Source organism: Oryctolagus cuniculus, chromosome 1, assembly GCF_051225735.1.
Source record: "Oryctolagus cuniculus isolate XC-2025 breed Fujian yellow rabbit chromosome 1, ASM5122573v1, whole genome shotgun sequence".
In the NCBI taxonomy this organism is placed as follows: domain Eukaryota; kingdom Metazoa; phylum Chordata; class Mammalia; order Lagomorpha; family Leporidae; genus Oryctolagus; species Oryctolagus cuniculus.
Window position 1 is genome coordinate 8,261,609 of NC_142867.1, and position 118,404 is coordinate 8,380,012.

At 39.3% G+C, this 118,404-nt stretch overlaps 1 protein-coding gene across 1 annotated transcript; it reads left to right on the plus strand.

Moving 5' to 3' along the window:
- Positions 1-49,886: 49,886 nt before the first annotated feature.
- Positions 49,887-101,647, plus strand: LOC100345797 (steroid transmembrane transporter SLC22A24-like). Its single transcript, XM_008274353.5, has 10 exons — positions 49,887-50,698; positions 53,069-53,172; positions 57,417-57,571; positions 57,664-57,832; positions 65,886-66,009; positions 80,511-80,626; positions 97,167-97,381; positions 99,063-99,171; positions 99,633-99,836; positions 100,438-101,647. Exons 1-10 carry the CDS (start codon positions 50,297-50,299, stop codon positions 100,496-100,498), a joined length of 1,659 nt encoding a protein of 552 aa, XP_008272575.5. The 5' UTR covers positions 49,887-50,296; the 3' UTR covers positions 100,499-101,647.
- The last annotated feature ends 16,757 nt before the right edge of the window (positions 101,648-118,404 follow it).

Here is a 118,404-nt window from a genome sequence, read left to right on the forward strand (position 1 = left end):
CCTTTCTCTAATGGCTCGTGAGTTGAGCAACTTTTCATGTGTCTGTTGGCCATTTGTATTTTATCCTTTATCATATACCTGGTAATACATTAGACCATTTCTTCAATGGAATATTTGTTTTGTTGCTGAGTTTCTTGAGCCCCTTATATATTCAAGATATTAATCACTTATCAGATGTATAGTTTTCCAATGTTTTCTCCCATACTGTCAGTTGAGTATTTCCTTTGTTGGGTGTTTCTTTGTTGATTTTTTTCTACAGAGAAGCTTCTTAGCTTGATGTAATCCCATCTGTCTATTTTTGCTTTTATTGCCTGTGCTTCTGGGATTTTATCCAAAAAGCCCTTGTCTATGCCAAAATCTTGCAGTGTTTCCAATGTTTTCTTCTAGTAATTTGACTGTTTCATATCTTAGGTCTAGATCCTTGATCCACTGTGTTTTTTATATGGTGTAAGGTAGGGGTGTTTCATATTTCTGCATAAGGTGGACCAATTCTCCCAACACCATTTGTTGATGAGACTGACTTTTCTGCAGGAATTGAATTTTAGTTTGTCAAAGATTAGTTGATTGTATATGCATGGATTAATTTCTGGTGTCTCTGTTATATTCCATTGTTCTACATATCTATTTTTGCACAAGCACCCAGCCTTTTTGAATGTAACTGTCATGTAATATGTCTTGAAATATGGTACCGTAATGCCTCTGGCTTTGTTTGCTGTTTAAGATTGCGTAGGTATTCAGGATCTCATGTGTTTCTATGTGAATTTTAGGGTCTATTTCCCTAGATCTGAGAAGAAAATCCCTGGTATTTTTATTGGGATCACGTTGAATCTGTAAAATTGCTTTGGGCAGTGAGGACATTTTAACAGTATTAATTCTTCCAATCCATGAACATGGAAGATTTTTCATTTTGTGTGTGTGTGTTTATATTCCTTTCCTTAATGTTTTTAAATTTTCTTTGTAGGACTCTTTCATATCCTTGGCTAAATTTATCACAAGGTCTTTACATTTTTGTAGAAATGATAAATGCGACTAATCTTACAAGTTTCTTCTCAGCCATGGCATTTTTGTGATACAAATGCTGTTGACTGTTGTGTGTTTTTATTTACGCTGAAGCTTTTCCAAACTCTAACAAGTTCCAGTAATCTGTTGGTGGAGCTTTTGATTCCCCTAAGTATAGAATCCTGTCATCAGGAAGCAGGGATAATTTGTTCCTCCTTTCCCCTTTATATCCCTTTGATTTCTTTTTTTTCCTAATTACTGTGGCTTTAAATTCCAGAACTGTATTAAATAGTAATGGTGGGAGTGGACATTCTTGTCTGGTTCCACATCCAGTGAAAATGCTTCCAGCTTTTCCTCATTCAACATTCTGGCTGTGGTTTGTCATAGATTGTCTTGATTGTGTTGAGGTTCATCCCTTCTATACCCAATTTCTTAAGATTTTTTAAATTATGAAGACATTGTATTTTATAAAATGATTTTTCTGCATATATTGAGATAATCATATGGTTTATTCTTCAGTTTGTTAATGTGAGGTATCATGTTTATTGATTTGCATATGTTGAACCATGCCTGCATCCAGGGGTAAATCCCACTTGGTCCACATGGATGATCTTTTTGATGTGTGCTTGGATTCAGATAGCTAGTGTTTTGTTGAAGATTTTTGCATCTATGTTCATGAGGGATATTGGTGTCGCTCCCCCATTTGCGGAGGAGCGACACTAGACCCTGCGCTGTTCTTTTGTCTGCTTGGCCCTTCCCGGGTTTGCTGCTGGTCCTTCCCGGGTTGGCTGCCAACCCCTCCACCTCCGTGGAGGGGCGGCACCCCCTGCCACTTTCCCTGCTTCCGCAGAGGAGCGGCACACCGCCGGCCGGCTCTCTCGGGGGTTCCTCAGGTGTTCCTTCAGATGTTCCCAGTGCATGTTGTCTCTCTCCTCCTTTATAGTCCTCTTCCACCAATCCCAACTCTGCTACCCACACACCGAGCACGCTGCTCTCCTCCCATCAAGAGCAGGATCAGCTCCTGCAGTTTATCAGTCAAGTTGGCAAGAGGCAGCTGCATAGAAGTTTACTCCTCCCCAGTGCCATATTGTGGGAGAGCAGATGCATAGAATAAGTCTTAATTCCAGTAACTTAGTCTAGTCTCAGTTGCTCCCCACATATTGGTGTCTAATTTTCCTTTGTTGTGTCTTTTTCTGTTTTTGGAATTAAGGTGATGCTGACCTCATAGAAGGAGTTTGGGAGGATTCACTCCTTTCAATTGTTTTGAATGGTTTAAGAAAATCTCAGATTAGTTTTTCTTTAAAAATTTGGTAGGATTCAGCAGTGAAGCCATCCAGTCATGGACTTCCCTTTTTTGGTAGGGTCTTTATTACTACTCCTTTTCATCTACTAAAAAAGCTGCGTGATGCAGTGAGAGATATTCCCTTGCTGCTTCATACCCTAAGTACCCTAAAATAGCTATGGATGCACCAGGCTGCAGTCAGGAGCCTAGAACATTGTCTGGGTCTCCCATATGAGGGGCATTCAATTGAATGCCTCCCAAGATGCATTAGGAAAAAGCTGCATCAGGGGCAGAATGGCTGGGACTGAAACTGCCACTCCCGCTTGGAATGCAGGCATCCAAAGCAGCACCACTGCATCATAATGCCTACTCCTCATGTAAATTTGTATTCAAAAATAAAAAATGCCATCATCACATGCATCAATGCAGAAGAAACATTATATAACACACATCAAATGATATGATTTCAATTTTTTAAAAAAGAAACAAAAATTAATTTAAAAATACAAACCAAATTAATGCATTGTATTTTATCTTCAAAAATTATATACCTTTGTGGAAGTAGGAGCTAAAAGAATGCACAATTTGGGGTTCTTGTGTAAGAACAATGATGCATTTCATCAGGGACTGGTAAAATGAGTACCTTGATTTTTTTCTGTTTCATTTATTTAAGATTTACTTATTTATTTGAAAGTCAGAGTTACAGAGAGGCAGAGAGAGGCAGGGAGGGAGGGAGGGAGAGAGAGAGAAAGTCTTCCATCCACTGTTTCACTCCCCAGTTGGCTTCAATGCTGAGCTACTCTGATCTGAAGCCAGAAGCCAGGAGATTCTGGGTCAACTACGTGGATGCAGGGGCCCAAGGACTTGAGCCAACTTAAACTGCTTTCACAGACCATGGAAGAGAGCTGGATCAGAAGTGGAGCAGCCAGGACTCAAATCTGTGACCATATGGGATGCCGGCACTGCAGATGGTGGCTTTACCTGCTATGCCACACTGCTGGCTCTGAGTAACTTGTTTTATGAAAAGCTTATTGATAGTTCAGAGGCAAAGTACAGATCTCTTGAATTCACTCCTAACTGCTCTAAAGACAAGGCACAAACTCACTATATTCAATGCATACATTTGTTTTTTTTAAAACTTTTATTTAATGAATATAAATTTCCAAACTACGACTTATGGATTACAATGGCTTCCCCCCCATACCGTCCCTCCCACCCACAACCCTCCCCTTTCCCACTCCCTCTCCCCTTCCATTCACATCAAGATTCATTTTCGATTATCTTAATATACAGAAGATCAGCATAGTATACATTAAGTAAAGATTTCAACAGTTTGCTCCCACACAGAAACATAAAGTGAAAAATAATAGATGATTTTTTTTTAAATGATGATGAAATCAGAGCAGACCTATTGTCATGTTTAATCCCAGTGAGAGTCAAGTTGGGAATTGATAATTTCTTTTTTTTTTTACAGATAATCAGTTTAGTATACATTAAGTAAAGATTTCAACAGTTTGCACCCCCATAGAAACATAAAGTGAAATATATTGTTTGAGTACTCATTATAGCATTAAATCTCAATACACAGCACATTAAGGACAGAGATCCTACATGAGGAGTAAGTGCACAGTGACTCCTGTTGTTGACTTTACCAATTGACACTCCTGTCTATGGCATCAGTAATCTCCCTATGCTCCAGTCATGAGTTTCCAAGGCTATGGAAGCCCCTTGAGTTCTCCGACTCTTATCTTGTTTAGACAAGGTCATAGTCAAAGTGGAGGTTCTCTCCTCCCTTCAGAGAAAGGTACCTCCTTCTTTGAAGACCTGTTCTTTCCACTGGGATCTCACTCACAGAGATCTTTTGCCAGAGTGTCTTGGCTTTCCATGCCTGAAATACTCTCATGGGCTTTTCAGCCAGATCCGAATGCCTTTAGGGCTGATTCTGAGGCCAGAGTGCTGTTTAGGACATCTGCCATTCTATGAGTCTGCTGAGTATCTCACTTCCCATGTTGGATCACTCTCCCCTTTATTTATTCTATCGGTTAGTGTTAGCAGGTACTAGACTTGTTTATGTGCTCCCTTTGACTCTTAGTCCTTTCATTATGATCAATTGTGAACTGAAATTGATCACTTGGACTAGTGAGATGGCATTGGTACATGCCACCTTGATGGGATTGAATTGGAGTCCCCTGGTATGTTTCTAACTCTACCATTTGGGGCAAGTCAGCTTGAGCATGTCCAAATTATACATCTCTTCCCTCTCTTATTCCCACACTTATGTTTAACAGGGATCACATTTCAGTTAATTTTCAACACTTAAGAATAACTGTGTATTAATTACAGAATTAAACCAGTCATATTAAGTAGAACAGACAAAAAAAACTACTAAGAGGGATAATGTATTAAGTTGTTCATTAACAGTCAGGGCTATGCTGATCAGGTCACCGTTTCCCATAGTGTCCATTCCACTTCAACAGGTTTCCTTTTTGGTGTTCAGTCAGTTGTCACCGATCAGGGAGAACATATGGTATTTGTCCCTTTGGGACTGGCTTATTTCACTCAGCATGATGTGTTCCAGATTCCTCCATTTTGTTGCAAATGACTGGATTTCGTTGTTTCTTACTGTGGTATAGTATTCTAAAGAGTACATATCCCATAATTTCTTTATCCAGTCTACCGTTGATGGGCATTTAGGTTGGTTCCAGGTCTTAGTTATTGTGAATTGAGCTGCAATAAACATTAGGCTAAAGACCGCTTTTTTGTTTGCCAATTTAAATTCCTTTGGGTAAATTCCAAGGAGTGGGATGGCTGGGTCGAACGGTAGGGTTATCTTCAGGTTTCTGAGGAATCTCCAGACTGACTTCCATAGTGGCTTTACAAGTCTACCTTCCCACCAACAGTGGGTTAGTGTCCCTTTTTCCCCACATCCTCGCCAGCATCTGTTGTTGGTAGATTTCTGCATGTGAGCCATTCTAACCGGGGTGAGGTGAAACCTCATTGTGGTTTTGATTTGCAATCCCTGGTTGCTAGTGACCTTGAACATTTTTTCATGTGCCTGTTGGCCATTTGGATTTCCTCTTTTGAAAAATGTCTATTGAGGTCCTTGGCCCATCTCTTAATTGGGTGTTGGTTTTGTTTTTGTGGAGTTTCTTGATCTCTTTGTAGATTCTGGTTATTAACCCTTTATCTGTTGCATAGTTTGCAAATATTTTTTCCCATTCTGTCGGTTGTCTCTTCACTCTCCTGACTGTTTCTTTTGCAGTAGAGAAACTTCTCAATTTGATGCAATCCCAATAGTTGATTTTGGCTTTGACTGCCTGTGCCTCCCGGGTCTTTTCCAGAGACTCTTTGCCTGTGCCAATATCGTAAAGGGTTTCTCCAATGTTCTCTAGTAACTTGATGGTGTCAGGTCGTAGATTTAGGTCTTTAATCCATGTTGAGTGGCTTTTTGTGTAAGGTGTAAGGTAGGGGTCTTGCTTCATGCTTCTGCATGTGAAAATCCAATTTTCCCAGCACTATTCATTGAATAGACTGTCCTTGCTCCAGGAATTGGTTTTAGATCCTTGATCAAATATAAGTTGGCTGCAGATGTTTGAATTGATTTCTGGTGTTTCAATTCTGTTCCATTGGTCTATCCATCTGTTTCTGGACTAGAACCATGCTGTTTTGATTACAACTGCCCTGTAGTATGTCCTGAAATCTGGTATTGTGATGCCTCCAGCTTTGTTTTTGTTGTACAAGATTGCTTTAGCTATTCAAGGTCTCTTGTGCCTCCATATGAATTTCAGCACCATTTTTTCCAGATCTGAGAAGAAGGTCTTCGGTATCTTGATTGGTATTGCATTGAATCTATAAATTGCTTTTGGGAGAATGGACATTTTGATGATATTGATTCTTCCAATCCATGAGCATGGAAGATTTTTCCATTTCTTGGTATCCTCTTCTGTTTCTTTCTTTAAGGTTTTGTAATTTTCATCGTAGAGATCTTTAACGTCCTTGGTTAAGTTTATTCCAAGGTATTTGATTGTTTTTGTAGGTATTATGAATGGGATTGATCTTAGAAGTTCTTCCTCAGCCATGGCATTGTCTGTGTATACAAAGGCTGTTGATTTTTGTGCACTGATTTTATACCCTGCCACTTTGCCAAACTCTTCTATGAGTTCCAATATTCTCTTAGTAGAGTTCTTTGGGTCCCCTAAATAAAGAATCATGTCATCTGCAAAGAGGGATAGTTTGAGTTCTTCATCCCAATTTGTATCCCTTTAATTTCTTTTTCTTGCCTAATAGCTCTGGCTAGAACCTCCAGAACTATATTGAATAGCAGTGGTGAGAGTGGGCATCCCTGTCTGGTATCAGATCTCAGTGGAAATGCTTCCAACTTTTCCCCATTCAATAGGATGTTGGCCATGGGTTTTTCATAGATTGCTTTGATTGTATTGAGGAATGTTCCTTCCAAACCCAGTTTGCTTAGAGTTTTCATCATGAACGGGTGTTGTATTTTATCAAATGCTTTCTCGGCATCTATTGAGATAATCATATGGTTTTTCTTCTGCAGTCTGTTAATGTGGTGTATCACATTGATTGTCTTGCGCACATTATACCATCCCTGCATACCAGGGATACATCCCACTTGGTCTGGGTGGATGATCTTTCTGATGTGTTGTTGCATTCTATTGGCCAGAATTTTATTGAGGATTTTTGCATCTATGTTCATCAGGGATATTGGTCTGTAATTCTCTTTCAGTGCTGCATCTTTTTCTGGCTTAGGAATTAAGGTGATGCTGGCTTCATAGAAAGAATTTGGGAGGATTCCGTCTATTTCGATTGTTCTGAATAGTTTGAGAAGAATTGGAGTTAGTTCTTCTTTAAATGTCTGGTAGAATTCAGCAGTGAATCCATCTGGTCCTGGGCTTTTCTTTGTTGGGAGGGCCTTTATTACTGTTTCAATTTCTGTCTCAGTTATGGGTCTGTTTAGGTTTTTGATGTCTTCCTGGTTCAATTTAGGCAGGTTGCATGTGTCCAGGAATCTATCCATTTCTGATAGGTTTCCCTTTTTGCTGGCATACAAGTCCTTGTAGTAATTTCTGATGATTCTTTTTATTTCTGTGGTGTCTGTTCAATTCAGTATATATTAAGTAAAGATTTCATTAGTTTGCACCCACACAGAAATACAAAATGTAAAATACTGCTTCAGTACTAGTTATAGCATTACTTCACATTGGACAACACACTACGGACAGATCCCACATGAGAATGAAGTACACAGTGACTCCTGTTGTTGACTTAACATTTTGACACTCTTGTATATGGTGTCAGTAATCTCCCTAGGCTCTAGTCATGAGTTGCCAAGGCTATAAAAGCCTTTTGGGTTTGCTGACTTTCAACTTATTCCAACAGGGTCATATTCAAAGTGGAAGTTCTCTCCTCCCTTCAGAGAAAGGTACCTCCTTCTTTGATGTCCCCGTTCTTTCCACTGGGATCTCACTCGCAGAGATCTTCCATTTAGGTCTTCTTTTTTTTCCCAAGTGTCTTGGCTTTCCATGCCTAAAATAATCTCATGGGCTCTTCAGCCAGATCTGAATGCCTTAAGGGCGGATTCTGAGGCCAGAGTGCTATTTAGGACATCTGCCATTCTATGAGTCTGCTGTGTATCCTGCTTCCCATGTTGGATTGTTCTCTCCCTTTTTTATTCTATCAGTTAGTATTCACAGACACTAGTCTTGTTTGTGTGATCGCTTTGACTCTTAGACCTATCAGTGTATCAACTGTGAACTGAAATTGATCACTTGGGCTAGTGAGATGGCATTGGTACATGCCACCTTGATGGGATTGTATTGGAATCCCCTGGCACATTTCTAACTCCACCATTTGGAGCAAGTCCAATTGAGCATGTCCCAGATTGTACATCTCCTCCCTCTCTTATTCCCACTCTTATATTTAACAGGGATCACTTTTCAGTAAAAATTTAAACACCCAAGAATAATTGTGTGTTAATTACAGAGTTCAACCAATAGTACTAGAACATATAACCCTACCATACAACCCAGCCATACCACTCCTTGGAATTTACCCAAAGGAAATTAAATGGGTAATCAAAAAAGCTGTCTGCATGTTAATGTTTGTTGCAGCTCAATTCACAATAACTAAACCTGTATCCAACCCAAATGCCCATCAACAGTAGACTGGATAAAGAAATTATGGGACATGTACTCTATAGAATACTATACAGCTGTCAAAAACAAACAAACCCCATTATTTGCAACAAGATGGAGGAATCTGGAAAACATTATGCTGAGTGAATTAAGCCAGTCCCAAAGGGACAAATATAAAATGTTCTCCTTGATCAGTGACAACTAACTGAGCACCAAAGGGGAAAGCTATTGAAGTGAAATGGACACTATGAGAAACAGTGACTTGATCAGCCCTTGTCCTGACTATTGATGTACAATGTAATACTTTATATCCCAGGGTTTGAGTTATTTCATAACTCACTCACAGTATTTACCATGCTAAACCTGGGTGTGTCACCTCAGACATGACCTTCACACTGGCGCACTGAACACAGAACCTTGGACACACCCACCACATGCCTCTAGGTATTTCCAGAAAGTAGACACTCTATTAGTCACTTAGACATAATCCAAAGATTAAAACAGCCACAGTGAAAAAAAAACAAATGAGTATCTCCTTAAATGCCAAATAAGAAACACACAAATTAAAGAAACAAGAGTAAGGAAGAAAACATGATATCCTCAAAGGAACATAACACTTCAGTACTAGCTTGTAAATATGATGAGATTAAAGAAATGCCAGATGGAATTCAAAAAAAATTGATCATAGGATAACAGAAGTTATCAGAAGCAAGTGCATGAACTAATGAAATCCATACATGACGTGAAAGAAATCTTCTACCATGAAATTTAAATCTTACAGAGAAATCAAAATGAAATCTAGGAAATAAAGAATTAAAGAGAACAAATTAAAAATGCTGTGGAAAGCTTTAAGAAAAGGACATCTGACTTAGAAGATGAGGCAAAGGAATTTATAAAGTCAGACCTAACACAAAAAGAAGAAATTAGGAAACTAAAAAACACTGTTAGTAATCTAAAGGACATTATCAAACAACCCAACATATGCAGTCTATGGGTTCCTGAAGGCATGGAAAGATATAAAGGGTTAGAAGGCCATTTTAGTGAAATAAGAACAGAAATTTTTTTCCAATTTGGAGACAAAAAGGGACATTCCAATACAGGAAGTGTATAGAACTTCTAATGGACATGACCAGAAAGGAACTTCACCATGATGCATTGTAATGAAACTCTGCACAGTAAAATAAAGAAAAGATTCTAAAATGTGCATGAGAGAAAATGCCAGATAAATTTCAGAGGATCCCTAATTAATCTCACCACAGACTTATCATTAGAAACCTTACAGGCTAGGAGAGAATGGCGAGATATATTCTAAGTCTTAAGAGAAAAGAACTGTCAATCCAGAATACTGTACCCTGAAAAGTTCTCATTTAACAATGAAGGTGAAATAAAGATCTTGCATGACAAACAAAATTGAAAGAATTTGTCACCACCTGTCAGGCCCTACAAAAAAGCTTAAGGATGTGCTGCATACAGAAACACAGAAACATGATCATCACTATGTAAGAAGGTAAAGGAAGTAAGTAAATCCCTCAGTAAAAGTAAATCCAAAGTAAAAAAATAGAAATGTTCATGGAAAAATGGCAGGGCAAAGTCATTACTTATCAATAGTCATCTTGAATGTAAATGGCCTCAACCCCCCACTTAAAAGGCATAGACTGGCTGAAGGGATTAAAAAATAAAACCGGGGGCGGAGCCAAGATGGCGGAATAGTGAGGGCACGCACCGATAGTCCGGGAAAATTTAATTTAATAAAAGTGGAGTTACGGTAGCCTCAGAAAAAGGATCAGGAAAAAAAATTGCAGAGGAAACTCTTCTGGAGCTAGTGGCGGTGACTCAGAGGCCCTACTGGGAGAGCAGGGTCGCCCACCGTGCAGAAGCCGAACCACGGGACCTGCAGAGTCTGAGCGCCAGTGCAGGGAGGGGAGTCGATGTGACACAGACACCAGCGGGGAGAGGAGGGACGCCCAGGCCTCCGAGTCCACACATCGGCGCTGGAAGCGGAGGTGAGCTCAGTAACCAGAGACATTGGCAGGGAAATGGCAGACAGAATTTTAGAGGGAAGCAGGCTTTGAAGAGGGAAAGTTCAACAGACTACAGGAGAGAAGAGGAAAAAATAAATAAATAAATAAATAAATAGGTGGGGGCATACTGGTACAGACAAGTTCCTCTCACCGCCAACCTTGCAAAGGCGAGCAAGAGACAAAGAGCTGGGATATACATAATAAAAGGGGAGAGTTAAGGCTACAATTCAGTAGCCTAGGCAACCCAGTGGGAGTCCGCAGGAGAAACCAAGCCTGCAGAGACTCTTTGGGTAGAAGCCAGAGATCTGAAGCTAAATACCATCCATTCTACTCAGCCTTGCAGTATTACTTACCTCCTGAATAAAAAATAAAATAAAATAAATAGATGAATAAATAAATAAATAGAGATTTACCACGGATAACCTTTGCACACCTGTAACCCTGAAGAACCAAGCAGAGCTCTCAGGCCGCACCCATCTCAAGCCTCCAAGGCTCCTTCAACAGCAGGCAGTCCACTTAACACAGACATAGTATAAAAAAAAAAAAAACTCACAGTAAGGGAAAAAGAATTAACCATGCCAAGAAATAAACACAGAAATCGAGGAAACACTGAAAGAAAATTATAGACCAATATCCCTGATGAACATAGATGCAAAAATCCTCAATAAAATTCTCGCCAATAGAATACAACAACACATCAGGAAAATCATCCACCCAGACCAAGTGGGATTTATCCCTGGTATGCAGGGATGCTTAAACATTCGCAAATCAATCAATGTGATACACCACATTAACAGACTGCAGAAGAAAAGCCATATGATTATCTCAATAGATGCCGAGAAAGCATTCGATAAAATTCAACACCCTTTCATGATGAAAACTCTAAAAAAGTTGGGTATAGAAGGAACATTCCGCAATATAATCAAAGCAATTTATGAAAAACCCACGGCTAGCATCCGATTGCATGGGGAAAAGTTAGAAGCATTTCCACTGAGATGTGGCACCAGGCAGGGATGCCCACTCTCACCACTGCTATTTAACATAGTTCTGGAAGTTTTACCCAGAGCCATCAAACAAGAAAAAGAAATTAAAGGGATACAAATTGAGAAGGAAGACCTCAAACTATCCCTCTTTGCAGACGATATGATTCTTTACTTAGAGGATCCAAAGAACTCTACTAAGAGACTATTGGAACTCATAGAGGAGTTTGGCAAAGTGGCAGGATATAATATCAATGCACAAAAATCAACAGCCTTTCTATACAAAAGCGAAGCCATGGCTGAGAAAGAACTTCTAAGATCAATCCCATTCATAATACCTACAAAAACAATCAAATACCTTGGAATAAACTTAACCAAGGACGTTAAAGATCTCCACGATGAAAATTACAAAACCTTAAAGAAAGAAACAGAAGAGGATACCAAGAAATGCAAAAATCTTCCATGCTCATGGATTGGAAGAATCAATATCATCAAAATGTCCATTCTCCCAAAAGCAATTTATAAATTCAATGCAATACCAATCAAGATACCGAAGACCTTCTTCTCAGATCTGGAAAAAATGGTGCTGAAATTTATATGGAGACACAGGAGACCTCGAATAGCTAAAGCAATCTTGTACAACAAAAACAAAGCTGGAGGCATCACAATACCACATTTCAGGACATACTACAGGGCAGTTGTAATCAAAACAGCATGGTACAGGTCCAGAAACAGATGGATAGACCAATGGAACAGAATTGAAACACCAGAAATCAACCCAAACATCTACAGCCAACTTATATTTTATCAAGGATCTAAAACCAATTCCTGGAGCAAGGACAGTCTATTCAATAAATGGTGCTGGGAAAACTGGATTTCCACATGCAGAAGCATGAAGCAAGACCCCTACCTTACACCTTACACAAAAATCCACTCAACATGGACTAAAGACCTAAATCTACGACCTGACACCATCAAGTTATTAGAGAACATTGGAGAAACCCTTTACGATATTGGCACAGGCAAAGAGTCTCTGGAAAAGACCCGGGAGGCACAGGCAGTCAAAGCCAAAATCAACTATTGGGGTTGCATCAAATTGAGAAGTTTCTGTACTGCAAAAGAAATAGTCAGGAGAGTGAAGAGACAACCGACAGAATGGGAAAAAATATTTGCAAACTATGCAACTGATAAAGGGTTAATAACCAGAATCTACAAAGAGATCAAGAAACTCCACAAAAACAAAACCAACAACCCAATTAAGAGATGGCCCAAGGACCTCAATAGACATTTTTCAAAAGAGGAAATCCAAATGGCCAACAGGCACATGAAAAAATGTTCAAGGTCACTAGCAACCAGGGAAATGCAAATCAAAACCACAATGAGGTTTCACCTCACCCCGGTTAGAATGGCTCACATACAGAAATCTACCAACAACAGATGCTGGCGAGGATGTGGGGAAAAAGGGATACTAACCCCCTGTTGGTGGGAATGCAAACCGGTCAAGCCACTGTGGATGTCAGCTTGGAGATACCTCAGAAACCTGAAGATAACCCTACCGTTCGACCCAGCCATCCCACTCCTTGGAATTTACCCAAAGGAATTTAAATTGGGAAACAAAACAGCGGTCTGCACCCCAATGTTTATTGCAGCACAAATCACAATAGCCAAGACCTGGAACCAACCTAAATGCCCATCAATGGTAGACTGGATAAAGAAATTATGGGATATGTACTCTTTAGAATACTGTACCGCAGTAAGAAACAACGAAATCCAGTCATTTGCAACAAAATGGAGGAATCTGGAACACATCATGCTGAGTGAAATAAGCCAGTCCCAAAGGGACAAATACCATATGTTCTCCCTGATCGGTGACAACTGACTGAACACCAAAAAGGAAACCTCCTGATGTGAAATGGACACTATAAGAAATGGTGACCTGATCAGCATAGCTCTGACTGTTAATGAACAACTTAATACATTATCCCTCTTAGTAGTTTTTTTTTGTCTGTTCTACTTAATATGACTAGTTTAATTCTGTAATTAATACACAGTTATTCTTAAGTGTTGAAATTTAACTGAAATGTGATCCCTGTTAAACATAAGAGTAGGAATAAGAGAGGGAAGAGATGTACAATCTGGGACATGCTCAAGCTGACTTGCCCCAAATGGTAGAGTTAGAAACATACCAGGGGACTCCAATTCAATCCCATCAAGGTGGCATGTACCAATGCCATCTCACTAGTCCAAGTGATCAATTTCAGTTCACAATTGATCATAATGAAAGGACTAAGAGTCAAAGGGAGCACATAAACAAGTCTAGTACCTGCTAATACTAACCGATAGAATAAATAAAGGGGAGAGTGATCCAACATGGGAAGTGAGATACTCAGCAGACTCATAGAATGGCAGATGTCCTAAACAGCACTCTTGCCTCAGAATCAGCCCTAAAGGCATTCAGATCTGGCTGAAAAGCCCATGAGAGTATTTCAGGCATGGAAAGCCAAGACACTTTGGCAAAAAAAAAAAAAAAACCTAAATAAAAGATCTCTGTGAGTGAGATCCCAGTGGAAAGAACAGGTCTTCAAAGAAGGAAGTACCTTTCTCTGAAGGGAGGAGAGAACCTCCACTTTGACTATGACCTTGTCTAAACAAGATAAGAGTCGGAGAACTCAAGGGGCTTCCATAGCCTTGGAAACTCATGACTGGAGCATAGGGAGATTACTGATGCCATAAACAGGAGTGTCAGTTGGTAAAGTCAACAACAGGAGTCACTGTGCACTTACTCCTCATGTAGGATCTCTGTCCTTAATGTGCTGTACATTGAGACTTAATGCTATAACGAGTACTCAAACAATATATTTCACTTTGTGTTTCAATGGGGGTGCAAACCGTTGAAATCTTTACTTAATGTATACTAAACTGATAATCTGTAAAAAAAAAAAATAAGAAGAAGAAGAAGAAGAAGAAGAAGAAGAAGAAGAAATTATCAATTCCCAACTTGACTCTCACTGGGATTAAACATGACAATAGGTCTGCTCTGATTTCATCATCATTTAAAAAATCATCTATTATTTTTCACTTTATGTTTCTGTGTGGGAGCAAACTGTTGAAATCTTTACTTAATGTATGCTAAACTGATCTTCTGTATATAAAGAGAATCAAAAATGAATCTTGATGTGAATGGAAGGGGAGAGGGAGTGGGAAAGGGGAGGGTTGTGGGTGGGAGGGACGTTATGGGGGGGAAGCCATTGTAATCCATAAGCCGTACTTCGGAAATTTGTATTCATTAAACAAAAGTTAAAAAAAAATAAAAAAAAGACTCACTAACACACACACACACAAAAACAATCTATTTGCTGCCTACAAGAAACACATCTAACCAACAAAGACACACACAGACTAAAAGTGAAAGATTCGAAAAAATATTCCATGTCAACAAAAAGGAAAGAGCTGGTGTAGCCATCTTAATATCAGAGAAAATAAACTTTAACACAAAATCTGTTAAAAGATACAAGAAGGGAACTATATAATGATAAAAGGATTAATTCAACAGGATGTTTTAAGTATTATAAAGGTATATGCACCTACAAACAGGGCCACGGGCTATTTAAACAGGATCTAAAGGGATTAAAGGAAACTTAGACCCAAATACAGTAGTATTGGGGTCTTCAATATGCCACTTTCATCAGTGGACAGATCAACAAGACAGAAAGTCAACGAGGAAACATCAAATTTAATCGACACTATAGACAAAATGGACCTTACAGATATTGACAGAATTTTTCATCCTACACTTGAAGAATACACATTCTCCTCTGCAGTGCATGGAACTTTCTCTAGGAAGGACCACATACTAGACCATAAAGCAAGTCTCAGAAAATTCAAAAGAATAGAAATCATACCATGCATCTTCTCAGGACACAGTGGAATAAAGCTGGAAATCAGCAACTCAGGAAGCTCTAGAGCATATGCAAACTCATGTAGACTGAACAACATGCTCCAGAATGAGCAGTGGGTCACAGAAGAAATAAAAAGATGAATCAATGTGTTCTAGAGGGAATGAGGCTTGAAGCCCCAAGGGGGAAAGTACACCAGTCTAACTAGAGGAGGGAAAAAATAAAAGGCACAGTTAGGACACAATTCTTTCTCTCAAATCACCTTAAAAAGACATCCAAGCTCATAGAGCAGGTGCCATTTTTGACAAACATAATAGCTGTGCAAGTTCCTGTCTGTGCCTGGCAATCAGCTGAGCAGAGATACCTGACTCTGTCAGAGAGTAATAACAGGAGGCTAAGATCTAGTGAATGTGTGGAGCTTCTGAACTGAGACAATGAAAAAAAATGAGGGTGTGTGAGAGAACTTACATTGTGGCTCAGACTTTGAGTGGTCTTGGTGGGAGACGCTACAAGCTCGGGCAGCCCTGGCTTCCTGGTGAGAGACACTGCAGGGGAATCTGAACTTACTCTGAGGACTTCACAGATCCTTTGTGTGGTCCTTGGGACAGAGGAGATGAATATTATACTCACTGGGGCTAGTGCTTAGGCACTTATCACCAATGAGGAGAAGAACTCAGCTGAGTGAAATTACTTCCCTTCTGATAAAAAAAGAGAAGAATTACCATGCCAAAATGGGTGTGTCACCTTAGGCACACCCCTAACACTAAAGAACTGAGCAGAACTCTCTGGCCACACCCACCACTAGCCTCTAGAGAGTCACTGAGTGCACACAGTCCACTTATTTACAGAGTCATAGCACAACATTAAAAGCCATGACAGCAGGAAAAAAAAAAAAAAAAAAAAAAAAAAAAAAAAAAAAAAACAAGAAACAACCAAAGAGTATCACCACACATTCTGAACAACAAATGCAATAATCCAAGAAACAAGAATAAGGATGACAAAATGATGCTCCCATAAGAACATGACACTTCAATACAAAATTATAAAGACGATGAGACAGAAGGAATGCAAGAAAGGGAACTAAAAATGGATGATAAGAACACTTAGAAATAATCCAAAGCAAGCACATGAACTACTGAAATCTATGCAGGACATGAAAGAAAATCTTTCTCATGAAAATAAAATCTTAAGGAGGAGTCAAAATGAAATGAAGAATTTAATAGAACAAATAAAAATGCAGTTGAGAGCCTTAAGAACAGAATCAGTGAGGCACAAGAGAGAACAAAGAGAATATATCAGACTTAGAAGACAGAGCACAGGAAAATATACAGTCAAACCAAAGACAAGCAGAGGAAATAAGAAATCTAAAAAATAGTGTTGGGAATCTACAGGATACTAATAAAAAACCCAACATTTGGGTTCTAGGAGTTCCTGAAGGCATGGAGAGAGATAAAGAATTAGAAGGCCTTTTTAGTGAGATACTAGCAGAAAACTTCCCAGGTTTGGAGAAAGAAAGAGACGTCCAAGTACAGGCAGGACACAGAACTCCCAATAGACATGACCAGAAAAGATCCTCACCATGTCCCATTGCAATCAAACTCACCACTGTGAAACATAAAGAGAAGATTCTAAAATTTGCAAGAGAGAAATGCAAGATTACTCTCATAGGATCTCCAATTAGACTCATCAGAAATCCTACATACTAAGAGGGAATGGCAAGATATAGCCCAAGTACTAAGAGGAAAAAAAATTTCCATCCCAGAATATTATATCCTGCACAGCTCTCATTTGTGAATGAAGGTGAAATAAAGACTTTTCGTGGCAAACAGAAATTGAAAGAATTTGTCACCACTCGTCCAGTCCTTAAAAGATGTTTAAGATGTGTTACAAGGAGAAACACAAACACAGTCATCAATACAATAGAAGATAAAGGAATACAATCTCTCAGTAAAAAATCACAGCATGTTCAAAGTTTATTAGAAATATCTTTGGAAACATGGCAGGGCAAAGTCACTACTTATCAATAGTGACATTGAATGTAAATGGCCTCAACTCTCCAGTTAAAAACACAGACTGGCTTAATGGATTAAAAGGCAAAACCCCATTTGTTTGCTGCTTACATGAAACATCTTTCCAACAAAGGTGCATGCAGACTGAAAATGAAAGGTTAGAAAAAGATATTTCATGCCAACAAAACCAGAAAAAAGCTGGCACAGACATCTTAATATCAGAAAAATATATTTTAGCACAAAAACTGTTAAGAGTGACAAAGAGGGCACTATATAATGGTTAAGGGATCAATTCAACAGGAAGGTGGACTATTATAAACATATATGCACCTAATTACAGGGCACTGGGCTATTTAAAAGATATGTTAAGGAACTTAAAAGGAGACTTAGAGTCCAATACAATAGTATTGGGGGACTTTAATACTCCACTTTCAGCAATGAACAGATCAACCAGACAAAAAGTCAACAAGGAAACAGCAGATTTAATTGACACTATATAGCAAATGGACCTAACAGATATCTACAAAACTTTTCATTCTACACTTGTAGAATACACATTCTTATCAGCAGTACATGGAACTTTCTCTAGGATTGACCACATACTAGGCCATAAAACAAGTCTCAGGAAATTCAAAAGACTAGAAATCATACCATTCATCTTATCAGACCACAATGGAATGAAGCTGGAATTTAGCAACTCAGGAATCCCTACAGCTTATGCAAACACATGGAGACTAAACAACATGCCCAGAATGAGCAGTGGGTCATAGTAGAAATCAAAAGAGAAATCAAAAACTTTCTGGAAGTAAATGAAGATAACAACACAACATATCAAAACTTCCTGGATACAGCAAAAGCAGTGTTAAGAGGAAAGTTTATAGCAAGAGGTGTCTCCATCAAGAAATTGGAAAGGCTGTCAATGCATCTCATGGATCTAGAAAAACTGCAGCAAACCAAACCTAAAACTAATATGAGACAAGAAATAATTGAAATTAGAGAAGAAATAAACAACATTGAATCCAAAAAATTATAAAAGATCAATAAAACAAAGAGCTGTTTTTTTGAAAAAAAAATAAACAAAATTGACACACCATAGGACCAACTAACAAAAAAAGAGAAGACCTAAATCAATAAAATTAGAGATGAAAAAGGGAATGTAACGACAGACACCATAGACTTTAAGAGTCTTCAGAACTTACTACAAAGAGTTGTATGCCCACAAACTAGGAAATATATCAGAAATGGATAGATTCCTGGACACATACAACCTACCTAAATTGAACCATGAAGACAGAGAAAAACTAAACAGATCATAACCAAGATGGAAATTGAATCAGTAGTAAAAGCCCTCCCAACTAAGAAAAACCTAGGACCAGATGGATTCACGCTGAATTCTACCAGACATTGAAGGAAGAACTAACCCAATTATTCTCAAGTTATTAAATACAATTGAAAGAGAGGGAATCCTCCAAATTCTTTCTACTAAGCCAGCAACACCTTAATTCCTAAATGTAAAAAAAAGATGCGGCCAGAGAAAGAGAACTACAGACCAATTTCTCTGATGAACATAGATGCAAAAATCCTCAATAAAATTGTGGCCAATAAAATTCAACAACACATCAGAAAGATCATCCACCTAGACAAGTGGGATTTATCTCAGTTATGCAGGGATGGTTCAACATTCACAAATTAATCAATGTGAGGCACCACATTAGCAAACTGCACAAGAAAAGCCATAGGATTATCTCAATAGATACAGAGAATGCATTTGATAAAATACAATACCCTTTCGTGATAAAAACTCTAAGCAAATTTGGTATGGAAGGAACATTCCTCAAGAGTATCAAGGCAATTTATGAAAAACCAATGGCCAGCATCCTATTGAATGGGGGAAAGGTTGGAAGCATTTCCACTGAGATCTGGTACCAGACAGGAATGCCCAGTATCACCACTGCTATTCAATATAGAACTGGAAGTTTTAGCCAGTGTCCTTAGGCAAGAAAACAAATGAAAGGGACACAAATTGGGAAGGAAGAAGTCAAGCTATCCCTCTTTGCAGATGATCTGATTCTTTATCTAGGGGATCCAAAGAACTCCACTAAGAGACTATTGGAACTCAGAAGAGTTGGTCAAAGTAACAGGATATAGTCATTTCCCAAAAATCAACTGGGATACAAATTGGGAAGCAAGGAATCAAACCATCCCTCTTGAAGATGAAATGATTCTTTATTTAGGGGATCCAAAGAACTCTACTAAGAGACTATTGTAACCCATAGGAGAGTTTGGCAAAGCAGCAGGATATAAAATCAATGCACATGAATCAACAGCCTTTGTATACACAGACAATGCCATGGCTGAGAAAGAACTTCTAAGATCAATCCCATTCACAATAGCCACAAAAACAATCAAATACCTTGGGAATAAACTTAACTAAGGATGTCAAAGAACTCTACAATGAGAATTACACAACTTTTTTAAAAAATAGAAGAGGATATACAAAAAATGGAATAATCTTCCATGTTCATGGATTGAAAGAATCAATACCATCAAAATGTCCATTCTCCCAAAAGCAATTTATACATTCAATGGGATACCAATCAAAATATCAAAGACATTCTTCTCCGATCTGGAAAAATGATGCTGGAATACATATGAAGGCACAGGATACTTTGAATAGCTATAGCCATCTAGTACAACAAAAACAGAGCTGGAGGCATTACAATACCAGATTTCAAGACATACTACAGGGTAGTTATATTCAAAACAGCATGGTACTGGAACAGAAACAGATGGATAAGCCATTTGAATAGAATAGAAACAGCAGAAATCAATCCAAAATGTACAACCAACTTATATTTTATCAAGGAGCTAAACCCAATTCCTGGAGCAAGGATATTCTACTTGATCATGATATTAACCGAAAATATATGATCTATTTGGTGTGGTTTTGGATTTGATTTGTGAATATTTTGCTGAGCATCTTTACATTTATGTTCATTAAGGATAGGTCAATAGTTTTCTTTTTTTTTCATGTTATTGCTCAATGTTGGTATTAAAGTGATGCTGGCCTAATGAGCCACGGCGCCGGCCAGGACATGTATTCTATAGAATACTATATAGCTGTAAAAAAAAAATGAAACCCAGTCATTTGCAACAAGATGGAGGAATCTGGAAAACATCATGCTGAGTGAAATAAGCCAGTACCAGAGGGACAAATATCATATGTTCTCCCTGATCGGCGACAACTAACTGAGCACCAAACGGGAAACTTGTTGAAGTGAAATGGACACTATGAGAAACACTGACTTGATCAGCTCTTGTCCTGACTGTTGATGTACAATGTAATACTTTATCCATTTTAGTATTAGTAAAGGCAGGGAGAGAATTATTTAGCAGAGTTGCTTTTAGCTTTTGAAATTTAATCCATTTAAAGATTTACCCTCCTGTGTGCTTGTCCTCAGTACACTGTGGAAATTAGCATTGGACTTTGGCATGTACAGTGTCCTTCAATGAACTGAAATAAACCTAGTGAACAGTTCAATTATTTCCTAGAAATAGAATTGGAGAGACACCAACATGCACTGCTTTCTGATTTTTCTGTGGAAGAACAGAAACTCAGGGCTTTTCTTACTTAGTATGAAATTTAGATTAAATACGTGCAAAATTAATACAATCATTTGCTTTCAGTTAAGTAAAGTGGAATGTGATGACATCACTAATTTTGGTAACTGATCATATGCTTTAATTTAAACCACAGTAAGGATTCCTAGTAATTTTAAACTACATGAAGTGTGGTTAGATAAGGAAGGCAGAGGTAAATTCTTATGAGGACTTATTTCCTTGTTTTTACTTATTCATGAATTTGATGCCTTTAAGGTTCTTTTCTAGTTTTCAATTTAACATATTGTCATGATGAACTCTATCTGCTTATTTCTGGTAATGCTCCTCCATTTGAAGTAAATGTTTTATTTCTAATTGAAATATAATAATTATACATATTTGTAAGATAAAAAGTGAAGTTCCTAAACATGTATCGTGTCATGATCGAATTGGGTAATAAGACTACCTATCACTTTGAACACCTATCATTTCTTTATGATGAAAACTTTCAAAATTCTCTCCTCTACCTTTTTTTAAATATGCAGTCTACATTATTGGTAACTGTAGTCACCCCATTGTGCCACAGAATACCTGAGCTTTCTCCTCTAAACTGGAGCACTGCATTGTATCTCTCTCTCAGACTCTCCTCTCCCAGACTCTTCCCCAACCTCTGAAACCACTGTTCTACATTTGACTTCTATGAGATAATTTTTTTTAGGTTTCACAAAGAGTGAGATCATGTGGTGTGGTGCAATGAGAAGGCCATGCCAAGGTGGCCACTGAGAAGCTAGCGTCAGTTACTCAAAAATGTCTTCAGAACCCACCTGGCAATGGAGCCTGCCTGGCAACAGGCAGTGATTGGTTAGGGCATTAACTGCCCTATGACTGGATTGGCTGCCTCGCCTATATAAGCTGCAGTACCAACTGAAATAAGCGAGTCTGTGGGCTGCTTGCCTCTGGCCCACTTTCACCTGACTCTCAGGGTCTGTGTGGTGACACTGTACCTCTTGCCCCCACCATGCTCCTCCTCTCAGAACGAATCCACAGCAACATCTGGCACCTAACGTGACTGAGAGAGAAACAGGGTGTCGGACTTGGCGAGATCTCCCTTTGATTTCGGCAAGTAGGCCCCTCGGTGTTTTGTGTGCTGTTCAGTTCTGTGAGGGTGAGCACAGAACACCCTCCTATGCCCCTTTCCTTGTCCTTTCTTACTTTTGATTCTCAAGGGGTCAGCCCAGCTTATAAACACTGGCGATCCTTTCCATCACAGACCCCGGCCCCTATGGTTGGGTAGAAAGACCCCCTGACAGGAGAATGGAAGGGACCACACCCTCTGCTAACCAAGGGCCAAGGGTATGCTTGTGTGTTTCCAGAAAATGCAGGACAGCCCATTTGCGTACCAGCAGAAACATCAAGCCTGCAACTGACAGCCAACCAGAACCAGCAAACAACACAGAATCTGCCTTGTTAGCGGTTGCACCTGCTACTGATTGTCAAGCTGCTGCCTTATCATTCTGCCCTGAGGAACTGCCCATAGCCACATCTGTTACTGCTTTATTCCTCACTTAGTTCTGGTAACACACTCAAATGACCCACAGCCTGTGTGGGTCCTGATTACCATTGTTTCGCATTCTTACCCCCATCAGAGCAAGCACTCCTGTGGTCTCAAGCTTTGAGGGCTGGTTAGTCAATGACAGGTAAGATCCCCTGGGAGACAACCTAAGACAGGCACAGCTGTGTACAGAGACCACATGGAAATGGGGTCAACAATGGTATGGCCAAGAATCATGCCTCACATTGCTCAAAAATAAACGAAAGGGGGGAAATGTGGTGGAATGAGAAGTCCATGCCAAGATGGCCACTGGCAAGCAATCATCACATACTCAGGAATGGCTTCAGAACCCAACTGGCAATGGAGCCTGCCTGGCAACAGGCAGTGATTGGTTAGGGCATAAACTGCCCCATGACTGGATTGGCTGCCTCGCCTATATAAGCTGCAGTACCAACTGAAATAAGCGAGTCTGTGGGCTGCTTGCCTCTGGCCCACTTTCACCTGACTCTCAGGGTCTGTGTGGTGACACTGTACCTCTTGCCCCCACCATGCTCCTCTTCTCAGAACGAATCCACAGCAACAATGTGGAATTTGTTTTTCTGTGCCTGGCTTATGAAATTGAACAAAATGTCTTTCAAATTAATTCATGTTGTAACAAGTGACATGATTTGATTTTTTTACAGCTTAATAGTATTCCATTGTTTATATATAACACATTTTTTTATCAGTCCACCCACTGACAGACACATAGGTTGATTCCATGTCTGGGGTATGGTGAATAGTGTTGCAATATACATAAGAGTGCAGATGTTTCTTTAACATACTGAATTCATTTCCTTTAGATATATTAGTAGTGGGATTGCTGTATCATATTATAGTTCTAATTTTAGTTTTTTCAGGAAACTTCATATTGTTTTCCATAATGACTGTACTAATTTACATTCTTACCAACAGTGTGCAAGGGATCCCTTTTTTTTCAACTTTTATTTAATACATATAAATTTCTAAAGTACAACTTCTGGATTATAGTGGCTTTTCCCCTATAGCCTTCCTCCCTCCAACAACCATCCCAACTCCCACTCCCTCTCCCCATCCCATTCTTCATCTAGATTCATTTAAAATTATCTTTATATACAAAAGATCAACTTAGCATATACTAAGACTTCAACTGTTTGCACTCACACAGGTACACAAAGTATAAAGTACTGTTTGAGTATTAGTTTTACCATTAATTTGCATAGTACACCACATTAGGGACAGAGACCCTACATGGGGAGTTGGTATACAGTGACTCTCATTGTTGATTTAACAGTTGAAAGTCTTATTTATGATGTCAGTAATCACCCGAGGCTCTTGTCATGAGCTGCCAAGGCTATGGGGGGCTCTTAAGTTCACAAACTCTGATCTTATTTAGACAAGGACATAGTCAAAGTGGAGCTTCTTCTGGGTCTCCTATATTGGTGCAGGAGCCCAAGGACTTGGACCATCCTCCACTGTTTTCTCAGAAGTGGAGCAGCTGAGACTCGAACTGGTGCCCATATTGGATGTTAGCACTGCAGGCTGGGGCTTTAACCTGTTGCTCCACAGTGCTGCCCCCATCTCTGTGTATTTTCAAAACACCCATCTTTAGTTCCATAGATTCTTCTTGATCAGTTCTGCTGTTGATAGTCTATTGTATTTTGTTGTTGTTTTTTTCAACTCCAGAATATCTGTGTTGCTATTATTATTATTTCAGTTTGTCTGATAAATCTCTGAATCATTTCCCTGTGTTTTCTTTAAGTTTATTGTTTCCTTAAAACAGCTACTTTGAATTCTTTGTATGAGATTCACACATCTGCATTCTCTTAGGCATAGTCACTGGCAATTTGTCCCTTTATTGACCTTATATTTCTCTTTTCTTGATGCTTGCAGGTATGTATTTGTGTCTGCTCATTGAAGAATTCATTGGGGACTTGTTCCTGATTCTCAGACTGGCACTTTCTGGGTACTCATTCTTCTTTAAAACTTTTCAGAAACTCTTGGCAACTTGACTTATGTTCCATAAACTTGTGACTGCTACAGCTACCAACAACAGATGCTGGCAAGGATGTGGGGAAAAGGGGACTCTAACCCACTGTTGGTGGGAAGGTAGACTTGTAAAGCCACTATGGAAGTCAGTCTGGAGAGTCCTCAGAAACCTGAAGATAACCCTACCATACAGCCCAGCCAAACCACTCCTTAGAATTTACCCAAAGGAATTTAAACTGGCAAACACAAAAGCTGTCTGCACATTAATGTTTGTTGCAGCTCAATTCACAATATCTAAGACCTGGAACCAACCCAAATGCCCATCAACAGTAGACTGGATAAAGAAATTATGGGACATGTACTCTATAGAATACTATACAGCAGTCAAAAACAATGAAACCCGGTCATTTGCAACAAGATGGAGGAATCTGGAACACATTATGCTGAGTGAATTAAGCCAGTCCCAAAGGGACAAATATCATATGTTCTCCCTGATTGGCGACAACTAACAGAGCACCAAAGGGGAAAGCTGTTGAAGTGAAATGGACACTATGAGAAACAGTGACTTGATCAGCCCTTGTCCTGACATTTGATATACAATATAATACTTTATCCCTTTTAGTATTTTTTTTTGTTCTAGTACTATTGGTTGAACTCTGCAATTAACACACAATTATTTTTAGGTGTTTAGATTTAACTGAAAAATGATCCCTGTTAAATATAAGAGTGGGAATAAGAGAGGGAGGAGATGTACAATTTGGGACATGCTCAATCGGACTTGCCCCAAATGGTGGAGTTAGAAACGTGCCAGGGAATTCCAATACAATCCCATCAAGGTGGCATGTACCAATGACATCTCACTAGTCCAAGTGATCAATTTCAGTTCACAGTTGATCACACTGATAGGTCTAAGAGTCAAAGTGATCACACAAACAAGACTAGTGTCTGCTAGTACTAACTGATAGCAACTTCCCCAGCCCCCACTCTGTTGGGAACCTTGCCTGGCAGTGGAATCCTAATAAAAGCCTGTGAATTAATTGATTCGTCTGCCTGGGAAGATCTGTTATGCGCCAGACACCTTGCATATGGTGCCAAAACTGGGGAGCTGAGGTTGCGAGCCTCCTCTTTCTAGGTTTGATGCCCCCTCACTCCTTGAACCTGTCTGGTGCTCCAGGCTGACTATGGACCACGCTCGACCAACTGTAAGTAAATCCTCCCTTGCTCTCCCTCCCTCCTCTGGGTTGGCCCAGTCTCTGTGATCTCTGGCTAGCTCTCTGTCCGGACAGAGACCTCCAAATTGTGTGCACGTAGCCTCTGTTCTCCGCTCTTTAGCCTCCCAGCAGTTTGTGGAGACATCCCACCACTGGCTTGGCCCCGTAAAGGACTGACCTCTAATCTGTCTACTGAAGTCTTGGACAGGGGACGCCTTGACCAAATTTCAGTAGATCCCGGATACCGGGGAGACCATGCAATCTGGCCAATCCTGAGGGTGGGACTCAAAATGCCCTCTGGCCTGCCTCCTAAAGAGCTTGAAGAAACTGGGACTGGCCCAGGACCTACGGAGTAAACGCCTAATTTTCTACTCCATCCAGGCATGGCCTAATTACCTTGAGAATTTCTGCCGCAGGGAGAGAAAATGTCCAGAGGTCCCATATGTCCAGGCTTTCTGAGACCTCCGCTCCCATCCTGCTCCCTTCTCCCTTACTTTCTCTGCCTGCTCCACAGCCCAGGTCTTGCTGGCCAAGATCAGGCCCCCACCTCCTAAGGACACTTCTTCTGTGTTACTGCCAAACTCTCCACCCTCTGCCTTTTTGGACCCTCCTGAGTTCCTGGGGATCCCACAGCTAGCCAGGAACCTCCTGCCCCCATATGCGCATTCTTCCACCCTGCCGCACCCCATGTCCTGCCTCTCCCCACAGCCATTGCTGGAAGCCAGGTAGCCACGTGGCCCAACCACCAGTGTCAAGCTCCACCCCCATCCTATTGGGACTCGCTACTTCTGCTTCCCTGGTGCCCTCCAGCAAAGTTTTGAAAGGACCTGTTCCTGACACGTGGCTCTCTATTCTCCTCCTCTGGTTTCCTTTCTTTGAATCTAGGAAGACCACTACATTTGAAAATATTGCTTTGTAACTTGCTGAGCTTATTTTTGCAATTTAACAGGTTTCTGGGTAATCAGTACTCAATGAAACAGCAATGGGTAATTAGTACTTGTTTTAGATGAATGCAATTTTAATTTTAATTGAATTCAAGTAGAGATATATCATATCAGCATCTTAAGTCATCTAGGTGTAACTGCCAATTTATTATAAACTCTTGTATACTAAACATGTTAAATTTGTGTTAAAAATGTTATAGAAATGTGCATTTGGTAAGGAAGGTTAAAAGGAAAGAGTTATTTTAAATAAAGAAAGGACAAAGTTTGTAAGATTGACTTAATCCTGATGGCTAGTTTACTCTAGACTGGAATGGAAATGATGGAATGTTTCAAGTAGGTTGAAGAGGGTGTGTGGAAGTCACAGAAGGTTACAGAAGAAATCTTGGATCTTAATGAGAAAGCCACAGAGGCCTAAAGAGTTAAATGTTCTGTAAAATCCTACAGGTGCTTTCAAAAATGCTATGTGAAGTAATCAAGTGCCTCTTGTTGAGTTTATAATGGGTTTATAATTTTAAACGTGGCAACTTAAAGTCTCTTGTCATCTACAGTTTTATATATCAGATTTGCTACTCATAAAACTAAAGCGTTGTTGGTTTTGTGCTTAGCTGTCCTCCTATAGGTTCTGATGGACTTTTTCCAGCCACTTCTATTGTATTCAGTACTTTGGGATGGCACTGCAAACAGATGAAGCCAATGATGTATTATAGGTTCCAACTGAGAGAAAGTATGATTAACTGAGGTTACTAAGAGCAGAAAGTAATTCGAATCAATTGGTAAATTAAACAGTTAGAGTTTAAAAAGCTAGTATTGACACTGCTATATTTGTTATCTAATGATTTAAACTGCTTTCTAAGTTTTCATTTGATATTGCTATTGTCAGTAAGTGACCTGGGACTGGCACCCCCATTTATCTATTCTAACTTGTTCTCTCACTTCTCGATTCTCTTCAAGGCAGGAAACTAATTCTATTCTGAAGGACTCTCCAAGGTGCACAATTTGATTTTTAGATTAGATATGGGACTTGAGCACCACCTTGACTTGCATCCTCTGGTCTGCTTTAACAAAAACCAGGAGGAAGAGAAAGCTAGGTATCAGAAGCAATGGGTGGCAGGCCTATTAATGGCTGTTCTGTACAGTGCTCTGCCCTCAAAGATACCCAACAGGCCAGTCCACTGCAGTGGCTTTTAGTGTGGTAAGCCTGGGCTTCTGCAGAAGTCAGCTTGTGAAGAGCCCTGGCAGCTCTGCCAGCCAAGAGTTGGATCACTGGAAGTGGAACTGCCCTGGAGTTGAAGGACTTCATGTCAGAGCCACAGATTTTATTGACTCTAAGCTGAAAAGCCCCTCACTTAGCCCAGCTTCCAAAGTGACCACCACAGCTGAGGGGACAGCCAAGTAGGGTCAGCAACATTACAGGCAGAACTGTAAATTTCCTGTTAGAGATGCCACCTGCCTTTACCTGGCCAGCTCTCCTCCCAGACCAGCTATGTAATGGAAGTAAACAGGGTGCCTTCCCCAAGAAGGTTCACACCTCCCTTAGGATGTACCCTATGTGAAGAGATAGATAAGTCTGGGCCTCTTAACTTACAAGGCCTAAAGCCCACCAGATTATTATCAAGCCCCTTCTGTCAGGTTCTATTTGTCTCTCAATTGGAGAACTTATTCATGACTTAGACAGCACCTTCCTTTGTAACCATAGCCTCTACTCTAACATTAATGGCTCTGCTCCCAACCTTTGTGTACTGATGGTCCTCTCCCTCACTTAATGTTGCATGATTATTCAGAATTTCTCTACAGACAAACCCCTCTACCTGCAAAAGTTGAGTGGCCTTTCTCCCAGTCCCGGGTGGGATCAGATTTAAACCACGTCCATCAAACAATCCTCACAAGGGTCCAGAGACCCCTCCTCATTTCCTGTGCTCTATGAAATCCTTTCACTACCTGGTGAATGCCACTCTTAGGATCATTGGTTGCTACTCTCACCCTGACTTGTATACTACAGTGTCTGTTTAAGTGTTTGCAGCAGGTGATAATGGAATGAACTGAGGCCTTCAGCAACCAAGCAGTCAACCAGGTGCTTCTCCATCCATACATGCCTGTCCCTGCAGAGCCCCAAGATACCCCCAGCGGGCCCCTGTAGACAACGTCCCCAGTCAGCAGAAAGTAGCCAGACTCATCATCACCCCCTTTCCTATCATCAAAAGGTCGGGATGGTAGCATTGGGACCCACAAGGAGGGAAGGCCTGCACTTCCGGGAATGGAGGGTCCCTACCTGTACTTCCCTGGAAGAAAAGTCCTTGTCAAAGTACCTGTGGGTGCCTAAAGGTTAACCAATGAGGATCAGACCCACCTCAACCTTTAACCCGCATGCCCTGAATCTATAAAAGGAGCACTCCCAATCTCTGACGCGCAATTTCCCGGCCCCTGCTCTGTTGCTCTGTTGGGACCGGGGAACCGGGCCCGGGAGTGGAATCCTTATAAAAGCCTGTGAATTAAAAAAATATATATGCTAACTGATAGAATCAAAAAGGGAGAGAACGATCCAACATGGGAAGCAGGATACACAGCAGACTCATAGAATGGCAGATGTCCTTAAATAGCACTCTGGCCTCAGAATCAGCCCTTAAGGCATTCGGATCTGGCTGAGGAGTCCATGAGAGTATTTTACGCATGGAAAGCCAAGACACTCTGGAAAAAAAATAAGACCTAAATGAAAGATCTCTGCAAGTAAGATCCCAGTGGAAATAACAGGGCCATCAAAGAAGGAGGTACTTTTCTCTGAAGGAAGGAGAGAACTTCCACTTTGACTATGACCTGGTCTGAATAAGATTGAAGTCAGTGAACTCAAAAGGCTTCCATAGCCTTGGCAACTCATGACTAGAGCCTAGGGAGATATCTGATGCCATAAACAAGTGTGTCAAATTGTTAAGTCAACAACAGGAGTCACTGTGTACTTCCTTCTCGTGTGGGGTCTGTCCTTAATGTGTTGTCCACTGTGAAGTAATGCCATAACTAGTACTGAAACATTATTTTACACTTTGTGTTTCTGTGTGGGTGTAAACTGATGAAATCTTTACCTAATATATACTAAATTGATCTTCTGTGTATAAAGATAATTGAAAATGAATCTTGATATGAATGGAATGGGAGAGGGAGCAGGAGATGGGAGAGGTGCAAGTTGGAGGGAAGTTATGGGGGGGGGGAGCCAATGTAATCCATAACCTATACTTTGGTAATTTATATTTACTAAATAAAAGTTAAAAAAAGAATCTGAAAAAAATAAAAAAAGAACTTGTCTATAAATACATGAAATTTGTTCCCTTAATATTAAAATTTTTAAAAAAGAAAAAACCTCAACATAGGGGCAGTCATTATCACAAAGCCACTTGAGATACCACTACATCCCATATCAGACTGATGGTTCAAATCCTATCTACTCTACACTTAAAATTCAGCTCCCTTTAATGTGCCTGGGAGGCAGGGAATGATGGCCCAAGTACTCTGGTTCCTGTCACTTATCTGGGAGATCCAGACAGAGCTCTGGGCCTTGGCTTTAGATTGGTCTAGCCCCAGCACTTGCAGGAATTTGGGGAGTGAAGAGAAGAAGTAGATGGAAAAATTGTCTCCTCCCTCCCTCTCTCTCTCTCTTTGTGTGTGTGTTTCTCTCTCTCTCTCTCTCCCTCTTTCTCTCTCACTGTCATTCTTGCTCACTCTTTCTGACTTTCAAATAAAGAAATCATTTAAAAGGCAACTAAAATACTGTCCTACTACATTCAGCAAGCTTTAATGAACTTTCCAATCTACTATGCTAGTTCATATCATCCACCAACAAAATTTATTTTCAATCTAAGTACTCCCTTTTTCCCATTAACTTATTGCATTGAGAAGAAATCATTCAAAATATATAAATGATGAGAGTAGAAATTTGTAACTTATTCATGGAATTTGGGAGAAAGCTTTCAGTATTTCAGCATTAACCATGATGTTATTGGAAGATTTTCTTTACTTTTCCTCTATCAGTTTATAAAATTCCCTTTTATTCCTATAATGCTTAAAGTTTTCATCAAGAACAGATGTTGCAATTTTCTAAAACTATTGGGCTGATCACTTTTTCTTTTGAATCTCATAAAATGGAAATTTAGTGTTTAATGCTTTCCTTTTTCTTTTTTTTTACTTTTATTTAAGCTATATAAGTTTCATGTATTTCATATATGCAGATATAGAAGAAACATAGTGATGCTTCCCACCAACCTCCCTCACACCCATGTTCCAGCCCTTCTTCCTCCTCCCTTTCCCATTCCCACTCTTAATTTTTACCAAGATCTATTTTCAGTTTACTTAATGATCATAGAGTTAACCCTACACTAAGTAAAAGAGTTAAGCAAATAGTATGAGGGAAAAAAGTGGTTCCTCAACAGAAGAGACAGGGCTATAAACAATCATCAAATCTCAAAATGTCCATTTCACTCCTATAGATTACCTTTTAGGCACTATGTAAGTTATCTCCGATCAGGGAAAACATGATATCTTTCTGTTGCAAAAGATGGAATTTCATTTTTTTACTGCTGAGTAGTGCTCCGTAGTGTATATATATTCCATTATATACCATAATTTCTTTATCCAGTCAACAATTTATGGACACCTGTCTTGATTCCATATCTTAGCTATTGTGAATTGTGGTGCAATGAACATGGAAGTACAGATAAATCTTTCAGATGCTAATTTCTTTTGGTTTGATAAATTCCCAGGAGTGGGATGGCTGGATCACATGATAGGTCCATGTTCAGATTTCTGGGATATTGCCATACTGTCTTTCATGGTTGCTGCACAAGTTTACATTCCCACAAACAGTGGACTAAGGTACCTTTTTCCACACATATTCACCAGCATTTGCTGTTTGTTGATTTCTATATGAGAGCTGTGCTTCCTGGGGTTAAGTAAAACCTGATTGTGGTTTTGATATGCATTTCCTTGATTGTTAGTGATCCTGAGCATTTTTTCAAGTGTCTGTTGGCCATTTCAATTTCCTGTCTTGAAAAATGCCTGTACAAGTCATTTGTCTATCTCTTAATTTTTTTGTTGTTGTTAAATTTCTTGAGCTCTTTAGAGATCCTAGATCTCAACCCATTATCAGTTGCATAGTTTGTAAATATTTTCTCCCATTCTGTTGGTTTACTCTTCCCTTTGCTGAGTGTTTTGAGTATTTCTTTTGTAGTGCAGAAGCTTCTCAGCTTGATGTATCCCATTTCTCTATTATTGTTTTGATTGCCTGTGCTTCTGGGGTCTTTTCAAAGAATTCTTTGCCTATGTCTTTTTTTTAACTTTTATTTAATGAATATAAATTTCCAAAGTACGATTTATGGATTACAATGGCTTCCCCCCCCATACCGTCCCTCCCACCCACAACCCTCCCCTTTCCCACTCCCTCTCCCCTTCCATTCACATCAAGATTCATTTTTGATTATCTTAATATACAGAAGATCAGCTTAGTATACATTAAGTAAGGATTTCAACAGTTTGCTCCCACACAGAAACATAAAGTGAAAAATAATAGATGATTTTTTTAAATGATGATGAAATCAGAGCAGACCTATTGTCATGTTTAATCCCAGTGAGAGTCAAGTTGAGAGTTGATAATTTCTTTTTTTTTTTTACAGAGGATCAGTTTAGTATACATTAAGTAAAGATTTCAACAGTTTGCACCCCCATAGAAACACAAAGTGAAATATATTGTTTGAGTACTCGTTATAGCATTAAATCTCAATGCACAGCACATTAAGGACAGAGATCCTACATGAGGAGTAAGTGCACAGTGACTCCTGTTGTTGACTTTACCAATTGACACTCCTGTCTATGGCATCAGTAATCTCCCTATGCTCCAGTCATCAGTTTCCAAGGCTATGGAAGCCCCTTGAGTTCCCCGATTCTTATCTTGTTTAGACAAGGTCATAGTCAAAGTGGAGGTTCTCTCCTCCCTTCAGAGAAAGGTACCTCCTTCTTTGAAGACCTGTTCTTTCCACTGGGATCTCACTCACAGAGATCTTTTGCCAGAGTGTCTTGGCTTTCCATGCCTGAAATACTCTCATGGGCTTTTCAGCCAGATCCGAATGCCTTTAGGGCTGATTCTGAGGCCAGAGTGCTATTTAGGACATCTGCCATTCTATGAGTCTGCTGAGTATCTCACTTCCCATGTTGGATCACTCTCCCCTTTATTTATTCTATCGGTTAGTGTTAGCAGGTACTAGACTTGTTTATGTGCTCCCTTTGACTCTTAGTCCTTTCATTATGATCAATTGTGAACTGAAATTGATCACTGGGACTAGTGAGATGGCATTGGTACATGCCACCTTGATGGGATTGAATTGGAATCCCCTGGTATGTTTCTAACTCTACCATTTGGGGCAAGTCAGCTTGAGCATGTCCCAAAGTGTACATCTCTTCCCTCTCTTATTCCCACTCTTATGTTTAACAGGGATCACATTTCAGTTAATTCAACACTTAAGAATAACTGTGTATTAATTACAGAATTAAACCAGTCATATTAAGTAGAACAGACAAAAAAAAATACTAAGAGGGATAATGTATTAAGTTGTTCATTAACAGTCAGAGCTATGCTGATCAAGTCACCGTTTCCCATAGTGTCCATTTCACATCAGGAGGTTTCCTTTTTGGTGTTCAGTCAGTTGTCACCGATCAGGGAGAACATATGGTATTTGTCCCTTTGGGACTGGCTTATTTCACTCAGCATGATGTGTTCCAGATTCCTCCATTTTGTTGCAAATGACTGGATTTCGTTGTTTCTTACTACGGTATAGTATTCTAAAGAGTACATATCCCATAATTTCTTTATCCAGTCTACCGTTGATGGGCATTTAGGTTTGTTCCAGGTCTTGGCTATTGTGAATTGTGCTGCAATAAACATTAGGGTGCAGACCGCTTTTTTGTTTGCCAATTTAAATTCCTTTGGGTAAATTCCAAGGAGTGGGATGGCTGGGTCGAACGGTAGGGTTATCTTCAGGTTTCTGAGGAATCTCCAGACTGACTTCCATAGTGGCTTGAGCAGTTTGCATTCCCACCAACAGTGGGTTAGTGTCCCTTTTTCCCCACATCCTCGCCAGCATCTGTTGGTAGATTTCTGTATGTGAGCCATTCTAACCGGGGTGAGGTGAAACCTCATTGTGGTTTTGATTTGCATTTCCCTGATTGCTAATGACCTTGAACATTTTTTCATGTGCCTGTTGGCCAATTCGATTTCCTCTTTTGAAAAATGTCTATTGAGGTCCTTGGGCCATCTCTTAAGTGGGTTGTTGGTTTTGTGTTTGTGGAGTTTCTTGATCTCTTTGTAGATTCTGGTTATTAACCCTTTATCAGTTGCATAGTTTGCAAATATTTTTTCCCATTCTGTCGGTTGTCTCTTCACTCTCCTGACTGTTTCTTTTGCAGTACAGAAACATCTCAATTTGATGCAATCCCAATAGTTGATTTTGGCTTTGACTGCCTGTGCCTCCCGGGTCTTTTCCAGAAACTCTTTGCCTGTGCCAATATCGTAAAGGGTTTCTCCAATGTTCTCTAGTAACTTGATGGTGTCAGGTCATAGTTTTAGGTCTTTAATCCATGTTGAGTGGATTTTTGTGTAAGGTGTAAGGTAGGGGTCTTGCTTCATGCTTCTGCATGTGAAAATCCAATTTTCCCAGCACCATTTATTGAATAGACTGTCCTTGCTCCAGGAATTAGTTTTAGATCCTTGATCAAATATAAGTTGGCTGTAGATGTTTGGGTTGATTTCTGGTATTTCAATTCTGTTCCATTGGTCTATCCATCTGTTTCTGTACCAGTACCATGCTGTTTTGATTACAACTGCCCTGTAGTATGTCCTGAAATCTGGTATTGTGATGCCTCCAACTTTGTTTTTGTTGTACAAGATTGCTTTAGCTATTCGAGGTCTCTTGTGCCTCCATATAAATTTCAGCGCCATTTTTTCCAGATCTGCGAAGAAGGTCTTCGGTATCTTGATTGGTATTGCATTGAATTTATAAATTGCTTTTGGGAGAATGGACATTTTGATGATATTGATTCTTCCAATCCATGAGCATGGAAGATTTTTGCATTTCTTGGTATCCTCTTCTATTTCTTTCTTTAAGGTTTTGTAATTTTCATCGTAGAGATCTTTAACGTCCTTGGTTAAGTTTATTCCAAGGTATTTGATTGTTTTTGTAGCTATTGTGAATGGGATTGATCTTAGAAGTTCTTCCTCAGCCATGGCATTGTCTGTGTATACAAAGGCTGTTGATTTTTGTGCATTGATTTTATACCCTGCTACTTTGCCAAAATCTTCTAGGAGTTCCAATAGTCTCTTAGTAGAGTTCTTTGGGTCCCCTAAATAAAGAATCATGTCGTCTGCAAAGAGGGATAGTTTGAGGTCTTCCTTCCCAATTTGTATCCCTTTAATTTCTTTTTCTTGCCTAATAGCTCTGGCTAGAACCTCCAGAACTATATTGAATAGCAGTGGTGAGAGTGGACATCCCTGTCTGGTATCAGATCTCAGTGGAAATGCTTCCAACTTTTCCCCATTCAATAGGATGTTGGCCATGGGTTTTTCATAGATTGCTTTGATTGTATTGAGGAATGTTCCTTCTATACCCAATTTGCTTAGAGTTTTCATCATGAAAGGGTGTTGTATTTTATCAAATGCTTTCTCGGCATCTATTGAGATAATCATATGGTTTTTCTTCTGCAGTCTGTTAATGTGGTGTATCACATTGATTGTCTTGTGCACATTAAACCATCCCTGCATACCAGGGATAAATCCCACTTGGTCTGGGTGGATGATCTTTCTGATGTGTTGTTGCATTCTATTGGCCAGAATTTTATTGAGGATTTTTGCATCTATGTTCATCAGGGATATTGGTCTGTAATTCTCTTTCAGTGCTGCATCTTTTTCCGGCTTAGGAATTAAGGTGATGCTGGCTTCATAGAAAGAATTTGGGAGGATTCTGTCTATTTTGATTGTTCTGAATAGTTTGAGAAGAATTGGAGTCAGTTCTTCTTTAAATGTCTGGTAGAATTCAGCAGTGAATCCATCTGGTCCTGGGCTTTTCTTTGTTGGGAGGGCCTTTATTACTGTTTCAATTTCTGTCTCGGTTATGGGTCTGTTTAGGTTTTCTATGTCTTCCTGGTTCAATTTAGGTAGGTTGCATGTGTCCAGGAATCTATCCATTTCTGATAGGTTTCCCTGTTTGCTGGCATACAAGTCCTTGTAGTAATTTCTGATGATTCTTTTTATTTCTGTGGTGTCTGTTGTTACATTTCCTTTTTCATCTCTGATTTTATTGATTTGGGTCTTTTCTCTTCTTTTTTTAGTTAGTTGGGCCAATGGGGTGTCAATTTTGTTGATTTTTTCAAAAAACCAGCTCCTCGTTTGGCTGATTTTTTGGAATGTTTTTCTTGATTCAATCCTGTTGATTTCTTCTCTGATTTTAATTATTTCTATTCTCCTACTAGATTTGGGTCTGATTTGCTGTAGTTTTTCTAGATCCTTGAGGTGAATTGAAAGCTCATCTATTTGGTGCCTTTCCAATTTCTTGATGTAGGCACCTATTGATATAAACTTTCCTCTTAACACTGCTTTTGCTGCGTCCCATAAGTTTTGGTATGTTGTGCTGTTGTCCTCATTTACTTCCAGAAAGTTTTTGATTTCTCTTTTGATTTCTTCTCTGACCCATTGTTCATTCAGGAGCATGTTGTTCAATCTCCACGTGTTTGCGTATGCTCTAGGGATTCCTGAGTTGTTCATTTCCAACTTCATTCCTTTATGGTCTGAGAAGCTGCATGGTATGATTCTAATTCTTTTGAATTTGCTGAGACTTGCTTTATGGCCTAGTATGTGGTCAATCCTAGAGAAGGTTCCATGTACTGCTGAGAAGAATAAAATCTTTAGCTGTAGGATTGAAAGTTCTGTATATATCTGTTAGATCCATTTGGGCTATAGTGTTGTTTAAATCTACTGTATCCTTGTTGATCTTCTGTCCTATTGATCTGTCTATTTCTGAGAGTGGAGTATTGAAGTCCCCCAGTACTATTGTATTGGGGTCTAAGTCTCCCTTTAAGTCCATTAACAAATCTTTTAGATAAACCGGTGCCCTGTACTTAGGTGCATCTACATTGATAATTGTTATATCTTCCTGTTGAATTGATCCCTTAATCATTATGTAGTGTCCCTCTTTGTCTCTCTTAACAGTTTTGTGGTAAAGTTTATGTTGTCTGATATTAAGATTGCTACGCCCGCTCTTTTTTCATTTCTGTTGGCATGGTATATCTTTTTCCAGCCTTTCACTTTCAGTCTGTATGGATCTTTGTTGGAAAGATGTGTTTCTTGTAAGCAGCAAATAGATGGGTTTTGTTCCTTAACCCAATCAGCCAATCGGTGTCTTTTAACTGGACAGTTCAGGCCATTAATGTTCAATGTGACTAATGATAAGTGGTAACTTTGCCCTGCCATTTGCCAAAGATAAGTTCTAATATATGCTTTGAATTCCCTGTGATCTTTTGCTGTGAGGTTTCCTTCCTTGGTTTCCTTCCTTTACCTTCTTTCATATTGATGACCGTGTTTCTGTGTTTCTGTGTGTAACACATCTTTAAGCATCTTTTGCATGGCTGGACGAGTGGCAACAAATTCTTTCAATTTCTGTTTGCTATGAAAAGTCTTTATTTCACCTTCATTCACAAATGATAGCTTTGCAGGATATAATATTCTGGGCTGGCAGTTTTTCTCTCTTAGTACCTGGGCTATATCTCGCCATTCCCTCCTAGCTTGTAGAGTTTCTGATGAGAAGTCAGCTGTGAGTCTGATTGGAGATCCTCTGAGAGTAATCTGACGTTTCTCTCTTGCACATTTTAGGATCTTTTCTTTATGTTTCACTGTGGAGAGTTTAATTACAACGTGTCGTGGTGAGGATCTCTTATGGTCGTGTTTATTAGGGGTTCTGTGACCTTCCTGTACTAGGATTTCTCTGTCCTTCTCCAAACCTGGGAAATTTTCTGCTAATATCTCACTAAAAAGGCCTTCTAATCCTTTCTCCCTCTCCATGCCTTCAGGAACTCCTAGAACTCGAATGTTGGGTTTTTTAATAGTATCCTGAAGATTCCCGACAATATGTTTTAGATTTCTAATTTCCTCTTCTTTTCTTTGGTCTGAATGTATCCTTTCCTGTTCTCTGTCTTCTAAGTCCGATATTCTCTCTTCTGCTTCACCCATTCTGTTTGTAAGGCTCTCTATTGTGTTTTTCATTTGATCTATTGAATTCTTCACTTCAGTCACTATCACAGTTTCCAGTTGTACTAGTTGTTTCATTTCATTTTGATTCCTCCTTAATATTTCATTTTCATGAGAGAGATGTTCTATCTTGTCCATTAAGGATTTCTGTAGTTCAAGAATTTGTTTTTGAGAACTTCTTAATGTTCTTATCAATTTTTTGAGATCTGCTTCTTGCATTTCTTCTATCTCATCATCTTCATAATCTTGAATTGGGGTGTCTTTTTCATTTGAGGGAGTCATGGTGACTTCCTTGTTTTTATTATCTTGGTTTTTGCATTTGTTATTTGTCATATTGGAGATATTTGGTTTCTTCACTGTGGTGCTTTTTCTTGTTATACTATGACTCTAGATTAAGTGGACTATCTGTTTTTGCTGGAGCCTTAGGGCTTGAGATGGGTGTGGCCTGAGAGCTCTGTTTGGTGTGCCAAAGGTGACACTCCCAGGTTAGGCATGGTAGATCTCTCTCTCTCTCTTTCTTTCTTTGATTCAAAAGGGAAGTAATTCTGCACATCTGAACGAAGTTGGAGGTAGTTAGCAGGCAAATGTTATACCCATAGAAGCCAGAGATTGGAAGCTCTTTCCCAAGGACCACACAGGGAATCTGTTCTGCCCTCAGAGTGGGCTCAAATTCTCCTTCAGTCTCCCACTGGGTTGCCAAAGTTATGGAATTGTAGCGTCTCTGGAGAGTACTCACGTGAATTCTGTGAGGTCTCTCCCCCACCCTCTCTTTTTTCACAGTCTCAGTTCAGTAGCATCACAAATTTACTAGGTCCTAATCTCCTGTTAATTTGCCCCGCCCAGAGTCAGGTTTTTCTGCTAGGCTCAGGGCCGGTGCAGACCTGAGGTCGCTCTGCTTATGACGTATGTCCAAGATGGCGCCTGCTGTTTGTCTTGCTCGCCCTTGAGAGGTGAGTGGAGAGAGAGAAACCCGTGTCCGTACCAGTCACCTTTTTTTTTCTCTCTCTCTCTCTCTTCCAGCTAGCCTGGTGAACTTCCCCCCCCCGCCCCGGGGGTCGTTCCCTCTAGTCTCCTCTCTCCGCTTGCCTGCCGTTGTCTCGGGCTATTGAGGTTCGGCTCACCTCGCGTTCCAGCGCTGGTGTGTTGAGTCTGCCGCTGGTGTCCCGAACTGTGGGCTCCCACGCTCTCCACGCAAGTCCGCTCCCCTTCCAGTGCCGATGTGTGGACTTGGAGCCCTGGACGTCCCAAGCCTCCCCGCTGTTGTCTGTGTGGCACGCACTCCCCTTCGAGCACTGGCGCACAGACCCTGTGGCTTCCGCAGCTCGGTCCAGCGGCTCAGCTTCCACGCGGTGGGCGACCTTGTTCTTCCAGTAGGTCCTCTGATTCACGGCCACTCGATCCAGAAGAGTTTCCTCTGCAATATTTTCCTGGTTCTTTTTTCTGAGGCTACCATAACTCCCCTTTTATTAAACTAAATTTTCCCGGACTATCGGTGCACGCCCTCACTATTCCGCCATCTTGGCTCCGCCATTCTTTGCCTATTTCAATGTCTGGCAGAGCTTCCACAATGTTCTCCTCTAGTAATTTGATGGTATCAAGCTGTAGATGTACATCCTTGGCCCATTTTGAGTTGATTTTGTATAAATTGTAAGTTTAACATATTGGTCTTGTTTCATGCTGCTGCATGCAGAGATCCAATTTTCCAGCACAATTTGTAGAAGAAACTATCTTTGTTCCAGGGATTGATCTTAGCTCTTTTGTCAAAGATTGGCTTGTTGTAGATTCTTGGAAATATTTCTGGGCTTTCCATTCTGTTTGATTGGTCTACATGTCTATTCTTATGCCAGTACCCAGTTAATGTGCTTATAACTGTCCTGTAGTATGTCTTCAAATCTGGAATGGTGATGCCTCTGGCTTTCTTTTTGTTGTATAGGATTGTTTTAGCTATTTGGGGTCTCATGTTTCCATACAAATTTCAGCATTATTTTTTCTAGATTTGAGAAGAATGCCATTGGTATCTGCATTGGGTTTCTATAGGACTTGTAAATTGAGTTCTGTACTATGGACATTTTCATGATATTATTTTCTTTTTTATTTATTTTGTTTAAGGAATACAACTTCAGCAGATATAGAAGTGGTGGAATAGGGAGAGAGCTCATTGATATTCCCAGAAAAGTTAGTTTAATATGTGGAGATAGTGAAGTCTCAGGGAAGAGTTGGGGAAAAAATGCAGATGAAAATCTTCCAGAATTAGAGAGACACAGTGGATCTATGAGGAGGACATGGGTGCCCATGGCTCGGGAGCCCAACTGCCAAGAATCTTCTCCTCCACACCAGCACTGGAAAGAGAGGTGAGGCAAAACCATAGTAGCCCAAGACACTGGTGGAAAAGTGGCAGGAAAAGCTTAGAGGGAACGAGGCTTGAAGCCCTGTGGAGTAAAGTACACAAGACTAACTGGAGGAGAGAAAAAAACAAAAGGCATGGTACACACATGATTCTCTCTCTACATACACCTTACGAAGAGTACAAGACAATAGAGCAGGTGCCGTTTTGAACACATGTAACAGCTGCACCAGTTCAGGGCTGTGCCAGCCCTCAACCAAACAGAAAAACTTACTCTGGTTGGGAGTAATAACAGGAGACTAAGACTAATGAATGCGTGGAGCTAATGAACCAGGACTGTGAAAAAAAATTGAGGGTGTGTGGGAGAACTCACAGTGTGGCTGAGACTTGAGTAGTCTTGGTGGGAGACACCACAAATTCGGTATCCCTGGCTACCAGGTAAGACACATTGAAGGGGAATCTGAGCTTACACTGAGGACTGAACAGATCCTTTGTGTGGTCCATGGGACAGAGCAGATGAATATTATACCCACTGGGGCTAGTGTTCAGGCACTGATTGACATCAAGGAGAAGAGCTCAGCTGAGCAGAATTACTTCCCTTCTGAATAAAAAAAGGAGAGAAGATTCACCATGCGAAACCTGGATGTGTCACATTTGGCACAAACTTTATCCTGAAGAAATGAACACAGCTCTCTGGCCATGCCCACCAAAAGCCTCTAGAAATTCAACAAAAGCAGACAGTCCACTAAATCTAGAGTCATAGTATAATGAGAAAAGCCACCACAGCAAAAAATAAATAAATAAAAAGAAACCAAATATCTCCACAAGGCCAAAAACAGAGGAAACAAGAACAAGGAAGACATCGTGATGCTCCCAAATGAACAGGACACTCCAATACAATATTGTGAAGATGATGAGATAGAAGAAATGCAAGATATGGATTTCAAAAAATTTATGATCAGAACATTTAGAAGCTATCAAGAACAAATGTATTAACTACAGAAATCCATACAGGACAGGACAGAAAATCTGTCTCGTGAAAATTAAATCTTAAGGAGGAATCAAACTGAAATGACAAATTTACTAGAACACGAAATTGAGATACTAAAGAGAAATCAAAATGAAATGAAGAATTCAATACTATTGGAACAAATGAAAAACACACTTGAGTGAAAAAACAGAATAATGACGTAGAAGAGAGAACATCGGACTTAGAAGACAGAGCACATGACAGTATACAATCAAACCAAAGAAAAGGAAATTAGAAATCTAAAAATATTGTTTGGAATCTACAGGATACTATTGAAAACCCAATCTTCGGTTCTAGGAGTTCCTGAAGGCATGGAGAGAGAGAAAGGATTAGAAGGCCTTTTTAATGAGACATTAGCAGAAAACTTCCCAGGTTTCAAGAAGGAAAGAGACATCCAAGTAAAAGAAGCACATAGAAGCCCCAATAAACATGACCAAAAGAGGTTCTCACCAAGACACATTGTAATCAAAACTCACCACAGTGAAACATAAAGAAAAGATTCTCAAATGTGTAAGAGATTACTCTCAGCAGATCTCCAATTAGACTCACAGCTGACTTCTCATCAGAAACCCTACAGGGTAGGAGGGAATGGTGAGATATCACCCAAGTACTAAGAGAAAAAAACTGCCAGCCCAGAATAGTATATGCTGCAAAGTTCTCAATCATGAATGAAGGTGAAATAAAGACCTTTCATAGCAAACAGAAATTGAAAGAATTTGTCACCACTCATCCAGCCCTGCAAAAGATGCTTAAAGATGTGTTATACACAGATATACAGAAAAACAGCCATCAATATGAAAGAAGGTAAAGAAAGAAAATCTACCAGTAAAAGACCACAGGAAACTCAAAGCATATATTAGAAATATATTTAGGAAAATGGCAGGGCAAAGTCACTACTTATCAATAGTCACATTGAATGTTAATGACCTCAATTCTCCAGTTAAAAGACACAGATTGGCTGAATGGATTAAGGAACAAAACGCATCTATTTGCTGCTTAAGAAACACATCTTTCCAACAAAGATGCATGCAGACTGAAAGTGAAGGTTGGAAAAAGATATTCCATGCCAACAGAAACCATAAAAAGCAGGTGTAGCCATCTTAATATCAGACAAAATAAACTTTAACACAAAAACTGTTAAGAGAGATGAGAGGGGCACTATATAATGATTAAGGGATCAATTCAACAGGAAGATGTAACTACTATAAATGTATATGCACCTAATTACAGGGCACTGGATTATTTAAAAGATATGTTAACGAACTTACAGGCAGACTCCAATACAATAGTATTGGGGAACATCAATACTCTACTTTCACGATAGATCAACCAGACAGAAGATCAACAAGGAAACAGCAGATTTAATCTAAACTATAGACCAAATGGATCCAACAGATATCTACAGAAATTTTTGTCCTACACTTAAAGAATATACATTTTTATCAGCAGTACTAAAACCTACTCCAGGATTTACCACATGCTAGACCATAAAACAAGTGTCAGCAAATTCAAAAAAATGAGCTATCAATGCACCTCAAGGATCTAGAAAAACTGCAGCAACCAGACCCAAATCAAGAAGGAGAAGAGAAATAATTAAAATCACAGAAGAAATTAACAGGATTGAATGCAAAAAAATTACAAAAAATCAACAAAAAAGCTGCTTTTTTTGAAAAAAAAAATTGACACACCATTATACCAACTAATTAAAAAAAGAAGAGAAAATACCCAAACCAATAAAATCAGAGATGAAAAAAGAACTGTAACAACAGATATAAAAAGAATCATCAGAAATTACTACAAAGAGTTGTATGCCAGCAAACAGAAATATAACAGAAATGGATAGATTGCTGCACACATACAACCTACCTAATTGAACCGTGAAGACATAGAAAATCTAAACAGACCCATTACCAAGACAAAAGTTGAATCAGTAATAAAGGTACCCCCAACAAAGAAAAGCCCAGGACCAGATGGATTCACTGCTGAATTCTACCAGACATTTAAAGAACAACTAACTCCAATTCTTCTCAAACTATTCAGAACAATCAAAAAAGAGCGAATCCTCCCAAATTCTTCCCATGAAGCCAGCATCACCTTAATTCCTAAACCCGAAACAGATGCAGCATTGAAAGAGAATTACAGGCCAGCGCTGCGGCTCACTAGGCTAATCCTCTGCTTTGCGGTGGCGGCACACCAGGTTCTAGTCCAGGACGGGGCGCTGGATTCTGTCCCAGTTGACCCTCTTCCAGGCCAGCTCTCTGCTGTGGCCAGGGAGTGCAGTGGAGGATGGCCCAAGTGCTTGGGCCCTGCACCCCATGGGAGACCAGGATAAGTACCTGGCTCCTGCCATCGGATCAGCACGGTGCGCCGGCCGCAGCACGCCAGCCACGGTGGCCATTGGAGGGTGAACCAACGGCAAAAGAAGACTTTCTCTCTGTCTCTCTCTTTCACTGTCCACTCTGCCTGTCAAAAAAAAAAAGAAAGAGAATCACAGACCAATGTCCCTCATGAATATGGAAGCAAAAATCCTCAATAAAATTCTAGCCAATAGATTGCTACAACACATCAGAAAGATCACCCACCAAGACCAAGTGGGATTTATCCCTGTCATGCAGGGAGAGTTCAACATTCGCAAATCAATCAATGTGATACACCACATTAACAAACTGCAGAAGAAAAACCATATGATTATCTCAATAGATACAGAGAAAGCATTTGATAAAATACAACACCGTTTCATGATGAAAACTCTAAGCAAATTGGGTATAGAAGAAACATTCCTCAAAACAATCAAAGAAATTGATGAGAAACCCACAGCCAGTATCCTATTGAATGGGGAAACGTTGGAAGCATTTCCACTGAGATCCAAGGTATTTGATTGTTTTTGTAGCTGTTGTGAATGGGATTGATCTTAGCAGTTCTTTCTCAGTCGTGGCATTGTCTGTGTATACAAAGGCTGTTGATTTTTGTGTATTGATTTCATTTCCTGCTAATTTGCCAGACTCTTCCATGACTTCCAATAGTCTCTTAGTAGAGTTCTTTGGATCCCCTAAATAAAGAATCATATCATCTGCAAAGAGGGATAGTTTGACTTCTTCCTTCCCAATTTGTATCCCTTTCACTTCTTTTTCTTGCATAATGGCTCTGGCTAAAACTTCCTGAACTATATTGAATAGCAATGGTGAGAGTGGGCATCCCTGTCTAGTACTGGATCTCAGTGGAAATGCTTCCAACTTTTCCCCATTCAACAGGATGCTGTTTGTGGGTTTTTCATAAATTGCTTTGATTGTATTGAGGAATGTTCCATCTATTTCTAAATATGTTTTGAACTTCCCGTGATCTTTTACTGGGAGATTTTCTTCCTTTACCTTCTTCCATATTGATGGCCGTGTTTCTGTGTGTAACACATCTTTAAGCATCTTTTGCAGGGCTGGATGAGTGGTGACAAATTGGATGATACTTGGATGTCTCTTTCCGTCTCCAAACCCGGGACGTTTTCTGCTGGTATCTCACTAAAAAGGCCTTCTAGTCCTTTTGCTCTCTCCATGCCTTCAGGAACTCCTAGAAGCCAAATGCTGGGTTTTTAATAGTATCCTGTAGATTCCTGACAATATTTTTTAGATTTTTAATTTCCTTTTCTTGGGTTTGACTGTATAATCTCCTGTGCTCTGTTTTCTCAGTCCTATATCTCTCTTCTGCCTCAGTGATTCTGTTTTTCAGGCTCTGAATCGTGTTTTTCATTTGTTCTATTGAATTCTTCATTTCATTTTGATTTCTCTTCAATATCTCAATTTCACGTTCTAATAAATTTCTCATTTCATTTAGATTCCTCCTTAAGATTTCATTTTCATGAGAGAATTTTCTGTCCTGTCCTGTTTGGATTTCTGAGTTCATGCATTTGTTTTTGATTACTTCTAAGTGTTCTTATCATAATATTTTTAAATCCATATCTTGCATTTCTTCTATCTCATCATCATAATCTTGTATTGTAGTTTCATGTTCATTTGGGAGTGTCATATTGTCCTCCTTCTTGTTTCCTTGATTTCTGAGTTTGTTGTTTGGCATTGTGGAGATATTCTTTAGTTTCTTCTTTTTTTCTCACTCTGGTAGCTTTTCTTGCTATACAATAACTCTAGATTAAGTGTACTGTCTGCTTTTGGTGAATTTCTAGAGGTTTATAGTAGGTGTGGCTGGAGAGCTCTGTTCAGTTCTTCAGAGTTAAGGGTGTGCTAAATGTGACATACCCAGGTTTGGCATGGTAAATCTCCTCTCCCTCTGTCTTTTTTTTTTATTCAGAAGGGAAGTAATTCCACTCAGCTAAGCTCTTCTCCTCGATGGCAATCAGTGCCTGAACACTAGCCCCAGTGGGTATAATATTTGTCTGCTCTGTCCCAAGGACCACACAAAGGATCTGTTCAGTCCTCAGTGTAAGCTCAGATTCCCCTGCAATGTCTCTCACCCAGTAGCCAAAGCTGCCCGAATTTGTGGTTTCTCCCACGGAGACTACTCACATCACAGCCACAACCCCTCGGTTTTCTTTTTTATTTTCACAGTCCCAGTTCATAACTCCACATATTCACTAGGTTAACCTCCTGTTATTTCTCCCCACCAGAGTCAGCTTTTTCTGTTTGGCTGAGAGTGGGCACAGCCCCGAGCTGGCACAGCTGTAACGTATGTCCATATGATGCCTGCTCTATTGTTTGCTCGCCTTTGTAAGGTGTGTGGAGAGATACGATCATGTCCGTACCAGTCCCTTTTTTTTTCCTCTCCTCTAGTTAGGCTGGGGTACTTTCCCCCAGGGGGCTTCAAGCCTGGCTCCCTCTAGGCACTTCCTGCTGCTTTTCTGCCAGTGTCTCAGGCTACTGAAGTTTCACCTCACCTCCCTTTCCAGTGCTGGTGCGTAGACTCAGCAGGTGGGGTCCCAAGCCGTGGGCTCCCATGCCCTCTATGTAGGTCCATGTGTCCCTCTAATTCCAGAAGAGTTTCCTCCATAGTTTTTCCCTAACTCTTCCCTGAGACTACAGTATATCCACTTTTATTAAACTATCTTTTTCTGGATGATCAGTGAGCTCCCTCCCTTTTCCACCATCTTGGAGTTCTTGAGAGCCAGCTGTTGTGATTTTAACAGCCTTGCAATATGAAATCTGTAATTTTGATGCCTCTGCCTTTGTTTTTCTTGTATAGGATTGCTTTATCTATTCTATGTTTCCATATGAATTTCAGCATAATTTTTCTTGATCTAAGAAAAATTCCATCGGTATTTTGATCTGGATCACTAGAATCCTCAATGCTTTCTGAAGTATGGACATTTTGGTTATATATAATTCTCCCAATGCACAAATACATAATATTTTTCAATTTTTGTGATTTCTTATATTTTTAATGTTTTTAAATTTTTATCATAGAGATCCTGACCTCCTAGGTTAAATTTATTCCAAGGGACTTAATTATTTTTGGATATCATGAATGGGATTGATATTAAAAGTTCTCTCTCAGCCATGGCATTGTCTATGTATACTTAGGCTATTGATTTTTGTGTGTTGTTTTTATTCACAGCAACTTTACCAAACTCTCTTGTGACTTCAAATAATCTCTTAGTGGGGCTTTTGGATCTCCTATATATAGAACCATGTCACCTGCAAACAGAAATAATTTGATTTCCTCCTTTACAATTTGTATCCCCCTTGATTTCTCTTTCTTGCCTAGTGGCTTTGGCTAAAACTTCCAGTACTAGATTAAATAGCAATGGTGAAAGTGCGCAGGCTTGTCTGGTTCCAGACCTTAGTGGAAATGCTTCCAGCCTTTACCCATTCAATAAGATACTGGCTGTACATTTTCAAAAAATGCTTTAGTTATGCTACAGAATGTTCCTTCCCTCCTTTTCAATTATTTTGCATAGCTTGAAAAGTATTGGAATTAGTTCTTATTTAAAAGTCTGGTATAATTCAACAGTGAAGCAATGTGGTCCTGGGCTTTTTGTTGCTTGGAGGGTCTTTATTACTGACTCAGTTTCCATCTTGGTTATTGGTCTGTTTAGGCTTTCTATGTCTTCATGACTCAATTTTGATATGTTGTATGTGTTCAGGAATCTACACATTTCTTCTACATATCCCAACCTGTTGACATACGGCCATTTGTAGTAGTTCCTGATGATTCTTTTATTTCTGTAGTACCCATTGCTACATCTCCTTTTTCATCTCTGATTTTAATAATTTGAGTCTTCTACCTTGGTTGTTTCTATTTAAGTATGACAATTGTGTTTCAATTTTGTTTTTTTTTCAATAAACCAACTCTTCATTTCACTGACTTTTTGTATTTTTGTTTCATTTTGTTTATTTCTTCTCTAATTATAATTTTTTCCTCAATAATTTGTGATTTGGTTTGTTGTTTTTCTATGTTCTTGAGATGCATTGATAGTTCATTTGTTTGATGGCTTTCCAGTTTCTTGATATAGGTACTAATTTCTATAAGCTTCCCTCTTACACTGCTTTTGCTATAGCCCCTAATTTTTGACATGTTGAATTGTCACCTTTTCTCATTTTCAAGATTATTTTATTTCTCTTTAGATTTCTTCTATGACCCATGTTCATTCAGGAGCATGTTGTTCATTCTCCATGTCTTTGCATATATTCTAGAGATTGTAGGTTGTTAATTAACAGCTTCATTTCATTGTTGTCAGAAAAGATGCATGGTATGATTTCAATATTTTTAATTGGCTGTGGCTAGCTTTATGGCCTAGTATTTGGATTATCCTAGAGAAAGTTCCATGCACTGATTTAAAAAATGCATTCTACAAGTGAGTGACGAAATGTTCTGTACAAAGCAGTTAGTTCCATTTGGTCTATAGTGTTTTAAATAGGCACCCTGGCATTGGTGCATATACATTTATTATAGTCACATCGTCCTGTTGAATTGATGCCTTGATCGATACATAATGCCCTATTTGTCTCATTTAACAATTTTTGTGTTAAAGTCTATTTTCTCTGATATTAGAATGCCTACATCTCCTCAAAATTCACATGATAAATCCAACTCCCCAACATCTAAAGATATAACAGGATTTGGAGAAAAGATAAAATGAGATTGAAGGGACTGGATCCTAATCTATCTCTTATTAGCTGAATATAATATTTTGTGACACTAATAAACATATAAATTTCATAGGTACAAAATTTGGATTCTAGCGATTCTTTCCCCCATACCCACCCTCCCACCCGCAAACCTTCCCACTCCTACTCTCTCTCTCATCTCATTCTTCATTAAGATTCATTTTTAATTATCTTAATATACAGAAGATCAACTCTATACTAAGTAAAGATTTCAACAGTTTGCAACCACACAGACACACCAAGTCAAGCTGAGTGAAAAAAGCCAGTTCAAAGGGACAAATATCATATGTTCTCCCTGTTCTGCAACAACTAACTGAGCAACTAAAAGGAAATCTGTAGAAGAGAAACTGACACTATAGGAAGGAATGACTTGATACTTTATACTTTGTGTGTTTGTGTAGGTGCAAAGTGTTGAAATCCTTACTTAGTATATACTAATTTGATCTTCTGTATATAAAGATAATTAAAATGAATCTTAATGAAGAATGGGATGGGAGAGGGAGTGGTAGATGGGATGGTTTGCAGGAAGGAGGATGGTTATGGGGGGAAAACCACTATAATCCAAAAGTTCTGCTTTCAAATTTATATTTATTAAATGAAAGCTTTTGAAGGGAGGAGAGAACATTCACTTTGCTTATGGCCATTTCCAAATACCGATGGAGACTATGGTCACAAGAGGTTTCCAAAACCTTGGCAGCCCAAGAGCCTCGGGTCATCACTGATGTCATAAAAAAGAGTGTTAATTGTTAAAGGAACAACAGCAGTCACTGTGCACTTGCTCTCCATGTAGGACCTTTGTCTCTATTGAATTGTGATATGAGAATGGACTGCAAATTCTCTCCATAAACTGTACTCTACATGTTGTGTTTGTGTGTGGGTACAAAGTGTTGATGTATATGATTAGCATGGAGTTGGTCCTCTGTAAATAAAGTCATACTAAAATGAACCATAATGAAGAAGGAGATGGGAGAAGAAGAGGGAGGATGAAGGGAGCTGGGTGGGGGTGGGAAATGGGAAAAAACCACTATATTCCTAATGTTGTATCTATGTAAAATTATTAAATAAAATTTTAAAAAAATAAGATATAACTCTTCGAAAAGAAAGAAAGAGAGAGAGAGAGAGAGAGAGAAAGAAAGAAAGAAAGAAAGAAAGAAAGAAAGAAAGAGGAAGGAAGGAAGGAAGGAAGGAAGGAAGGAAGGAAGGAAGGAAGGGGAAGGAAGAACGGACTTGATCAGCCCTTTTCTCACTGTAGAGGAACAATTACTATTTTATTCTTTTTGGAAAAAAAATCTTAAAATCACTGACACTGGTATAAGATGAACTGAAGCAGAATTTCAGTTACCAGCAGTCAGCATTTCCAGTCAACATTCCACTTTGCTTTCTTTTAACTAAAGAGTCTTTTCATTAACCTTCAGTCTGAATCCATTTCTAACCAAGAAAAAGCCCTGCTCTGACGATTGAGAGACACACCATCAGGCACTTTACTAGTGAGTCTCCAACAACACTTCTCTGAAAACAAATACAACATTGAGCTTGTATACTTTAGGTCATATGGAGATTCCAACCAGCTGAAAGTCTGCTCCACTCTTGCGAAGTTCAGGGGTCAGGATCATTCATGGAGAAGTGCTTTAGCAGGATCAGGCATCAATAACTGCTGTCTCTTAGTCAAATAATTACATCTGTGACTTTTTTTAACCTGTTGGCTGCCAACATCAAAAGAACTGTGGAAACTCCTGCTCTTCTCTTCTGCAGTGCTGGGACCGGGCATACTGAGAAAGTGGGACCAAGACAACACAGCACTAGAGGACGTGGTGAAAGGAAACATTCTCTTCCTCTGAACTTCTCTCCATTGTCATTGTGCTTCACCTTGGAGACAACCTGCTCAGCCTCAATGGGCTTCGATGTGCTCCTGGATAAAGCTGGAGATCTGGGGAGATTTCAGATCCTTCAGATTGCTTTCTTTTTTGTCGCCAATGTTATAACATACACTCATATTCTGTTGGAGAACTTCACTGCAGCCATCCCTGGGCATCGCTGCTGGGTCCCCCTCCTGGACAACCACACCACCTCTGGCAATGACTCTGACATCTTCAGCCAAGACGCCCTCCTGAGAGTCTCCATCCCGCTGGATGCAAATCTGAGGCCAGAGAAGTGCCGTCGCTTCACCCATCCCCAGTGGCAGCTCCTTCATCTGAACAGGACCTTCCCCAATGTAAGTGAGTCAGACACAGAGCCCTGTGTGGATGGCTGGGTGTACGATCAGAGCTCCTTCTCCTCCACCATTGTGACTAAGGTAAGAGTCCTCATTAAACCTCTTTATAGAGAAGTGATGTGAACTGAAGGTGTTTGGATTTGACACAAAGAATGGACTGAGAATTCTATACCAGCTTATTTTATCAAATGAAGAAAGTCTTCATTCCTTCAGCAATTAGCAATTGCTTATCTGTACCACAATATCAAGGGTGCTACTATGGAGGTTAATGAATTGAACAAACTATACCTCAACCTACTACTATATCATGTTACATAGAGAGGATAACCCTAAATGTCAAAAGTAATTGAAGTGCTACTCTCCAAATGTTTTGCTACTTCAGTGCTACTCAGTACTGATTGCAAAACTGAAGCACAGTGCAAGTAAATCAGAACCTATATACATAGGATCCAGCCATCAGTCCTGTTGAGGCTCTTTAGCTGATTTGATGAGTAGACAATACAAATGGCCAACAGATATGTGGGAGAAAAGGTCAATATTACTAGCTCTCACAGATATGAAAATAATATCAAAACCATAATGAGATATCACCTACTCCAGTTAGAATGGATATTATCAAAAAGGCAAAAAGTAACTTTGGCTGCCCTGAATGTGGAAGAAAGGGAACTCTTACACACTATTGCTGGAATGTACATTGGTTCAGCCATTAGGAAAACAGTATAAGACTTCTTCAAAAACTTGAAAGAGAACTGCCATATGACCTAGCAAACTCACCACTGGGTATATATCAGAAAGACATGAAATCATTGTTTCAAAAAGTCATCTCTGTTCCCCCACGGTCATTGCTCTTCATGGTAGCCAGGATTTGACATCAACCAGGTTTCTATCATCACATGAATTAATAAAGAAAATACGGGTGCCCACATTGTAGTTGAGTGGGTTAATATGCTACCTGCAAAGCTGGCATCCAATGTAAGCACTGAGTTGATGCCAAACTGCTCCTCTTTTCTGCTAATGCTCCTGGGAAAGTGGAAGAACATGTGCCAGGTGCTTAGGCCCCTGAGATGGAGTTCCAGATCCTGGTTTTTGCCCCATCTCAGCCCTGGCTATTGCAGCCATTTGTGGAGTGAACCAGTGGATGGGAGTTCTTTCTCTCCGTGTGTGTCTTGCTCTAACTCTCTGTAACTCTGACTTTCAAATATGTAATATATTAATATTTTCCAAAGGAAATACAATTTATACATATTAGATTTCCACTCAGTTATTTAAAATAAATGAAATCCTGTCATTTGCATCAAACTGGATAGAACTGAAAGACATCATGTTAATTGAAATAAGTTAGACACAGGAAGAACAATGTTACATGTTCTTCCTCATATATGGAGCTAAAATAAACCTCAGTATAAGCATAGTTAATTACTATAGGCTGTGAGAGATGGAAGGCACAGAGGAAGCTTGGATTTTAAAAACTGGAAAAAAATTGAGAGTGGCTTATGGATAGTGGCAAATATATATGGTGTTAAAATTACTGAAAGCTTGGAATGGGTTGTATGGGAACTCCTCACATAACAAAAATTATAGGTTTTTTTTTTAAACGTCTAAACTGGGCTGGCGCCACGGCTCAATAGGCTAATCCTCCACCTGCGGCGCCAGCAAACTGGGTTCTAGTCCTGGTCGGGGCGCCGGATTCTGTCCCGGTTGCCCCTCTTCCAGGCCAGCTCTCTGCTGTGGCCCGGGAGTGCAGTGAAGGATGGCCAAGTGCTTGGGCCCTGCACCCACATGGGAGACCAGGAAAAGCACCTGGCTCCTGGCTTCGGATCAGCGTGGTGCACCAGCCTCAGCCCACCGGCGGCAGCGGCCATTGCAAGGTGAACCAACAGCAAAAGGAAGACCTTTCTCTCTGTCTCTCTCTCTCATTGTCCACTCTGCCTGTCAAAAAATAAAAAATAGAAAAAAACTAAACTGAAAAGTTTTAAAAAGAAAAACCAAACATTTTATAATAATTAAGCATAAACTATGGAGTAACATGTTGATGACATGATGAGGGAAAAAACTTGGATTTTCCTAAGTATTTAAATTTTGGTAACTTTAGTTTCTTAAAATGACATTTTATGTGAATTTAATTTTGGTACATCACAAATGTGTTGAACAGTAATACAGTAAAAGGATTTGGAGCTCTAGGTGAAAAATTACTAAAGTCGTGCACACACGTGGTAACAGACTATCAGAAGGGTATGGTGTGAAAGAGGCAGTGGCATTTGAAAGGTTGATATGAGTTTCAGTATTTCTAGAGTGTGGGCAACCAGAGGGAAGTGACTGTAGATGAAATTGGAGAAGAAGGCAGAACCCCATAGCTGGAGCTCATGTGTATCATATGGAGGAGTTTGTGGTCAGGCTCCACCAAAGGGCTGAAGCTCTTCTAACACTCTGCTGTGCTGCTTCCTCTTCCAGTGGGACCTCGTCTGTGAATCTCAGTCACAAAAATCAGTGGTTCAAACCCTGTTCATGAGTGGGTCGCTGCTGGGAAGTCTGATATTTGGCTATCTCTCAGACAGGTAAGTGTCACCTCACTTTATTTGGGGTTGTTGATCACATGATCCACACATTCATGTATTTTAGAAGACTGATAAGCTCACACTGTGCCCTTTATGCTGGGCTACATACTCACCTAATTGTCTGATTTCAGGGAGCTACAATAATAAGCATATTTGCTACATGAACTGGATATTATAACTTGTTATGACAAATCTATTCATTGTGTGCATAACAGGAGACATAAAGAGACATCTAAATAAGATTCAAGCAAGTTTCATGAATGATTTTCAAAACACATTGAAGGGTGTGAGATTTCTGAGTTGGAGTGAGTTCAATACAAGGACAGGTAGAGAATTTGAGGCATGTTCAAAACCACAAGATTGTGAAATAATGTTGTTGGCCTTGGCGATATGAAACACCTGGAACCTGAGAGATCAATGATGGTGGACACTTGTAGACTGCCATCACTTTGTGTCTGCAGCATAGATGCACATGTACAGTGGGTCGTCATTGCTGTAAAATCTCTTGTGAAACAACATGGAGCAGATATGGTGGTAAACTTTACAGCAATAACCTGAGAGCTGATCCTTGTGAAATAGGTACAACATTTAATTATTGCAACAATAAAATGCAAATAATCTTAAGAATTTATGGTGACATGATTTGGTACAAGAAGTTAGAGATTCTGTGTGTCCTGAAACTGCTTCTCCTGAAGGAGGCAACCGTGCCTGTCACTAAGGATGTCTCTCACTAGAACAACCAAGAACTACAGACGCTCATTGCCATCCACTTGTCTTAGTTAAGAGCTATGACCTTTGAGTTTACACAGTTACATATTACATGTACAGAATTAACTTGCCCCTAGCTTTCCATTCTGTCTAGTCCCTTATTCTGTTGTCTTTCCACTACAAACTTTTCTCCAACTCTGCCCTGGGAATGTGGTCCCTCCCCTATTCTTCTGGTATCTTCCTGTGGTCAAAGTCAGCATGTATTTCTCTATTTAACCATTTGAGATCTCTGCCCCTAGTTTTCAAACTCCAACCTCAGTACTACAATTGAAATTGCAGAATGAGTGGGTGAGCAAATGAATGACAGAGTTTAGATAACATCTGAATAAGTTTTCTTCAAGCGTATTTTTATGTTACACTTTTAAGCAGTATAATTTTAAAATATGGCATATTCATCTGAGTTTATTTGTTTTTATTGTTTTCTTTTTTTTAACTTTTATTTAATGAATAAAAAATTTCCAAAGTACAGCTTATGGATTACAATGGCTTCCCCCCCATACCGTCCCTCCCACCCACAACCCTCCTCTTTCCCACTCCCTCTCCCCTTCCATTCACATCAAGATTCATTTTCGATTATCTTAATATACAGAAGATCAGCTTAGTATACATTAAGTAAGGATTTCAACAGTTTGCTCCCACACAGAAACATAAAGTGAAAAATAATAGATGATTTTTTTTAAATGATGATGGAATCAGATCAGACCTATTGTCATGTTTAATCCCAGTGAGAGTCAAGTTGGGAGTTGATAATTTCTTTTTTTTTACAGAGGATCAGTTTAGTATGCATTAAGTAAAGATTTAAACAGTTTGCACCCCCATAGAAACACAAAGTGAAATATATTGTTTGAGTACTCGTTATAGCATTAAATCTCAATGCACAGCACATTAAGGACAGAGATCCTACATGAGGAGTAAGTGCACAGTGACTCCTGTTGTTGACTTTACAAATTGACACTCCTGTCTATGGCATCAGTAATCTCCCTATGCTCCAGTCATGAGTTTCCAAGGCTATGGAAGCCCCTTGAGTTCCCCGATTCTTATCTTGTTTAGACAAGGTCATAGTCAAAGTGGAGGTTCTCTCCTCCCTTCAGAGAAAGGTACCTCCTTCTTTGAAGACCTGTTCTTTCCACTGGGATCTCACTCACAGAGATCTTTTTGCCAGATTGTCTTGGCTTTCCATGCCTGAAATACTCTCATGGGCTTTTCAGCCAGATCAGAATGCCTTTAGGGCTGATTCTGAGGCCAGAGTGCTGTTTAGGACATCCGCCATTCTATGAGTCTGCTGAGTATCTCACTTCCCATGTTGGATCACTCTCCCCTTTATTTATTCTATCGGTTAGTATTAGCAGGTACTTGACTTGTTTATGTGCTCCCTTTGACTCTTAGTCCTTTCATTATGCTCAATTGTGAACTGAAATTGATCACTTGGACTAGTGAGATGGCATTGGTACATGCCACCTTGATGGGATTGAATTGGAATCCCCTGGTATGTTTCTAACTCTACCATTTGGGGCAAATCAGCTTGAGCATGTCCCAAATTATACATCTCTTCCCTCTCTTATTCCCACTCTTATGTTTAACAGGGATCACATTTCAGTTCATTTTCAACACTTAAGAATAACTGTGTATTAATTACAGAATTAAACCAGTCATATTAAGTAGAACAGACACCCTGAACGCGCCCGATCTCGTCTGAGTTTATTTGTTAAGTGTGTTTTCATTACTAAAAGGCTGTTACCAAGTGAGAGAGATCTTCCATTGTGGGTTCATACCCCAAATACCCAAAACAGCCAAGGTTGTACCAGGGTGAAGTCAGGAGCCCAGAAATCTTTCTGGGTCTCCCGTAAGTGCAGCAGTCACCCAAGAACTTGAGCCGTAATTGTCTGCCTTCCAAGATGCATTATCAGAAAGCTGCATGAGAAACAGAATGCCTGGGACTCAAGGTAGCAGTCCTACTTGGAGGGCAGGCATCCCAGCTGACAGCTTAACCATGGCACCGTAATGCCTGTCCCTCAGGCAAATTTGTATAAACAATATGAAAAACAAGCTATCATCACATGCTTCAATATACAGGAAACATTATATAACATAGGATCACATGTTATATTATTCCAATTTTTAAAATAGAAACAAAACAAATTAATATATGGTAGTTTAAGTTGTAAAATTATATAGTTTGTTGGGAGTAGGGGCTAACAGAGTGCACAAAGTGGGATTCTTGTCTAGAACAATGTTCTTTTTGACCAGGGACTGGTTTAGTGAGTACTTTGTTTTTCTGGCTGAAAAGCCTATGAGAGTATTTCAGGCATGGAAAGCCAAGACACTCTGGCAAAAAAAAAAAAAAAAAAAAACCCTAAATGAACGATCTCTGTGAGTGAGATCCCAGTGGAAAGAACAGGTCTTCAAAGAAGGAGGTACCTTTCTCTGAAGGGAGGAGAGAACCTCCACTTTGACTATGACCTTGTCTAAACAAGATAAGAATCGGGGAACTCAAGGGGCTTCCATAGCCTTGGAAACTCATGACTGGTGCATAGGGAGATTACTGATGCCATAAACAGGAGTGTCAATTGGTAAAGTCAACAACAGGAGTCACTGTGCACTTACTCCTCATGTAGGATCTCTGTCCTTAATGTGCTGTACATTGAGACTTAATGCTATAACGAGTACTCAAACATTATATTTCACTTTGTGTTTCTATGGGGGTGCAAACTGTTGAAATCTTTACTTAATGTATACTAAACTGATCTTCTGTAAAAAAAAAAAAGAAGAAATTATCAATTCCCAACTTGACTCTCACTGGGATTAAACATGACAATAGGTCTGATCTGATTCCATCATCATTGAAAAAATCATCTATTCTTTTTCACTTTATGTTTCTGTGTGGGAGCAAACTGTAGAAATCTTTACTTAATGTATGCTAAACTGATCTTCTGTATATAAAGAGAATCGAAAATGAATCCTCATGTGAATGGAAGTGGAGAGGGAGTGGGAAAGGGGAGGGATGCGGGTGGGAGAGACGATATGGGGGGGGGGGAAGCCATTGTAATCCATAAGCTGTACTTTGGAAATTTATATTCATTAAATAAAAGTTAAAAAAAAAGAAAACGCTTTGTGTTGATAGTTCAGAGACAAAATACAGCTCTCTTGATTTCACTCCTCACTGCTCTAAACACTATATTCAATGCGTACTTTTGTATAACAAACTTTTGGGATAACTTCCCATAATTCATTGCCTTTCATATGGCTTCATATGGAAAAAGTCTTCCTGGTGATTGTTGACTGACAGGAGTCGATAATGGTCTAATATGGACTAGGAGGATTATATCTGTGATTTCTGCTGTTGACAAATATAATTATTCCACTAGCCTTCAGTGCAGTGTTCCAAATGTGAAACATTTATCTTGACTTTGAAGATGTACCATCTTGTGTTAAGTTTTCCATACATTATTTCCTTCCTAAATAATCTTATTTCTTAGGTATGGAAGGAAGGGGGTTTACACATGGTGTCTCCTCCAGACGGCCATCATGGACACCTGTGCCACCTTTGCTCCCACCTTCCTCATCTTCTGCATTCTACGCTTCTTGGCTGGATTTTCTGTCATAATTGTTTTGTCAAACTCTTCCATCCTTGGTAAGTTAACAATTCCAGACTTTCATTGTATCTATGCCTTGAGATGACCTTGAATTTGCCCTTTGATTGAAATAACTGTATATGTTTTTCAGCATCCGAGTGGGCAGTAACCAACTCACAACATATAGGAGTAACACTGTTGTTATGTGCCCACAGCATTGGGCAGATACTCTTGGGAGGATTAGCTTTTGCCATTCGAGACTGGCACACACTGCATCTGACTGCGTCTATACCCTTGTTTGTCCTGTCCTTGCTCTCCAGGTATGTACAACCATGGGGAGGCTACTGTGGGAACAAATGGGAAAATCTTGACATTTAACATGTTTGATACTAGCCTGACACTGAGCCTTGGTCTCTAGTCATAACCATTGGACTACTTGAAATGCAATTTTCAAGGAAAATTTGTAAGGAAGAGAATGGGACTTCACCATGGAGGCTGGGACTTGGTAGGCATCATTGCGGTACACTAGAGAAAGAATTATTATGAAATCATTTTAATAGAAAATAATAAGTACTGAGTCATGAGGCAAAGACATTATTTATGTAACTTTGGAAGGCACTATGTCATGGCGATCCTTTGGTGGTTCTTGTCCATGTGATATTGTACTAAAGACAATGAGTTTCTCTCTGCAAGTGTTTGACACAAGAAGTGTATGCTTTTCCAGCATTAAGGATTGGCATGCATGGGACTCCAAATCCCATTAAGTTGGCAGGTACCAATACCATCTTACTAGGTAAAGTGATCATTTTAATTTCACATCTGATCATAAAGATAGGATTAAGTTTCAAACGGATCACTGAAATAAGACCAAGTGTCTGCTAATAATGATTGATAGACTTAAAAAAGAGAGAACAATCCAACATGGAAAGCAGGACACAAGCAGACTCATAAAATGACAAATTCCCTAAACAGCACTCTGACCTCTGAATCAGATCTTAAGGCATTTGGATCTGTCTAGAAAGCCCATGAGAGCGTTTCAGGCATGGAAAGCCAAGACACTAGCAAAAAAATGACCTACATGAAAGATCTCTGTGAGTGAGATCCCAGTGGAAAGAAGGGGCCATCAAAGAAGGAGGTGCCTTTCTCTGAAGGGAGGAGAGAACTTCCACTTTGCTTATGGCCTTGTCTAAATAATGTCGGCATTTGTGGACTCAAGAGGCTTTTATAGCATTGGCAGCTCATGACAAGAGCCTCGGGTGATTATTGACGTCATAAATAAGAATGTCAGTTGTTAAATCAACAACAGGAGTCACTGTGCACTTGTTCCCCATGTAGGACCTCCATCCTTAGTGTATTGTACTATGAGAATTAACGGTCAAACAAGTCTTCAAACAGTGCTTTATACTTGGTGTGTCTGTGGGGGTGCAAACTGTTGAAATCTTTACTTAGTATGGAGTTGATCTTCTGTATATAAAGATAATTAAAAATGAATCTTAATGAAGAATGGGATGGGAGAGGGAATAGGAGGGGGGATGGTTGGGGGTGGGAGGGCAGGTATGGGTGGAAGAACCACTATAATCCAAAAGCTGTACTTATGAAATTTATATTTATTTAATAAAAGTTTTCTATAAAAAAGAAAAGAATTGGCATGGAGGAAACTTCTAGGAAAATTAAAGAAAAAAAACCTCCAAAAGTTGGGCCCTTAATAAAAGCAAAAAAAATATCAAAAATATAAGAATCACCTTTCAGAAATCTAAGCTAAGGTCTGCACTGATTCAGTGAATCTTTCATTCAAGAAAAATAGCTGAATCCCATTAAGAACAATTTGTTTTGGGGTACTTTAAACATATCCTAATTTTATTTCCTACTCTTCTTGTATGTGTAGTCTTGAAGAAAAAAAAATAATGTCTTATATTCTTGTTGTTAGCAGAACGGCATTTGAGTTATTTCATAGGCTCGTTCACAGTAAGTTGTCATTATTTGACCAGCCTGGTGAGTTGCCTAAGAACTCATTTCACAGACTGCTTGACTCGACGTTGACTTGCCCAACACAGGAAAAAACAACAGCTATTTCACTGGAGTGTCTGAGGCACAAGTCTGGAAGAGAAAGGGAAGTGGCAGAGATGTTGCCAGCATGGAGATTCACAAGAGCCTTATAAAAAGGGAAACTAAGACCATAGCATTCAGGATCCCAACACTCAAGGTTCACTCTGTATCAGAAGGGACACTGACAGGAAGATGATCAGCAGGACTCCTACTCAAGCCACAGAAATCTGAAGGATGTGCTGCTGGAGATACTTATAGGCCTCATAAACTATCTACTGCTGCTTTCCCACACACACTGGCAGGGAGGCAGATTTGAAATGGTGCCTTCAGGCCTGGAACCAGTGCTGTGATATGGGATGCCATCATTTCAGGCAGCAGCTAACCCACTGCTGCATAATTCTGGTGTCACTTTTTTTAATTCCCATATTTTGATTTATAATTATTTCTTTCCTCAGGAGCAATTTCCAGTGCAAATTTAGAAAGAAATTTTGAATTTTAATAAATCAACAACTTATGAAAATATTTTTACTAATAGTACCAATGACCTCCATAGATATTTAAGAAACCAAGAGTACAGGAATTTGGAAACATTTGTTTTTTACATTTACCGATACATTTTTATAAATATACTTAATTAACTAACAAACTAAAATATGTGATGAACATATTTATTGTTCTGCAAACAACAATTCTCAAAGCCAATTGTACTGAATAGGAAGCAATAAAATTGCATCACAGATTTACCTGTATTTTTTTTTTTTTGCTAAATACTTTTTTTTTGACAGGCAGAGTAGATAGTGAGAGAGAGAGAGAGATAGAGAGAAAGGTCTTTCTTTGCCGTTGGTTCACCCTCCAATGGCCGCCATGGCTGGCGCGCTGTGGCCGGCGCACTGCGCTGATCCGAAGCAAGGAGCCAGGTGCTTCTACTGGTCTCCCATGGGGTGCAGGGCCCAAGCACTTGGGCCATCCTCCACTGCCATCCCGGGCCATGGCAGACAGCTGGCCTGGAAGAGGGGCAACCAGGACAAAATCCGGCACCCCGACCGGGACTAGAACACGGTGTGCCAGCACCACTAGCTGGAGGATTAGCCTATCGATCCGCGGCGCCAGCCACTAAATATTTTTTAATTAGTTTTTTTTTCAAATTTTATTTGATATATAAATTTCCAAAGCACAACTTTTGGATTATATGGTGTCGGGTTATAGATTTAGATCTTTAATCCATGTTGAGTGGATTTTTGTCTAAGGTGTAAGGTAGGGGTCTTGCTTCATGCTTCTGCACATGGAAATTCAGCTTTCCCAGCACCACTTGTTGAATAGACTGTCCCTGCTCCAGGAATTGGTTTTAGATTCTTGATCAAATATAAGTTGGCTGTAGATGTTTGGGTTGATTTCTGGTGTTTCTATTCTGTTCCATTGGACTATCCATCTGTTTCTGTACCAGTACCATGCTGTTTTGATTACAACTGCCCTGTAGTATGTCCTGAAATCTGGTATTGTGATGCCTCCAGCTTTGTTCTTGTTGTACAAGATTGCTTTAGCTATTTGAGGTCTCCTGTGTCTCCATATAAATTTCAGCATCATTTTTTCCAGATGTGAGAAGAATGTCTTTGGGATTTTGATTGGTATTGCATTGAATCTATAAATTGCTTTTGGAAGAATGAACATTTTGATGATATTGATTCTTCCAATCCATGAGCATGGAACATTTTTCCATTTTTTGGTATCCTCTTCTATTTCTTTATGTAAGATTTTGTAATTCTCATCGAAGAGATCTTTAACATCCTGGTTAAGTTTATTCCAAGGCATTGGATTGTTTTTGTGACTATTGTGAATGGGATTGATCTTAGTAGTTTTCTGTCACCCAGGGAATTGTCAATATATACAAAGGCTGTTGATTTTTGTGCACACATGTGCCCTAGCTGAATTGAACGATGAATACATAGAAAACGTAAACAGACCCATAACCAGGGAAGAAATTGAATCAGTAATAAAGTACCTCCCAACAAAGAAAAGCCCAAGACCGGACGGATTCATTGCTGAATTCTACCAGACATTTAAAAAGAATTTATTCCAATTCTTCGCAAACTATGCAGAACAATCGAAAAAGAGGGATCCTTCCAAATTCTTTCTATGAAGCCAGCATCACCTTAATTCCTAAGCCAGAAAAAGGCACAGTATTGAAAGAATATTACAGACCAATTTCCCCGATGAATATAGATGCAAAAATCCTCAATAAAATTCTGGCCAATAGAATGCAACAACACATCAGAAAGATCATCCACCCAGACCAGTTGGGATTGATCCCTGGTATGTAGGGATGGTTCAACGTTTGCAAATAAATCAATGTGATAGACCTCATTAACAAAGTGCAGAAGAAAAACCATATGATTATCTCAATAGATACAGAGAAAGCATTTGATAAAATCCAACACCGTTTCATGATGAAAACTCTAAGCAACTTGGGTATAGAAGAAACATTCCTCAATACAATCAGAGCAATTGATGAAAAACCCACAAACAGCATCCTGTTGAATGGGGAATTTTGGAAGTATTTCCACTGCTATCAGTACTAGACAGGGATGCCCACTCTCACCACTGCTATTCAATATAGTACTGGAAGTTTTAGCCAGAGCCATTAGGCAAAAAAAGAAGTGAAAGGGGTACAAATTGGGAAGGAAGAAGTCAAACTATCCCTCTTTGCAGATGATATGATTCTTTACTTAGGGGATCCAAAGGACTCTACTAAGAGACTACTGGAACTCATAGAAGAGGGTTTTGTTTTTGATCCATTCAGCCAGTCTGGGTCTTTTAACTGGAGAGTTGAGGCCATTAATGTTCAATGTGACTATTGATAAGTAGTAACTTTGCCCTGCCATTTTCCCAAAGATATTTTCTAGTATATGTTTTGAACTTCCTGTGGTCTTTTACTGTGAGGTTTTGTTCCTTTACATTCTTCCGTATGGATAGTCACGTTTCTGTGCTTCTGTGTGTAACACATCTTTAAGCATCTTTTGCAGGGCTGGATGAGTGGTGACAAATTCACCTTCATTCACAAATGAGAGCTTTACAGGAGATAATATTCTGGGCTGACAGTTTTTTTCTCTTAGTTCCTGGGCTATATCTTGCCATTCCCTCCTAGCCTTTAGGGTTTCTGATGAGAAGTCTGCTTTGAGTCTAATTCGAGATCCTCTGAGAGTAATCTGGCATTTATCTCTTGCACATTTGAGAATCTTTTCTTTATGTTTCACTGTGGTGAGTTTGATTACAATGTTTCATGGTGAGGATCTCTTCTTTTCATGTTTGTTGGGAGTTCTGTGTACTTCCAGTACCTGGATGTCTCTCTTTCTCCAAATCCAAGAAGCTTTCTACTAGTATCTCACCTAAAATGCCTTCTTATCCTTCTCTCTCTCCATGCCTTCAGGAACTCCTAGAACCCGAATGTTGGGTTTTTTAATGGTATCCTCGATTCCCAACAATATTTTATTTAGATTTCTAATTTCCTCTTCTTTTCTTTGGCTTGACTGTATACTGTCCTGTGCTCTGTCTTCTAAGTCCGATATTCTCTCTTCTGCCTCACTGATTCTGTTTTTATGCTCAAGTGTGTTTTTATTGTTCAATTGAATTCTTCATTTCATTTTGGTTTCTTTTCAATATCTCAATTTCATGTTCTACTAAATTCCTCATTTCATTTTGATTCCTCCTTAAGATTTCATTTTCACAAGAGATTTTTCTGTCATGTGCTGCATGGATTTCAGTAGTTTATGCATTTGTTTTTGATTACTTCTAAATATTCATATCTTAATTTTTTTAGTTCCATTTCTTGAACTTCTTCTATCTCATCATCTTCATAAACTGTATTGGAATGCCATGTCTTTTGGGAGCATCATGTTGTCTTCCTTGTTCTTGTTTCCTCAGATTTTGCGTTTGTTGTTTGGCATTATGGAGATATTCTTTGGTTTCTTCTTTTTTTCACTGTGGTGGCTTTTCTTGTTATACTATGACTCTAGATTAAGTGTACTGTCTGCTTTTGGTGAATCTCTAGAGGCTTGTGGTAGGTGTGGCCAGAGAGCCTTGTTCAGTTCTCAGGGTTAAGGGTGTGTCTAAGGTGACACACCCAGGTTTGGTGTGATAAATCTCTCTCTCTCTCTCTCTCTCTCTCTCTCTCTGTCTCTCTCTCTCTCTTTTAATCAGAAGGAAAGGAATTCCACTCCGCTGAGCTCTTCTCCTCGATGGCAATCAGTGCCTGAACACTAGCCCCAGTGGGTATAATATTTGTCTGCTCTGTCCCAAGGTCCACACAAAGGATCTGTGCAGTCCTCAATGTAAGCTCAGATTCCCTTGCAATGTCTCTCACTGGATAACCAAAGTCACCCGAATCTGTGGCATCTCCCACTGAGACTACTTACAGCTCAGCCACACCATGAATTCTCCCTCACATCTTCAGTTTTTTTCTTCCACAGTCCTGGTTCATAAGCTCCACATATTCACTTGGTCTTAGTCTCCAGTTATACTCCTCACCAGAGTCAGTTTTGGGTTTTTTTGTTTTTTTGTTTTTGTTTTTGTTTTTGCTCTGCTGAGAGCAGTACAGTCACAAGCTGGCACAGCAGTTACATATGTCCAAAATGGCACCTGCTGTAGTGTCTCACTCACCTTTGTAAGGTGAGTGGAGAGAGAGAATCGTGTCTGTGCTGGACCCTTTTATTTTTTTCTCTCTCCTCTAGTTAGGCTGGTGTACTTTCTCCCATGGGGCTTCAAGCCTCGTTCCCTCTAGGTTCTTCCTGCTGCTTTTCCACCAGTGTCTTGGGCTTCTGCAGTTTCACCTGACCCATCTTTCCAGCACTGAGCGGAGACTCTCGGCAGCTGGGCTCCCGAGCCATGGGCACCCATGCCCTCCACATAGATCCACCAAGTCCCTCTAATTCTGGAACTGTTTCCTCTGCCGTTTTTTCCTTAACTCTTCCCTGAGACTACACCATCTCCACTTTTATTAAACTATCTTTTTCTGGACTATCAGTGAGCTCCCTCCCTATAGTGCCATCTTGGAACCTCTGAGGTTTACCTGTATTATTTGTCCTTAAGTCAAGTTTACACCCTTATTATTTTAATATCTAACAAAATTAAGTATAACTTTTGCTTGACCAGAAAATACAAGCATAATATATGTCAGTGACCCTGAAAACATCTTTAATATATTTCTACAAACAAATTTGAAACAACCTATCAGAGATTTATTTAAATCCTGTGGATCAAAAGGTATTTGGATTAATTTAATAGTTTTAATTTGCATGAACACTGAATTATCTATAAAGTAGTTTTGAATAGTTTGAGAATTAGCAATAGTTCTTCTTTAAAAGTTTGGTAGAATTCAGCAGTGAAGGCTCTGATCCTTGGCTTTTTGTTAAGAGGGGCTTTATTATTGATCCAATCTTCATCATGTTTATTGGTCTATTTAGGTTTTCTCTGTCTTCATGACTCAATTTTGGTAAATTGTATTTGTCCAGAAATAATAGTAACAATAATGCCTGAGATCAAGACTGAATCAATCTCTGTTCTATGTGTCCAGCTTCATCTTAATTCCAAAGCCAGGAAAAGATACAAAAAAGAAAGAGAACTACCAATCCATATCCCTGATGAATGTGGCTGCAAAAATCCTTAACAAACTACTACCCAACTAAAACTCACAATATATCAAAAAAGATTATCCATCCAGACCAAGTAGTATTCATCTGTGATATGCAGCGATGGTTCAATATACGCAAATCAATAATACAGCACATGAACAATTTGAATAAAAACCATATGATTATTTAAACCAACGAAGAGAAGGCAGTTGATAAAACACAGCACCCTCTCATGATAAAAAAAAAAAGTTCTAGCTGCTCCACTTCCAATCCAGCTCTCTGCTATGGCCTGGGAAATCAGTAGAAGATGGCCCAAGTCCTTGGGTCCCTGCACCCTTGTGGGAGATCTGGAAGAAGCTCTTGGCTCCTGGCTACAGATCAGCACAGTTCCAGATTGTGGTCAATTGGGGAGTGAACCAGTGGATGGAAGACTCTCTCTCTCTCTGCCTCTCCTCTCTCTGTATAACTCTGACTTTGAAAAAAAAAAATATATATATATATATCTTTAAAAAAAAAACATGTCCCAAATGCTTGAACCCCTATCCTTAGGAAGACCAGTACAGTGAAGAAGGCACATTGATTAAGCTACACTGCTAGAATTTATGTTAGTATTCTATGGAAGCAGAAAGGAACCTCAAGTTAGGGTTAAGTGACAATTAAGCAATTGAGTGCTAACATATCCTTTGCTGTGTTCTTTCAACAGGAGGCTGGTGGAGTCTGCTCGGTGGCTAATTACCACCAATCAGCTAGTTGAGGCCACCAAGGCACTTAGAAGAGTTGCACACATCAATGGAAAAGAGAGTGCTGGAGAGATCCTGACCCTTGAGGTGATCTGGAAAGGGGAGCTAGGTACTGGGATAAAACCCATGAACTAACAATCACGCTCATCTGGGTTTCTGAGGGAATGCAGGCTAAAAATAGAATTTTGTGAGTGGGGTAATGCATCTCTATCTTGTTTCCCTATGGATTCATAAATTTATAGAGGGGTCACTGAAAAAAAAATTTATCTGTCCTGTTGCTAAGAATTTGAACAGAGATATTGCAATTCATTGGCATACATGCACATAAAATTGGAACATAGATATTGCGATTCCTGGGCGTAAGTGCACATGGTAGTTTGAATCAACAGCTAAATATCCATACCTTGGACATGTAGTAGGAAATATTGAAAAAAATTCATTTCCCACTTTAGTCCCCTTTAGGATAATCAGAGCCTATAAAACAAAAAATCCTGATGTGACTCATCCGTGTGCTTGGTCACTGATTCATATAAAAACATTTATTTACCTACAGTACACCAGCTGGGTAATAGATACTAGTAGATGCATAATTCAGAGTCAATGAAATCAGTAACTTCCATCTTATAATTGGACACAAAATTAATAATTCATTGTGTAGAACAGGTGTTAAAATAAGATTATAGAAGGAAGCTCAAAGATGGTGGAATAGGGAGGGAGCACACTGAAAGTCCGGGAAAAGGCAGTTTAGTAAAAGTGAAAATACTGTAGGTTCAGGGAAGAGTTAGGGAAAAAACAGCAGAGGAAACTCTTCTGGAACTAGGTGGACCTACGTGGAGGGCACGGGTGCCCACGGCTCGGGACCCCAGCCGCCAAATCTATGCCTCAGCGCTGGAAAGGGAGGTGAAGTGAAACCTCAGTAGTCCGAGACACTGGCAGGAAAGAGGAAGGAAGAGCCTAGAGGGAATGAGGCTTAAAGCCCTGTGGGGGAAATTTCAGCAGCCTAACTAGAGAAGAGAAAAACAAAATATATATATATTTATATATATTATATATAATATGTACTATATTATATATTTATATAATATATTTATATTATATTTATATTTTATTTATATAATATTTATATTATATGAATATAATAAATATATTTATAAATAAATGTATATAAATTAAATATATAATATTATATTATAAGATAATATATAATTTTATAATATTATAGTATAATGTGATATATAATACATATAATTTATATTATAAATATATTTATATGTTATGATATATAAATATATACTATATATATTTATAATATAGATTATTATATATTTATATATAAACATATATATTTTATATATATTATATATATATAAAAGGGAACTGTATTATGGAAACGATTCTCTCCTCTCACCATACAAAGGAGAGCAAGACAATAGAGCAGGCGCCATTTTGGACATACGTAAAAGCTGCGCCAGCCATCAGACAAGCAAAAAACCTGACTCTGGTGGGGAGAAAGTACAGGAGGTTAGGACATAAAATCTGTGTAGCTAATGAACTGAGACTGTGAAAAAAAAATCAAACTGTTGAAATCTTTACTTAATGTATACTAAACTGATCTTCTGTAAAAAAAAAAAAAAAAAAAAAAAAAGAAAAGAAATTTTCAATTCCCAACTTGACTCTCACTGGGATTAAACATGACAATAGGTCTGATCTGATTCCATCATCATTTAAAAAATCATCTATTATTTTTCACTTTATGTTTCTGTGTGGGAGCAAACTGTTGAAATCTTTACTTAATGTATGCTAAACTGATCTTCTGTATATAAAGAGAATTGAAAATGAATCTTGATGTGAATGGAAGGGGAGAGGGAGTGGGAAAGGGGAGGGTTGCTGGTGGGAGGGACGTTATGGGGGGGAAGCCATTGTAATCCATAAGCTGTACTTTGGAAATTTATATTCATTAAAAAAAAGTTAAAAAAAAAAAAAAGGAGTGTGTGAGAGGACTCAAAGAGTACCGGAGACATGAGTACTCTCCGGAGATGCCAAAATCTTGGTAACCTTGGCAACCCGGTGGGAGATTGCAGGGAATTTGAGCTTACACTGAAGACTGCACAGATCCTTTGTGGGGTCCTTGGGACAGAGCAGATGAATATTATACCCACAGGAGCCAGAGCTTAGACACTGACTGCCTTCAACTCTGCTCAGCTGTGCAGATTTACTCCCCTTCTGAATAAAAAAGAGAGAGAGAGAGAGAGATTTACCACGCCAAACATGGGTGTGTCACTTTTGGCGCACCCTTAACCCTGAAGAACCAAACAGAGCTCACTGGCCACACCCATCACAAGCCTCTAAGGCTCCATCAAAAGCAGACAGTCCACTTAATCTACGGTAATAGTATCCTGAGAAAAACCACCATAGCAACAGAAAAAAAAAAAAGAAGATACCAAAGAATATCTCCACAATGCCAAGCAACAAATATAGAAACCGAGGAAATAAGAACAAGGAAGATATTATGATGCCCCCAAATGAACAAGACACCCCAATTCAAGATTATGAAGATGATGAGATAGAAAAAATTCAAGATACGGATTTCAAAAATGTAAGATAAGAACATTTACAAGTTCTCAAAAACAAATTCTTGAACTACAGAAATCCTTAATGGGCAGGATAGAAGATCTCTCTTGTTAAAATGGAATTTTAAGGAGGAATCAAAATGAAATGAAGGATCTAGTAGAACATGAAGTTGTGATAATGAAGAGAAATCAAAATGAAATGAAGAATTCAATAGATCAAATGACAAACGCATAAGAGAGCCTTAAAAACAGAATGAGTGAAGCAGAAGAGAGAATATCGGACTTAAAACACAGAGCACAGGAAAGTATACAGTCAAACCAAAGAAAAGAAGAGGAAATTAGAATCCTAAAAAATAGTGTTGGGAATCTACAGGATACTATTTAAAAACGCAACATTCGGGTTCTAGGAGTTCCTGAAGGCTTGGAGAGAGAGAAAGGATTAGAAGGCCTTTTTAGTGAAATACCAACAGAAAACTTCCTGGGTTTGGAGAAGGACAGAGAAATCCTAGTACAGGAAGCTCATAGAACCCCTAATAAACATGACCAAAAGAAAGCCTCACCATGACACATTGTAATCAAACGGGATACAGTGAAACATAAAGAAAAGATTCTAAAATGTACAAGAGAGAAACATCAGATTATTCTCAGAGGATATCTAATTAGATTCACAGCAGACTTCTCATCAGAAACCCTACAGGCTAGGAGGGAATGGTGAAATATAGCCCAGGTACTAAGAGAAAAAACTGTCAGCCCAGAATATTATATCCTGCAAAGCTCTCATTTGTGAATGAAGGTGAAATAAAGCCCTTTCATAGCAAACAGAAATTAAAAGAATTTGTTGCCACTCGTCCAGTCCTGCAAAAGATGCTTAAAGATGTGTTACACACAGAAAATGAGAAACACAGCCATCAATATGAAAGAAGGTAAAGTAAGAAAACCTCAAAGTAAAAGATCACAAGAAACTCAAAGCATATATTAAAAATATCTTTGGGAAAATGGCAGGGCAAGTCACTACGGTGTATTCAATACATGGTGGTGGGAAAACTGGATTTCCACGTGCAGAAGCATGAAGCAAGACCCTTATGTTACACCTTATACAAAAATCCACTCAATATGGATTAAGGATCTAAAAATATGACCCGACACCATCAAATTATTAGAGAACATTGGAGAAACCATGAAAAATATAGTCACCGGCAGAGACTTCTTGGAAAAGACCCCAGAAGCACAGGCAGTCAAAGCCAAAATTGACAATAGGGATTACATCAAATTGAGAAATTTCTGTACTGCAAAAGAAACAGTCAGGAAATTGAAGAGGCAACCAACAGAATGGGAAAAATATTTGCAAACTATGGAACAGATAAAGGGTTAATAGCCAGAATCTACAAAGAGATCAAGAAATTCCACCAGAACAAAACAGGCAACCGACATAAGAGATGGGCCAAGGACCTCAATAGACATTTTTCAAAGAGGAAATCCAAATGGCCAAAAGGCACAGAAAAAAGTGTTCAGTATCACCAGCAATCAGGAAAGGCAAATCAAAACCACAATGAGGTTTCACCTCACCCTGGTTAGAATGGCTCACATACAGAAATCAACTAACAACAGATGCTGGCGAGGATGTGGGGATAAAGGGACACCAACCCACTTTTGGTGGGAATGCAAACTGGTTAAGCCACTATGGAAGTCAGCTTGGAGATTCCTCAGAAACCTGAAGATAACCCTACCATACAACCCAGCCATCCCACTCCTTAGAATTTACCCAAAAGAAATTAAATTGGCAAACAAAAAATCTGTCTGCACCTTAATGTATATTGCAGCTCAATTCACAATAGCTAAGACCTGGAACCAACCCAAATGCCCATCAACAGTAGACTGGATAAAGAAATTATGGGACATGTACTCTATAGAATACTACACAGCAGTCAAAAACAATGAAATCCGGTCAATTACAACAAAATGGAGGAATCTGGAACACATCATGCTGAGTGAAATAAGCCAGTCCCAAAGGGACAAATATCATATGTTCTCCCTGATTGGTGACAACTAACCAAGCACCCAAAAAGGAAACCTGTTAAAGTGAAATGGACACTATGAGAAACAGTGACTTGATCAGCCCTTGTCCTGACTGTTGATATACAATATAATACTTTATCCCTTTTAGTATTTTTGTCCTACTTAATTCTATTGATTGAACTCTAATTAACACACAATTATTCTTAGGTGTTTAAATTTAACTGAAAACTGATCCCTGTTAAATATAAGAGTGGGAATAAGAGAGGGAGGAGATGTACAATTTAGGACTTGCTAAATTGGACTTGCCCCAAATAGTAGAGTTAGAAACGTGCCAGGGGATTCCAATTCAATCCCATCCCGGTGGCATGTACCAATGCCATCTCACTAGTCCAAGTGATCAATTTCAGTTCACAGTTGATCATAATGATAAAATTAAGAGTCAAAGGGATCACATAAACAAGACTAGTGTCCGCTAATACTATCTGATAGAATTAAGAAGGAGAGAATGATCCAACATGGGAAGCAGGATACACAGCAGACTCATAGAATGGCAGATGTCCTAAACAGCACTCTGGCCTCAGAATTAGCTCTTAAGGTATTCGGATCTGACTGAAGAGCCCATGAGAATATTTTCGGCATGGAAAGCCAAGACATTCTGGGGAAAAAAAAGACCTAAATGAAAGATCTCTGCGAGTGAGATCCCAGTAGAAAGAAGGGGCCATCTTTCTACTTTCTAACTTATTCTGAGGGGAGGAGAGAACTTCCACTTTGACTGTGACCTTGTCTAAAAAAGATCAGCATCAGCGAACTCAAAATGCTTCCATAGCCTTGGCAACTCATGACAAGAGCCTAGGGTGACTACTGATGCCATAAGCAAGAGTGTCAATTTGTTAAGGCAACAACAGGAGTCACTGTGCACTTACTCCTCATGTAAGATCTCTGTCCTTAATGTGTTGTACTTGTGAATTAACGCTATAACTAGTACTCAAACAATATTTTTCACTCTTTGTTTCCTTGTGGGTGCAAACTTGAAATCTTTACTTAATATATACTAAATTGATCTTCTGTATATAAAGATAATTGAAAATGAATCTTGATGTGAATGGAATGGGAGAGGGACAGGAGATGGGAGGGTTGTAGGTGGGAGGGAAGTTATTGGAGGGGAGCCATTGTAGTCCATAAACTGTACTTTGTAAATTTATATTTATTAAATAAAAGTTTCAAATATGCAAGTAATTTTGGGAGGACACAAGATAGTATTCACTCTAGCTTAATGGATTAGGAAAGGATTACGAGTTAGCTGTTAAAATGAAATAGAAAGGCATTGCAACATCACAGAAACTGATTTGTAGCTGTGCAGCTAATAAATGTCCCATATAGACCATGAAAGAAAGCAATGCCTTTTAGAATAAAATGTTCTTCAAGGAAAAAACAAAGTTCCTGGCCTCTAATCCAATGACTCCATTTCCCTTACATGATAAATAAATTGCCACTGGCCCATTGTCCAGGAAAAACTAATTTCATTATTGCTTATATTCAAAGTCTACAATCTTAACATTTAAATGATGCCCCAATGAGGATGAGACCACTTATGTGCAGTTCTCTAATTACAGCACTTTTATATTTGGACTTCTATTTCCTCCAACTGCTTATTACTTTCCATTGGCCCTCAGAAGGAGCTTGCTCAATACAGAGATTTCTGCTAAAGTTATTGAAGGCAATAGAATGGTCTTCAAAAAGTTCGTGGAAATGCCTATTATAAAATAATTATGCATAGATTCCAAACTTCTTGCACCAACACAAATTTATTAACTCAATTTTCCACTTATTGTTTGAAGTCACCCCCTATATGCTTTCTCTATCATAATCCTGAAAAATCCCCCAGCTTTCACCCACTGCCCAATTCCAAATCCATTCCCAAATTTTTAGCTATTTTTAACAGCTGTACTCCATTTCCTGTGCCAACACCATAAAGAAAACTCTTTTGCATGGAACAAATGACCTCAAAATATAGTGTCCAAATAAGCATCTAGGAAGGGATTACCTTGGTCCGTTATTAACAGTCTCTCACAGTTTGCAATCAAGACAGCTGCTGCAACTGGGATTTCATCCAGTCTTCAGTGGGGAAGGATCTACTTGCCAGCTTACGCACATGGTTGCTGGAAGGATGAAGCTCTCAGATCATTGAACTGAGGACTCCTTTATGGTCATATGGATCTCTCCAATATGACAGTGCTTAGATAAAGTGTGTAGCTGGAGAGGGAACCCAGCATGGCAGAAGTCACAGTGTTTCATAATCTACCTATAGACTTAGCAGCCCATCACTCTTGCTCTATTCTGTTTATTGGAAGCAACCCACACTTGAGAAGAGGGGATGACACAAAAGTAAAAATTCCAAAAGGTAGTATTGAGGTTTGTCATTCAAAGATGCCCACCACAGTTTTCACATGACAAAAAGTCTCCTTATCTGATTTTACAATATGTAAACCTTAATATTAAGTAATATTGAGAGGGGCGGAGCCAAGATGGCGGAATAGTGAGGGCAAGCACCGATAGTCCAGGAAAATTTAGTTTAATAAAAGGGGAGTTACGGTAGCCGCAGAAAATAGAACCAAAAAATTGCAGGGGAAACCCTTCTGGATGGAGCAGGTGTGAATTGGAGGACCTACTGGGAGAACAAGGTCGCCCACCGCGCGGAAGCCAAGTTGCGAGACCCAGCTGCAGAAGCCCCAGGGTCTACGTGACAGTGCTCCAAGGGGAGTGCATGCCACACAGACAACAGCGGGGAGACTTGGGACCCTCAGGGCTCCGAGTCCACACATCGGCACTGGAAGGGGAGGTGAGCTCAATAACCCGAGACATTGGTGGGGAAACGGGGGTCAGAATCTAGAGGGGGGCCGGAAAGTGCAGCAAACTCACTACCGGAAAGAAGGAAAAAAAAAAGCTTCGGGGTTTCTCTTCCCCCTAACCTTGCAAAGGTTACAAGGCTGCAATGCTAGAAGAATTCCCAAGAGACAAAGAGCAGGCCTCCTCTTTGGATTTACATATCAATGGGGGAGAGTTAAGGAACTGAGTCACTACAATTCAGTAGCCTAGGCAACCCAGTGGGAGTCCAGAGGAGCCAAAGACTGGAAGCTAAATACCATCAATTCTGCACAGCCCTGCCCTGCGGTGTTACTTACCCCCTGAATAAATAAAATAAATAAATAAATAAAAAGAGAGAGATTTACCACGCATAACCTGAGGGTGTCACCTTTGCACACCCTTAACCAGGAAGAACCAGGCAGAGCTCTCAGGCCGCACCCATCTCAAGCCTCCAAGGCTCCTCCAACAGCAGGCAGTCCACTTAACACGGACACAGTATAAAAAAAAAAAAAAAACGCACAGTGACGCAAGAAGAATTAACTATGCCGAGTAACAAACACAGAAATAGAGGGAGCAAGATCAACGATGACACTATGATGCCTCCAAATAAGCAAAACACCCCAAGCCAAGAGTATGAAGATGATGAGATAGAAGAAATGCAAGATACGGATTTCAAAAAATTTATGATAAGAACATGTAGAAGTTTTCAAAAGCAAATCCTTGAACTACAGAAATCCTTAATGGACAAGATTGAAAATCTCTCTCGTGAAAATGAAATTTTAAGGAAGAGTCAAAATGAAACTCAGAAACTAGTAGAACAGGAAAGTGTAATAGTGAAGAGAAATCAAAATGAAATGAAGAGCTCAATAGATCAAATGACAAACACATTAGAAAGCCTTAAAAACAGAATGGGTGAAGCAGAAGAGAGAATATCGGACTTAGAAGATAGAGCACAGGAAAACATACAGTCAAACCAAAGAAAAGAAGAGGAAATTAGAAACCTAAAAAATATTGTTGGGAATCTACAGGATACTATTAAAAAAACCAACATTCGAGTTCTAGGAGTTCCTGAAGGCATGGAGAGAGAGAAAGGATTGGAAGGCCTTTTTAGTGAGATACTAGCAGAGAACTTTCCAGGTTTGGAGAAGGACAGAGATATCCTAGTACAGGAAGCTCATAGAACCCCCAATAAACATGACCAAAAGAGATCCTCACCACGACACGTGGTAATTAAACTTACCACAGTGAAACATAAAGAAAAGATCCTAAAATGTGCAAGAGAGAAACGTCAGATTACTCTCAGAGGATCTCCAATCAGACTCACAGCAGACTTCTCATCAGAAACCCTACAAGCCAGGAGGGAATGGCGAGACATAGCACAGGTGCTAAGAGAGAAAAATTGCCAGCCCAGAATATTATATCCTGCCAAGCTCTCATTTGTGAATGAAGGTGAAATAAAGACCTTTCATAGCAAACAGAAATTGAAGGACTTTGTGGCCACTCATCCGGCCCTGCAAAAGATACTTAAAGATGTGCTACACTCAGAAACACAGAAACACGGCCATCAATATGAAAGAAGGGAAAGGAAGAACACCTACCAGTAAAAGAGCATGGGAAGCTCAAAGCATATACTAGAAAATATTTCCGGGAAAATGGCAGGGCAAAGTCACTACGTATCAATAGTCACATTGAACATTAATGGTCTGAATTCTTCAGTTAAAAGACACCGTTTGGCTGACTGGCTCACAGAACACAACCCAACTATTTGTTGCCTACAAGAAACACATCTCTCTAACAAAGAGGCATGCAGACTGAAAGTGAAAGGTTGGAAAAAGATATTCCATGCCAACAGAAACCAAAAAAAAGCAGGTGTAGCCATATTAATATCAGACAAAATAAACTTTAATACAAAAACTGTTAAGAGAGACAAAGAGGGACACTATATAATGATTAAGGGTTCAATTCAACAGGAAGATGTAACTATTATAAATGTATATGCACCTAATTACAGGGCACCGGTCTATTTAAAAGATATGTTAAGGGACTTAAAGGGAGATTTAGATTCCAATACAATAGTACTGGGGGACTTCAATACTCCACTCTCAGAAATAGACAGATCATCCGGACAGAAGATCAACAAGGAAACAGCAGATTTAATTGACACTATTGCCCAAATGGATCTAACAGATATCTACAGAACTTTCAACCCTACATCTACAGACTTCACATTCTTCTCAGCAGCGCATGGAACCTTCTCTAGGATTGATCACATACTAGGCCATAAAGCAAGTCTCAGCAAATTTAAAAGAATTAGAATCATACCATGCAGCTTCTCAGACCACAGCGGGATGAAGCTGGAAATTAGCAACTCAGGAAACCCCAGAAAGTATGCAAACACATGGAGACTGAACAACATGCTCCTGAATGAACACTAGGTCATTCAAGAAATCAAAAGAGAAATCAAAAACTTTCTGGAAGTAAATGAAGACAACAACACAACATATCAAAACTTATGGGATACAGCAAAAGCAGTATTGAGAGGCAAATTTATAGCAATAGGTGCCTATATCAAGAAATTGGAAAGGTACTAAATAAATGAGCTTTCAGCGCACCTCAAGGACCTAGAAAAACTGCAGCAAACCAAACCCAAATCTAGTAGGAGAAGAGAAATAATTAAAATCAGAGAAGAAATTAACAGGATTGAATCCAAAAAAACATTACAAAAAATCAGCCAAGCGAGAAGCTGGTTTTTTGAAAAAATAAACAAAATTGACACCCCATTGGCCCAACTAACTAAAAAAAGAAGAGAAAAGACCCAAATCAATAAAATCAGAGATGAAAAAGGAAACGTAACAACAGACACCACAGAAATAAAAAGAATCATCAGAAATTACTACAAGGACCTGTATGCCAGCAAACAGGAAAACCTATCAGAAATGGATAGATTCCTGGACACAGGCAACCTACCTAAATTGAACCAGGAAGACATAGAAAACCTAAATAGACCCATAACTGAAACAGAAATTGAAACAGTAATAAAGGCCCTCCCAACAAAGAAAAGCCCAGGACCAGATGGATTCACTGCTGAATTCTACCAGACATTTAAAGAAGAACTAATCCCATTTCTTCTCAAACTATTCAGAACAATCGAAGAAGAGGGAATCCTCCCAAACTCTTTCTATGAAGCCAGCATCATAATGAAAGGACTAAGAGTCAAAGGGAGCACATAAACAAGTCTAGTATCTGCTAACACTAACCGATAGAATAAATAAAGGGGAGAGTGATCCAACATGGGAAGTGAGATACTCAGCAGACTCATAGAATGGCGGATGTCCTAAATAGCACTCTGGCCTCAGAATCAGCCATAAAGGCACTTGGATCTGGCTGAAAAGCCCATGAGAGTATTTGAGGCGTGGAAAGCCAAGGCACTCTGGCAAAAAGATCTCTGTGAGTGAGATCCCAGTGGAAAGAACAGGTCTTCAAAGAGGGAGGTGCCTTTCTCTGAAGGGAGGAGAGAACCTCCACTTTGACTATGACCGTGTCTAAACAAGATAAGAGTCGGAGAACTCAGAGGGCTTCCATAGCCTTGGAAACTCATGACTGGAGCATAGGGAGATTATTGATGCCATAAACAGGAGTGTCAATTTGTAAAGTCAACAACAGGAGTCACTGTGCACTTACTCCTCATGTAGGATCTCTATCCTTAATGTGCTGTACACTGAGGCTTAATGCTATAACAAGTACTCAAACAGTATATTTCACTTTGTGTTTCTATGGGGGTGCAAACGATTGAAATATTTACTTAATGTACACTAAACTGATCTTCTGTAAAAAAAAAAAAAAGAAATTGTCAATTCCCAACTTGACTCTCACTGGGATTAAACATGACAATAGGTCTGATCTGATTTCATCATGATTTAAAAAAAAATCATCTATTATTTTTCACTTTATGTTTCTGTGTGGGAACAAACTGTTGAAATCCTTGCTTAGGGTATACTAAGCTGATCTTCTGTATATTAAGATAATCGAGAATGAATCTTGATGTGAATGGAGGGGGAGAGGGAGTGGGAGGGGGGAGGGTTGTGGGTGGGAGGGACGGTGTGGGGGGGAAGGCCATTGTAACCCATGAGTCGTACTTTGGAAATTTATATTCATTAAATAAAAGATAAAAAAAATATTAAGTAATATTCTTGTTTATATGGGGGGAAATGCCACAAAAGATAGCCTACAGAGAGCTTTTATCTGTTCATACATTCGCCAATGCCTTCATCAGCCTGGGCTGGGATGGCCATGAGACCAAGAGTCCACAAATCAATCCAGGTCTACCAAGTGTGTGTCATGAATCCAATTACATTAGCCATCACCACTGACCCTCTGGAATCTGCATTAACAGAAAGCTGAATACAGGAGAATGAGCCAGTGCTAGGAATCAAACCCAGGTACACTGATGTGGGAAGCAGGCATCTTTTTTTTTTTTTTTTGACAGTCAGAGTGGACAGTGAGGGAAGCAGGCATCTTAACCACTAGTGTACACCCCCATTCCAATCTTGATGTCAGAGTTTAATCTCTGGAATTGATGGTTCCTTATTATTGCCATTTAATGCTAAATTCTATTATTATTTTTCTTGAAATTTCAAAAATCCTAGATCAACATGCATGCCAGTGCATCTGTCCCACCACTAACCCAACCTTGTTCATCATCAGTGAAATTTTTAGTAATTGAATCACAATAGCACACTCCAATGAGCAACAGATATGGGAAATTCATTGATCAGTCTAGCTCTAAATTTTCATTGTGCTATTAATAAATTGCTATCATTTTGTGAAATAATAATTGCTTTCTTTTGTTTTACATTTGTTTCATGGTGACATATGATGCTGTGGGTAAATTGTAGACAACTTCCATGAAATAGAAGTGTTTATTTCATTTCTAAAGTAAAGCATAACTGCACATATTAATGGGGCATCGTTAGAAGTTTCAATACATGTGTACATTGTATATTGCTTAAGTCACCATGATCTTACCTATTTCCTCAAATTTTTATCATTAATTTGTTATAAAAATATTAAAATTCTTACTCTAATGCTATTTCTTTTTTGGGAAATACATGATTGAACTTCAAAAATTTTATAGAAAATTGGCCGGCACCACGGCTCACTAGGCTAATCCTCCGCCTTGTGGCACTGGCACACCGGGTTCTAGTTCCGGTCAGGGCGCCGGATTCTGTCCCAGTTGCCCCTCTTCCAGGCCAGCTCTCTGCTGTGGCCAGGGAGTACAGTGGAGGATGGCCCAAGTGCTTGGGCCCTGCACCCCATGGGAGACCAGGAGAAGCACCTGGCTCCTGCCATCGGATCAGCGCGGTTCGCCGGCCGCAGTGCACCAGCGGCGGTGGACATTGGAGGGTGAACCAACGGTAAAGGAAGACCTTTCTCTCTGTCTCTCTCTCTCACTGTCCACTCTGCCTGTCAAAAAAAATTTATAGAAAATGGAACTGAGAATAAGGTTATTTGAGTAAAAAAAATTGAAATTCATTCATATCAAAAGTCTTCAAAAAGCTCATAGAAAATGTTATTATGGAAAAACTATGCATGGATTTCCAAAGTTTTTTCATCAAAATAATTTATCTTTTAATTTCTTTTTCACAAGCCATTTGAAGCACTTTTATGTAATATGTTATCCTTACCTATCGTCGCAACTGCACAACAGAACACCAGAATTTATTTCTTCTATGGTACTTTAATTTAGTGCCAGTGGACCAATTTTTTCTGACATAGTAAGTCACATGTTAAGTTCAGGGTAAAATTCTAAGCCAATTTTAAAGCCTAAAACTAACTCTAAAGGTGTTAGTAAAGTTCACCTCTCATAGAACTTGCCTAAGCCAAGTTCACACTGTATCAACATATTCCCTGCACTTTTCACTGCCTTTAACTCTGCACACCATTAATGATGGGAGGCTACATGCCTATCATACTCAGACAAGGATTTCTTGGATCCAAATAATGAAGTGGATGTAGTTTTCAGAAAAGAAAAAAAAAACACTGACTCATGCATGGATTTTGTGCATTTTGCAAATCAGCAGGCTGTTGATGCATGAATACATTTCTGGGATCTTGATTCTGTTCTATGGTCTATATATCCATTTTATATCATTTTACTCATGCTCTATATTAGCTCATTAAATCAGGAATTGTGGTGCCTTAAGCTTTGTTCTTTGTTGCTCAAAATTGCTTTGGCTATTCCAGAACTTTTATGCTTCCATATGAACTCTAGCCTTTTTTTGTTCTCCAAAGAATGGCATCTGAATTTGGGTGGCAATTCTTTTGAATCTGTAATCATATTAGGTAGTATGGATATTTTGATAACAGGAGCATTAATTCTTCAAGTCCATGAATATGGGAAGTATTTCCACATATTTGTGTCTTCTTCAATTTTTTTATGAATGTGTCGTCATTTTCACTGTGAAAAACATTTCTAATCCTTGGTTGAAAATTTTCTGGGTATTTTTCATAGTTTTAGTGAATGGGACTTCTTTTATGATTTATTTTATAGCATCTTTGTTGATGTATAAAACTGCTATTGATTTATGTTAATTTTATATCCTGTACCTTTATTGAATTTGTGTATCATATCTAATAGACTTTTGGTGGACTCATTAGATTTTTTAACATATAGAATCAAGTCACCTGCAAACAGGGATGACTTAATTCCTTTCTCTCCTGTTTGTATATTTAAAAAATTTATATTTCTCTAAGTTAGCTAGTTGCTCTGGCTAAGGTTCTCTTATTCTAACAAGGAAGGACAGGTCCTTCAGGCTTACTGTAAAGAACAGAAATCTTGAACCCTGAAACAACTGCCTTTTCATGGTATTCCCTTAATATTGTAAATCATTTTTCAATGTTTTCTGCCCTTCATAAGCTCAATTTTTAGCAGGCTTTATTCCTATGCAATTCATCTGAGTTCCCATTTCCCACTACACCTTTTGGAACTCTCCATACAAGAGATAGATTACTGACTGCCCACGTCCCCCTAGACAGAAGGGTCCATGAGTACAGTGAATTCTGGGTCTATCTCATCTTCCAGGACTCACACTACACTCATTGACATCTCATTAATGCTTTTTGTTTTTGTTGTTGAAGTTTGTGAGGTCCACCATGAAGGAGGAGATGGACAAAGCCTCAACCAAACCATCCATGGTCGAGATGTTCCATGCACACAAACTGCGCATGAGAATTTTCTACATAAGCCTTCTGAGGTGAGTTACACTGGGTGATGAAAATGAAGAATTCTTATGTTGCCTTACATTTGTCTATTTTCATTAGGTTGTCAATTTTTTGGTTCTTTATTAAAATATATTCTAAACATAATATTTAGAAATACATTCTGAATGTCTTATCTCAGTCTGGAAATTAAAGGATGTGTTTTGATTAAATTTTTATCGTTTTTATTTCTATTAATGTAAAGAGAACATATTTCACATATTTCATAGGTACTTTCTAAGAAGATATCCAAATTCCCTCCCTGCTCAGCTCCCTCCCTGAATCCCCTTGATCCTTCCTATTTTTTTCTTAATACAAAAACCTAACTTCAGTCCAATCAGTAATCACAGGCTTAATTTAACACTAATCATAATAATCAACAAGTAAAAAGTAGGAAGACCACAGTTCCACAGGAGTATACACAAGGGCTAAAACAACAACCATATTATAAGATGTGCATTTCATTCCGACACATTTTTGGCATTCTATATTAACAGCCACATATCAGAGACAACATATGATATTTGTCTTTTTTTTTTTTTTGCACTGGATTATTTCAGTAAGCATAATGGCTTCTAATTGCTCCATTTTGTAGGTAAAGACAGGACTTCTTTTTTTTGCTTAAGTAGTATTCCACGGTGTGTGTGTGTGTGTGTGTGTGTGTTTGCGTGTGTGTGTGTGTATCATATTTTCTTTGTGGATACATTGATTCTATATCTTACCAATTGCTAATTGAGTTGCAACACACATGGGGGTACAGATCACTTTTCAAATGCTGGATCTATTTTCAGATTTCTTCCCTAATATTTATACCAGGTTACATTACTACCAACAGTGGGTTAGGGTACCTTTTCCCCACATCCTCACCAACATTTGTTATTTTTTGATTTGGAGATGATAACCATCCTAATTGGGGTGATGTGAAACTTCATTGTGATTTTGATTTACATTTCCTTGATGCTTAGAGATACTGAGCGCATTTCAGCCATTTGAATATTATTATTTGAAAAACGTCTTTTCATGTTCTTTGCTATTATTAACTGGATTGTTAGTTTTGTTGTTGAATTTCTTGAGCTCTTATAGATGCTGGGTATTAATCCTTTATTAGTTGCATAGTTTACAAATGTTTTCTCCCATTCTATCAGTTTATTCTTCACTTTTCAAAGTGTTTCCTTGCAGGTTGAAGCTTCTTAGCTTTATGTAATCTCATTTGTCTATTTCTGTTTTTATTTCCTGTGATTCTGGGAACTTTTCCAAGAAGTCTTTGCCTATACCAATGTCTTTCAGAATTTACCCGATGTTTTCCTCTAGTAATTTGGTGGTTTCAGGTCATACATCCTCGATCCATTCTGAGTTGATGTTTATTAAGGTATAAGGTAGTGTCTTGTTTCATACTTCTGCATGCAAAGATCCAATTTTCCCAGCACCATTTGTTGAAGAGACTGTCCTTTCTCCAAGGATTGATTTTTTAGCTCCTTTGCCAAAGAATACTTGGTTATAAATATGTGTATTAGCTTTTTGGGTTTCTTTTCTGTTCCATTGATCTACATGTCTATTTTTGTGCCAGTACCAAGATGTTTTGATTACGATTGTCCTTGTAGAATGTCTTGAAATCTGATATTGAATTGCCTATGGCTTTTTTTGTTTTTCCTTTAGTTATTTAAAGGCTCACGTGACTCAAGCATTTTACCATTGTTTTTTTTCCTACATCTGAGGAGACTGTCCTTTGCATTTTTATTGGGATCACACTGAATGTGTAAATTGCATTTCTGATACTGTTTCTTCTATACTATGAGCCTGGATGATTTTTTCATTTTTTTGTGTGTCTTCTCCTATTTCTCTCTTTAATGTCTTGTAATTATACTGAAGAGATCTTTCATCTCCTTTGTTAAATTTATTCCCGGGTATTTAAATTTTTGTAGCTATTGTGAATAGTACTGATCTTTCAGATCTTTCTCAATCAAGGCATTGCTTGTATATACAAAATCTATTGATTTTTGTGTGTTGACTTTATACTCCGAAACTTTACAAAATTCTTTTATGAGATCTAGTAGTTTCAGAGTGGAGTACTTTGTTTCTGTATATTTAAAATCATGTCATCTTGCATACAGGGATAATTTGACTTCCTCCTTTCAATTTCTATCACTTGGATTTCTTTTTCTTGCCTAATGGCTCTGACAAAAAACTTTTTCAGTCCTAAATTGAATAGTAGTGCTGAAAGTAGGCATCCTTGTCTGGTTTTGCATCTTAGTGGAAATGTTCCATCTTTTCTCCATTAAATGGAATGCTGGCTTTGGATTTTGTCGCTCCCCCTCTTCGCGGAGGAACGACACAGGACCCTGCGCTGTTCTTTCGTCTGCTCGGCCCTCCCCGGGTTTGCTGCAGGTTCTTCCCGGGTTGGCTACCGTCCCTCCACCTCCGTGGAAGGGCGGTTCCCCCTGCCACTTTCCCCACTTCCGCGGGGGTGCGGCACACCGCCGGCCGGCTCTCTCGGGGGCTACACAGGTGTTCCTTCAGATAGATGTTCCTCTTAGATGTTCCTGGTGCATGTTGTCTCTCTCCTCCTTTATAGTCCTCTTCCACCAATCCCAACTCTGCTACCCACACGCCGAGTACGCTGCTCTCCTCCAATCAGGAGCAGGTCCTGCTGTTTATTGGTTGAACTGGAGGCAGCTGTGTAGAAGCTGTTTCCTCCTCTCCCAGCGCCATATTGTGGGAGAGCAGATGCATAGAATAAGTCTTAATTCCAGTAACTTAGTCTAGTCCGAGTTGCTCCCAGATGCTCCCCACAGGATTGGTCATATATTGCTTTGATTTTGTTGAGGGTTATTCCTTCTATATCCAATTTGCTTAAGGTTTTTGTTATCAAACAGTATTGCATTATATCAAATGCCTTCTCTGAATCTATTGAGATAATCATGATTTTTATTCTGTGATTTGTTAATGTGATGTATCACATTCATTGGTTTGAACATGTTGAGCCATCTCCACATACTATGGATAAATCCACTTTGTTCTTGGGGAATTGTTGGGGGTGTAGCAACTGAAAGGAGAGACCAGACATGGGAACTCTTACTCTGAAGAATGTCACTGGGATGATCAACACCGCTCCCAGCATGCATATCTTATTGACATGGATTTCATCTGCCTTGTACAGTACATGCACATGCTCATATAACTCTAAGATTACTTATAACATTGATTGATAATCTTCAGACATGATTGTCAATTCATTGATGGGGCACCTTGTGACTTGGAGTACTAGAAAAGCAAGTCTGGGAAAGTAGCTGCTTGTCCTCATGGGAGCACACGTTCCTGTGAGAACCCAATGCTCTTCTTTATAATAGGTCATTTACTATCCTGAATCAGTTTCTGTGGCCACACCCTGTCTCCAGGAGGAGTGTGTCCTCAACTGAGACTGCTTTGGCGGAAGCCGTTTCCTATGGTGAATGATCTTTCTGGTATGTTGTTGGGTTTGATTGGCTAATAATTTGTTTAGGATTTGTGCATCTATTTTTATCAGGGATATTGGTCTGTAGTTCTCTTTCTTTGTTTTATCTTTTCCTGGCTTTGGAATTAATATTTATAGTTTAAGAAGAATTACAATTAGTTTTCTTTCAAATTTTGGTAGAATTCGGCAGTGAAACTATCTGTTCCTGAGATTTTCTGTTTGGGAGGTCTGTATTATTGGTCCAGTCTGCATCTTGATTTGGTCTATTTAGGTTTTCTATCTTCATGACTCAATTTTGGTAGACTGTGTGTATTCAAACACTTCATCCATCTTTTCATCTTCACATTCTAATATTGAAGTGATGTTGTAATCCTTTTGGGAAGTCATATTGTCTTCCTTGTTCATGTATCTTGTATTTCTACATTTTTTTTAGGCATTTGTAGAAACACGCGTAGGTTTTCTCCTACAATGTATTTTCTCTTTGAAAAGCCTCTGTGGCATAGTGGTGAATCTACTTCTTCAATGGACATCCAGAGGTGTGCACTGGGTGGGGCGAGGGAGCTCTGGTCAGTGCAGCTGGGTGGGTCATGAGTCCGATGTGACCCCCAAGTCGGGCATGGTAAATCTGCTGTGAGCATTGGGGAGCGTACAATCACATCAGGTAGCATGATCACAGCTTCGTCTCCTCTCTGCCATGGTGATCAGTGCTCATGGTGAGCCCACAGCTGCTACACACCCCACCACCACAGGCAATGAACCACAGGAAGGAACAGTGTGGTCCTCAGTGTGAGTAGAGAACCCTTTGCAGTGATCCACCCCGGGCACTCAGGGAACTCTCAGGTTCTGGAGCTAAACACAAGGATTTCCCAGAGACCCAGCTCCATCTGAATCCTATCATGCAGTCACATAATTCCCATAGTCACAGTAAGCAGAGCTCCCACAATCACAGGCAACAGGGGATCCACTCTCAGCTCTGCTAGCCTACCCCATTCACAGAGAGAGCCTACGCATTCCCAAAGCCAGCTGCCTGTCGGTGATCTGCATTGGCAGCTTGATTCCTGGTGCCCAGGGTAGAATGAGAGGAGGGAACACCTCACAGGCCCCACCCCTACCAACCCTCCAGGCCACGCTCAAAGTCAATGAGGACCACATATTTATCCCTCTGATAAAATCCCCTGGTCATGTTCATGTGAGCTGCACCTGCCTCTACTCACCTAATGAAGATAACTCTTCCTCCCTGTTGGTTCCCAGGCACCCTTGTCAGGGGATGCAAAGAAAGCAGTGTGCTCTCCCTTCACAGCATTGGTGGACACCATGCCCCATGCTAGCACTCAAATTCAGTGTAGTCTACAGGTTTCTCCCCAAGGCAATATCAGCAGTGACGTAGTGCCTCAGGTTCCTCTCACCTTGCTCAAAGACGACAATATCTCCTCTAGCCACTGGCTGTGGGATGTGCTTCTGATGTCCCCACATGCTGCTGTGTATTCTTACTGTCCATGCTGCTATGTGGCATCTCCCTTCTTTCCGTAGAATTTCCACTGGAAACATCCCTCCCACCCTCCCCTGGGAATGTACTTACTCTACTTTTCTTCAGTTATTTTCTCATAGTTACAATCAGCATGTGTTTTCCCTACTCAGCCATATGGAATCTCCTCAAACTAAATTTCTTTTTTTTTAATTTTAATTAACGAATATAAATTTCCAAAGTACAGCTTATGGATAACAATGGTTTCCCCCCCATAACGTCCCTCCCACCCGCAACCCTCCCCTTTCCCACTCCCTCTCCCCTTCCATTCACATCAAGATTCATTTTCGATTCTCTTTATATACAGAAGATCAGTTTAGCATACATTAAGTAAAGATTTCAACAGTTTGCTCCCACACAGAAACATAAAGTGAAAAATACTCTTTGAGTACTAGTTACAGCATTAAATCTCAATGTACAGCACACTAAGGACAAAGATCCTACATGAGGAGTAAGTGCACAGTCACTCCTGTTGTTGACTTAACAAATTGATACTCTTGTTTATGGCATCAGTAATCACCCTAGGATCTTGTCATGAGCTGCCAAGGCTATGGAAGCCCCCTGAGTTCACTCACTCTGATAATTTTTAGACAACGCCATGGTTAAAGTGGAAATTCTTTCCTCCCTTCAGAGAAAGGTACCTCCTTCTTTGATGACCTGTTCTTTCCACTGGGATCTCACTCATGGAGATCTTTCATTTAGGTCTTTTTTTTTCCAGAGTGTCTTGGCTTTCCATGCCTGAAATACTCTCATGGGCTTTTCAGCCGGATCTGCATGCCTTAAAGGCTGATTATGAGGCCAGAGTGCTGTTAGGACATTTGCCATTCTATGGGTCTGCTGTGTATCTCACTTCCCATGTTGCATCATTCTCTCCCTTTTTGATTCTATCAGCTAGTATTTGCAGACACTATTCTTGTTTATGTGATCCCTTTGGTTCTGAGTCCTATCATTATGATCAATTGTGAACAGAAATTGATCACTGGGACTAGTGAGATGGCATTGGTACATGCCACCTCGATGGGATTGAATTGGAATCCCCTGGTATGTTTCTAACTCTACCCTTTGAGGTAAGTCAGCTTGAGCATGTCCCGAATTGCACATCTCTTCCCTCTCTTATTCCCATTCTTATATTTAACAGCTATCACTTTTCAGTTAAGTTTCAGCACTTAAGAAGAATTGTGTATTGATTACAGTATTCAACCAAAAGTATTAAGTAAAACAAACAAAAAAATACTAAGACGGATAACATATTAAGCTGCTCAAAAACAGTCAGGGTGAGGGCTCATCAAGTCACCATTTCTCATAGTGTTCATTTCACTCTAACAGGTTTCCTTTTTGGTGCTCAGTTAGTTGTCACCTATCAAGGAGAACAAGTGGTATTTGTCCCTTTGGGACTGGCTTATTTCACTCAACATAATGTTTTCCAAATTCCTAACAGGGATCACATTTCAGTTAAAATTTAAACACCTCAGAATAATTGTGTGTTAATTACAAAGTGCAACCAATGGTACTAGAACAAAAAAAATACTAAAATGGATAAAGTATTACATTGTACATCAACCATCAGGACAAGAGCTGATCAAGTCACTGTTTCTCACTGTGTCCATTTCACTTCAACAAGTTTCCCCTTTGGTGCTCAGTTAGTTGTCGCCGATCAGGGAGAACATATGATATTTGTCCCTTTGGGACTGGCTTAATTCGCTCAGCATGATGTTTTCCAAATTCCTCCATTTTGTTGCAAATGACCGGGTTTCATTGTTTTTGACTGCTGTATAGTATTCTACAGAGTACATGTCCCATAATTTCTTTATCCAGTATACCGTTGATGGGCATTTGGGTTGGTTCCAGGTCTTAGCTATTGTGAATTGAGCTGCAATAAACATTAATGTGCAGACAGCTTGTTTCTTTGCCAATTTCATTTCCTTTGGGTAAATTCCAAGGAGTGGTATGGCTGGGTTGTATGGTAGGGTTATCTTCAGGTTTCTGAGGAATCTCCAGACTGACTTCCATAGTGGCTTAACCAATTTGCATTCCCACCAACAGTGGGTTAGTGTCCCTTTTTCCCCACATCCTCTCCAGCATCTATTGTTGGTAGATTTCTGAATGTGAGCCATTCTAACTGGGGTGAGGTGGAACCTCATTGTGGTTTTGATTTGCATTTTCCTGATGGCTAGTAATCTTGAACATTTTTTCATGTGTCTGTTGGCCATTCGGATTTCCTCTTTTGAAAAATGTCTATTGAGGTCCTTGGCCCATCTCTTAAGTGGGTTGTTTGTTTTGATCTGTGGAGTTTCTTGATTTCTTTGTAGATTCTGGTGATCAACCCTTTATCAGTTGCATAGTTTGCAAATATATTTTCCCATTCTGTCAGTTGTCTCTTCACTTTCCTGACTGTTTCTTTTGCAGTACAGAAACTTCTCAATTTGATGCAATCCCAAATGTTAATTTTGGCTTTGACTGTCTGTGCTTCTGGGGTGTTTTCCAAGAAGTCATTGCCGGTACCTATATCTTGCAGGGTTTTTCCAATGCTCTCTAAAAATTTGATGGTGTCAGGTCATAGATTTAAGTCTTTAATCCATGTTGAGTGAATTTTTGTGTAAGGTGAAAGGTAGGGGTCTTGCTTCATGATTCTGCATGTGGAAATCCAATTTTCCCAGCATCATTTATTGAATAGACTGTTCTTACTCCAGGGATTGGTTTTGGATCCTTGATCAAATATAAGTTGGCTGTAGATGTTTGGGTTGATTTCTGGTGTTTCAATTCTGTTCCATTGTTCTATCCATCTGTTTCTGTACCAGTACCATGCTGTTTTGATTACAACTGCCCTGTAGTATGTCCTGAAATCTGGTATTGTGATGCCTCCAGCTTTGTTTTGGTTGTACAAGATTGCTTTAGCTATTCGAGGTCTGTTGTGCCTCCATATGAATTTCAGCATCACTTTTTCTAGATCTGAGAAGAAGGTCTTCGGTATCTTGATTGGTATTGCATTGAATCTATAAACTGCTTTTGGGAGAATGGACATTTTGATGATATTGATTCTTCCAATCCATGAGCATGGAAGATTTTTGCATTTCTTGGTATCCTCTTCTATTTCTTTCGTTAAGGTTTTGTAGTTTTCATCGTAGAGATCTTTAACGTCCTTGGTTAAGTTTATTCCAAGGTATTTGATTGTTGTTGTAGCTATTGTGAATGGGATTGATCTTAGAAGTTCTTCCTCAGCCATGGCATTGCCTGTGTATACAAAGGCTGTTGATTTTTGTGCATTGATTTTATACCCTGCTACTTTGCCAAAATCTTCTATAAGTTCCAATAGTTTCTTAGTAGAGTTCTTTGGGTCCCCTAAATAAAGAATCATGTCATCTGCAAAGAGGGATAGTTTGAGGTCTTCCTTCCTAATTTGTATCCCTTTAATTTCTTTTTCTTGCCTAATAGCCCTGGCTAGAACTTCCAGAACTATATTGAATAGCAGTGGTGAGAGTGGGCATCCCTGTCTGGTACCAGATCTCAGTGGAAATGCTTCCAACTTTTCCCCATTCAATAGGATGTTGGCCGTGGGTTTTTCATAGATTGCTTTGATTGTATTGAGGAATGTTCCTTCCAAACCCAGTTTGCGTAGAGTTTTCATCATGAAAGGGTGTTGTATTTTATCAAATGCTTTCTCAGCATCTATTGAGATAATCATATGGTTTTTCTTCTGCACTCTGTTAATGTGGTGTATCACATTGATTGTCTTGCGCACATTAAACCATCCCTGCATACCAGGGATAAATCCCACTTGGTCTGGGTGGATGATCTTTCTGATGTGTTGTTGCATTCTATTGGTGAGAATTTTATTGAGGATTTTTGCATCTATGTTCATCAGGGATATTGGTCTGTAATTCTCTTTCAGTGCTGCATCTTTTTCCGGCTTAGGAATTAAGGTGATGCTGGCTTCATAGAAAGAATTTGGGAGGTTCCCTCTTTTTCGATTGTTCTGAATAGTTTGAGAAGAATTGGAGTCAGTTCTTCTTTAAATGTCTGGTAGAATTCAGCAGTGAATCCATCTGGTCCTGGGCTTTTCTTTGTTGGGAGGGCCTTTATTACTGTTTCAATGTCTGTCTCAGTTATGGGTCTGTTTAGGTTTTCGATGTCTTCCTGGTTCAATTTAGGTAGGTTGCATGTGTCCAGGAATCTATTCATTTCTGATAGGTTTCCCTGTTTGCTGGCATACAAGTCCTTGTAGTAATTTCTGATGATTCTTTTTATTTCTGTGGTGTCTGTTGTTATGTTTCCTTTTTCATCTCTGATTTTATTGATTTGGGTCTTTTCTCTTCTTTTTTTAGTTAGTTGGGCCAATGGGGTGTCAATTTTGTTGATTTTTTTCAAAAAACCAGCTCCTCGTTTGGCTGATTTTTTGTAGTGTTTTTTTGGATTCAATCCTGTTGATTTCTTCTCTGATTTTAATTATTTCTCTTCTCCTACTAGATTTGGGTCTGGTTTGCTGTAGGTTTTCTAAATCCTTGAGGTGAATTGAAAGCTCATCTATTTGGTGCCTTTCCAATTTCTTGATATAGGCACCTATTGATATTAACTTTCCTCTTAACACTTCTTTTGATGCATCCCATAAGTTTTGGTATGTTATGCTGTTATCCTCATTTACTTCCAGAAAGTTTTTGATTTCTCTTTTAATTTCTTCTATGACCCATTGTTCATTCAGGAGCATGTTATTCAATCTCCACGTGTTTGTGTATGCTCTGGGGATTCCTGAGTTGCTAATTTCCAACTTCATTCCCTTATTGTCTGAGAAGCTGCATGGTATGATTCTAATTCTTTTGAATTTGCTGAGACTTGCTTTATAGCCTAGTATGTGGTCAATCCTAGAGAAGGTTCCATAGTACTGCTGAGAAGAATGTAAAATCTTTAACTGTAGGATTGAAAGTTCTATATGTATCTGTTAGATCCATTTGGCCTATAGTGTCATTTAAATCTACTGTCTCCTTGTTGATCTTCTGTCCTGTTGATCTGTCTATTTCTGAGAGTGGAGTATTGAAGTCCCCCAGTACTATTGTATTGGGATCTAAGTCTCCCTTTAAGTCCATTAACAAATCTTTTAGATAAACCGGTGCCCTGTAATTAGGTGCATATACATTGATAATTGTTATGTCTTCCTGTTGAATTGATCCTTAATCATTATATAGTGTCCCTCTTTGTCTCTCTTAACAGTTTTTGTGGTAAAGTTATGTTGAGGCAAGATGGCAGAATAGGAAGGGAGCACACTGATAGTTTGGGGAGAGACAGTTTAATAAAAGTGGAGATACTGCAGGTTCAAGGTAGAGTAGGGGAAGAAACAGCAGAAGAAACTCTTCCGGAACGAGTGATTCACAGTGGACCTGCGTGGAGAGCATGGGAGCCCACAGTTCGGGACACCAGCGGCAGACTCAACACACGTCAGCACTGGAACGCGAGGTGAGCCGAACCTCAATAGCCCGAGACACCGGCAGGCAAGCAGAAAGAGGAGACTAGAGGGAATGACCCCTGGTGGGGAGAAGTTCACCAGGCTAACTAGAAGAGAGAGAGAGAAAAAAAGAGTGACTGATAAGGACACGGGTTTCTCTCTCTCCGCTCACCTCTCAAAGGCGAGCAAGACAAAGAGCAGGCACCATCTTGGACATACGTCATAAGCAGAGTGACCTCAGGTCTGCACCGGCCCTGAGCTTAGCAGAAAAACCTGACTCTGGGCAGGGCGAATTAACAGGAGATGAGGACCTAGTAAATTTGTGGCGCTACTGAACTGAGACTGTGAAAAAAGAGACGGTGGGGGAGAGAACTCACGGAATTCACGTGAGTACTCTCCAGAGACGCTACAATTCTGTAACTTTGGCAACCCAGTGGGAGACTGAAGGAGAATTTGAGCCCACTCAGGGCAGAACAGAGTCCCTGTGTGGTCCTTGGGAAAGAGCTTCCGATCTCTGGCTCCTGTGGGTATATCATTTCCCTGTTAACTACCTCCAACTTCGTTCAGCTGTGTGGAATTACTTCCCGTTTGAATCAAAAAAAAGAAAGAGAGAGAGAGAGAGAGAGATCTACCACGCCTAAACTGGGAGTGTCACCTTTGGCACACCAAACAGAGCTCTCAGGCCACACCCATCTCAAGCCTCTAAGGCTCCATCAAAAACAGACAGTCGACTTAATCTAGAGTCATAGCATAACAAGAAAAAGCACCACAGTGAAGAAACCAAATATCTCCAATATGACAAATAACAAACGCAAAAACCGAGGTAATAAAAACAAGGAACTCACCATGACGCCCCCAAATGAAAAAGACACCCTAATTCAAGATTATGAAGATGATGAGATAGAAGAAATGCAAGAAGCAGATCTCAAAAAATTGATAAGAACATTAAGAAGTTCTCAAAAACAAATTCTTGAACTACAGAAATCCTTAATGGACAAGATAGAACATCTCTCTCATGAAAATGAAATATTAAGGAGGAATCAAAATGAAATGAAACAACTAGTACAACAGGAAACTGTGATAGTGACGAGAAATCATAATGAAGTCAAGAATTCAATAGATCAAATGAAAAACACAATAGAGAGCCTTACAAACAGAATGGGTGAAGCAGAAGAGAGAATATTGGACTTAGAAGACAGAGAACAGGAAAGGATACAGTCAGACCAAGGAAAAGAAGAGGAAATTAGAAATCTAAAACACATTGTAAGGAATCTTCAGGATACTATTAAAAAACCCAACATTCGGGTTCTAGGAGTTCCTGAAGGCATGGAGAGGGAGAAAGGATTAGAAGGCCTTTTTAGTGAGATATTAGCAGAAAATTTCTCAGGTTTGGAGAAGGACAGAGAAATCCAAGTACAGGAAGCTCACAGAACCCCTAATAAACACGACCAAAAGAGATCCTCACCACGACACGTTGTAATTAAACTCTCCACAGTGAAACATAAAGAAAAGATCCTAAAATGTGCAAGAGAGAAACGTCAGATTACTCTCAGAGGATCTCCAATCAGACTCACAGCTGACTTATCAGAAACCCTACAAGCTAGGAGGGAATGGCGAGATATAGCCCAGGTACTAAGAGAGAAAAACTGCCAGCCCAGAATATTATATCCTGCAAAGCTATCATTTGTGAATGAAGGTGAAATAAAGACTTTTCATAGCAAACAGAAATTGAAAGAATTTGTTGCCACTCGTCCAGCCCTGCAAAAGATGCTTAAAGATGTGTTGCACACAGAAACACAGAAACACGGTCATCAATATGAAAGAAGGTAAAGGAAGGAAACCTCACATCAAAAGATCACAGGGAATTCAAAGCATATATTAGAACTTATCTTTGGCAAATGGCAGGGCAAAGTTACCACTTATCAATAGTCACATTGAACGTGAATGGCCTGAACTGTCCAGTTAAAAGACACCGATTGGCTGATTGGGTTAAGGAACAAAACCCATCTATTTGCTGCTTACAAGAAACACATCTTTCCAACAAAGATCCATACAGACTGAAAGTGAAAGGCTGGAAAAAGATATACCATGCCTGTTGAAATCTTTACTTAATGTATGCTAAACTGATCTTCTGTATATAAAGAGAATCGAAAATGAATCCTCATGTGAATGGAAGGGGAGAGGGAGTGGGAAAGTGGAGGGTTGCGGGTGGGAGGGACGTTATGGGGGGGAAGCCATTGTAATCCATAAGCCGTACTTTGGAAAGTTATATTCATTAAATAAAAGTTAAAATATATATATATAATTAAAAAAGATATAAAAAAAGAAAAAAAAGATATACCATGCCAACAGAATTTAAAAAGAGCCAGCGTAGCCATCTTAATATTGGACAAACTAAATTTCTTAATATTCATAAAGTTCTATTTATTAAAATTTTCTTTTACAGCTAGTGTTCCTGGTATCCTGTTTAAGACATTTTTGCTACTCCAAGTTTATACAGAAATTCTCTTGTCAAAAATGTTTGCCTTTCACAATTATATCTTTGCTTCATCTCAAATTAATTTCTGTGTAGAATGTGAGATAAGGATAGAGGTTGATTTTTTCCTGATGAACTGAAATTGACTTCTTACCAAATGAAAAAACCATCCCTTCTCTAGTGAATTTCTTTTGCATTTTCATAAATTAGACTATATATATATGTAATTTTTGACTCAAAATTCTGTTAGATTACTATTTCTGCCTCAAATGTTTATAAAACCCAAGAATGAATCAATATTGCTCTAACAATTTTCTTTGGATAGATATTAGTTACATATTGATTTTCCATAATAGAAATGACTACTGAGAATTTCTTTGTCCTTGTATTTTCAAGTTATTTTTCAAATTGTTTTCTCAAGAAAATAACCCACTTCATCTAAGCTGTCTAATGTGGAGCCATAACATTATGCACAATACTTTCTTTGTATCACTTAAATGACTGTAACATATAAAGAATTTTCCTTTATTCATCCTGATAAGAATAATTAGAGTATTATTTTTGTGGGGAAAATATTCTTGCTAAGAGTTTATGAAGTTTAGGCCAGTGCCGCGGCTCAATAGGCTAATCCTCCACATTGCGGCACTGGCACACCAGGTTCTAGTCCCGGTCGGGGTACCGGATTCTGTCCCAGTTGCCCCTCTTCCAGGCCAGCTCTCTGCTGTGGCCAGGGAGTGCGGTGGAGGATGGCCCAAGTGCTTGGGCCCTGCACACGCATGGAAGACCAGGAGAAGCACCTGGCTCCTGGCTTTGGATCAGTGCAATACGCTGGCCGCAGCATCCCGGCCGCGGCGGCCACTGGAGGGTGAACCAACGGCAAAGGAAGGCCTTTCTCTCTGTATCTCTCTCTCTCTCACTTTCCACTCTGCCTGTCAAAAAAAAACAAAAAATAAAAAATAAAAAAGAGTTTATGAAGTTTAAAGATTTTCCAAAGATATAAATTCATATATGTTATTGTTTGCTACTTCATTGTTTTCTGAATTTATCTTAAGTGTTTTATTACTTCTAAGTGTGTGAATGTATGTGTTTGTGTGTGTCTTCCTGGAAAGGAAACTTGGTTCATTTCTTTGCAAGCTTTCATCTTTTCTGATAAAAGAATGTAAAATCAGTAAGTCCCCTGTAAACATTACCAAAGCTGTAATCCAAGTGTTTTCAGGAGCTGTATATTTTCATTCTAAATCAGTTCAAATTAATGTCTTGTTGCTATTTGGATCCTCTTTGACTAATAGGTTTTATATAAATGTGATTTGTTTACAAACATCTATAGGCAATCTGGTTGTTCATTTGTTTAGATTTCTATTCCTTTACCCTTGGCTCTGGTGTATTGAATAATAATTTAATAACCCAAAATATATTTTATTTAGTAAATACAAATATTTTAAAATATATTTCCCACAGTTACTTTGTAATGATCTATATATATCAAATCATTCTAGTGGACCAAGATGTTCTATAATACACTTCTCTATTTCATTATTTTTTTTAACTTTTATATTTTTTTGACTTTTATTTAATGAATATAATTTTCCAAAGTACAGAATGTTGATTACAATGGATCCCCCCATAACGTCCCTTCAACCCGCAACCCTCCCCTTATCCACTCCCTCTCCCCTTCCATTCATATCAAGATTCATTTTCGATTCTCTTTATATACAGAAGATCAGTTTAGCATACATTAAGTAAAGATTTCAACAGTTTGCTCCCACACAGAAACATAAAGTGAAAAATACTGTTTGAGTACTAGTTATAGCATTAGATCTCAATGTACAGCACACTAAGGACAAAGATCCTACATGAGGAGTAAGTGCACAGTCACTCCTGTTGTTGACTTAACAAATTGACACTCTTGTTTATGGCATCAGTAATCACCCTAGGCTCTTGTCATGAGTTGCCAAGGCTATGGAAGCCCCCTGAGTTCACTCACTCTGATAATTTTTAGACAATGCCGTGGTTTAAGTGGAAGTTCTCTCCTCCCTTCAGAGAAAGGTACCTCCTTCTTTGATGACCCATTCTTTCCACTGGGATCTCACTCATGGAGATCTTTCATTTAGGTCTTTTTTTTTCCAGAGTGTCTTGGCTTTCCATGCCTGAAATACTCTCATGGGCATTTCAGCCAGATCCGCATGCCTTAAGGTCTGATTATGAGGCCAGAGTGCTATTAGGACATTTGCCATTCTATGGGTCTGCTGTGTATCTCACTTCCCATGTTGCATCATTCTCTCCCTTTTTGATTCTATCAGCTAGTATTTGCAGACACTATTCTTGTTTATGTGATCCCTTTGGTTCTGAGTCCTATCATTATGATCAATTGTGAACAGAAATTGATCACTGGGACTAGTGAGATGGCATTGGTACATGCCACCTCGATGGGATTGAATTGGAATCCCCTGGTATGTTTCTAACTCTACCCTTTGAGGTAAGTCAGCTTGAGCATGTCCCGAATTGCACATCTCTTCCCTCTCTTATTCCCATTCTTATATTTAACAGCTATCACTTTTCAGTTAAGTTTCAGCACTTAAGAAGAATTGTGTATTGATTACAGTATTCAACCAAAAGTATTAAGTAAAACAAACAAAAAAATACTAAGACGGATAACATATTAAGCTGCTCAAAAACAGTCAGGGTGAGGGCTCATCAAGTCACCATTTCTCATAGTGTTCATTTCACTCTAACAGGTTTCCTTTTTGGTGCTCAGTTAGTTGTCACCTATCAAGGAGAACAAGTGGTATTTGTCCCTTTGGGACTGGCTTATTTCACTCAACATAATGTTTTCCAAATTCCTAACAGGGATCACATTTCAGTTAAAATTTAAACACCTCAGAATAATTGTGTGTTAATTACAAAGTGCAACCAATGGTACTAGAACAAAAAAAATACTAAAATGGATAAAGTATTACATTGTACATCAACCATCAGGACAAGAGCTGATCAAGTCACTGTTTCTCACTGTGTCCATTTCACTTCAACAAGTTTCCCCTTTGGTGCTCAGTTAGTAGTCGCCGATCAGGGAGAACATATGATATTTGTCCCTTTGGGACTGGCTTAATTCACTCAGCATGATGTTTTCCAAATTCCTCCATCTTGTTGCAAATGACCGGGTTCCATTGCAGCCTCACACACAAGGATTAATGTGAAGGTTTCCACACGGAGGAGCAGAGAAGAGAATCTCACAAGATGCTGCAAAGATAAATAAATGAACACTCCCTGATTTCCAACATTTAACCCTATTTTTGTTCAGATCTTTATAATGTCAAATGGAGTGATGAACTCAGATTGCATATTTTTCTATACGATAGTTTCAATACCTTCTGCTGGAGTTTGGGTACCTTAGGTACCTCTCTCCTGTGCCCTCGGCACAACCTGCAACAAACAGCTTATTTTGAAGTCATGTTTCAGCATAATTTTATACTTAAATCATTGTCTTAAGGAGAAATATGCTATGACGCAATACAAAATTTTTTCTGTTACATTGACTTCAGCTACTTGGACAATATTTTCTTCAAGTATAGGACTTGTCTTCAAAATTGTAAATTATATTCCTTAAGCTCTAAGCCTTATTAAATTGGTCTTTATTCCTTTATTCACTTCAGGCTGGGAACCACTGTACCTTTTTACGGCTTGATACTCAACCTACAGGAACTGGGGAGCAGTACCTTCATGTTCCAGATCCTCTTTGGAGCTGTCACATTCATATCCAGATGTATTATCCTTTTGATAACTAAATACATGGATCGTCGGATCAGTCAGTCGTTGTTTTCCTTCCTGGCAGGACTTTGCATTCTGGTCAACACCTTTTTGTTCAAAGGTGAGAGAGGCAGGAGTTTGGGGGAAGGAATTGGCTTCCCTCAGTCCTCAGGAATTATGTGGGTTTATATGTGGCCAAAATAAAACCACTGGCATTGAGAGATGCAGGCTTGCTTGAAGTTAACAAGACAGCTTGAAACTGCTCCTGATAAAAAATCATTGGCATGTCTTAGGCTCCAGCCAAGCCAGTGTCAGCAAGGGGTGGCTCAGATACACAGGTGTCTTCATGACATGCAGGATGAACCTGGACACCAGTATTGACTACACAGAGCTGCTTCTCTACCAGTTACAGCACAGACTGTTGGCTAATCATGCTGTAATATACAAGGAAGGGGTTGGTCTTGCTGTTGTATCCTCAAACACGCACACAGTGCTCTCATCGCTTCTGTCTGGGACTCTTCCAGTGTTAAGGCTTTCCTGCTTGGCATCTCACTCACTCTTTCATAGTCATTTTTTTTAAGTTGCCATTTGAGTCACCATAAATGCAAAAGAATTTTAGGAGAAATTCTTTGACTACAGTGAAATAAAAATCCCTGCCTTCAATCAGAGAACTGTATGGCAGGAAGAACAAGAGAGTCTCATCTGGTTTCATCAATTGAACTGTTTTGTGTTCTGCGGCCCAGACTGACAGGCTTCAATCCACCTCATGCAAGTTGGCTGAATAATAGAAGAGCCTTCTCCATTGTTTAAGGTCTGATTTGATTATTTTCATTGAATTTTGTAAGTTCCTTTTTGAAATTTTAGTGTTAATGTTTCCCAACATCACATTGCCTATTTAAAAAATAGGAGACCTGGCCGGCGTCGAAGCTCAATAGGCTAATCCTCCACCTGCAGCACTGGCACAACGGATTCTAGTCCCAGTCGGGGCACCGGATTCTGTCCCGGTTGCTCCTCTTCCAGTCCAGCTCTCTGCTGTGGCCCAGGAGTGCAGTGGAAGATGGCCCAAGTGCTTGGGCCCTGCACCCGCATGAGAGACCAGGAGAAGCACCTGGCTCCTGGCTTCGGATCAGCGCAGTGTGGCGGCCACAGTGTGCCAACTGCAGTGGCCATTGGGGGGTAAACCAACGGAAAAGGAAGACCTTTCTCTCTGTCTCTCTCTCGCACTGTCCACTCTGTCTGTCAAAAAAAAAATAGTTCTCTCATGAACTATTATTCTAGATCCACTGTCTCTTCAAAAAATCCACTCTAAATAAACACAATCTATTTGTTACTATTTGATAGAATACATGTCTATATCAAAAAAGGTTTCCCACACTGTTCATTCCAGTTATTACCTTTCCAGTTATACACAGTTTATATATCAAATATCCATTTTATAGATATAATAGATATAATAAGTGACCTGTAATAATGGTATATACATTTATTATCTGAACATACATCTATCTCTTACAGAAAGTGCACAGTAATTAAGAAATAAAATTACTTCATCGTGCAGGAAGACATAAAGCAACTAACTGAAATCGTTTCACTCATTGTTTAAGCTACGACATTCTGCAGTCCACAGTCATCCATGTATCAACCATTACATAACTTCTGGGATGTGCAGTCTGTATATGTTAGGTCATACCTGAAACCACCCCCCCACCAACCCTCCAGCAGAATCATTCCATGTCTATCGGGAGGTTGACAGATTTCTTTGTCCTATATTTTCTGACTCTCCTTGGTCCTCCTCTCTCCAGAAATGCAGACTCTACGCGTGATTTTAGCAACTTTGGGAATTGGTGCTGTTTCTGCTTCCACTACTACTTTTGCAGTCCAATATGCAGAACTCATCCCTACTATATGCAGGTATAAGAAGTACTAGAAGGCCATATGTCTGCTTTCCAAATGAGACTTTTCTAGAATAATAGATATTTACTGTAAAAATAAAAATGAAAGGTTTAGATGTCAGAGGATTAAAAATGGTGATACAAGTGAATGCAACAACTAATAACCAATAATTATTAAAACTAAGTTCATACCAGAAAATGTGCCATGTCCAACAATGCATCATTGCACTAACCTTGTAAACCACTCTACAGAATTGGTGCTACATTGACGTCTACCTCAATAATGATAAAATAGAGTTTTCAAGCAATCGCCAAAATCAAAAATCAAACAGGGAGAAAGAGAAACAAATATCACTAATAAGGGCTTGCTGGGTGTGTAATAATTGTTTCAGTTTCCCCCAAAAAAATCAAGATGATAAATAAGAATTTGCATGATATATCTCTACAAAATTTTCTCTGTATTGTTATTTACACACAAAGGTCAACAGTTGCAGGAATCAATAATGTGTTCTCAAGAACTGGAGCAGTACTAGCACCCCTCCTGATGACCTTAGTGGTGTATTTGCCCCACCTGCCCTGGATCATGTATGGAGTCTTCCCCATCCTTTCTGGCCTGATTGTGTTTGGCCTTCCGGAAACCAGGAATCAGCCTCTTCCTAACACCATTCAGGATGTGGAAAAGGAGTGAGTAAATCCTGTAGCTGTCACCAGAGTGGGGAGCAGCTGTGTCAATAGCACTGCCATGGGGAAAGGAATGACCCTTTACAGTTTTGTCCAAGTGAGCTCAGACCAGGGTTGTTTGTCTCCATGTCCTTGAATTCACTGGCAGCCTTGCCCCATCCACAGAGGTGTCAGATTCTTTGTGAGGTTGTGAGGTTCTCTAGGTCACAGAGACCATTCTAGACAAGTAGGGTTAGTGGTGAAATAGCCAAAAGTAGCCTCATTATGAATGGTTCATGCTCTCTACCCTTACAAGGATGACACACTCCTAAGGTTTTCTCATAAACTTACTAAAACTGAAATGCTTCACTCTCATCATGCTGCTTTTATCATCCATCAACCCAATGATGCTTGATAAAAATGGGAAAGAAACTCAGTTCTCCTAATGGATATAAACCTGTTCAGTGATTTAGTTAGAATTATGGGACTGGAGTATGGACAAGCTTCTTTGCAGAATGCCACTATGTCTACAGGAAGTTGGTCTGTTGGAATTTTGTGAGATATGTGCAGTTATTCTGTATTTCTTTGTTTCTTGACTTTGTTTTTGTTGGATTTCTTTTTCCAGCACAAAAGATTCGAGGAGAGTAAAGGATGATGATACTTTCCTGAAAACCACACAATTTTAAGACATTCCCAAGAATCGACCCAAAGAAGAGCTAAATAAGGAGGAAAAAATAAAGCTTGATCCTATATATCTATAAACCAGTGAAAATGTAATGTTCAAATGAATGCCTTTTACATTCATAGAACAAAATATATCAATTTTCCCAAAATAATTATTAGTTCTTAATTCCACAAAGCAGCTGTTTATATGGGGGACTAGTTGAAAGCTAGCTCCGAATTCATCTGCAAATTATTAACAGCCAAGGTGTCTTAGAAAAAGCAGCATTCTTTATGTGTTCTAACCATTGCACTCATGGGTATTACCAAAGGAAATGAAATCACTATGTCAAAGAGATATCTACACTTGCATGTTAATTACAACACTATTCCTAATTACCAAAATGTGGAAGCAATGTAAATGTCTAATAGATGAATAAATACAGAATAGTTTGTATAGATACTGAATATTATTCAGTTGTTCAAAATATATTATCCTATCATTTACAACAAAAAGGATGGATCAGGTGGACGTTATGAGAACTGAAAATTGACAAGCATGGAAAGACAAATGCTGCATATCTCACTCATACATAGAGTCTAAGATAAATCGATCTCACAGAAATAGAGCATAGATGATGGTTACCTGAGGCTAGTCGGTTGGATGAGGGATGCAGGTGGGGAAATGCTGGTCAAAGGATATAAAATTACAGTTATATAGAAAGAATAAGCTCAAGAGACCTGCTGTATAGCCCTGTGACAAAAGTAGACAACAATATGTTGTATTCTTTTAAAATGCTTAGAGTGGGTGGTATTATAACTACAAAAAATGATATTTTATGATGTAATTATATGTTAAGTAGCCAAATGTAACCATTCTGTTATGCAAATAGGCATCGAAAACTCGTGTTCTGTATAATAAGTACAATTACCTTTATCTACAAATTCAAAAATAAGTAAATGAATTTGAAAAAGGGAAAAGCACAATAAGGGTGACTAAAGTGATCATATATGATAAATCATATGATGAATTTTTGAAATTACAGACATCAGAATTTGAAATTTCAGAAGTGACCAGCAGTCATGGTAATTCCAGAGAAGATGCAAACATGTACAATCTATGAAATTTTGGCACCAAAAAATCACATCTAAGTTAAAAGATTATGTAATAAATAGTAGTAATTTCCATTTTGGAAATAAACAAATTCACAAACATGATGGCAATGGTTTACTTTTGGTGGTGATAGGTTTTTTTCCCTTGCATTCCTTCAGCTCCATATTTTAAGCAAATGTGAAATATTTGAATTATTATAAGTATTATCAAATATTAAAGCACAACTTGTATGGTAAAAGACTTCAAAATATATGTGTTTGCATGTACTTAATATACATATCATTATAAATAAAGCTACAGTTATGTACAAATCATAAACATTAAGGATAGTTTTCAAGAGTAACACAACATGGGTAATAAATATGTGAAAAATGTAAAAATTGAATTGTGTTAAAAGAAAAATACACTACAATGAAATACCAACTTTCATTTCCAAAAGCAGCAAATATTTTAAAGGAGCCAGTCATACTTGAGATGGGTGAGGTATACTGAAACTGACATTCAAGCAATACTGAGGGAGCTACTAAATAAACCATATTTTGAAGCTGCTAAAAAAATACTTTAACTTAACAAAAGTTTCAATACAATGTTTAAATATTGTAGTTATTGTGAATGGCACTGATCTTATAAGCTCTTTCTCAGCCATGGCATTGTTGGTGTATACAAAGGCTATTGATTTCTGTGTGTTGTTTTTATGTTCTGCAACTTTACTAAAGTCTTCAGTAGTCTGGTAGTTCTAACAGTCTCTTAGTGGAGTCTTTTGGTTGCTCTGTAGGATTGTGTCATCTGCAAACAAGGATAATTGGACTTCCTACTTCCCAAGTTTTATCCCTTTGATTTCTTTGTCTTGCCTAATGGCTATGCCTAAAACTTCCAGAAGTATATTGAATAGCAATAGTGCACATTCTTGTCTGGTTCCAGATCTTAGTGGAAATGCTTTCAAACTTGTAAGATCAATGCCATTCATAGTAGCTACAAAAAAAATTTCACCAAGAATGTGAAAGATCTCTACAATGAAAATTTCAAAACATTAAAGAAATTTAAGAAGATACAAAGAAATTTTAAAATCTTACACATCCATGGCTTATAATTAATATCATCAAAATGACCATTCTACCAAAAACAATTTATAGATTCAATGTTATCCCAATTAAAATATCAAGGACATTCTTCTCAGATCTAGAAAAAATGATACTAAAACTCATAGGGAAATAAAAGAGGCTATGAAGAGCTGAAGCTGTCTTAAGCCACAAAACAAAGCCTGAGAATTCACAATACCAGATTCTAAGACTTACTACAGGGCAGTTGTAATCAAACAGCTGGGTACTGGCACAAAAATAGACATGTGGACCAATGGAACAGAATGGAAACCTCAGAAATTAACCCACACATCCACAGCCAATTAATCTTTGACAAAGTTAAAACCAATTCCTGGAGAAAGGACAGTTTCTTCAACAAATGGTGCTGGGAAAAGTAGATCTTGTCATGCAGAAGTATGAAAGAAGACCCCTACCTTACAACTTATCCACAAATCAACTCAAAGTGGATCAAAATCTAAATCTATGACCTCATACCATGAAATTACTAGAGTAAAACATCAGGGAAACATTGGCAAAGGCAAAGACTTCTTGGAAAAGACACCTGAAATACGGGCAATAAAGACAAAAATAGACAAACGGGATTACACAAAACTAAGAAGCTTTTGCACTGCAAAGGAAACACTTAGGCAAGTGAAGAGACATCGATAGAATTTCGTACAATATTTGCTAACTATTCAATTGATAAAGGAAAAATACAAAAAATCTATAAAGAGCTCAATAAACTCAACAACAATAAAACAACTAATCCAGTTAAGAAATGTACAATGTAAAATTGTAAAATGTACAATGTAGAATTTTTAAAAAAGAAAAAAGCTTCAACATAGGGGCAGTCACTGTCACAAAGCCACTTGAGATACTACTACATCCCACATCAGACTGATGGTTCAAATCCCATCTACTCTACACTTAAAATTCAGCTCCCTTTAATGTGCCTGGGAGGCAGGGAATGATGGCCCAAGTACTCTGGTTCCTGTCACTTATCTGGGAGATCCAGATAGAACTCCTTGGCTTTAGATTAGTCTAGCCCCAGCACTTGCAGGAATTTGGGGAGTGAAGAAGTAGATGGAAAAATTCTCTTCTCTCTCTCTCTCTCTCTCTCTCTCTCTCTCTCTCTTTGTGTATGTGTGTTGCTCCCTCTCTCTCTCTCACTCTTTCTCTCTCTCTCTCTCGTTGTGTGTGTGTGTGGGTGTGTGTGTCTCTCTCTCTTTCTCTTCACTTTCATTCTTGCTCACTCTCTCTTTCTGCATTTCAAATAAAGAAATCATTTAAAAGGCAACTAAAATACTGTCCTACTACATTCAGCAAGCTTTAATGAACTTTCCAATCTACTATGCTAGTTCACATCTTCCACCAATAAAATTTCCTTTTCAATCTAAGTGCTCCCTTTTTCCCATTAACCTATTGCATTGAGAAGAAATCATTCAAAATATATAAATGGTGAGAGTAGAAATCTGTTATTTATTCAAGGACTTTGGGAGAAAGCCTTCAGTATTTCAGTATTAACCATGAGGTTTTTGGAAGGTTTTCTTTATTTTTCCTCTATCAGTTTATAAAATTCCCTTTTATTCCTATAATGCTTAAAGTTTTCATCAAGAACAGATGTTGCAATTTTCTAAAACTATTGGACTGATCACTTTTTCTTTTGAACCTCATAAAATGGAAAATTTAGTGTTTAATTTTTTTCTTTTTCTTGTTTTTTTTTACTTTTTTTAAGCTATATAAGTTTCATGTATTTCATATATGCAGATATAGAAGAAACATAGTGATACTTCCCACCAACCTCCCTCACACCCATGTTCCAGCCCTTCTCCTCCTCCCTTTCCCATTCCCACTCTTAATTTCTACCAAAATCTATTTTCAGTTTACTTAATGATCATAGAGTTAACCCTACACTAAGTAAAAGAGTTAAGCAAATAGTATGAGGGAAAAAAGTGGTTCCTCAACAGAAGATACAGGGCTATAAACAATCATTAAATCTCAAAATGTCCATTTCACTCCTATAGATTACCTTTTAGGCACTCTGTAAGTTATCTCAGATCAGGAAAAACATGTATCTGTCTTTTTTTTTGCAAAAGATGGAATTTCATTTTTTACTGCTGAATAGTGCTCCATAGTGTATATATATTCCATTATATACCATGATTTCTTTTTTTTCTTTCTTTTTTTTTTTTTTTTTTTTGACAGGCAGAGTGGACAGTGAGAGAGAGTAAGAGAAAAAGGTCTTCCTTTTTGCCGTTGGTTCACCCTCCAATGGCCGTCACTGCGCTGATCCGAAGCCCGGAGCCAGGTGCTTCTCCTGGTCTCCCATGTGGGTGCAGGGCCCAAGGACTTGGGCCATCCTCCACTGCACTCCCAGGCCACAGCAGAGAGCTGGCCTGAAAGAGTGGTGACCGAGAACCATGATTTCTTTATCCAGTCAACAATTTATGTACATCTGGCTTGATTCCATATCTTAGCTATTGTGAATTGTGGTGCAATGAACATGGAAGTACAAATAACTCCTTCGGATGCTAATTTCTTTCGGTTTGGATAAATTCCCAGGAGTGGGATGGCTGGATCACATGGTAGGTCCATGTTCAGATTTCTGGGATATCGCCATACTGTCTTCCACAGTTGCTGCACAAGTTTACATTCCCACCAACAGTAGACTAAGGTACCTTTTTCTCCACATATTCACCAGCATTTGTTGTTTGTTGATTTCTGTATGAGAGCTGTTCTTACTGGAGTTAAGTAAAACCTCATTGTAGTTTTTTGTTTATTTAGTAAATATAAATTTCCAAAGTACAGTTTATGGATTACAATGGCTTCCCTCCCATAATTTCCCTCCCACTCACACCCCTCCAATCTCCCGCTCCCTCTCCCATTCCATTCACATCAAGATTCATTTTCAATTCTCTTTATATACAGAAGATCAATTCAGTATATATTGAGTAAAGATTTCATCAGTTTGCACCCACACAGAAACACAAAGTGTAAAATACTGTTTCAGTACTAGTTATAGCATTCCTTCACGTTGGACAACACATTACGGATTGTGGTTTTGATATGCATTCCCTTGATGGAAATGATCCTGAGTGATCCTGAGCATTTTTTCAAGCGTCTGTTGGCCATTTCAATTTCCTGTCTTGAAAAATGCCTGTACAAGTCCTTTGTCTATCTCTTAATTGTTTCTTTTGTTGTTGTTAAATTTCTTGAGCTCTTTAGAGATCCTAGATCTCAACTCTTTATCAGTTGCATAGTTTGTAAATATTTTCTCCCATTCTGTTGGTTTACTCTTCCCTTTGCTGCGTGATTTGAGTATTTCTTTTGTAGTACAGAAGCTTCTCAGCTTGATGTAATCCCCTTTGTCTATTTTTGTTTTGATTGTCCGTGCTTCTGGGGTCTTTTCCAAGAATTCTTTGCCTATTTCAATGTCTGGCAGAGCTTCCACAATGTTCTCCTCTAGTAATTTGATGGTATCAAGCGGTAGATGTACATCCTTGGTCCATTTTGAGTTGATTTTGTATAAATTGTAAGTTTAACGTATTGGTCTTGTTTCATGCTTCTGCATGCAGAGATCCAATTTTCCAGCACAATTTGTAGAAGAAACTGTCTTTGTCCCAGGGATTGATCTTAGCTCCTTTGCCAAAGATTGGCTTGTTGTAGATTCTTGGAAATATTTCTGGGCTTTCCATTCTGTTCGATTGGTCTACATGTCTATTCTTATGCCAGTACCCAGTTAATGTGCTTATAACTGCCCTGCAGTATGTCTTCAAATCTGGAATGGTGATGCCCCTGGCTTTCTTTTTGTTGTATAGGATTGTGTTAGCTATTTGGGGTCTCACGTTTCCATACAAATTTCAGCATCATTTTCTCTAGATTTGAGAAGAATGCCATTGGTATCTGCATTGGGTTTCCATAGGACTTGTAAATTGAGTTCTGTAGTATGGACATTTTCATGATATTATTTTCTTTTTGTATTTATTTTGTTTAATGAGTACAACTTCAGCATTATAGAAGATGATGGAATAGGGAGGGATATCATTGGGAAAATGGCAGGGCAGAGTCACTACTTATAATAGTCACATTGAACATTAATAGCCTCAATTTTCCAGTTAAAAGACACAGACTGGCTGAATGGATTAAGGAACAAAACCCATCTATTTGCTGCTGACAAGAAATACATCTTTCCGGGCCGGCGCCGTGGCTCTCTAGGCTAATCCTCCACCTAGTGGGGCCTGCACACTGGGTTCTAGTCCCGGTCGGGGCGCCGGATTCTGTCCCAGTTGCCCCTCTTCCAGGCCAGCTCTCTGCTGTGGCCAGGGAGTGCAGTGGAGGATGGCCCAAGTGCTTGGGCCCTGCACCCCATGGGAGACCAGGATAAGTACCTGGCTCCTGCCATCGGATCAGTGTGGTGCGCTGGCTGTAGCACGCCAGCCCCAGCAGCCATTGGAGGGTGAACCAAGGGCAAAGGAAGACCTTTCTCTCTGTCTCTCTCTCTCACTGTCCACTCTGCCTGTCAAAAAAATAAATTAAAAAAAGAAAAAAAAGAAAAAGAAACACATCTTTCCAACAAAGATACATGCGGACTAAAAGTCAAAGTTTGGAAAAAGATATTCCATGACAACAGAAATGAAAAAAGAGCAGGTGTGGCCATCTTAATATCAGACAAAATAAACTTTAACACAAAAACTGTTAAGAGAGACAAAGAGGGGCACTATATGATTAAGGGATCAATTCAACAGGAAGATGTAACTATTATAAACGTAGATGCACCTAATTACAGGGCACTGGGTTATTTAAAAGATATGCTAAGGAACTAAAAGGGAGACTTAGACTCCAATACAATAGTATTGGAGAACATCAATACTCTACTGTCAGCAATAGACAGATCAACCAGACAGAAAATCAACAAGGAAACAGCAGATTTAATTGACTCTATAGACCAAATGGATCTAACAGATATCTACAGAAATTTTTGTCCTACACTTAAAGAATACACATTTTTCTCAGCAGTACATAAACCCTACTCCAGGACTGACCACATGCTAGACCATAAAACAAGTCTCAGAAAATTCAAAAAAAATCAAAATCATATCATGCATCTTCTCAGACCACCATGGAATGAAGCTGGAAATTAGCAACTCAGGGATCCCTAGAGCATATGCAAACACATGGAGACTGAACCACATGCTCCTGAATATACAGTGTGTCCTACAAGAAATCAAAAGAGAAATCAAAAAATTTCTGGAAGTAAGTAAGGATAACAACACAACATATAAAAACTTATGGGATACAGCAAAGGCAGTGATAACAAAGTTTATAGCAATAGGGGCCTACACCAAGAAATTGGAAAGGCCCCAAAAAATGAGCTATCAATGCACCTCAAGGATCTAGAAAAACTGCAGCAAACCAGAACCAAAACAAGTGGGAGAAGAGAAATAATTAAAATCAGAGAAGAAACCAACAGAATTGAATCCAAAAAAAAAAAAATTACAAAAGAGCTGCAAAGCGAAGACCTGGTTTTTTGAAAAAATAAAAAATTGACACACCATTGACCCAACTAACTTAAAAAAGAAAATACCCAAATTAATAAAATCTGTGATGAAAAAGGGAATGCAACAACAGACACCACAGAAATAAAGAGTCATCAGAAATTACTACAAAGAGTTGTATGCCAGCAAACAAAGACGGAGGCATCACAATACCAGATTTCAGGACATACTACAGGGCAGTTGTAATCAAAACAGCATGGTACTGGTCCAGAAACAGATAGATAGACCAATGGAACAGAATAGAAACACCAGAAATCAATCCAAACATCTACAGCAAACTTATATTTGATCAAGATCTAAAACCAATTCCTGGAACAAGGACAGTCTATTCAACAAATGGTGCTGGGAAAACTGGATTTCCACATGCAGAAGCATGAAGCAAGACCCCTACCTTACACCTTACACAAAAATCCACTCAACATGGAATAAAAATATAAATATACAAAACGACACCATCAAATTATGATAGAACATTGGAGAAACCCTGCAAGATATATGCACAGGCAAAGACTTCTTGGAAAAGACCCCAGAGGCACAGGCAGTCAAAGCCAAAATTAACAATTGGGATTGCATCAAATTGAGAAGTTTCTGCACTGAAAAGAATCAGGAAAGTGAAGAGGCAACCAACCGGATGGGATAAATTATTTGAAAACTGTGCAACAGATAAAGGATTAATAACCAAAATCTACAAAGAGATCAAGAACCTCTATGGCCAGCACCTCGGCTTACTTGGCTAATCTTCCACCTGTGGTGCCGGCACCCGGTTCTAGTCCCGGTTGCGTCAGTGGATTCTGTCCCAGTTGCTCTCTTCCATTCCAGCTCTCTCCTGTGGTCTGGAAAGGCAGTGGAGGATGGACCAAGTACTTGGGCCCTGCACCCACATAGGAGACAAGAAGGAAGCACCTGGCTCCTGGCTTCAGAACAGCTCAGTGTGTCAGCCACATTGGCCATTTGAGGGTTGAACCAATGGAAAAGGAAGACCTTGCTCTCTGTCTCTCTCTCTCTCTCACTGTCTAACTCTGCCTGTCAAAAAAAAAAGAACCTCTACAACAAAAAAACAAACAACCCACTTAAGAGATGGGCCAAGGACCTCAATAGACATTTTTCAAAAGAGGAAATCCAAATAGCCAACAGACACATGAAAAAATGTTCAGAATTGATGACAAACAGGAAACTGCAAATCAAAACCACAATGAGGTTTCACCTCACCCCGGTTAGAATGGCTCACATGCAGAAATCAAGTAACAACAGATGCGGCAAGGATGTGAGGAAAAGGGGACACTAACCGACTGTTGGTGGGAATGCAAACTGGTAAAACCACTATGGAAGTCAGTTTTGAGGTTCCTCAGAAACCTGAATATAACTTTACCATACACCCAGCCATCCCACTCTTTGGAATTTACCCAAAGGATATTAAATTGGCAAATAAAAGAATTGTCTGCACCTCAATGTTTATTGCAGCTCAATTCACAATAGCTAAGACATGAAATCAACCTAAATGCCCACAACAGAAGACTTTGGGATAAAGAAATTATGGAATATGTATTCTATAGAATACTATACAGCAATAAAAAATGAAATCCAGTCATTTGCAACAAATTGGAGGAATTCTGGAAAACAACATGCTGAGTGAAATAAGCCAGTCCCAAAGGGACAAATATATGTTCTCCTTGATCAGTGACAACTAACCAGTTCATGCCCTAGCTGCTCCTTTTCTGACCCAGCTCTCCACTATGGCCTGGGAAAGCAGTGGAAGATGACCCAAGTGCTTGGACCCCTGCACCCACATGGGAGACCTGGAAGAAGCTCCTGGCTCCAGATGGGCCAAGCCCCACCCATTGCAGCCATTTGGAGAGTGAACTAGCAGATGGGAGACTTTTCTATCATCTCTCCCTCTCTCTGTAATTCTACCTCTCAAATAAATGAATAAATCTTTAAAAAAAAAAGTAAGATTTGAAATCCATGAATCTTTGGAGTCTTCAAAAAGTTCATGGAAAATGCCTATTATGAAAAAACAGTGTATGAATTTCAAAAATTTTACAGCTTATCATTTAATTTTAGGGTTTATCATTTAATCCCATGTTTCCATGAACTATTTGAGGTATCCTACACATTTCCTTTATTCATTTATTAATGGACGCTAGGGTTGACTCCATGGCTTCATTATTGTGAATATTGCTGAAATAAACATGGGAGCGCAACTATTTAAAAAATTGATTCCTGGGCTGGCGCCACAGCTCACTAGGCTAATCCTCTGTCTTGCGGCACCAGCACACCAGGTTCTAGTCCCGGTCGGGGCGCCAGATTCTGTCCCGGTTGCCCCTCATCCAGGCCAGCTCTCTGCTGTGGCCCGGGAGTGCAGTGGAGGATGGCCCAAGTGCTTGGGCCCTGCACCCCATGTGAGACCAGGATAAGTACCTGGCTCCTGCCATCGGATCAGCGTGGTGTGCCAGCCGCAGCACGCCGGCCACGGCAGCCACTGGAGGGTGAACCAAGGGCAAAGGAAGACCTTTCTCTCTGCCTCTCTCTCTCACTGTCCACTCTGCCTGTCAAAAAAAAATTGATTCCTTAATCATTACATAATGCCCTTCAGTACTATTTTAATAGTTTTTGTGTTAAAGTCTATTTTGTCGAGTACTAGAATGGCTACATCTGCTAATTTTTGCTTTCCATTAGTATGAATTATCTTTTTCCAGCCTTTCACTTTCAGTCTGAGAGTGGTAAGGCTCTTAGGTTTCTGGTTTTTCATTTGGGAGATATCACTGCCTTGGTGTAGGGTAGGAGTTTGCTTCCTCTTTAATGAATATTACATTAAAATACAGAATTTTTTGCACTAATCCTAGGTGTTCTTATCTCCCGAAAAGGTGAGCATGTTCTAATTCTAGTGATTAGAAAATGAGTTCATGGAGGGAGGAGGCAAGATGGCGGAATAGGAAGGGAGCACACTGATAGTCCGGGGAGAGATAGTTTAATAAAAGTGGAAATACTGCAGGTTCAAGGAAGAGTAGGGAAGGAAACAGCAGAAGAAACTCTTCCAGAACGCGTGATTCACAGCAGACATGCGTGGAGAGCCTGGGAGCCCACAGTTCAGGACACCAGCGGCAGACTCAACACACCAGCGCTGGAACGCGAGGTGAGCCGAACCTCAATAGCCCGAGACACCGGCAGGCAAGCGGAGAGAGGAGACTAGAGGGAACGACCCCCGGGGGGGGAAGTTCACCAGGTTAACGGGAAGAGAGAGAGAGAGAGAAAAAAAGGGTGACTGGTACGGACACAGGTTTCTCTCTCTCCGCTCACCTCTCAAGGGCGAGCAAGACAAAGAGCAGGCACCATCTTGGACATACGTCATAAGCAGAGCGACCTCAGGTCTGCACCGGCCCTGAGCCTAGCAGAAAAACCTGACTCTGGACGGGGCAAATTAACAGGAGATTAGGACCTAGTAAATTTGTGGTGCTACTGAACTGAGACTGTGAAAAAAGAGACGGTGGGGGAGAGAACTCATGGAATTCACGTGAGCACTCTCCAGAGACACTACAATTCTGTAACTTTGGCAACCCAGTGGGAGACTGAAGGAGAATTTGAGCCCACTCTGAGGGCAGAACAGATTCCCTGTGTGGTCCTTGGGAAAGAGCTTCCAATCTCTGGCTACTGTGGGTATATCATTTGCCTGCTAACTACCTCCAACTTCGTTCAGCTGTGCGGAATTACTTCCCTTTTGAATCAGAAAAAAAAAAGAAAGAGAGAGAGAGAGAGATTTACCACGCCTAACCTGGGAGTGTCACCTTTGGCACACCAAACAGAGCTCTCAGGCCACACCCATCTCAAGCCCTAAGGCTCCATCAAAAACAGATAGTCCACTTAATCTAGAGTCATAGTATAACAAGAAAAAGCACCACAGTGAAGAAACCAAATATCTCCAATATGACAAATAACAAACGCAAAAACTGAGGTAATAAAAACAAGGAAGTCACCATGACGCCCTCAAATGAAAAAGACACCCCAATTCAAGATTATGAAGATGATGAGATAGAAGAAATGCAAGAAGCAGATCTCAAAAAATTGATAAGAACATTAAGAAGTTCTCAAAAACAAATTCTTGAACTACAGAAATCCTTAATGGACAAGATAGAAAACCTCTCTCGTGAAAATGAAATATTAAGGAGGAATCAAAATGAAACGAAACAACTAGTACAACAGGAAACTGTGATAGTGACGGAAGTGAAGAATTCAATAGATCAAATGAAAAACACAATAGAGAGCCTTACAAACAGAATGGGTGAAGCAGAAGAGAGAATATCGGACTTAGAAGACAGAGAACAGGAAAGGATACAGTCAGACCAAGGAAAAGAAGAGGAAATTGGAAATCTAAAACATATTGTCAGGAATCTTCAGGATACTATTAAAAAAACCAACATTCGGGTTCTAGGAGTTCCTGAAGGCATGGAGAGGGAGAAAGGATTAGAAGGCCTTTTTAGTGAGATATTAGCAGAAAATTTCCCAGGTTTGGAGAAGGACAGAGAAATCCTAGTACAGGAAGCTCACAGAACCCCTAATAAACATGACCAAAAGAGATCCTCACCACGACACGTTGTAATTAAACTCTCCACAGTGAAACATAAAGAAAAGATTCTAAAATGTGTAAGAGAGAAACGTCAGATTACTCTCAGAGGATCTCCAATCAGACTCACAGCTGACTTATCAGAAACCCTACAAGCTAGGAGGGAATGGCGAGATATAGCCCAGGTACTAAGAGAGAAAAACTGCCAGCCCAGAATATTATATCCTGCAAAGCTATCATTTGTGAATGAAGGTGAAATAAAGACTTTTCATAGCAAACAGAAATTGAAAGAATTTGTTGCCACTCGTCCAGCCCTGCTAAAGATGCTTAAAGATGTGTTACACACAGAAACACAGAAACACGGTCATCAATATGAAAGAAGGTAAAGGAAGGAAACCAAGGAAGGAAACCTCACAGCAAAAGATCACAGGGAATTCAAAGCATATATTAGAACTTATCTTTGGCAAATGGCAGGGCAAAGTTACCACTTATCATTAGTCACATTGAACGTGAATGGCCTGAACTGTCCAGTTAAAAGACACCGATTGGCTGATTGGGTTAAGGAACAAAACCCATCTATTTGCTGCTTACAAGAAACGCATCTTTCCAACAAAGATCCATACAGACTGAAAGTGAAAGGCTGGAAAAAGATATACCATGCCAACAGAAATGAAAAAAGAGCGGGCGTAGCCATCTTAATATCGGACAACATAAACTTTACCACAAAAACTGTTAAGAGAGACAAAGAAGGGCACTATATAATGATTAAGGGATCAATTCAACAGGAAGACATAACAATTATCAATGTATATGCACCTAACTACAGGGCACCGGTTTATCTAAAAGATTTGTTAACGGACTTAAAGGGAGAGTTAGACCCCAATACAATAGTACTGGGGGACTTCAATACTCCACTCTCAGAAATAGACAGATCAATAGGACAGAAGATCAACAAGGATACAGTAGATTTAAACGACACTATAGCCCAAATGGATCTAACAGATATCTACAGAACTTTCAATCCTACAGCTAAAGATTTTACATTCTTCTCAGCAGTACATGGAAACTTCTCTAGGATTGACCACATACTAGACCATAAAGCAAGTCTCAGCAAATTCAAAAGAATTAGAATCATACCATGCAGCTTCTCAGACCATAAAGGAATGAAGTTGGAAATTAGCAACTCAGGAATCCCTAGAGCATACGCAAACACATGGAGATTGAACAACATGCTCCTGAATGAACAATGGGTCAGAGAAGAAATCAAAAGAGAAATCAAAAACTTTCTGGAAGTAAATGAGGACAACAGCACAACATACCAAAACTTATGGGACGCAGCAAAAGCAGTGTTAAGAGGAAAGTTTATATCAATAGGTGCCTACATCAAGAAATTGGAAAGGCACCAAATAGATGAGCTTTCAATTCACCTCAAGGATTTAGAAAACCTACAGCAAACCAGACCCAAATCTAGTAGGAGAAGAGAAATAATTAAAATCAGAGAAGAAATCAACAGGATTGAATCCAAAAAAAATTACAAAAAATCAGCCAAACGAGGAGCTGGTTTTTTGAAAAAATCAACAAAATTGACACCCCATTGGCCCAACTAACTAAAAAAAGAAGAGAAAAGACCCAAATCAATAAAATCAGAGATGAAAAAGGAAATGTAACAACAGACACCACAGAAATAAAAAGAATCATCAGAAATTACTACAAGGACTTGTATGCCAGCAAACAGGGAAACCTATCAGAAATGGATAGATTCCTGGACACATGCAACCTACCTAAATTGAACCAGGAAGACATCGAAACCTAAACAGACCCGTAACTGAGACAGACGTTGAAACAGTAATAAAGGCCCTCCCAACAAAGAAAAGCCCAGGACCAGATGGATTCACTGCTGAATTCTATCAGACATTTAAAGAAGAACTGACTCCAATTCTTCTCAAACTATTCAGAACAATCGAAGAAGAGGGAATCCTCCCAAATTATTTCTATGAAGCCAGCATCACCTTAATTCCTAAGCCGGAAAAAGATGCAGCACTGAAAGAGAATTACACACCAATATCCCTGATGAACATAGATGCAAAAATCCTCAATAAAATTCTCGCCAATAGAATGCAACAACACATCAGAAAGATCATCCACCCAGACCAAGTGGGATTTATCCCTGGTATGCAGGGATGGTTTAATGTGCGCAAGACAATCAATGTGATACACCACATTAACAGAGTGCAGAAGAAAAACCATATGATTATCTCAATAGATGCCGAGAAAGCATTTGATAAAATACAACACCCGTTCATGATGAAAACTTTAAGCAAACTGGGTTTGGAAGGAACATTCCTCAATACAATCAAAGCAATCTATGAAAAACCCACAGCCAACATCCTATTGAATGGGGAAATGTTGGAAGCATTCCCACTGAGATCTGGTACCAGACAGAGATGCCCACTCTCACCACTGCTATTCAATATAGTTCTGGAGGTTCTAGCCAGAGCTATTAGGCAAGAAAAAGAAATTAAAGGGATAAAAATTGGGAAGGAAGAACTCAAACTATCCCTCTTTGCAGATGACATGATTCTTTATTTAGGGGATCCAAAGAACTCTACTAAGAGACTATTGGAACTCATAGAAGAGTTTGGCAAAGTAGCAGGGTATAAAATCAATGCACAAAAATCAACAGCCTTTGTATACACAGACAATGCCATGGCTGAGGAAGAACTTCTAAGATCAATCCCATTCACAATAGCTACAAAAACAATCAAATACCTTGGAATAAACTTAACCAAGGACGTGAAAGATCTCTACGATGAAAATTACAAAACCTTAAAGAAAGTAATAGAAGAGGACACCAAGAAATGGACAAATCTTCCATGCTCATGGATTGGAAGAATCAATATCATCAAAATGTCCATTCTCCCTAAAGCAATTTATAGATTCAATGCAATACCAATCAAGATACCGAAGACCTTCTTCGCAGATCTGGAAAAAATGATGCTGAAATTCATATGGAAGCACAAGAGACCTCGAATAGCTAAAGCAATCTTGTACAACAAAAACAAAGCTGGAGGCATCACAATACCAGATTTCAGGACATACTACAGGGCAGTTGTAATCAAAACAGCATGGTACTGGTCCAGAAACAGATGGATAGACCAATGGAACAGAATTGAAACACCAGAAATCAACCCAAACATCTACAGCCAACTTATATTTGATCAAGGATCTAAAACCAATTCCTGGAGCAAGGACAGTCTATTCAATAAATGGTGCTGGGAAAATTTGATTTCCACATGCAGAATCATGAAGCAAGACCCCTACCTTACACCTTACACAAAAATCCACTCAACGTGGATTAAAGACCTAAATCTACGACCTGACACCATCAAGTTACTAGAGAACATTGGAGAAACCCTTCAAGATATTGGCACAGGCAAAGAATTTCTGGAAAAGACCCGGGAGGCACAGGCAGTCAAAACCAAAATCAACTATTGGGATTGCATCAAATTGAGAAGTTTCTGTACTGCAAAAGAAACAGTCAGGAGAGTGAAGAGACAACTGACAGAATGGGAAAAAATATTTGCAAACTATGCAACAGATGAAGGGTTAATAACCAGAATCTACAAAGAGATCAAGAAACTCCACAACAACAAAACCAACAACCCAATTAAGAGATGGCCCAAGGACCTCAATAGACATTTTTCAAAAGAGGAAATCCAAATGGCCAACAGACACATGAAAAAATGTTCAAGGTCACTAGCAATCAGGGAAATGCAAATCAAAACCACAATGAGGTTTCACCTCACCCCGGTTAGAATGGCTTACATGCAGAAATCTACCAACAACAGATGCTGGCGAGGATGTGGGGAAAAAGGGACACTAACCCACTGTTGGTGGGAATGCAAACTGGTCAAGCCACTATGGAAGTCAGTCTGGAGATTCCTCAGAAACCTGAAGATAACCCTACCGTTTGACCCAGCCATCCCACTCCTTGGAATTTACCCAAAGGAATTTAAATTGGCAAACAAAAAAGCGGTCTGCACCCTAATGTTTATTGCAGCTCAATTCACAATAGCTAAGACCTGGAACCAACCTAAATGCCCATCAACGGTAGACTGGATAAAGAAATTATGGGATATGTACTCTTTAGAATACTATACCGCAGTAAGAAACAATGAAATCCAGTCATTTGCAACAAAATGGAGGAATCTGGAACACATCATGCTGAGTGAAATAAGCCAGTCCCAAAGGGACAAATTCCATATGTTCTCCCTGATCGGTGACAACTGACTGAACACCAAAAAGGAAACCTGTTGAAGTGAAATGGACACTATGGGAAACGGTGACTTGATCAGCATAGCCCTGACTGTTAATGAACAACTTAATACATTATCCCTCTTAGTAGTTTTTTTGTCCGTTCTACTTAATATGACTGGTTTAATTCTGTAATTATCACACAGTTATTCTTAAGTGTTGAAAAGTAACTGAAATGTGATCCCTGTTAAACATAAGAGTGGGAATAAGAGAGGGAAGAGATGTATAATTTGGGACATGCTCAAGCTGACTTGCCCCAAATGGTAGAGTTAGAAACATAGCAGAGGATTCCAATTCAATCCCATCAAGGTGGCATGTACCAATGCCATCTCACTATTCCAAGTGATCAATTTCAGTTCACAATTGATCATAATGAAAGGACTAAGAGTCAAAGGGAGCACATAAACAAGTCTAGTACCTGCTAACACTAACCGATAGAATAAATAAAGGGGAGAGTGATCCAACATGGGAAGTGAGATACTCAGCAGACTCATAGAATGGCAGATGTCCTAAATAGTACTCTGGCCTCAGAATCAGCCCTAAAGACATTCGGATCTGGCTGAAAAGCCCATGAGAGTATTTCAGGCTTGGAAAGCCAAGACACTCTGGCAAAAGATCTCTGTGAGTGAGATCCCAGTGGAAAGAACAGGTCTTCAAAGAAGGAGGTACCTTTCTCTGAAGGGAGGAGAGAACCTCCACTTTGACTATGACCTTGTCTAAACAAGATAAGAATCGGAGAACTCAGAGGGCTTCCATAGCCTTGCAAACTCATGACTGGAGCATAGGGAGATTACTGATGCCATAGACAGGAGTGTCAATTGGTAAAGTCAACAACAGGAGTCACTGTGCACTTACTCCTCATGTAGGATCTCTGTCCTCAATGTGCTGTGCATTGGGATTTAATGCTATAACGAGTACTCAAACAATATATTTCACTTTGTGTTTCTGTGGGGGTGCAAACTGTTGAAATCTTTACTTAATGCATACTAAACTGATCTTCTGTAAAAAAGAAAGAAAAGAAATTATCAATTCCCAACTTGACTCTCACTGGGATTAAACATGACAATAGGTCTGATCTGATTTCATCATCATTTAAAAAAAATCATCTATTATTTTTCACTTTATGTTTCTGTGTGGGAGCAAACTGCTGAAATCCTTACTTAATGTATACTAAGCTGATCTTCTGTATATTAAGATAATCGAAAATGAATCTTGATGTGAATGGAAGGGGAGAGGGAGTGGGAAAGGGGAGGGTTGTGGGTGGGAGGGACGGTATTGGGGGGAATCCATTGTAATCCATAAGTTGTACTTC

Excerpts from the sequence above, each read along its gene's own strand:
- LOC100345797 (XM_008274353.5), top strand. The coding sequence starts at position 50,297 with ATGGGCTTCGATGTGCTCCTGGATAAAGCTGGAGATCTGGGGAGATTT. Across the intron at positions 66,010-80,510 it reads GAGAGATCCTGACCCTTGAG|TTTGTGAGGTCCACCATGAA; the intron begins GTGATCTGGAAA and ends TTGTTGTTGAAG. Across the intron at positions 97,382-99,062 it reads CAACACCTTTTTGTTCAAAG|AAATGCAGACTCTACGCGTG; the intron begins GTGAGAGAGGCA and ends TCCTCTCTCCAG.